General features: G+C 51.1%; 9 protein-coding genes and 1 long non-coding RNA gene across 34 annotated transcripts; 7 read left to right on the top strand and 3 right to left on the bottom strand.

Moving 5' to 3' along the window:
* Positions 1-20,327: 20,327 nt before the first annotated feature.
* On the top strand, positions 20,328-32,378 carry ATXN2L (ataxin 2 like). 12 transcript variants are annotated; one of them, XR_006889354.1, is made up of 23 exons: positions 20,364-20,905; positions 22,425-22,461; positions 22,673-22,729; positions 22,816-22,887; positions 23,279-23,429; positions 23,843-23,967; positions 25,118-25,209; positions 25,655-25,855; positions 26,391-26,566; positions 26,728-26,838; positions 27,380-27,589; positions 27,678-27,749; positions 27,995-28,065; positions 28,232-28,524; positions 28,606-28,675; positions 29,225-29,371; positions 29,497-29,569; positions 29,662-29,849; positions 30,204-30,333; positions 30,423-30,544; positions 30,713-30,925; positions 31,060-31,612; positions 31,878-32,378. XR_006889354.1 is itself a non-coding variant. In XM_046666282.1 (23 exons), exons 1-23 carry the CDS (start codon positions 20,604-20,606, stop codon positions 31,902-31,904), a joined length of 3,207 nt encoding a protein of 1,068 aa, XP_046522238.1. In that variant the 5' UTR covers positions 20,364-20,603; the 3' UTR covers positions 31,905-32,377. The 12 variants fall into 12 exon arrangements, 10 of the variants coding, with proteins under 10 accessions (XP_046522246.1, XP_046522238.1, XP_046522239.1 ...); XR_006889353.1 differs by having other exon boundaries at positions 31,855-32,378; XM_046666282.1 differs by having other exon boundaries at positions 31,060-31,303; positions 31,855-32,377.
* Positions 32,379-34,571: 2,193 nt separating this feature from the next.
* On the bottom strand, positions 34,572-38,297 carry TUFM (Tu translation elongation factor, mitochondrial). The gene is made up of 10 exons (XM_046666291.1): positions 38,015-38,297; positions 37,717-37,911; positions 37,088-37,254; positions 36,732-36,836; positions 36,479-36,643; positions 36,199-36,331; positions 36,010-36,114; positions 35,743-35,894; positions 35,519-35,638; positions 34,572-34,942 (listed from the first exon to the last, which is right to left on the bottom strand). The coding sequence occupies exons 1-10, from the start codon at positions 38,052-38,054 to the stop codon at positions 34,769-34,771; spliced, it is 1,356 nt and encodes a 451-aa protein (XP_046522247.1). The 5' UTR covers positions 38,055-38,297; the 3' UTR covers positions 34,572-34,768.
* Positions 38,298-49,359: 11,062 nt separating this feature from the next.
* Positions 49,360-56,990, top strand: SH2B1 (SH2B adaptor protein 1). 7 transcript variants are annotated; one of them, XM_046668678.1, is made up of 10 exons: positions 49,360-49,492; positions 51,474-52,501; positions 52,771-52,872; positions 53,117-53,208; positions 53,313-53,488; positions 55,156-55,359; positions 55,554-55,765; positions 55,905-56,076; positions 56,545-56,644; positions 56,825-56,990. In XM_046668678.1, the coding sequence occupies exons 2-10, from the start codon at positions 51,563-51,565 to the stop codon at positions 56,841-56,843; spliced, it is 2,016 nt and encodes a 671-aa protein (XP_046524634.1). In that variant the 5' UTR covers positions 49,360-49,492; positions 51,474-51,562; the 3' UTR covers positions 56,844-56,990. The 7 variants fall into 7 exon arrangements, with proteins under 7 accessions (XP_046524634.1, XP_046524633.1, XP_046524636.1 ...); XM_046668677.1 differs by having other exon boundaries at positions 55,905-56,132; positions 56,825-56,965; XM_046668680.1 differs by lacking the exon at positions 55,905-56,076 and having other exon boundaries at positions 56,825-56,965.
* Positions 56,991-57,585: 595 nt separating this feature from the next.
* On the bottom strand, positions 57,586-62,365 carry LOC124243073 (uncharacterized). The gene is made up of 2 exons (XR_006889588.1): positions 62,275-62,365; positions 57,586-57,918 (listed from the first exon to the last, which is right to left on the bottom strand). It is a non-coding gene; the product is annotated as an uncharacterized LOC124243073 (long non-coding RNA).
* Positions 61,622-77,325, top strand: ATP2A1 (ATPase sarcoplasmic/endoplasmic reticulum Ca2+ transporting 1). The gene is made up of 23 exons (XM_046668672.1): positions 61,622-61,930; positions 62,357-62,374; positions 62,779-62,861; positions 64,236-64,340; positions 65,056-65,194; positions 67,158-67,238; positions 68,117-68,202; positions 68,354-68,651; positions 68,842-69,008; positions 70,895-70,983; positions 71,248-71,350; positions 71,594-71,725; positions 72,970-73,092; positions 73,219-73,437; positions 74,108-74,443; positions 74,678-74,898; positions 75,001-75,203; positions 75,393-75,478; positions 75,573-75,706; positions 75,841-75,958; positions 76,173-76,290; positions 76,562-76,606; positions 77,031-77,325. The coding sequence occupies exons 1-22, from the start codon at positions 61,813-61,815 to the stop codon at positions 76,564-76,566; spliced, it is 2,982 nt and encodes a 993-aa protein (XP_046524628.1). The 5' UTR covers positions 61,622-61,812; the 3' UTR covers positions 76,567-76,606; positions 77,031-77,325.
* Positions 77,280-88,630, bottom strand: RABEP2 (rabaptin, RAB GTPase binding effector protein 2). Its single transcript, XM_046668681.1, is given in 14 exon segments — positions 77,280-77,924; positions 78,364-78,480; positions 78,740-78,795; positions 78,882-78,893; positions 79,015-79,192; positions 80,277-80,432; positions 81,454-81,552; positions 81,644-81,739; positions 82,636-82,692; positions 82,694-82,990; positions 83,078-83,188; positions 85,150-85,307; positions 87,266-87,475; positions 87,973-88,630. Coding segments are annotated over 14 exon segments (1,710 nt in total). The 5' UTR covers positions 88,034-88,630; the 3' UTR covers positions 77,280-77,822.
* A 3,902-nt stretch (positions 88,631-92,532) lies between these two features.
* On the top strand, positions 92,533-98,434 carry CD19 (CD19 molecule). Of its 3 annotated transcripts, none has more exons than XM_046665514.1 (15): positions 92,533-92,670; positions 92,913-93,170; positions 93,514-93,717; positions 93,848-94,138; positions 95,194-95,304; positions 95,580-95,628; positions 95,948-96,036; positions 96,450-96,563; positions 96,693-96,797; positions 96,880-96,948; positions 97,056-97,112; positions 97,219-97,275; positions 97,827-97,919; positions 98,021-98,122; positions 98,270-98,434. In XM_046665514.1, exons 1-14 carry the CDS (start codon positions 92,583-92,585, stop codon positions 98,110-98,112), a joined length of 1,677 nt encoding a protein of 558 aa, XP_046521470.1. In that variant the 5' UTR covers positions 92,533-92,582; the 3' UTR covers positions 98,113-98,122; positions 98,270-98,434. The 3 variants fall into 3 exon arrangements, with proteins under 3 accessions (XP_046521470.1, XP_046521469.1, XP_046521468.1); XM_046665513.1 differs by having other exon boundaries at positions 97,053-97,112; positions 98,256-98,434; XM_046665512.1 differs by having other exon boundaries at positions 92,534-92,670; positions 97,053-97,112.
* Positions 98,435-105,181: 6,747 nt separating this feature from the next.
* Positions 105,182-114,596, top strand: NFATC2IP (nuclear factor of activated T cells 2 interacting protein). The gene is made up of 8 exons (XM_046667826.1): positions 105,182-105,600; positions 106,266-106,332; positions 108,349-108,466; positions 109,161-109,241; positions 109,335-109,521; positions 110,825-110,969; positions 111,098-111,207; positions 112,419-114,596. The coding sequence occupies exons 1-8, from the start codon at positions 105,220-105,222 to the stop codon at positions 112,575-112,577; spliced, it is 1,248 nt and encodes a 415-aa protein (XP_046523782.1). The 5' UTR covers positions 105,182-105,219; the 3' UTR covers positions 112,578-114,596.
* Positions 114,597-119,897: 5,301 nt separating this feature from the next.
* SPNS1 (SPNS lysolipid transporter 1, lysophospholipid) lies at positions 119,898-128,189 on the top strand. 4 transcript variants are annotated; one of them, XM_046666733.1, is made up of 13 exons: positions 119,898-120,446; positions 120,686-120,977; positions 121,072-121,137; positions 122,815-122,951; positions 124,092-124,243; positions 124,342-124,408; positions 125,200-125,345; positions 125,653-125,808; positions 126,136-126,325; positions 126,666-126,731; positions 127,003-127,101; positions 127,432-127,603; positions 127,871-128,189. In XM_046666733.1, the coding sequence occupies exons 2-13, from the start codon at positions 120,737-120,739 to the stop codon at positions 127,963-127,965; spliced, it is 1,587 nt and encodes a 528-aa protein (XP_046522689.1). In that variant the 5' UTR covers positions 119,898-120,446; positions 120,686-120,736; the 3' UTR covers positions 127,966-128,189. The 4 variants fall into 4 exon arrangements, with proteins under 4 accessions (XP_046522689.1, XP_046522690.1, XP_046522688.1 ...); XM_046666734.1 differs by having other exon boundaries at positions 120,670-120,977; XM_046666732.1 differs by having other exon boundaries at positions 119,898-120,466.
* Positions 128,190-129,089: 900 nt separating this feature from the next.
* LAT (linker for activation of T cells) lies at positions 129,090-134,117 on the top strand. 3 transcript variants are annotated; one of them, XM_046666736.1, is made up of 12 exons: positions 129,090-129,192; positions 129,390-129,417; positions 129,527-129,561; positions 129,819-129,906; positions 130,038-130,102; positions 130,193-130,222; positions 130,305-130,368; positions 130,441-130,541; positions 132,197-132,259; positions 132,461-132,523; positions 132,615-132,698; positions 132,851-134,117. In XM_046666736.1, the coding sequence occupies exons 1-11, from the start codon at positions 129,090-129,092 to the stop codon at positions 132,689-132,691; spliced, it is 717 nt and encodes a 238-aa protein (XP_046522692.1). In that variant the 3' UTR covers positions 132,692-132,698; positions 132,851-134,117. The 3 variants fall into 3 exon arrangements, 2 of the variants coding, with proteins under 2 accessions (XP_046522692.1, XP_046522693.1); XM_046666737.1 differs by lacking the exon at positions 132,197-132,259; XR_006889382.1 differs by lacking the exon at positions 132,851-134,117 and having other exon boundaries at positions 132,197-132,523.
* Positions 134,118-135,761: the final 1,644 nt, after the last annotated feature.

Raw genomic sequence — 135,761 nt, 5'->3', positions numbered from 1 at the left:
GCCACAACTAGAAGGACCCACAACTAAGACTATACAACTATGTACCCGGGGGGCTTTGGGGAGAAAAAGGAAAAAATAAAATCTTTAAAAAAACCCACAATTCCATTTATAATAACATTGAAAAGAATAAAATACTTAGAAATAAATTTAGCAAGGAGGTGAAAGATTTATATGCTGAAAAGTACAAAATATAGTTGAAAGACATTAATAAGACATAAATAAATGGAAATACATCTTATGTTTATGGATTGGAAGAGATTGCTAAAATGTCAATACTACCAAAGCAAACTACAGATTCAATGCAATCCCTATCAAAATTCCAACAACTTTTAATTTGCATAAATAGAAAACCCATCCTAAAATTAACGTGGAATCTTAAGAGACCCTGAATAGCCAAAACAAACCTGAAAAAGAACAAAGTTAGAAGGCATGCATTCTCTGACTTCAAAACTTACTATAAAGCTACAGTAATCAAAACAGTGTGATACTGGCATGAAGACACATATATAGACCAATGGGATAGAATAGAGAGCACAGAAATAAACCCTTGTGTATATGGTCAAATGATTTTTGGCAAGTGTTCCAAGACCATTCAATGGAGAAAGGGCAATCTTTTCAATAAATGGTGCTGTTGGAAAACTGGATACCCATATGCAAATAATGAAATGGAACCCTTAGCTTACACCATATGCAAAAATTAACTCAAAGTAATTCAAAGACCTAAACATGAGAGCTAAACCTATAAAACTCTTAGAAGAAAACGTAGGGGAAAATATCCATAACACCAAGTTTGGCAATGATTTCTTGGCTGTGACACCAAAAGCACAGAAAACAAAAGAAAAAGTAGATATACTGGACTGCATTAAATTAAAAACCTTGTGCATTAGGGGCCAGTCTGGTGGCATAGCAGTTATATTCGTGTGCTCCCTTTCAGCAGCCTGGGGTTCGCTGGTTCAGATCTGGGGTGCGGACCCACACACCACTTATCAAGCTATCCTGAGGCAGTGCCCCACATAGAAGAACTAGGAGAATGTACAACTAGGATATATAACTATGACTTGGGCTTCGCAGAGAAACAAAAGAGGAAGATTGGCAACAGATGTTAGCTCAGGGCCAATCTTCCTCGCCAAAAGAAGGAGGAGGAGGAGAAAAATAAGTAAGTAAATAAATAAATAAATAAAAATGAAAACCTTGTGCATCAAAGATCACTATCAAGAGAGAAAAATTTGCAAATCATGTATCTGATAAGGGATTAACATCCAGAATATATAGAGAAGTCCTAAAATTCAAAACAAAATTAACAACCTAGTTCAAAAATGGGCAAAAGACTTGAATAGACATTTCCCCAAAGGAGAAGACAAATGGCTGATAAGCACATGAAAAGATGCTCAACATCACTAATCATTAGGGAAATTCAAATCAAAACCACAATTAGATACCACTTCACACCCATCAGGATAGCTATTATTTAAAAACAAAAAATATAAAAGGAGTGTTGGAGAAGATGTAGAAAAATTGGAACACTCGTGCATTGCTAGTGGGAATGTAAAATGGTACAGCCACTGTGGAAAACAGTATGGCATTTACTCAAAAAATAAAACAGAATTACCGTATGATCTAGCAATTTCATTTCTAGGTATATACTCCACGAAATTGAAAGCAAGGTCTCAAAGAGATATTTGTACATGCATATTCAAAGCAGCATTATTCACAATAGGCAAAATGTGGAAAAAACCCATGTATTCATAGATGGATGATTGGATAAACAAAATGTGTTACATACATGCAATGGAATATTAGCCAGATAAAGGAATAAAATTCTGATATATGTTGCAACATGGATGAACCTTGAGGACATTATGCTAAGTGAAATAAGCCAGTCATTAAAAGACAAACGCTGTATGATTCCACTTATATGAGGTACCTAGAGTAGTCAACATCACAGAAACAGAAAATAGGAGGTGGTTGGCAGGGGCTGGAGGGAGGGGAGAATGGAAACTTACTGTCTACTAAGTATACAGAGTTTCAGTTTTACAGGATGAAGAGAATCTGGAGGTGGATGGTGGTAACAGTTGCACAAAAATATGAGTGTATTTAATACCACTGAACTGTACAATTAAAAGTGGTTAAGACGGTTAAAAAAAAGGAGGAGAGAACACTTTCTAACGTATGCCATCAGACAAGTATTACCCTGATGCCAAAACTAGACAAAGATGTCACAAGAAAAGAAAACTACCATTCACTATCCCTGATTGACATAGATGCAAAAATCCTAAAAAAATTAGCAAACAGAATCCAGCAGCACACAAAAAAGATTATATTCCAGTCCAATATGTAAAGAGCTTGGGAGTCATCACTCCCATCCTCACAACAAGAAAAAAAGATGGACAAACTGACAATCAACAACTCTTCTTAGATGCATCAAAGAATGGAGGTCACAGGGTAAACCAACACTCTCAAAATTGGAAAGACAGGCAAATACAGAGAACCACCATTTACCAAGTGCAGAAACACTTGGAACCAGGAACTGGCAGGAAAAATTAAACTGTAATCTGTGAACTGCTAGAAGCTGAGTGTGGATTAATTTGAGAGTTAAAAACTCCTGGAGGCCCAATCTTAGGGGGAGCTCACACACTTTGTGAGTTTTACCTCCAGGAACCCACCAAGTGCTCATGGTGAAGACTGGAGAGAAATTCCCTCGTGCTTCCAGCACAGTCAGGGGGAAAATAACCATTTTTAAATATGCCCAGAGCATTCTGTTCTCTATCTGCCCTCAAGGGAAATGACTTTATCAGAGCCTAACCTACGTGGGGGAAGGGAAATACCCAACTCCAGGCACCTCTAGGCTTCATGTCTCATCTAAGGGTCGGGGGGAGGAAGCTGAGAAGCACTTTTAAAGATCACGGCCCACAAGCACAGACCCACTAAAATACTGAGACCTAATCACAGGATTATAGACTGCATCTCCTCCCCCCATACCTTACCAACACTTCAAAAGGACCCCTGTATAATAACAGAGGATTACATCTGAAAGAACTGCAAGGCTCAGACTATTTAAGAAAGTGTTTCTAGGGAAACCCAAAGATGAGGAGAGACAAGAACAAGAACACTAAAGGAAATTGAAGCCTCAGACACCTACAGCTACAGCAAGCAGTAAACACAGCATAACTCCTAACCAGATGAACATAAAACCTTACGTTAAAGGTCTATTTACTGCAGTTTTATTACACAATGTATCATGTCTGGTTTTCAACATAAGATTACAAGACATGTTAAAAAGCAAGAAAAAACATAGTCTGAAGATACAAAACAAGCAAAGAACTGGGCTCATATATGGCAGATATTTTGGAATTATCAGACCAGGAATTTAAAATAACTGATTAATATGCTAAGGGCTCTAATGGGAAAAGTGGACAACATGCAAGAACAGATGGGTAATGTAAGCACAAAGATTGAAACGCTAAGAAAGAATCTAAAGAAAATACTAGAAACCAAAAATACTTAAAAGAAGAATGCCTTTGATGGCCTCATCAGTAAATTTGATACAATCAAGGAAAGAATCAGTGAGCTTGAAGATATTAGATACTAGAAACTTCCCAAACAAATGTGAACAGAAAAAATAATGGGAAAAAAAAGAGAATAGAATATTCAAGAATTGAGGTACAATCTCAAAAGTTGGAACATACAAATAATGAGAATACCAGAAGGAGAAGAAGGAAAGGAGCAGAAGAAACATTTGATTAATGGCTGAGGATTTTCCAAAATTCATGACAGACACAAACCACAGATCTAGGAAGCTCAGAGAACACAAACTAGGATAAAAACCAAAAATTCTGTACCTAGACATAGCATATTCAAACTGCAGAAAACCAAAGACAAAGACAATCTTGCGAAAAGCCAGAGGAAATAAAACGCCTTACATATAGAGGAACAAAGATAAGAATTATGTCAGACTTTTTTTTCACAAACATGCAAGCAAGAAGAGAGTGGAGTAAAACATTTAAAGCACTGAAAGCGAGGGGAAAAAACCTGCAACTCTGTATAGAGTGAAATGATCCTTCAAAAGTGAAGGAGAAACAAAGATTTTCTCAGGCAAACAAAAACTGAGGCAATTTATAACCAGTAGACAGACCTGCTTGCAAGAAATGTTAAAAGAAATTCTTTTTTTTTTTTTTTGAGGAAGATTAGCCCTGAGCTAACTACTGCCAATCCTCTTCTTTTTGCTGAGGAAGACTGGCCCTGAGCTAACATCCATGCCCATCTTCCTCTACTTTATATGTGGGACGCCTACCACAGCATGGTTTTTGCCAAGTGGTACCATGTCCGCACCCAGAATCTGAACTGGCGAACCCCGGGCTGCCGAGAAGCGGAATGTGTGAACTTAACCACCGCACCACTGGGTCGGCCCCTAAAAGAAGTTCTTTAAAGAAAAGAAAATTATACAGATCAGAAACTCAGATCTACATAAAAAAAGGAAGAGTGTTAGAAAAAGAATAAATGAAGGTAAAATAAAACATTTATATTTCTTATTCTTAATTGTTCTAATAGATAACTTTCTCTTCAAAATAATAATAGCAATAATGTACGTATGATAGCTTATGGAGAAGTGAAACAAATGACAGCAATGTTAGGAGGGATGGAAGAGAGAAATTGGGAATATTTTGTTGTAAGATACCTGCCCTATCCATGAAGCTATATGTTTGAAAATGGACCTAGAATAGTTGTAAATGTATACTGCAAACCCTAGGGAAATCCTAATACCAAAACCAGACAAAGACCATACAAGAAAGGAAAACTACAGACCAATAGCTCCACAAACATAGAGGCAGATATCCTCATGCAAATATTAACAAATCAGATCCATCAACATTTAAAAAGAATTATACATCACAACCAAGTAGGATTTATTCCAAAGACTCAAGCCTGATTCAACATTTGAAAATCAATTAATATAATCCATTGCATCAATAGGATAAAGAAGAAAAACCATATGATCCTAAAAATAGATAAAGAGAAAGAATTTGACAAGATGTAACACCCATTCATGATAAAGAAAAAAGCTGCTCAGTGAATTAGGGATAGAGGGGAACAAAAACCTATAGCTAACACCACACTTAATGGTGAGAAACTAGATGCTTTCCCCTTAAGACTAGGAATAAGGCAAGGATATCCCTTCTCACCACTAGTATTCAACATAATACTGGAAGTCCTAGCTAGTGCAATAAGACAAGAAAAGGAAATAAAAGGTATACAGATTGGGAAGGAAGAAAGATAATGTCTTTGTTGCAGATGACATGATTGTCTATATAGAAAATCCCAAAGAACCAACCAAAAACTCCTGGATAAAATAATGATGTCCACTCTTACCACTTCCACTCAAATTTCTAGCCAGGGCAATTAGGTGAGTTTAAAAAAGATTGGTGTTAGCCCTTCTGTAAATGTTTGGTAGAATTCACCAGTGAAGCCATCTGGTCCAGGGTTTTCTTTGTTGAGGTTTTTGATTACTGGTTCAATCTCCCTATTAGTTATTGCTCTATTCAGATTTTCTATTTCTTCATGATTCAGTTTTGGTAGATTGTGTGTTTCTAGGAGTTTGTCCATTTCATCCAGCTTATCCAACTCATTGGCATACAATTGTTCATAGCATATACTCTTCTCTATGAAGGGTTTGAAATTAGAATACTGAGCTGTTTGTAACTGGTGCTGTTGCTTCCTCCCTCTTTCCTTTCTCACAATTCTATATCTTTTCTATCTCTTATTCTCTACTTTTCATTTTTCAACTTTTCTCACCTTTCACTCATCTTCAACCTGTCTCTTTTTTCTTCCTTCCTCTTCCTCCCCCTGTTACCCCTCCCTCCTTTCCAGGCTCCCACTTACAGATGTACACAGAGCTCCACTCATGGATGCATCGGGGCTCCTCTGTGCTGCTTACATGTCCCTTCAATATAATCAATGTCATTGGTCTGATTTACTCCAGATACACTGTCATGCTCCAGACAGACACATTTTGGCTCAATTTGGAGGAAGAGGAGGAGGAGGAGGAGAAGAAAGAAGAGAATGGTTCTAAGGAGGCCTTCTCTTCAGGTTCTATTCCCAAGGCAATGCTTCCCTATTGATACCCAGAATGCAGTAAAAGAATGCCATGGCCTACAAAATGAGGAGTAGCACACTGAGACCCTCTTCTGGGTCACTGGTGAGAAGGTTTCCCCCTGCCCCCATAATCCCTCTGGTTTCTCTCACCATTTTACTCTGAGCCCTCTTAACTTGAGTCAAAGACTCTATTTCCTCAACCCACCTTGTCCTCAAGATGAAGTATTTCTTGGGCCTGCCACACAGACTTTTAGGTCCTTCTTTCCATTCCCCTCAACTTCCCCATAGCCCCCCCTCTTCCTGAGTTGCCTGCATCTGAGAGAGAAGGTCTCAGACAAATGGATGGAAATGTTTATAATAATACTCCATGTTCCTCCTACCCTTTTCTCATTCCTCTAGCTGCATCCCCCTATCTCCTTGCTCCCCATCTGGATATCTTCAAGGGAGAATACCACTCTTCTCTGCCACTTCAAAGGTTTCTGTGCAGTATGGGGCCTTCAGGCCTGGCGGCCATGGGATGGGAAGAACACCCAGGGGCGATCAATGCTGGATTCCTCAAACAGAACTGGATGGCACCTTTGATCTGGAGCTGCTCTAAGGCCGACCCTACAGTCCTAAGATCAAGGGGCTAACTTTACCTGTCACGTGGTCCACCCAGCCCTGGGGCATCCTCTGCAGCAGATACTGTGGTTGAAGTTCAGAGACAGTGCAAAGCAGTTCACACAGATTGTAGAGGAGGTCAAAGATGATATGGAAAGGTCAGTTAAGAGTGCAGAGAAGGTGCAGCACGTGGAAAGGAGAGACAGGAGATAACCATTGAGAGAAAGTCTGGATGAGACGTTTGCAAGATAGCTCTGTTTTCAATTTCTCATTCTCCACTGGCCTATAAATGTGAGCAGTCAAGATTTTACACCGTAAAAAGTATCCTCTCACCTCTAGCTTCTATCTCCTCTCCTTCCTTTGATTTATCACCAAATTTATGGAGAATAGTCCTCACGTGCTTAGCACTCTTGCTCTCCTCAGCCTTCCACTGCCATCAATTCCAGTCCCTCATGCCTATGGAACTGCTCTCCAAATTGTCACATCAAAATTCAGAGTTGTTAAAACTCCTTCGATTCAACCCACACTTATTGAACACTTACTGTGCACCCGACACTTTACTCAGCAGCGGTTCTCAATTTTTGGGGGTCAAAACATCTTTATACTCCTACACATTATTGAGGACCCCAACAAGCTGTAGGTTATGTGGGTTATAGCTATTGATATTTATCCTACTGGAAATTAAAACCAAGAAATTACTTAAATGTTAATTTATCATTTAAAAATACCAATAACAGACTATGTTAATGTAAATAACATGATTTTATTTTATTTTATTTATTTTTTTAAAGATTGGCACCTGAGCTAACAACTGTTGCCAATCTTTTTTTTCTATCTGCTTTTTTTTTTCTCCCCAAAGCCCCCCCGTACATAGTTGTATATTTTAGTTGTGCGTCCTTCTAGTTGTGGCATGTCAGACGCTGCCTCAGCGTGGCCTGATGAATGGTGCCATGTCCGTGCCCAGGATCCGAACCAGCGATACCCTGGGCCGTCGAAGTGGAGCACGCGAACTTAACCACTTGGCCATGGGCCGGCCCCAATAACAGGATTTTAAATGAAAAAATAGCAACTATATTTTCCAAAACAGAAAAACAAATTTAATGAGAAGAGTAGCTTGTCTTACATTTTTGTAAATCTCTTTAATGTGTGGCCCAATAGGAGAAAGCTGGCTTCTCATGTCTGCTTCTGCATTCAGTGTGACTGACAGGTTATTTTGGTTGAAGTAAACAAAAAAAAAAATCCAGCCTCACACAGATATGTAGTTGGAAAAAGGAAGAGTACCTTCCAAGTAATTACGCATATACTTCTTTGATACTACATCAAAATTTGACAAAGTGTTGCTTTTTAAAGGTCAGTTAAAAAGGTAGAATGTGAAGTCTTACCAATGAATATATCGTACTCTGTTACATTAAAATCCATTGATCTATCTTTACCACCAATCTCATTGGAAAAAAATTCTTTAAGTTTTGGAAGGCTGTCAGGATCTTGGTAATGATACAAGTTTTTGAAAATACTAATTTTCACTTAAAAGGTAGAATTTTATCACCGGCAACAAACATTGTCAGGTTTTTTCCTTGGTGTGACATGCTTACTGAGTTCATTTTTGAAAAAATGTCCGCCAGATACCTAACTGGATAATAATAATAATTTGTTCTTCATTCTTATACGTAAAAACGGTGTTCCATTAAAAAAAGTGACTGGTTCAGCTCACAACTCCATCTCACGAGGGCCTTTCCTTGAGATAAACATTGTAGTTCACTGTGCAGCATAAGTGCTTTATCGCACTTCCCATTTTGACACACAAAATATTAGAAAGATAAGTACTCAAGAGTTGAGGTTTGGGGCCGGCCCCATGGCCAAGTGGTTAAGTTCGCGCGCTCCGCTTTGGCGGCCCAGGGTTTCACCGGTTCGGATCCTGGGCGCAGACGTGGCACCACTCATCAAGCCATGCTGAGGCGGCATCCCACAGGCCACAACTAGAAGGACCCACAGCTAAAAATATACACCACTATGTACCTGGGGGCTTTAGGGAGAAAAAGGAAAAATAAAATCTTAAGGAGAAAAAGAAAAAAAAGGGTTGAGGTTTAATAAAATTGATCATTTTTACCGCTTCAATAAAGACATTTAAAAGTGAAACTGGCTTTTTCTTTTTACTCTAAGTACAGGCTGGTGAAGAGTGCAATGACTATTAGTACAGTGTGCCAGTTACCAATTTATTGCCTCTCAGCTCCAAAGCCATTAACTGCTCTGTTTGCTGCTGGATTTGGAACTGGTGAACATTTCTTCTTTGCCAGTAGAGGGTGTTAGAGGGATGGTGCAGAAAGAAGAGGTTTTCTCTTGCTTCCTGGTTGTTTTCTCTGCTGACTGTGGCAGGCAGCACAGCACCGACCACCCAGAAGCATTCAACTTCCAGTTTGCCAGTCTCAGTCTGTGGTTCCTTGCCTGACAGCCTTAGCACACCAGCACCCCAGTGGAAGGGTGTCCTGCCTGTGGATCCCCGGACACCAGCCTCAGCCTGTTGGCTATGGACCTGCTCTGGCCTGGGGCAACCTAGCAAACTTCTCCACTATCCGTTGATCTATAGATCAGTCCAACGCGATCCCAAACAAAAGCCCAGCAGACTCTTTTGTAGAAATTGACAAGCTATTTCTAAAATGTATGTAGAAATGCAAATCTAGAATAGTCAAAACAACTCCGAAAAAGAAGAACAAAGTAAGGGCTACCACTATGGTAATTTTAAGTACTGTTATAAAGTGCAGTAATTAAAACAGAGTAGTCTTGTCAAGATAGACAAGCGGATGTGAAACAGAATAGAAAGGCCAGAAATAAACCTACACACCTATGGACAACTGACTTCTGACAAAGGCACTAAAGCGATGCAATGGAGAAAGGGTAACCTTTGCAACAAATGGTGCTAGAATAATTAGACATCCATATTCCCCCACCCCTAGAAAAGCCTTTGATCCATACCTCATACTATATTCAAAAAGTAACCCAAAATGGGTCATAGTGGGCTGGCCTGGTGGCAAAGTGGTTAAGTTCACATGCTCCACTTTGGCAGCCTGGGGTTCGTGGGTTTGGATCCCGGGCATGGACCTACACACTGCTTGTCTAAGCTATGCTGTGGCAGCATCTCACATATAAAATGGAGGAAGATTGGCACAGATGTTAGCTCAGCAACAATCTTCCTCAAGCAAAAAGAGGAAGATTGGCAACAGTTGTTAGCTCAGGCTCAATCTTCCTAACAAAAGAAAAAAAAATGGATCATAGAGCTAAAACTATAAAACTTCTGGAAGAAAACACAGGAGAAAATCTTTGTGACTTTACATTAGGCAAAGATCTCTTGGGCTCAACTCCAAAAAGACAATCCAGAAAAGAACAGGTCCATAAATTGGACTTCATCAAAATCAAAAAGGTATGCTCTTCAAAAGGCACTCTTAAGAAAAAGAAAGCATGACCTATTAACTGAGAGAAAATCTTTGCAAAGCATATTTAGAATATTTAGAATGAAGAACTCTCAAAACTCAACAATAAACAGCAAACAACCCAATTAAAATATGGGCAAAAGATTTGAACAGACATGACCAAAGAAGATATACAGATGGAAAATACACACGTGAAAAGATAGTTGAATTGCAAATTAAAACCACAATGGAATACCACTCTCTACCTATCAGAATAACTAAAATTTAAAGATTGACCCTAACGAGTGTTGACAAGAATGTGAAGCAATTGCAACTGTAGGGAGAAACAGTTTGGCAGTTTCTTGAAAAGTTAAACTTACACCAACCATATGATCCAGCTATTCCGATATGAGATATTTATCCAAGAGAAAAGGAAATATATGTCCATACAAAGACTTGTACATGAATGTTCTTAGAAACTTTATTTCCAATAGCCCAAAAAACTGGAAACAACCCAAATGTCCATCAACAAATGAATGGATAAACAAATTGTGATGTCCACATAAAATGCAATACTACTCTACGATAGAAAAGGACGAACTATTAATACTCAACAATGCGGATGAATCTGAAAATAACTGTGCTGAGTGAGAGAAGCCAGACCAAAAAAAGTGCAAAATGCGTGATTCCATTTACATAGAACTCTAGAACATTTATATGTGACTTCTGCCTTGAAAGAAGAATTATAAAACAAATATTGGACTCTAAAAATATATGTACTGAAGTATTTAGGGTGAAGTGTACTGAGTTTATTCAGTTAACTTTAAAATGCATTAAAAAACTACGATTGATTAATATATCAATAGACGGATGGATAGATGGATAACTATGTGATAAGACAAATATAGCAAAATGTTAATGATAGAATTTTATTTATGGGTATTCATATGTTCACTATAAATTTACTTCAACCATTTTGTATTTTGAAATTTTTTACTATAAAATTTTAAGAGAAAATGACTAGGACTAGGGGTTTGAATGGCTTATTTTTGAGATACCCATAGGATCCAAATAGAGGTGTATTGACCTTACCAGATTAAGTACTCATTGTAATATTTCTAACTCAAAGGAAAACAACAGTCAGAAAAAATAGAAAATTTAAAGTAGAATATCTCACCACAGCAGAGTTTCTTCACAAAAACGAAAAATGAGGGAGAGACTGCAATGAAAGTCAGTTTCCAAGTAGCTCATTTGCTAGTCAAGCAAGGAAAGCTATTTACTGATGGTGAGTTCATTAAATCATATTTTATTGCAGTAGCCAAAGAAATGTGTTCAGAGAAAATAAACTTGTTTAAGACTATTAGCCATTAAATGAGAACACTTGCTCAAAATGTTGAGGAATTTGGGAGCAACGTCAATAATAATTAAAAAACAAGGGGAATGATTTGAAGTGGTTTTTCTTGGCTCTTGATGATGTAACAGATGTTACCGATACTGTTCGGTTAGTGTTTTTATTTGAGGAATCAATGATTAGTTGGAAGAGACTCAAGAATTAGCCTCTATGAATACTCTGTGTAGGGTAACTACAGGCAAGAATATTTTTAAAGAAATTGAGAAAACACTAATTCAGTGCAAACTGAAGTGGAACCTGCTAAAATATGTCACAACTGATGTTGGTAAAAATATATGTGGAGCAGAAAAAGCTTTAGTTGGACAAATTTATAAAGTTTGTGAAAATGTAAGATATTTATAGCCTATAATTATTAATTGTATTATTCATCAACAGATACTTTGTGGAAATTATTTGAGTGTATCTATGATACTGAACCAGCACGGTCAATCGTGAAGTTCATTTGCTCTTGTGGACTTAACCATCAAGAATTTTTGTTAGAAATAGAAAGTGAATATCCTGACTTACCCTACTACATAGCAATTTGATGCCTTATCGGTGCTAAAGTTTTATTTTTTAAATTGTTTTTTTTTAACTCGGGGCTTAGATTGAAATTTTTCTGGATAAGAAAAACCACACTCAGCCACTACTATCAAACACTGAATGGCTTTGGTAACTTGCCATCGTTGCAGACTTGACAAAGTTTATTAATGAATTCAACCTAAAATTACAAAGCAAAATAACACTTATAAACATAACTTATGCTGCTGTCAAGTAATTTTGTGCGATTGAGGCAATTCTGCCTGACCTTCAGTTGGAAGTGATCAATCTGCAATGTGGTGTCCCACAACACCGAAAATATTTACTATTTGGCCCTTTAACAGAATGTTTGCCAACTCCTGCTCTAGAAAATGCAACAATCTACTGGTGACAGAAAGCAGATCAATGGTTGCGTGGAGAGGGGGGCTTGGAGTGGGGCAGGTGGTCTAAGGGTCACAGGGAAACATTTGGGGTGATGGATATGTTCACTATTGTGATTGTGGTGAGGGTTTCATGGGTTGTATATACAATTTTGCCCTTTAAGGATGTTCAATTTATTTTATTTTAATTATACCTCAATTAAGTTAGTTTAAAAAATGAATTCTGTGAGTCGATGAATTACAATAACAGTTAAATTCACAGTCTCACAAGTTTCTTATGTGTAATTCTGAGCACTTACTGGGAAAGAATGGGATCCTGAAACTTGGAAAATAGGGATGTCTTATTGAACCATGATGAAACTGAAACTCTCAAATACCCAAGTTTTCTGAGCCTCCCTTGCCAGTAGAAGTATCTTGCCTTCCAGTGTCCAAAGAGACTAATTTTCCTTGCTTGAAAACACTGTGATAACCTACCTGGGACAGATCCCTTGGAAGGGGATGTCCATCCTCCTTAAAACCACCACAACTACTGTTACCATTAGATCCATCACCAGGGTCAAATCTCAGTGAGCTCCAGAGAATTTAGGTGCACACTATAACCCTGGAGGAAATAACTTATACAGCAAAAGAATTGTAAGACTTTGCTAATATATATCAGCAAAAACCTGGAGAATATGTATGGAAGGGGATCCTAAGGGTGTTAGACAAAGTACAGCAAAATATAGCACTAGGTTGAGTCAAATTCATTGATATGGGTGCACTTGCTAGAGAGCCTGGATTTGGTATGTTGGCTCATGCACCTGGAGGTGGCTCTACCACTTTACTTGGGAGGTTGACTGAAACTTGAACTCAGCAGTGGCCTACCTTTAATGAAGCTGAGATGCCAGAACTTCCCTGTCGTGATGTGGAGTAGGGAATCCAAAGGCTGAGGGTGATAGGAACATCAGAGTAGATTTTTCACATGCAATCAACACACTCGTCCCCTAGCTACATTCCACAAGAAGGCCTAGAAGGCACTTCCTTCATTGAGGCACTGAGAAATACATTAGCGAGGAAATCACCTGCACTACTGAAAAGCTGTGTTCTGGCTCTGGGCTTGTTTAAGCCAGGTATTACCAGGGAGGACCTTTAAGATGGGTTCCCTGAATTCAAGGGAAGGGAAGATCTTTCTCCTTGGAATAAGTGGGAAAGTCTCAAGGGAAAAGAGTTTGCTCCAGAGGTTTCAGGAAACTGACTCCCTTTTCTTCCTTCTCCCACGGTCAGGAGACAGCAGCAGCAGCAGGGTTCAAAGTAATGAGGAACCAGAGGAATATCACCCTGGCTATTTTGATGAACATCACTACCCTGGCTGTGCGACTTTCTACATCTAAAGAAGCGTAGAGATATCTAGGGTGGAGAAGGAGCAAGGTGCGTGAGGAGCCCAGAGTGAGAAAAGAAATGAAAGATGGGGGCATGGTGACATGGCCTGTGAAGGGCAGGACAGCTTGAGAAGGGCAGGAACCTTGCTGCCTTCTAGGGCAATGTGGGAATCCTGGGATTTGGGACATGGAGAGGAGGAAATTCGGCAATTGTTTCTTTTGAAGGAGAAACTTCTCTACTCCAGCAGCCTTGTATATTCCCAGTCTCCAAGATCTGAAGAGCAGCAGATGAAGAGAACAGGGAAGAGGTGTCACAGAAAACTGGGTTCCCATCCTTGAGGTGGACTTGGAAGCATAGTCCCTGTTATCACGTGGGCTGGAGCTTCCACGAGTAGGGACACTGGACCCCACTGTTCTCTGGGTTACTGGAAGATGGGGGAGAGATGAAAACAAGGTGTGCAAATGCTGAGATGCAAAGCCCAGGAAGGTGCGAAGGGATTGGGCACCAGATACTAACAGAGAGGAAGGTAAATTTTGAAGAATGAAGAGGTCCCTGGAAGGAACAAGTTTGAATTTGTGGGCAAAAATGAGATTGATCTTTGAGGCTATGTTCAGGAGGATAAAGATAAATGTGGGAGACTAGTCAGGGAAGACATTTATGAGAGCCAGGTCCTAGAAGCATAAAGTGAAGAAATGTTTGATGAATAGATGCCAGAAGAAGGTGAGGAACTTCTGGGAAACCTAAGGAAGTAGAGAAACTCAGTGAATTGAGTGGAAAAGGGTGGGTAGGGCATCCGTTATTGTGTCATCTCCTGCTGCCTCCCTTACTTTCTCCCTGAAGGATACAGTTATGGAGACCTATGCCTGGATGTCCATTGGGAGAGAAATGAGAAAGCCAGAGCCTTCTTTCAGAAAGGAGATGGAAGATATGCTCAGAGGGGCCGGCCTGGTGGTGTACTGGTTAGGTTCACGTGCTCCACTTCAGTAGGCCCCGGTTTGCCCATTTGGATCATGGTGCCAGACATATGGACCGCTTATGAAGCTATGCCATGGTAGGTGTCCCACGTAGAAAGTAGAGGAAGATGGGCACAGATGTTTGCTCAGAGCCAGTCTTCCTCAGCAAAAAGAGGAGCATTGGCAGCAGATGTTAGCTCAGGATTAATCTTCCTCAAAAAAAAAAGAAAGATATGCTCAGGCGCTGGCCCCGTGGCCGAGTGGTTAAGTTCTTGCACTCTGCTGAAGGCGGCCCAGTGCTTCATTGGTTCAAATCCTGGGTGCGGACATGGCACTGCTCATCAAACCACGCTGAGGCAGCGTCCCATGTGCCACAACTAGAAGGACCCACAACGAAGAATATACAACTATGTACCCGGGGGGCTTTGGGGAGAAAAAGGAAAAAAATAAAATCTTAAAAAATAAATAAACTTAAAAAAAAAAAAGATATGCTCAGAAAGGGAGCTCCTTCACTAAACTGATTGCAAAGGCATTGCTAGGGTGTGCCCATCTTCTTCTGATAAAGGCTAAAGCAGCTCTACGTACCATATTTGGATGGCAGAGACGTTTATCAGCAGTAGAAAGGACCATAGCATGGGCTGCATTGGAAAGACCTTGGTTGCAGGGTTACACTCTAATTGGTGAAGAAGAACAGCAGATCTTGGGGTTCATCCAATTCAGCGGCTGCACACTGGTGGCTTGCAGACACGCATTGTTTAGCACACAAAATATTTCCAAGAAAAAGAAAAATTGGGAGATTTCAACTTAAATTTTAAGTCAGTCCAGACTTCTGGCTTCTTTTTTAAGAAACATCAAAATCTCTGGCAACTCTGGGACACATCCCCACCTGGGAGAAGCTGGTTGGAGCTGAGAGGCAGATGTCCCGTTTAGACAAGGCACACGCTGTCCAGTTTGCCTCGGTGCCTGCTTGCTTTGCTCTTTTTTATTACCTGTCTGTCTCATGCATGCATTTGAGTTTAGGACCCCTCCTCTAATCCAGCTTCTCCTTTTATAGATCAAGACTGGGGTCCCAGAGGTAGCGCTAGTAAGAGACAAAGGCAGAGCTAGAGTTCTTGTCTCCTAGGACATACCCTGTGGTCTTTCTGCTACCAGGTGTTGCCTCTTCTTGGGAAATGCTCAGGCCCTTTATGAAGAAAAATTGTCCCTGTAGGATGTGCCAGGGAGGAGTAATTGAATTGGCCTTCATCATAGTGAATGTCTCATCTTGCTGCCCTAGCCACTCTCTCAACGTGTCTTAAGTGAGGAATACGGTCTCATCATTTTGTATGAATGGGGTCCTCATATCATTTAAGCTTCAGACTTGGATGACTTCTCAGAGACACTGGATAAAATGCAGTGAGCCTAGGGGTACTGAGAGCTAAAAGCTGCTCACCTAATTTATCAATGAGTTTGTGGGTGTTCAGTATATATCATTAGGTGGTATATTCTTACTCCTTTCCCTAATTTTAGGGGTGTCTAATATTTTTAACTTATTTATATGTAAATTCCTTATTTTGAAAACAATTTCAAACTTAGAAAAGTTAAAAGGCTACTACAAAGAACTTCAGTATAACATTTACCCAGATTCACCAATTGTTAACATTTTGCTCCATTGGCTTCATTATTTTCTTTCTGTGTTTATATACAGAATATATATACAGGGGCTGGCCCAGTGGCACAGCGGTTAAGTTCGCATGTTCCACTTCTGCAGCCTGGGGTTCATCCGTTCCGATCCTGGGTGCGGACATGTGACACGGCTTGGCAAGCCACGCTGTGCCAGGCATCCCACATATAAAAAAAAGTAGAGGAAGATGGGCACGGATGTTAGCTCAGGGCCAGCCTTCCTCAGCAAAAAGAGAGGAGGATTGGTAGTAGAGGTTAGCTCAGGGCTAATCTTCCTCAAAAAAAAAAAAATAATTAAAAAAAAAGAATATATATATGATTTGAACTATTTAAGAGTATGTTGCACATATCATGTTCCTTTGCCCCATAATATCTCAGTGTATATTTACTAAGAATATACTCTTACATATGTACAGTAGAGATATCACATTCAGGAAATTTATCAAGAATGCATGACTTTATAGTTTATATTCCAAATTCATCAATTTCCCCCATAATGTCTTTTACAGAAGTTTTTCTGGATCTAGCCCAGGATCAAGAATTTCATTTAGTTACTAGTCAGTTTAGCCTCCTTTAATCCAGAACAGTTCCTCAACCTTTGACTTTCATGCCATGGACATTTTTGAAGAATACAGACCAGTTATGTTTCTTCTGTTTATGTGTGTATGCATGAATGTTTATACTATTAGCAGGATGCGAATAGGCTCCATGCATTCTCCTTTTATGCAGACGGTTATATCCTATTACTATCCTTACTTATCTTGATGCTTAAATTGTGCCAGATTTGGCTTCTTCAAGCTGGCTCCTGTGTCTCTTTGATGCCCTTATAATTTCTTTTTAGTACTTTTATTTTCTGGCACAAGAAAATGTTCCAAGCTCATCTGGTACCTTCCTTGCTCCTGCCCAGGCTAGAATCAGCCCTTTCTTCAAGGAACCTGGGGTCCTTTTCATGGAATGATATCTAGAAGGCAAGATCTGGGAATTAAGGATGTGTAAATTTATCTATCTATCTCTCCATATATTTTATACTGATATTTCCCATTCCGATCCAATCTTACGCAGTTTTTGCTCACTTCTCACATTCCACATTTGCTTCTCTCTGCTTCCCCAGTGACAACACTGGCCCCAACAATATCTATATATTTACTCACGTGCTCAATCCTACAATACACCCAAAATCATTTCAGAATTGCCACGCCTTTACCATAATAGCAAACCTGCTAAGAAGAATTCAAGATTTGTTTGCAGTTGTTTTTGCTTTAGATGGAGGGTGCTTGAAAGTTACTTAAATTAGTTTTATTTTCTCCCCTTCAGTAGGTTATCTTTATTCATCTAAAACAGAGTTGGGTTCATTTACGTGTGTATTCAGATTTTAGGAACCCCCATCTCTGTAGATTTAATTTCTTGAATATGTTGACCACTGATATGACTTGCAAAGGTATACCTGAGGAAGTGTCTCCCTGCTCCTGGCAGAGCTCTGTGCCTCCTTCTACAAGACTATCATCCAACAGCCAAGGAAACTTCATTTCCCTACCCCTCATTGGTAACCAATTTTTTTACTTTTTGGTTTATCTTTCTTGTGTTTTTCTTTGCAAAAATTCGCAGACACATTTATTTTATTTTATTTTGCTGAGGAAGATTCGCCCTGAGTTAACATCCACTGCCAATCTTCCTCTTTTTGTGTGTAAGCCGCTGCCACAGCACGGCCACTGACAGAGGAGTGGTGTAGGTCCGCACGTGGGAACTGAACCTGGGCTGTGGAAGTAGAGCATGCCAAAATTAACGACTAGGCTACCAGGGCTGGCCCCTGTGTTTTCTTATTTTTCCTTCTTCCTTGCACAAAAGGTAGCATAGTTTATACTCTTGAACTTTGCTTTCTTCACTTAACACTATATCCTGGAAATCATTCCGTATCAAATCACAGTGACATAATTTCTAAATTGCATATGATGACACAACATTCCAGGGCCAGCCCCCATGGCCTAGTGGTTAAATTTGGCATGCTCCACTTTGGCAGCCCAGGTTTGGTTCCTGGGCATGGACCTACACCACTCGTCTATGGCCATGCTGTGGTGGCAGCTCACATGCAAAAAGAGGAATATTGGTGGTGGATGTTAGCTCAGGGCTAATCTTCCTCAAAAATAAATAAATAAATAAATAAATAAATAAATAGAATGAGACCGTAGGTGAAAAAACAGCACGTGTAAAGGAAGCGTTGAACAAGGGCAAGGGATGTTGTGGAAATAGGAGTTTAACAGGGCTAAAACTCAGAATTTGCGTGTGGGAACAGGATGTGGGGTGGGGGAGATGGAGTGCCCATAATGAGGCTGGAGAGGTGGCATGGCACCTGGTGGTGCAGGTAATGCTAAGCAAAAGCTGGACTATGTTATTTAGGCATCCAGGAGACATGGTGTTTAAAATACCACTTGGATCCTTCACTACACAAGTATCTAACTGACTGTCTGCATTGTGCTAAGTACTGCAGAAGGAGCAGTAAGATCCCAACCCTTAGGGAGCTGACACTAGCAGGAAGACAGAATTAAGGGAGTTCTTAGAATAAAGTGGAGTACTGTGCTGGTTAAGCACGCAGGAAGGAAACCTAACACACTTGAAGCTAGGAATGAGGCAGGGGTGAAGGAATACTTCCAAAAGAGTATGGCAGACTTTTAGCCAGCTGTGTGTGTGTGTTTGGGGGAGAGGGGTAGGGAAGAATTCCAATGCTAATGGCTGGAGTCAAGAGAGATTGAGATATTGAAAGTTTCACTGGAATTAAGACTACAGACCCACCACTGCTCCACTCTATTTTCCAAGTTGCAAAGAGTAATCCTTTAAAAATGCAAATCTGATCTCTTCATTTATCTGTAAAAGGCTCCCCAATGCTTTGAGGATAATGTCCAAGTCTCTTTAAAATCTGTTCCCAGGTTACTCACCTCTCTAGTCTCTTTTTTTTAACCTCCTCTCTCTTTAAATGTATGCTCCAGCCATGCCAAAATTTTCTTAGCTTGTCACATCTTATTCTCCCTGCCTAGAAATACATCAACCCATGCTGGATTAGGTGTCACTCCTATGTGCTCTCATAGTGCCCTGTGCTTCACCTAATCGAATTTTCTGAATCTACCACTAGCTTGAACTCCGTAAGGGCAGGAAGTGGTTTAATTATAGTTGGATCCAAAGCATCTAGCCTAATGTCCTAATGCCCACCTAATTTTGAATGAATGAAGGCTGGCTTTATTGCAGAGTTGGGTGGAGGATTTTGTACTACTAGGAGCTTTGGCCTTCAGTTATTCTGTTACTACAGTTTAAGGGTTCATCCTACGGCACGGAGAAATCATTTAGGTGTAAAACCATTTAACTTTAAAATAATTTAGGATTAGACATAGATTTATCTGAAAAGATCAGCACGCTCAAACTGATTAATCTCCATCAGTCTTTTATTTTATTCAAAGCAGACAACGTCAACAGTAGGGCCACAGGAAACATACCACCAGGTTGGGAGGCGCGAACACTAGTCTAATCCCGGGATTTTTTTGCATTTAGACTCCGCCCACGGGCTCCCAAATGGCGGAAGAAATGCACGATACGGCCGGACATCTCACACTACTGCGGAGGTATCCCGATGCTACGCCGGCGGCGTAGGCGGGGCGACCGGTTCTTCCTTCCTCTCTGCGTCTTCGGCTCCTCCCCTAGCGCTTCACACGCTCATTGTGAGGCGACCGCGGCCGTCAGCCTCTAGAGCTATTTGAGACTTAGGGACCGTAAATTCTCGGCGCGCGTGAACGCCCGCGCTGCTCCTTCCCCACTGCAAAGACTAGGGGCGCGAGATTCACCTTTCTTTTTTTCTCCCCTCCCGCCCGGTGCTAACCGCCCCGGTGCGCGCGGACATCTCCCGCCGCCGCTCCCTCCTCCCCCCCCCCCCTCCTTCGGGGCTCCCCCCCCCGCGTTCCTCCCCCTCCCCTCTCCCCGGCGACGCGCACGCGCGCCAGGCCGGCTCGCGCCCTCTCGCTTTCCTCCGGCCCGCGAGACCCCCTCCCCTTCCGCCTCGCGGCGCTTCTTCACGCCGCGGTCTTCTCTATCCACCCCCGACACCCCGGGGCTCCCCCCGCCCGCCAACGGCGGGTCGCCGGCTTCCCAATCCCCCTCGCTTCCCGCGCTCCCCGGCGGGGGCCTAGCCCCGGCCTCCTCCCTCCCACCCTTCCCCCTAATTCCCCTTCCGGACGCTGCCATCATGTTGAAGCCTCAGCCGCCACAACAGACCTCCCAGCCCCAGCAGCCGCCCCCCACGCAACAGGCCGTGGCCCGCCGCCCTCCCGGAGGCACCAGCCCACCCAACGGCGGCCTCCCAGGGCCCCTGGCCTCCACCTCGGCTCCCCCAGGGCCTCCCGCGGCTGCTTCCCCCTGCCTGGGGCCTGCAGCCGTTGCCGGGAGCGGGCTCCGCCGGGGAGCCGAGAGCATCTTGGCGCCGCCACCACCGCCGCCGCAGCAGCAGCATCAGGAGAGGCCCGGGGCAGCGGCCATCGGCAGCGCCAGGTGAGGAAGGATGGGTTTCCGGGCGCTGGAGCCGAGGCTGCAGGGCGGCGGCGGCGGCTCGGTTCCGGCCCGGCGGCCGGGAGCTTAGTACACTGCGCGAGGCGGGCCCCTAGCCTGGCTCCCTTTGAGGGGCGCCAAGGGGAGTGGGGGAACTTCCCGTGAAGCTGGGGGTGGGCCCCCTCAGGTCCTAACAGGTCGGAGGGAACGGGGCCCGGGGCGGCCACCCGGGCACTTAAGGGCCGTGCTCAGTTCTCAGAGCCTGGTTAGGACTCGGGCCCAGGCCTTAAGGGGAGGCGGGGCGCATCCCGTCAGCGCCCTTGGAGCGAGGAGTTGGGGGGGCAAAGAGGTGATCGGGGTCCTGGCTCCATTACCGCGAAGGGTCTCGCGGTCCCCCGCTTCAGCCAATGGGGAGTCAGCTGCTGGAAGGGGTCTCCGGCCGTAGCCAATGGAGGGGGGCGCGCGGGCCACAGTTTGGCCAATGGGGAGGGAGGGACTTGGGAGCGGGTTGCTACCTCCCCCTTCCCAGTCTGACCAGTAGGAAGGGAGCGGGCTGGGCGGGGGGACGGAAGGAGGGACAACTGGAAGGACTGCGGGTCGGTAACCTCCAGCGCGCGCGCGCTCTTCCCGTACGTGCGCGCGGATGCTCTCTTATGAGCCGGGCTTTCGCGAGCCCCGGGAAAATATAGAAGGGCTGGAAGTGTGCATGGAAGGGTTTGCCTAGTGGTCGCGGAGGCGTGGTGGACACCCAGCTCAGTTTGTTCTGTGTGTGGGTTAATGGAATTGAGAGCGGTGGTATACGCAGGCGCATTGGGTTCTGATCGCGGGAGGGGAGGTTTTCAAGAGGCCCGTGGGCTTTAGTGCGCAGGCGCAGACCGGGCGAGGCCTCCCAGTGGATGGCTTTTGCGGCTGCGCTGTCCCCCAGCCCCGCCAACGGCCCCCTCGTCGCCCTCCTCAACCGCCGGTTACATCAGCCAGCGAGGAGTAGGGTTACCGGGCGATCGATGACCCCTCCCAGAGTGGGTAGCAGACTGAATGAGTAAAGAAGTTGAGAGGGTGGGTTGTAGAGGGAGGGCTCTCCTCCCAGGGTTTGGGGCATAGGGCTACTGAAAATGATTGTCTTTTCTCTGTGAGAGGTTTGTGTGTCTGAGCTAGGTAGTTCCGACTCTGCACTCCCTGAGCTTTTCCACCTTTACATCTGGGCTGATTTATTGGTTACCGAATACTGTAGTATGGGTCTGTTGGAAGCATGTAGCCCTGGTCCCTTGGAGAAAGTGAGAAGATTGTGTTGAATTGGTTCTTAAAGCAATTGACAACCGTTGTTGATTGAGGTCTGTTTTACTCGGATTTGGAGGAAATGTGTTTACTAGCTTTTAATGCCTACACGTTTCTTCCTCTGTAAGGTGAGAGTTTGAAAATCTTGTTGGTTAATTGGTTTTTGGTCTAAACCAGCATCTTTACATGGTATCATATGAAAGGAATTGAACATATTTAAATTACTAGTTTCTTGTTTCTCTTATAGGGGACAAAGCACAGGAAAGGGACCCCCACAGTCACCGGTGAGTGCTTTTTTCCTCTTCTGAGGTACAGAGACCTGAAAGTGTGTATGTGGGAATATAGGACAGAGTAGGTGCAGAAATAGGCACAGGTGCTCAGAAGGGAAGGGGGCCCAGCACATCCAAGGTGGGTGTGAGTGGAGTGTGGGTATCTAGAAGGAGGTGAGATGTTGCCTGACTGTTCCTGTATTTCTCTCTCCTGTGTTACTGACAGGTGTTTGAGGGTGTCTACAACAATTCCAGAATGCTGCATTTCCTTACAGCTGTTGTGGTAAGTGGGTACCTAACCCCTAGGTTGTTTGAGGAATGTAATGCATCAGTTTGCTGAAGACGCTCTGATTTTCCCCACTCTCCCAGGGCTCCACCTGTGATGTAAAGGTGAAGAATGGTGCCACCTATGAAGGTATCTTCAAGACTTTGAGCTCAAAGGTCAGTGTATTCAAGTTAGCTTATTTTGGGAGTTGCATGGAAGGAGGAGGAGGAGAATGAAATAGGCTCATTGAAGATGTGAATTGAGTGGTGTTGGAGAACACTGTGGCTGTTACTCGTTTCTTTAGGCCTGTGCTGGAGTGGTGCTGCAAGCAGTAAAAGACATGAAATTTGAGGGCTGGGTACTTTAAAGTTAGAATGCTTAAATTTAAAAATGTACAATTTTGAACTTGAGACTTTTGCTAAGTCCTGTGACTGATGTTGAGAAGACAGTGTACATGAGAATGTGATGTTGGGAAAAGTTTAGAAAGGGTAAGAGAAAAATAGCCTTTTTTTGCCTCCAAATTTCTTGATACTGACCCTTGGGTGTTGGGAAATGGGACTTTTATAGTTTGAACTAGCAGTAGACGCTGTGCACCGGAAAGCATCTGAGCCAGTAGGTGGCCCTCGTCGGGAAGACATTGTGGACACCATGGTGTTTAAGCCAAGTGATGTCATGCTTGTCCACTTCCGAAATGTTGACTTCAATTATGCTACTAAAGGTACTGTGCCAGGCTGTTATGTCAGACCCACTCTGAGTAGAGGGCAGAGAGCAGTTACATGAGGACTTAAGTTTTGTTTTTTGGTTTTGCCCCTTTACCGTCTTAGTTTTTCCTAAGGAAGTTGGCTGGATTTTTCTTCTTGAGAATATGTCTTGATGTCTGAGATACAGTGGGGTGAATTCCAGCCTATGTTGTGGTTCTTCATATTTTTCTTGATTTGTTTTCAACAACTCCTTGCTCCTTTTGAACTCATAAGATGAAGCTTTTTATGCTGTACTCACCCACGCCACCCCCTCAACCCTGACACACATAAACTTTTCTTTGCTCCTGATCTACGTGTAGGGGGTGAGGGATGTCGGAAATAAGGCTGTGAGATATCACCTGACTTGTTATCTTCAACTCTGCCCCCACAGACAAGTTCACTGATTCAGCCATTGCCATGAACTCGAAGGTGAATGGGGAGCACAAAGAGAAGGTGCTTCAGCGCTGGGAGGGGGGTGACAGCAACAGCGATGACTACGACCTCGAGTCTGACATGGTACAGTCTCCTTCCCTGAGAACCTGAGAGCTGGGCAGCTTTGCTGCCGGAGTGTGGGTTGTTCTCATTCTTAGAACCAAGAGTTCTAAGGGGGCGGTGGTGGGTGAGTGTTGGATCTTGTACTGTTACCTATTGGTGGTAGTCAGATTCCAGATGGAAAGGTACAGAAAATAACAAAACAAAAATATATATTCTCTGCACACCATCTGTGATTGACAACTATTAACATTTGCTTCAAGTTGATTTTTGTTCGTTTGTTTGTTTTTTCAATTTAACAAAATTAGAGACAAGTTTGAGTACCATGTAGGCCCATTTCCTGTCCCCAAAACAGCTACTTTGAATCACTTAAAATTTCTTCATGAGTGAATGCATTATTATTTTGGTATGTTTGATTTGCCTAAGAATTTACTTTTCTGAGTTTTTGTTTGTGAATTTTTGCATTTTCGTACATAGATCTAGTTTTTACTCCTTTTAAGTATTGTGTACTGTTCTATTTATATACATACACGTGTATACACATCAGGTTGTATTTATCCCTTTACTAGTTGGTGTTTTGTTGCTATTGTTTAGCTATTAAAAATAGTGCCTTATTGAATTTTTAGAAAGCATATCCCCATGCACATATGCCAGAATTTCTCTGGGATGCAAATCTGGAAATGAACTTGTTTGGTCTTAAGACTTTGGTTTTAGTAGTTATTGCCAATTTGTGCTGCAGTCAGTAGTATTATTTGATATTCCTACCAGGCATGTTCTATTTTTCCACTCTTGGTTTGGTCAGATTTTTAAGTGTTTCAACTTGATGGAGGAGAATGATAATTGGTCATCGTTTTCCTTGCTGGGTTTTCTTTCTTTCTTTCTTTTTTTTCAAAGATGGGCCCAGAGTTAACATTCGTTGCCAGTCTTTTTTCTTTTTCTCCTCCCCAAAACCTGCCAGTACGTAGTTGTGTGCTCTGGTTGTAAAGATCCTTCTAGTTCTGTTGTGTGGGATGCCAGCTCAGCGTGGCTTGATAAGCAGTGCCATGTCTGTGCCCAGGATCCGAACTGGCGAAACCCTGGGCCACCGAAGCAGAGTGCACAAACTCAACCACTTGGCCATGGGGCCAGCCCCTCCTTGCTGGGTTTTAAAATAGTCTCCCTCTTCTGTTCCTAGTCCAATGGATGGGATCCCAATGAAATGTTCAAGTTCAATGAGGAAAACTATGGTGTAAAGACTACCTATGACAGCAGTCTCTCTTCTTATACGTGAGTGTCTTGGTACTTCTCAGTTGGTACAGTTTGGGGCATGGGGTCACCAAAAGAAGGCAGATGTCTAGGTGGAACATAGCGTTTGTTCATGCTTTTCTGGGGATACAGCTTGCCCTCTCCTTACTCCTGACTGCCTTGTGAACTGTTCTCTCAAAGGTTTTCTCTTAATCTTGATTCCAGGCCATCTCGGGTAGAATTAGCTGCTTTCTTGTCATTCTGTCCATAGTTTTTCTCTAGAACTTAAAACATACTTACATACGTGTCCAAGTGTTCTCATATTCAGAGATGCTTTTCTGCTCTGCCTGGGATTCAGTGGATGCCCATTAAATATATGCTGAGTTGTTGAAGGGGTTAAAAACTCGCATGCCTGCGCTGGTGATAGAACTGATAGAAATATTTTTCCTTTTTCCCCCTTGGACTGGGATGGTGGTGGTTCTCTCAGGGTGCCCTTAGAGAAGGACAACTCAGAAGAGTTTCGTCAGCGGGAGCTACGAGCGGCCCAGTTGGCTCGAGAGATTGAATCGAGCCCTCAGTACCGCCTGCGGATTGCCATGGAGAACGATGATGGGCGCACTGAAGAGGAGAAGCACAGTGCGGTCCAGCGGCAGGGTTCAGGACGAGAGAGCCCCAGCTTGGCATCTAGGTAATTGCTGGGAGCAGCCTCTGTCTGATTGGGGCTCACCCTGTGGGCCTGGAATTCAGCCAAGAGCTTTGTACGCTCTTGTTTAAGCCTCACAGCCATGTAAGATGTAGATTAAAACATACTTAGTCCCAGTTTTTAGGTTTAGAAGATTAAAGGCCAGAGCAGGTAACTAATTTACCTGAGGTAACAAGGGTAAAGCTTAGGGATTTAGAAGAAAAATTTTCAGAGTTTTGATATCTTTATTATTTTTTCCTCTGCATATGCATCCATATATATATATATATATAGCTTATATTTCCCTTTATGAAAATGAAATCAAACTGTACGTGATGATCTGTATCTTGTAAAAGCTGCAACTTGAATTACAATGTGATACGACCCTTCTCAGAGGTCAGGAGTGGTAGAATTGTGAAGCATCAGCTAGGCATGGTGTGTGTGTTGGGACGGGAAGTGGACTTTGGAAGGAAGGGTGTCATCTTGCCAAAATGTGTGGGTTTTGTGGCTTCTTAACCTTATTTGACTCCTCTCCCCCTAGGGAGGGAAAGTATATCCCTCTACCCCAGAGAGTTCGGGAAGGTCCCCGGGGAGGCGTTCGATGCAGTAGTTCCCGGGGCGGCCGACCTGGCCTTAGCTCTTTGCCGCCTCGTGGCCCTCACCATCTTGACAATAGCAGCCCTGGCCCAGGTTCTGAGACACGTGGTATCAATGGAGGTGAGTGAGTTATGAAACAGACTTGAGAGGGTGGGAAAGGGGACGGTAAGGAGAAGAGAAGGATAATTGAAAGGGTTTAGGTGGGTTGGAAGAATTATGCATTGGTGATAATGTAATAGCAGGTACTCTGCCTTTTTTTCTCTATCTTTAAAAAAAAATAGGCCCTTCCCGCATGTCCCCTAAGGCACAGCGGCCTCTGAGAGGTGCCAAGACTCTGTCTTCACCCAGCAGTAGGCCTTCTGCAGAAGCTTCTGTTCCATCTCCTCCTGCAGGTAAAATTTCAGCAGTGTTATATGAAGAAATGGATAGAAATGTGTAGAGGGATGTAAATATGTCAGTTGTTGGAATGCTGCAGTGGGAGAGGGTTTCAAGATATGAAAGATGTTTTGGGGGGTTTGGATTTATGCTTTTGAGGAAAGAATGTTTCATGTTCTTTCATGCAGAAATCCCAACGTCGTAATCCATGGATTGTGTCTGACTGGCAGGTGTCTTTAAATTAATTGCCAACATTTTAAAACAGGAGATAGCCTAGAAAATTACCAGTTTATTTTGAAATACAGAAAGTTCTGCCAACACTGAACATGTCTTGCTGCATAGCTCTAGTTGGCTGGAAGTGAATTGTGACTGCCCCTTTAAGCATTCCAGTCTTTCATGGTGGCCATGAGGCCATTTTACCTGCTTAGGTTACTTGCCTTGCCCTTTTAGGCACTTAGGTTTGTGACTGTGTGTGTAAAGAAGTAGATAAATTTTCTTGGTGTTTCTAGTAAGTTGCGTATGCCCTTTGCTTATTGACCAGCAGTAATCATTGTACAGCTCTCTCTCTTTTTCCAGTGAGCCGAATGTACCCACCACGCTCTCCCAAGTCGGCTGCCCCTGCCCCAATCTCAGCTTCCTGTCCTGAGCCTCCCATTGGCTCAGCAGTAGCAACTTCTTCAGCTTCCATCCCTGTGACATCATCAGTTGATCCTGGAGTAGGCTCAATTTCCCCCGCTTCCCCAAAGATCTCACTGGCCCCCACAGATGGTAAGAGCCAGATGGTTGAGGGCTGTGGACAATGCGAAGTGTAGTTCTGGACAGAGGGACCTGTAGGTGTCTCTCTCTTCTTGTTCAGTAAAAGAACTTCCAACCAAGGAACCTGGGAGAACTCTGGAGTCCCAGGAGCTGTCCCGGATAGCTGGGAAAGGTGAGGATTGTTTTTTCCTGGTGAGGTCTGATGCCTCTTTGATTAGGAGAGCATTTCAGTAGGAAAGTTGTTGAAATGCACAAATAGACAATATGTATCAGCTCTTTGATCCTAATTTTTCTTAGAGGATTCCCAAGAGTTTGTCTTTTTTCCTTGGTTTCTTTGTCCTTTGGGCTACTGGCACTCTGTAGCTACCTTCAAGAAAAGAAATGTGTGTTTTCTTCTTTTTTCACTGTTTCTCATAGTCCCTGGCCTTCAGAGTGAACAGAAACGCTTTCAACTGGAGGAACTGAGAAAGTTTGGGGCCCAGTTTAAGGTGAGAGAAGTGTGGGAACGAGCTAGGATAAAGTGGGATGTTGGGGGCCTTATAGGAGAGGCACAGGACTAGGGGGGATAGAAGAGATAAGAGCAAGCAAGGATGAAAGCAGCAGGGCCCAGGGTCTGGACTGGACAATACCGTGTGTGTGCTTCTCTCTTTCCAGCTTCAGCCTAGTAGCTCCCCTGAGACCAGCCTGGATCCTTTTCCTCCCCGGATCTTAAAGGAGGAGGCCAAAGGGAAGGAGAAGGAGGTTGACGGTCTACTGAATTCAGAGCCCATAGGGTCCCCAGTCTCCAAGACAGAGTCTGCATTGGATAAAGAGGACAAAGCACCCCTGCCGCCAGCAGGAGGCACTGAGGGGGCAGAGCAGCCTCCGCCGCCTTGCCCAAGCCAAACTGGCAGCCCCCCAGTGGGCCTCATCAAGGGAGATGACAAGGATGAGGGCCCTGTTGCTGAGTGAGTGAGGTGGGGAGCTGGGTTCGGTGTCAGGGGAGATAAGGGGCAAGCCATGAAGATTTATTTATTTTTCTCTCTTAGACAAGTCAAGAAGTCAACCTTGAACCCCAATGCCAAGGAGTTCAATCCCACAAAGCCTCTGCTGTCTGTGGTGAGATGGGATGGGAGAATGTGGACTTTGGTTTCCTTGAGGGAGACTTGGGAGCGGGTTAATAGAGCACAGGACGGGGGAGCATCTAACTCTCAGGCAGTGAGAGGAGACACTGTGTAAGTGTGTAGGGATAGCAGCAGCTGGACTGGTTTGGGGAAAAGAGACAAGTCTCAGGCTTGGGTGGCAAGGGATCCTGATGTGTCTGACAAGCAGTTACGAGTTCCTTCCTGGGACTTAGTATTTGGCTCAGAGAGTATGTGAGCGGGGTAGTTATGAGCATAGGTTTCATTTCACTGACTTGGCTTGAACCCCTGTACTTATAAGCTTGGTGATTTTGGATAAGCCATTTAAGCTCTCTGCCTCAGTTTCCTCACCTGTAATTTGAGAATGCCCATCTCAGAGGGTTTAATGTGAGGCTTAACCAAGATAAAGCATAGAATGTTTCATTTCATATGCATTTCATGAATGCTGTTGCTGTTTAGTAGGTGTGGGAGCGGGGATACAAAAATCATAAAATGTTTTATACCTGTCCTCCTTTGTCTCTTACAGAATAAATCCACCAGTACCCCAACTTCTCCAGGGCCCCGGACTCATTCAACTCCCTCCATCCCGGTGCTGACAGCAGGCCAGAGTGGGCTCTACAGCCCCCAGTACATTTCCTACATACCTCCGATCCACATGGGACCAGCTGTTCAGGTAAGAGAGGAGACTGAATGGGCCCAGGGTAAGAGGTTTGGTTGGGCTCGCCAAGGGGCCAAGTCAGGCCTGTTCTAGGCATTTATAAACAGGTCATTCAGCCTCAACCGTGTTCTTGTCCCTAGGCACCTCAGATGTATCCATATCCTGTATCCAACTCAGTGCCTGGACAGCAGGGCAAGTACCGGGGAGCAAAAGGTGAGCAGGGTTGGGAGGCTCAGTCACTAGGGCTGCCCAGCTACTTCTGGCAGATAGAGCTTGAGCTCGGTGCTATTTTTCCCCACCCCCAGGCTCCCTGCCCCCACAGCGCTCGGACCAACACCAGCCAGCTTCAGCCCCTCCGATGATGCAGGCCGCTGCCGCTGCTGGCCCACCTCTGGTGGCTGCCACACCTTACTCTTCCTACATCCCATACAACCCACAGCAGTTCCCAGGCCAGCCCGCCATGATGCAGCCCATGGCCCACTATCCTTCACAGGTGACTGAGGCACAGGAGGGAAGTCGGGGTACTGAGCCCCTGCTAGGGACCCCATCTTTTCCACCTCCTAGACTCGAGCTGGGTGAGAGAGGCAGGCAGTGTCCTGGGCTGGTGTCAGTCCTGGCTCTGCTAGGGCTGTAGCAAGGCACTGAACACCTGAGCCTTAGTGGTTTTTTTTCTCTCTCTGTGAAGTGTAGATTGTTTAAAACAGCATGTACTTGGTAGGATTATTGTGAATGTTAAACAAGGTAAGTATGACAAGGCCAGAGTAGTGCTGTGCAAAGGTTATTGGGCAGCAGGGAATGCCTCTCAAGTCCTCTGCTATGTCAACTGCTCCTCTCCTTGCTCCTCCAGCCGGTGTTTGCCCCCATGCTTCAAGGCAGCCCACGCATGCTGACGTCAGGGAGTCATCCCCAGGCCATTGTGTCGTCCTCCACCCCTCAGTACCCTTCTGCAGAGCAGCCCACTCCCCAAGCCCTTTATGGTGAGTTCTCTTCAGGCCTCCCCTTCAGGCTGTGCTCCTCAGTCCCCTTTGGTGTGCTCAGCGTTGATTCTCCCTCTTTCCTGCTGTAGCCACTGTTCACCAGTCCTATCCACACCATGCCACGCAGCTCCATGCCCACCAGCCGCAGCCGGCCACCACACCTACTGGGAGCCAGCCGCAGTCCCAGCATGCGGCCCCCAGTCCCGTCCAGGTGCCTGCTATGTGGGATCCGAGTGGTTGGGGCAGGAACGGGTTGCTGGAAGAGAGGGATAGAGCTAGGGGTCATTTCCTAGTGGGGAGGATCAGGGGTCAGTCAGCAGGCGGTAGGCCTGGGTACTGGAGAAGTGGGTGGTACTCACCCTTCCCCTCCCCCTAACAGCACCAGGCGGGGCAGGCCCCACACCTGGGCAGTGGACAGCCACAGCAGAATCTGTACCACCCAGGGGCCCTGACAGGCACACCGCCTTCTCTGCCACCGGGGCCTTCTGCCCAGTCCCCTCAGAGCAGCTTCCCCCAACCAGCCGCTGTGTATGCCATCCATCCCCACCAGCAGCTGCCCCACGGCTTCACCAACATGGCCCATGTTACCCAGGTAAGAAGCCAAGGGACCTACTTCCTCTTTCCTGAATTCCTGGTGCCACCCTTACTTAGTGTTCCTGATGTTAGGATACTCAGAGCCCTTGTGAGGCTTCTGTGATGCTCCCAGCTGCTTTCTGTTCTCTGCAGGCCCATGTCCAAACTGGAATCACAGCAGCCCCGCCCCCTCACCCTGGGGCTCCCCACCCGCCCCAGGTGATGCTGCTGCACCCACCCCAGAGCCATGGGGGCCCCCCCCAAGGCGCGGTGCCCCAGAGTGGGGTGCCTGCACTCTCAGCTTCCACACCCTCACCCTACCCCTACATCGGACACCCCCAAGGTGAGCAGCCTGGCCAGGCGCCTGGATTTCCAGGAGGAGCCGATGACAGGATTCGTGAGTTCTCGTTAGCTGGGGGAATTTGGCATGGAAGAGCTGATGGGCTGCAGGTGGGGCAGGATGCACGGGTTCTGGGTGGGGAGTGAGGGGTCTTGGAGGCAGGGCTGTCCCACAGGGCGCCCGCCGACCTGCACCTGTCTGTGAAGTATGTAGGGTGGGCAGAAGCCACAGTCGCCGCCGCCAGGGGCTTGCTCCTGGCTCTGTCCTTTGCTTCCCTCCGTCCTCGCTCAGTTGTGATCCAGCAGCCCCCCTCCCCACTGCCTCCCCAGCTCTCAGTGACCCCGACTGTCTCCTGACTTAGCCGAGGTAAGGTCAGCGCAGCAGACAGGGCCAGGCTGGGGTGTGGGGGGCTGAGCTGGGCACACGAGTAAGGGCTCTGGCTCACTGGGAAACAGCGATTGATCTGTGCTCTGACAGCCCCATGAGACACCTTGAGGAAGCTGCTCCACTCAGACACTCCCCCACACCCCACGCTGGATGGCATTGGAGGAAGGGACAGCTGCTTGGGTTCTAATGCTCCTGCTCTCTTCTCTTTCCCCTCCAACCAGTTCAATCTCATCCCTCCCAGCAGCTCCCCTTCCACCCCCCGGGGAACTGAAGATTGTCCTGGCCGCGACCTGAGACCTCCATGAGTGGAGGGAAGAGTGATCTATGTCTCTTCCCCCAGCAGCTCGGACCAGTCCCAGCCCCCCACCGCCCCTTTTCCCCAGGGGAGCTGGGGAATTCCTGCCAAGCACCTTGAATGGGAGGGGCCTCAAAGTGGGCAGGGCCAGGGTCCAGTGGGGGTGGGGGGATTCCTGCTCTGGCCCTGCCCATCCACACCCTATCTTGCCCTCCCATCCTCACCTATTCCCCACTGGAGACAGAAGATCTTTTATTTTCTATTATTTATAACCTCAGACTTGGGCCCCCTGTTCTTTCTTCCCCATTAACTTGAGTGACCTGCCTGAGAGACAGACAGATGCCCCACAAGGATGGTTGGACAAGGACTTTTACTTTTTATTACATAAAAATATTTAAAAAAAAAAATTAAAAAAATAAAATTTTAAACTAACTTAACCTGCCTGTAATTTCTTCTTTGGAGAATAGAGTAAGATCTTAGCTGGCAGTCTTGTGTGGTTCCCAAGATGGGGCAGGGTGGCAGCACGGTCCACAGGTGCTGCCCTTCTGGCTCTGACTGCTGCACAGGTCACCCAACCTCCCAGGCACTGTTTTCTCACCTCAAAATTGGCCTCATCTTGAGGTGTGATATTAAGTGTTTTTCCCCCCCTGCTTTTTCTCCCCAAATCTCCCCCGTACATAGTTGTATATATATTTTTTCAGTTGTGCCTCCTAGTTGTGGCATGTGGGACGCTGCCTCCGCACGGCTTGATGAGTGGTGCCATGTCCACGTCAAGGATCTGAACCAGTGAAACCCTGGGCCGCCGAAGTGGAGCACGAGAACTTAACCACTGGGCCATGGGGGTGGCCCCTAAGTTTTCATTTCTAATATAAGCGCTTCATGAATGATCTCTACCTCTATACTGAAAATTGCTTTAGTGTTCTTGGCTACTGAAGGTAAAGGCCTGAATGGTGCACAGCTGAAACGTGCTGGGTGAGAGCTATGAAGAGGAAGCTACTAGTGGGAGAAGACGGGAGAGGGCTGGGTTGAGGAGCCAGGTTAAGGGAGCAGGAATTAAACGGGATTATGGACAGGACAAAAGAGCCAAGCATGGGATGCAGAAATAACAGACTTCCGAGGAGGGTTCCCCCCCCACCACCATGGCAGCAGTTTGGAATTCTTATTCTGTGACCTGGCCTTGGTTTCCTTACCTATAAAATGGAGATAATTTCACCCTTACAGGACTGTGAGGATGCGACTGGTGTTCCATGGTAGGCACAGGTTTTTCAGATCAAAGCCACAGAAAATTGGCTGAGACCAGGGCAGGAACCGTGAAGGTTAGATGTTGGGGAAGAATTCCTAGGGTGTGAATCTGAGACCTGGTAATTGGTAGGCCTGGGCTAGGGGAGGAAGGGGAGAAGGTACATAAAGAGGTGAGCAAAGGGATTATCTACAGCAGCTAATTGACAGCTAAAAAGGGGTGAGTTTGGGATTCCAAGTGAAAGAGCTCTCTTGGGGGATGTCAATTGGGGTTGGGGGGCAGTGATGGAAGAGGCAGGTGCAGGGAAACTTTCAACTAGGCTCAGGATGTTTCAAGTGGAAATGGAGAGACAGGTCCTTAATACGGTGAGAGATATAATTGCAGGTGTTACTTCTGATGCTTTCTGGAAGGACTGCAGAAATCTCAAAGTTGGAAGGGAGCTTAGCCTTCATGCAGTCAGGCATCTCCCCGTGAAACCTTTCAGCCTCACCTTGGACACTGGAGGGTAAAACAAATCTGTTGTTGGACGACACTTTTCTGTGAAGTTCTTCCTTACGTCCTTCCCTCGAGCCTACTGTTTGCCTCTGCTCTGCAGTCACAGGTCAGATTCTGAATTTCTCAAAACAGCTCTCAGGTTGGGCTCAAGAGCATCCTGTCTCTGGGCTGCTCGTCAGTGGGTTGTCTGTCCTGAGTATACTCCTCTGTCAGGATCCAAGAGTGAAAGCAGTATCCATTAATCCTTGCCAAACATTACCTTTTTTGTTTGGGGTCAGCATCCTGGCCAGTCATTTCAAGTCTTTAAAAATCTACTCAGCATTTCACTCCCTGCATATTTAAAAGACAGCCCTTTTCTTAATTTTAAATCCCAGTAAATGCTGAAAATGAGACCTTCAGTCTGTAACTTCTCACTCCTGTATTTGGAAGTGGTGATTACCCATTAAGCACACAGATTATCTATTTATTAAGTACTTCTTATGTGCTAGTTCAGAAGAAAGATACAGTCCACATTATCAGCTTAAACAAGGGTACGTAGACATTAACAGCCTAGTAAGAGAGAGGAAATGAGGTGGGTTTGGCATCTGAGCTGAGCCCATGCTGACTCCAAGTGATAACCAAATCCTTTCCCACTAATGCCCAGTAGGATGTCCAGCAATATCCTACTGTAGCATTTTGCTAGGCAATTATACAAAGCTCACTAAACTGGCTTTCTCCTTTGGCTTCTCTGCCTTTCTCAAGTGTCACAGCAGCGCTGACAGCTTTATGAAGACAGGAGCTTTTCCAGCCTATAAGACAGAGATGAACTCTCAGGATATCTCACAAGCTCTTCTGTCCTGGGCTTCAGCTCCACTTTTTATACTCCTCAGTCCTCTCCACCTTACACAAAGGACACCAGACACACCCACTAGTTTACTATTCACAGAACAGTTTATTGACCTACCTCACCTGGCAGGCCATGTGGCCCCTTCTGACCAGGGAAAGTGTCAGTCTAGCTGCACTATGCTGGGTTGCAGCCTGTGCCCTGGGAAGGGGGGGCACCAGAAGGAGAGAACACTGACCAGTGCAGCCCTGAACACAAGAGAGCCTGAGCAGAGGTCCAGACTCAACTCCACTTGATGTTCTTGTCCTCCTCAGTCATGGTTGGCGTGTCAGTGACAAGACCGGTGCCGATGGTCCGGTTGCCATCTCGCAGGGTGAAACGCTGGCCTTTTTCTAAGATCATTGGCTGCCGCAAGATTAAGCTGAGCTTTAGATCCTCCCCAGGCATGGCAAGCTCCTGGAGGGAGCAGAGACAGAGAACACACATGGCCTTCAGGGTGCCTTCACTCCAACAGTTTGCTGACTATCAAGGAGGTTAAAACTTAGGGGAAAATGCAACAGGGCGATTCTTTCTGGGGATAGCCTCATCCCAGCTGTGAGGCAGACGCAAACAGCATATGCAAAGGCGGAAAAGGACCAGTGATCAGTGATAAGGTACATTCTTGAGAAAAAATATTGAGGAAATAGAGAGTTATGCAGGTTTCTTAGTCACAGGACTTCTCTGAGCCCTTGTATATAGTCAAACTGCCAACAGGAACCACCTTCATTTTCTGGGAAATCTTTCTGTGGGTAAATGCTAGTATAGCTAAGTCTTTAACCTGCTTCAGCCCAAGGGATACTGGAGGACTCACCCCCTAAATCCACTGGTCCACACCCTTCCATCACTAGCTTCATCTACATCATTAGCCAGCCTCTCTCCAGCCTGACCAAGGGAAAGCCACCCACACTGTCACATCTGGGGAACCGTAAGTGAGGCAGAGCTAAAATCATAAGTGCCCCTTCTACTCTGTCACCTTTCCTGTACCCACCGTACCTTCCCTGGAGGCAAAATGACACGACAGGCCATGTCCCAAGTCAGGGAGAACATGACGGGCATGAAGTGGGATACAAAGGGCTTGTGACGGCCACCTTCCTCCTTGCTGAGGATGTAAACCTGAAAAAGAGCAATGAGGGTAGAGCTGGGCTTGGCTGGAAGCACTGCCTCTCTGCAGGGGACAGTTTGCCTCAGCCCTGCCCACCATCACCTGGAGCCCTCACCTGTGCCTCCACTTTCTGGTGAGGTTGGATGGTACCTGGCTTGGCCATGACCAGGCCTCGCCTCAAGTCCTCCCGCTTCAAGCCTCGGACCAGGGCCCCAAGGTTGTCACCTGCCTCTGCCCTCTCTAGGCTCTTATGGAACATCTCAATGCCTAGGAGGAAGAGACAAGAGAGGAAGATCTGGGGTAGAAAGAAGACCCAAGGGATCTGCAAGGGGAGAGGTGATCCTGGAGCCAGCCCCTGGGTGCCAAGGCTTCTTTCCTATACCTGTCACCACAGTGCGAATGTTCTTGCTGTGTCCCAGGAACTCACACTCGTCTCCCTTTTTCAAAATGCCACGCTCTAGTGTACCTGTCACCACTGTGCCCCGGCCTGGGAGAAAACAGGACAGGACATCAGGGACCCTGGCTAAGGCTATTGCTAGGGGGAGAGAATGCCAATGAGCACGGTCCTCACCAGGGATAGAGTAAACTGACTCTACAGGCAGCAAGAAAGGCTTCTCCAGGTCCCTGGTAGGCACTGGGATGTAGGTGTCCACAGCGTCCAGCAGCTTCTGCACAGACTTCACGCCTAGCTCAGGGTCACGTTGCTATGGGTGGAGATGACAGGACTCTGAAATTTCCATTCTGCTCCCCTTACTTACCAAGAGCCACTCCCCAGACTCAGAGCTGAGCTCTGGATGCCCATCCAACCCCATCCTCTGCCAGCAGCAGCCCTCGCCTGACCCCATCTTCACCTCGAGGGCACAGAGGGCAGAGCCTACGATGACAGGGGTCTCCTCCCCTTTGTAGCCAAACTCAGTGAGTAGTTCTCGGATCTCCAGCTCAACTAGCTCCACCATCTCAGAGTCCTGGACAGCATCTGCCTTATTCACATACACCACAACGTGTTCTACTCCAATCTACAGATGGGAAAGAGACAGAGATGCTGCCTTGAGCGGCCCAACTCCCCACTCTTCTTCTCCCCATCCCGACCCAGGCTCTGAGTACCTGCTTGGCCAGCAGTAAGTGCTCTCTGGTCTGGGGCATGGGGCCATCATTGGCTGCCACCACCAGGATGCAGCCGTCGAGGGGAGCGGTGCCTGTGATCATATTCTGGTAGAGGGAGCAGAAGAAAAGCCTAGTTCAACAACCACCTCAGCTCCACATCCATCTAGCCAAGCACAACAGTTAGGAACCACTTTTCTCAGCTACCATGTTACCATTCACTATGACCGGCAACGCCCACAAATCCATGAGCCCAAACTCATACATCTTTAATTGATTATCTTAATCTCCTCCCCACAAATCTAACATTTTTCCTGACAGAAGGCAGCTCCTGGCCATGTCCCCAGCAACTCTCTCACCTTAACGTAATCTGCGTGACCCGGACAGTCTGTGTGGGCATAGTGGCGGGCAGCAGTGCTGTACTCCACATGTGCCGCATTGATTGTGATACCACGGGCTCGCTCCTCCGGGGCATTGTCAATCTCCTCATATTTCTTAAACTTGGCTCCACCTCCCTCAGCTAAAACTAACGGAGGGAAGAGAAAACACCTTTCAGCTAAAGTTCCAGAGATAGAGGCAGGGCTCGAGCTACACGCCTGGGCCCTTCTCACCTAAACAAAGGACAATTGGGAGAATAAAGTTCCCTCAACTCCTCCAGCAGAGGTAACTTCGGGTCGGAAAGAAACGTTAAAGGGCCTCAAGGTCAAGCCGTGCGACTTCCCTAGGGTAAAGCCTCTGCACAGTGCACAAGGCACTGGCGAGGGCTAGGAGGAGGCTATTCCGGGTCCCCAATTTATGCATTACAAAGTTCTTCAAGTTTAGTGGAAATCTGTCTCCCGCATCTTCCAACCCACCGCCCGCCCGAGTTCTGGCTCCTGTGGCCACACGAAGCACCTCCAGCAGCCACTCTGCTGGCCCCATCTCCCTGGCTCCAGACCCCGCCAGCAAAGCAGATGCTGCTGGACGCCCCAACCCCAACCCCCCTTACTTTTAGTGATGGCAGCGGTCAGTGTGGTCTTGCCGTGGTCCACATGGCCGATGGTACCCACGTTCACATGGGGCTTGTCGCGCACATAGGTCTTCTTGGCCTCCACGGCCAGGCCGCGACACAAGTGGGACAGTGCTGGGACCTTCAGCGGCCGCAACAGACCCTGCAGTAGCGGGGTTGGGCCGGCGCCGAGACCTGCCGGGGCAGAGGCTTGGAGTCAGGACGCGGGTGCAAGCCCGGCCACTCTCGCAGACCCCCACGTGTCCCCAGGCTGCTATCGCCCTCCTCGCCCCCTCACCGCTGAAGAGAGGCGCGCGCAGCAGGGTGGCGGCCGCCATGGTGGTCGTACTCGCACCCCAAGCAGCCGGGGTTGGCGCGTGCAACAAGGAAAGGGCACTTGAGACCGGAGGCCACTTCCGGCGGAAGTGAGGGCTGGGAGGGAAAGTGTGGGCCCCTCTAGCCACCAGTTTTCATGGTCATCTCCGCCGACTTCCGGGCACAGGACAGAGACGTCATGGAAGGTGCTGGTATCTCGCGGGCGGGGAAGGATGGACAAGCTGTCTATAACGCACTTGGACCTGGCGGGCCGAGGCAGGCGACGCAGTTCTCTCTGGCGGCGCTGGAGGACGACGTGAGGCGTCCCATAATGCACCACGCCCCGAAGGCTCATGGGCGTTGTAGTTCCCAGGGCGGCGGGCTAGGTTTGCACTTAGCGTGGGAGGTAGGTGCGCTTTGCCGAGTCCGGAGGGACGGTACCGGCCTCGGGGAGGCAGAGACGGCGGCCCTGGCTCGGACAGCTCAGGAATGTCCTGGTCCCGAATTCCCTAGAGTCCACCCCACTGCGCAGGTTTGGCGAGAGATCTGGAGGCTTTTGTGCCGCAGCTGGAGGTTGGACCAGGCACTGTGGCCAGGCGGAGGAAGACGATCTTAGGCGCGCTTCGAGGGTGGGGCTCACGTGTGACACATCTCTTACCTGAGTGTTTGTTTTCTTATCTGTAAGATGAAAATAGTATCTACTTCATAGGGAGATCTCGATGCCTGGCTCTGAGAGGAAATAGGCTGGACAGGAGGTAGGAATGGTGTCCTGAGACCCACAGTCCTTGACCCTCAAATACCCGCCCTCTTGGCTCACAGCCTGCGGGGACAGACAAACCTTTGCCATCCACCCCTGTAGCCCCTCAGCAGCTCAGGAAGTAATTCCCTTGATCATCGACCCACCTACCCACCAGATTTACAGATGACACTGAGGGCGAGGGACCAGCCTCGAATGCCTGTAAGGGCAGCCTGAGTTTTTCTTGTGCCTTCTGTGTCCCTAGCACCGAACACAGGGCGGGCCACGCGGTTAGTGCTCTGTAAATATCTAACTGAATGAATGAGTGCAAGCAAAATGAATGACCTTTAACTTTAACATCCATCGTCTCATCTCCCTGGGATGATGGTAGCAGCTGCTTGACTCTGATTAGTGTTTCCGAAACTCATCAGATCCTAATACTCAAATTGGTGTTTGTTTCAAATAGATTTCCTAATTCCTCCCTTGGAGATTATGATTCAGTAGGGTCTGGGCAGAGACAGGAAAACTATATTTATTTATAACACACACACACCTTTTTTAAGCTCAGAGGAGTTTGAGAAATTCAGAACTAGAGCTTTTTATGGATCAGGCATTGCAAATGCTTCATGTTCATTCGCATTCAATGCTCCCAATGTTATCCTGTGTGGTAGAAGCCATTATTTCCCCCATTGTACAGGCGAGAAAAGTGAGCATCAAGGTGATTAAGGAACCCAACACAGCTAAACTCCAAAAAAGTGTGCCCTTAACCACTGCACTGTGCTATAATTTGTCATTTTACTGCTCAGATAAAATGAGGAACTTGCTAAGACTTCTGTCCTCCCGGCCGTCTAGTCCATCACCTCTGCTTAGGAAGGGTTAGTATAGTATAAAAGGAAAGGATTTCCTTTGTCCCTACTCTGTACCTCAGTCACTCCACTCCTGGGAATTTATCCTGAGACACTATTGGCCACTACCAGCATGTGAGATTTTTGGGGGTGGTACTTGAACTAATGCTTTCTGTTTTAGTGGTGCTGGTTTTGTTTTTTTGTGTGTGTGTGAAGAAGATTGGCCCTGAGCTAACATCTCCTATCCATCTTCCTCTTTTTGCTTGAGGAAGATTGTCACTGAGCTAACATGTGTGCCAATCTTCCTCTATTTTATGTGGGATGCTGGCACAGCACGGCTTGAGGAGCGGTGTGTAGATCCACGCCTGGGATCCAAACCGGCAAACTCCAGGCCGCTGAAGCGGAACACACAAACTTAACCACTACGCCACCAGACCAGCCCCAGTGCTGTATTTATTTTAATGTGTATTAGTTTGAAAAAAAAGACTAGCATAGTAAATACTGTGTTTAAAAGTTAATCAGTTTAAAAAAATGGCATTTGGTAGATGATATTATGGGTGGTATGAATATATGGCAAATTTAGAGGACATGAATGAGTGAAATTTGAGAAACACAGTGCTCAGAAAAGAGTCCAAAGGGAGAGAATTTTTTGTAGAGCTGTTGACTTCAGCATCCTCTGTAAAAGTCAGGAGTCTTGATTGACAGGTCACAGAATTTACGTTGGCTGGTCTAAGCAGAAGAGGGATTTGTGTAAGGGTGCTAGGCTGCTTACAGAATTGTGGGGCGGGCTGGAGAAATAGCTCCCAAGCCATAAAACTGATCTGACCTGTTAAGAAAACTGCTGCTACTGCCACTGCCACCAAACACTAAATGCCAGGACTTAGTCTTGTCTGCAGCAAATACTGCTTGTGGCACTGAAGCCACTTTTGCATCAAGGAAATGACCTTCTCTCTCCCCTGGCCCCCAAAGCCAGGCAAATTCAAAGTCTCACATGGATGTGTCTGATTGGAGAAGCCTGGATCATCATATGTCAGTGTCCTTGTATCAGAGAAGGCTGAGAGATGTATTCTAACTGTGATGTTGGGGAGCAGGACTGATGGCAGGAAGTTTGCCCAGATGTCCAGCCATGCCTAAGACCAATATCACAGTGAAAGAGTGGAATGAACACAAGTGTCCAGTATGTGGATATGGTAGCATGAATTTTGGCTTAGCCACTAAATATTAACTGAGTGGGCACAGAGTTGCAGAGACAAGGGGAGCCAACCACCTGTGAAAATGCTTGGGAGCAGTGTTAAATGAAGAAGGAAGGCTGGCTACCATAGAAAAATAGCATGCGTACAAGGTGGGAGTGGGGAGTGGGACAAAGGAAGTCAAAAACCATCATGGCTTTAAGAGGTTGTGAATTTGCTTCAAGAAAGAGAGATTTTTGTCTCTTTCAAACATTTATGTGATTACAGTGAAAGAAAAATTCTCTGTGCAGAATCTTGAAGTCTTAAAAAAGATGCTCTTAAAATCAAACTGCTGGGGCCAGCCCTGTGGCTGAGTGGTTAAGCTCCCGCGCTCCACTTTGGCGGCCCAGGGTTTCACCAGTTCAGATCTTGGGCGCAGACCTAGCACTGCTCATCAGGCCATGCTAAGGTGGCGTCCCAAATAGCAGAACCAGAAGGACCTACAATTAGAATATACAACTGTGTACTCGGGGCTTTGGGGAGCAGAAGAAGAAGAAGAAAAAGAAGAAGATTGGCAACAGATGTTAGCTCAGGTGCCAATCTTAAAAAAAAAAAAAAGCTGTTAAAAATCAAACTGCCTTTTGGGTCACCGGCCCCCCCCCCCCCCCCCCGCCCTCCCAGCAGTCCGTTCATTCTGTTGTGTGACAGACACTTTGAGCTCCTGCTGAACAGCCATTTTTCCATCTTCCTGCAGGCAAGGCCCTGATTTTGTTCAGGGTGGCCCTTTCCCCAGTTCTGGGAATAAGTCCTGACAGGTCTAGTACACTTCTGGTGGTCCTATTCTCCCTGCCAGAGGGCTTGTTTAGGGTTGGGTGTGTGACTCCTTTGGGGCCAATGATTGGCAGCAGATCTGCTTGCGGGTGGGTTGGGGCCTTCCAGGAAAGGGTCTCTCACTCTTAAGGAGACACCGAAGAGATGGACCTCATTCTGACTTTGGATGTTGCTGGGTCTGGATGGGAAGCCTGGAACTACTGTACACACCTTGCTCCCAGTCGATGATGAAGCCGAAATTCAGAAGAGGGCAAAGCAAAGAGGATTTTAGAAGGCTGGACTCCTTGTAGTGTGTGACGACGGGGATCCTTATTGTTTAAGCTGGACTGTGTCAGAGTTGTCTCTTATTTGCAGCCAGATACATCCAAACAGATTCTGTCTTACAGCCCTTGGTACCCTGAGACATATTTCTTGGCTGCACTTGTCTGAGACAGTGACCTGAGTAGGGTCAGGACTGGGCTTCCTTTATCTCTATCCTCTGTGCCTGCCCACAGCAGGCCTCTGTGAATGTTTGCCCTTGAACTATTAATGAGTGTTCCAGACAGAAGGGTGCCACCACTGTGGTGCCACCGACCTAACATATCAAAACAGGACTCTCTGTTTTCTCCCACACTCTCCTTATATGTCTGAATAAGCAGCACCACTTTTCTCCTTTCCCCTCACCCCTACATCTAACCCATTATCCAGTCCTGCTGGTTCTCTCTCCCAAATCTGTCTCAAATGTGACCACTTCTCTCTGTCTTCACTGTCGACACTGTGGTTCCATCTGGGATCATCTCTCATCTGGGTTCCCTCACAAACCTGTCCAGTGAGTCTCCCAGCTTCTGTTCTTATTCTCAATACCTGTCAAATCCATTCTCCACACAGCAGCCAGATCCATCTTTAAAATGTGGATCAGAGGGAGCCAGCCCCATGGCCAAGTGGTTCAAGTTCCACGTGCTCCACTTCAGCGGCCCAGGGTTCACGGGTTCGGATCCCAGGCCTGGACCTACTCCTCTCATCAGCCATGCTGTAGAGGCGTCCCACATACAAAATAGAGAAAGATTGGCACAGATGTTAGCTCAGGGCTAATCTTCCTTACCAAAAAAAAAAAAGTGGATCAGAAATTAATCCTCCCTCAATGACTCCTTGGTATAGTTAGAATGAAATCCAAACTCTTACTTTAAATGGCTGAATTGTATGGCAGGTGAGTTATCTTTAAATAAAGCTGTTATTAAAAAAAATAATCCAGACTCCTTGCTGTGGCCCACAAGGTGCATCACCTGCCCCTGCCCGCCTCTTTGGCCCCATCTAGTATGATGTTCCTCTCACTGCCTCCCAGCCACACTGGCCATCCTGTTCTGCAAACATCCCATGATTGTTTCTACCTCAGGGTCTTTGCAGATGTTCTTCCCTCTCCCTGGAACACTCTTCCCTGTAGCTTTCCCCATGGCTTCCTTCTCACCCAGGTCCTACCTCAAGTGTCAACCTCTTCTATCTAAAGTAGCCCCAGGGCCAGCCTGGTGGCACAGCGGTTAAGTTTGCACGTTCCGCTTCTTGGCGGCCCGGGGATCGCTGGTTCGGATCCCGGGTGCAGACATGGCACCGCTTGGCAAATGCCATGCTGTGGTAGGCGTCCCACATATAAAATAGAGGAAGATGGGCATGGATGTTAGCTCAGGGCCAGTCTTCCTCAGCAAAAAGAGGAGGATTGACAGTAGTTAGCTCAGGGCTAATCTTCCTCAAAAAATAAATAAATAAATAAAAATAAAGTAGCCCCAAGTCACCCTCTTACCAATGGTCCTCTTTGACTTTCTTCATAGCACCTAAGCATCCAAAATTATTTTCTTAGTTTGCTTGCTTGTTGTTGTTGTTGTTTTTTCTGTCTCACCAGTTCATAACAGTAAGAACTTATTTTTTACCCTAAGAACAGTGCCTAACACTTAGGTGAAGAACTATTTGTTGAAGGAATTATGTGTCGAATCATTTCAGCTGAGCATTTGTGTTGGGCTTAAGTTCCTGGTGTTTTCTATGGGAAACAAATTTTATATTCGCATTCATTTTAAAAATAAAGGTCAATCACTGTAACTTTTGGGGCCTGTGCTTTATTATCTATAAAATGGGGATGGAGGGACGAGGTTAAACTTTATGATCTCTTAAGATTTGTGGTAGCTCTAACTTCTAAAAGGAGGGTGGGGTCTGGCGTAATTGAAATGAGTCCTGGGCTGTCTAGCAACTTAGTAGCAAATTGGCAACTAGGACCCAGAGCTTTGTCCTCGGTGCCACTCAACAGACTTATTGGAAGCTCAGGGGCATCCATCGCTCTTTTGTCCACCAAGCAGCCTGGCAATGCCTCCTCAGAAATCTCTCTGGACATTCTCCTTGGTACTAACCCCACTGCACTGCCCTGGCCCGGTGGCGTCAGCCCTCTCCAGGACCCTTGCACTCGTCTCCTCTGCTTCCAGTCCTCCCCCACACTCCCCTCATACGGGCCCTGGATGCCCCTCCAAACACAGAACTCCGATCACACTCATGTCCCTCAGCTGTGACTGGAGACACTCCAATTGGAAACACTTTGTGAATGTCACACAAAGCTACTAAGTAAAAGGTACTTGAGAGGTGGCCTAAGTGGGTTGGCCATGCATGGCTTCCTAGAGGAGGCCATACTTTGAAGCCTGAAACGGAAGGGAGGAAGACCGACAGGAGCGAGGGAAGTGGTGTGTGTAGGCTCAGAGGCAGAGCCTCAGTGAAGCCGGAGGACTTCAGGCTGTCAGAATGTCCTGAGTGAGCAGAGTATGATGTGGAGGGGTAGGAGGTCGCAGCCAAAGTACCAAGGCTGAACTTGATATTGCAGAAAAGAAGACAAAATAGGAGAAATCCCCATCTCTTGAGGTGGAGGAGGGCCAAGATGACCTCCAGAATCCCACAAGCAACCACTTCCCCTCCGGTCAGAGACCCGGGTTTTCCTTTAAGGAGCCACCCTCTGCTGTGCTCAGCCCATGGAGGTTGGTCGGCGCTGGGCCCATTCCAATCTCAGAGGAGGGGTCTGTGATCCGGTGTTTAACAATCAGCATAATCTATCCCTCTTGGTCACAAGTGTTGGTTCAGGGTTAGTATTCTGTTTCAACCCCAGCTGGTGTACTGAAGTTTGGTTCTGACATTAACTACCCAGAATTAACAGACCCCACAAATTATGACCTCACTCCTCCCAAAGCCTTCCCCCACTCCAGATGCCAGCTGCAAATGGGGTCCCCCAGCCATCAGCACTTGTTTTGTCTGGTTTCTTTTGCTGAGGGCGATTCACCCTGAGCTAACATCTGTTGCCAATCTTCCTCTATTTTGTATGTGGGTGGCTGCCACAGCATGGCCACCAATGAGTGGTGTGGGTCCAAACCCAGGCCACCAAAGCAGAGCACACCGAACTTAACCACTAGGCCACGGGGCCAACCCAAACTCTTTTCTTTCTTTCTTTCTTTTTTTTTTTTTTTTGAGGAAAATTAGCCCTGAGCTAACATCTGCCACCAATCCTCCTCTTTTTGCTGAGGAAGACTGGCCCTGAGCTCGTATCTGTGCCCATCTTCCTCTACTATTTATGTGGAATGCCTGCCACAGCATGGCTTGACAAGCAGTGCGTAGGTCCACACCAGGATTCGAACCGGAGAACTCTGGGCCGCCCAAGTGGAACATGTAAACTTAACAGCCACCAGGCTGACACCATCTGCATTTCTGACCAACAGTCCCCCAGCTATCTGCACTTCTGACCCTCCTCAGGTTTGATAATTTGCTAGAACAACTCATGGAATGTAGGAAAGTGCGATACTTATGATTATAGTTTTTTGGGTTTATTATTTTTTTTAAAAGATTGGCCCTGAGCTAACATCAGTTGCCAGTCCTTTTTTCTTCTTCTTCTTCTCCCCAAAACCCCCCAGTACATAGTTGTATATTCTAGTTGTAGGTCCTTCTGGTTGTGCCATGTGGGACACCGCCTCAGCATGGCTCAATGAGCAGTGCCACATCTGTACTCAGGATCTGAACCAGCGAAACCCGGGGCTGCCAAAGCAGAGCACACGAACTTAACCACTCGGCCATGGGGCCGACCCCCTGATTACAGTTTTATAATAGAGGATACAAGTCAGGAACAGCTAAATGAAAAGAGATACAGGGTGAGGTCGGGGAGGGTCCACATGCAGACCGCCCCTGCCCTCTCCCCATGGAGTCAGGGCATGTCACCCTCCTGCCACACCAATGTATTCACCAACCAGGAAGCCCCATTGAGCTTCAGTTTCCAGTGTTTTTACTGGAGTTTCATTACTTAGGCACAATGGTTAAATGATTGCCATGTGACTGAACTCAATCTCTAGGCCTCCTTCCCTGCCTGGACGTTGAGCTCGTTCAAAATACCAACCCTCTAATCACAAGGTTGGTCTTTCTGGTGACCAGCTTCCCACCCTGAAGCCATCTAGGGGCTTGCCATTAGTCACATTATTGACAAAAACTCAGGTGTGATCTAAGAGGCTCATGAATAACAGACACTTCTGTCACTTGGGAAAGTCCAAGTATTTTAAAAGTTCTGTGCCTGGACAGGAACCTGGGACAAAGACCAAATTCTCCATTATACAACAGATAGTAGTTGGGTGTCCCAAGCTGAGCTGAGACTCAACCCTGTTGCATTTGCTGGAGCTATTGGGAAAGCTATGATCTTTTTCCGCTACAATTGTTAAGCTGATAGAATGTACGTTTGGAGCTGCTCATGGCCATCTTGCTACCTATGAGGGGATAACCTGCCTGAGAATGAAGACAGTCCAGAGGAAGGCAGAGCTAAGAGACTGAGATCAAGTTCAAATGGACATTGTGCTTCTGGCTCCAGCCATGCCTGAAACCATTCTACCTCTGATTTTTCAATCCTGTGAACCAATAAACTCCCCTTTTCATGTTTAAACTACCTTAACTTGGGGGTAGGAGTTCTGTTACTTGTAGCTGAAAGAATCCTGAGTATTGCATCCCCCGTTCCTGAGGAAGAAGTGTTTCTCCCTTTCATATTAACATAGTAATACCTCGGATCCCATCTTTCGCACCTTCTCCAAATCTCACTCCTTCAATTACCATCCTTTCCACTGGTTCCCTTCCCCTTAGACTTCCGACATAATCAAGTCTCCCTCAGGATATAAACAAGCAAACCTGTCAACCCTCTCAAACTACAACCCTCCATATCTCTGTCCTTCCCTTTTTGGCCAAACCATGTAGGACAGCTCTCCCCTTTCCTCCTCCCACTTCTTCACCTGCCATTCATTCCTCAGTCCACTACCATTTGGCTTCTGCTTCCACCACTTCCCTAAAGTTACTCCCACCAAAGTCACTAAGCAATCTTAGTCATCAGTGTTTTCTATAGGAGACAATGGCAGTGCCATGGATCCCTTTTTATCATTTTTGTGTGATTTGTTTGCCCAACCCACCCCACACACATACACTCTATACTGCCACACCCCCTGGTCTTTGGTGTGTGGTTTCTCTTCCAACAGTTAGAACTTCTGGGTTTTTTTGGTATGTGGGGGGAATGCCCTCAGGCTAGTGGATGCTTTGCCTCCATGAAGTGCCTGGGAATTGACCTCTCCCAGGGGTAGCCCTTAGTCCACAGCTGAGGGATGTTGGTACGTGAATGCCCAGCTCCCTTGTTTCCAGACAAATCTGAAGCATAACTGACATCCAGAGCTCCCCTGCAGGATCAAGCTAAACTACTCTCTGCCTGAGATCACATTTGCTTGGTTTCCTCTCCTTCCCTTTCCCGCTTCTCCTACTCCCTTACTGGTTCCTCCTGGTAGCACTTTTTAAATAAATCACTTGCACACAAATCCTCATCACAGCGTCTGCTTCTAGGAAACCTAAGACATCATCTCAGCAGTTTCTGCTCCTCTCTCTGCCTACTTGTTAAAAGAGGTTTGTTCTCCAGAATTAGGTCCTGAGGCCTCTTCTCTCTACATCTATTACCTGGACAATCTCATTCATATCCATGGCTTCAACCACTACTCATGTCTGATCACCACTAAACTACTTTGTGCAGCTCAGACTGTAGCTCCATCTCTGCTGGACAGCTCCACATATTTGTCCATGGCCACCTCCTGCATTAATACCATGGTCATTAGCCATGTGTGGCTACAGTATTTTAATTTTAATTCATTAAAATTAAAACCAGTTCTTAGTCACACTTGCCACATCTCAAATGCTCAATGGCCACACGTGGCTAGTGGCTACCACATTGGACAGTGCCAATATAGAACATTTCAGTCATTGCAGAAAGTCTTACTGGACAGCTCAGACACAACCTTTCTAAACCTAACTCATCATCACCAGGGCCTTGCCTTTCTGTATGCCTCAACTGTGTCTCTCTCAACAATGGGCCAACTACAGAGAAAGGGTGTTGTAAGGGTATAGGGGGGAGGGAGGTGACCACAGAACTAGAGTCCTTTCCATTGCCATCTTCCTCTGAACTGGGAAGATTAATGGACAAAGATGGTGATGAAGACCTTAACAAAGGCCATCTGTGAGCCGATGTTAGTTTGGTTAGAGCCGGGGTAGAGCTGGGGGACTAAAGCTGGCTAGGCCAGAACTTGCCCTTCCCCAGTGACTTTTTCCAACTCCATTGCCTCAGCCTTGAACAAACATTCTTGTGTGAGTCAGGGCATTTATCCATCTCCAATCTCTTCAGTCACTTGCCTTTGTGTTCCAGGATGAGCACTTGATCCAAGCTAATTAGCTGAAGTCAGTTCTGGAAATTTTATTGCAAATCTCAGAAAAGAGGCATGCTCCTTCTTATTAGAGTTGCTAAGCCATTAGGACTTCAGTTTGGAGCTACGGAGAGCCATTTTGCCGCTAAAAGAGGAGAGCCCGCCCTAGAGTGAAACCAAATGCATGGGGAAGGCAGAGCTAGAGAAGGTGAACCACAGGTTCCTGCTATCTTTTGGCCCTTTTATTCATCTGTTCCTGAAAGAGCTTGATCCACTCTGGGCTTTTCAATTGCTCGAGCCAACAGATTCGCTTATTGCTTGGGGCAGTTGGAGCTGGGTCAGTGAGAGACCCGATTGATAGAGGATCTCATCGTGCTCACGATTTCAACTGCCCTCTATACCTTAATGATTCTCAATTTCTGTATCTGCCCTTGATGTCTCTCCTGATCTCCCGACTGTATGTCCACGTGCCTCCTAACGTCTCACAAGCACGTCCAAAACTGACCTTATTATTTCTGTCCCCATCTTTATTTCCCGTCTCTAAGATGGGCCCTGGTAGAACCTCCAGTCCTTTTCCTCAGAGAAGCCAAGGTCTAAGTTCAGGCCCCGCCTCCTCGCGGGGCCTCACCAAGGTCACCCGCGTCTTCCCTCGCCCAGCTCCTTGGGGGCGGTGTCCGCCCAGCAGCCGGGCCAGGCGCTCTAGGCTGCAGCGGGTCCTTCAAAGAACCTTCCCATCTCGCTGGTTCCCAGCACCCGGTGGCTACTCTAGCCTTCAATAGGGCCTCAGGACTCTATCCCCTAAGGTGGTTTCTCTATGGTTGACTTCTCTCCTTTGTCCGGAATTTCCTCCGGTTGGACACTCTGGTGGGATCCAGCCCCTCCTTACGGCTGCTTCTGTGGTTCCTTTTAGGTGCAACTGGGGCAGTCACTGAGCCCTCCGAGACTCACACCCTCTTAGCTCTTGAAGGGTTGCCCGGAGTGGGAGGATGGCGGAAGTGAGTGTGAAGGTGTCCTTCCCTGTCGCCGCTCTTCTCTATGGTTTCTTCCTTCGGTGACGGGAAAAGGGGTCCCGGCGCCTGCGCAGAACTAAGCTGGGAGCTAGTCGCGGAGGTGGGGGTGGGGGGCAGGGAGCGGGAGCTGCCGCCGCCGCCGAAGCTAACCGCGGGGACCGAGATGCAGGTGGGACCGGAACCGGAACCCCCCTCTTCAAGTCCCTCTTCCCTCTCCGCGCCCCGGCCCCGGCGCCTGAGAGGAGCCCCGGGTGGGGACGGGGTTTGGCGGGGTGGGGGGGTGGGGTGCGGAGCGCCATAGGCAGGAGGGACGCCGGGCCCGGGGAGTGCAGCAGACAGGGCTGGCCCCGGGGAATGGGCTGGTAGAGCGTGTCCAGAGAGGAGAGTAGGGTCGGAGTGAATTGACCACCGGGCCCAGAGGGTCCGAGCCGAGAGCGGAGCCTGCACCCTCCACCACCCGCCCTTCGGGAAATAGCAGAACTGAGCCAAGAGGCAGGTGCATCGGGAAAATGTGTCTGAGTCCTGCTTGGCAGAAGAGAAACTGAGTCACCAGCTCGGGAGCCGCAGGGTCAGCAGGCCTGAAAGGGGCTGGGTCTGCCTGTGGTGCAGAGAGTTGGGTGGGCCTGTGTGAGCTGAGGTGGCCTCTGCCTGGAGATTGGTCTCTGCTGTGTCTGCACCTCTTGGCTCGGTTTCCCTGTGCTCCATGACTCTTGCGTCTCCTGGCTTCTTCTCGTTGGTTTGGAATTGTCCTTATGGTTGGAGCTATCTAAGTGTGTAGGGCCTAGGCCAAGGAGGAAGGGGTGGGGTCGCTGACTGTGGGTAGGAGTCTGAGATTTGGGGAGACTTTCCTGAGCTGCCCTTGCCCCAGTCCTGGTGCCAATCATCTTCCATATAATATGGGAGAGGAGCGTTAACAAAAGAGCCATGGATTGTAAATCCCAGCTCTGCCAGTTGCTAGTTGTAAGACCTTGGGAAGGCTCTTCGCTTCTCTAATTTTTCTTTTAGAAATTGGAACCCGTAAAGATGGTCATAATGGCAGTCATTTATTGTGTGCTTACTTTGTGTCAAGCACTGACATGTTCCATTTAATGTTCCCAACAATTCTAGAGGATAGGGATCATTAGCTCTGTTTTATAGATACAAAAACTGAAGCTCAGAGAGGACATATAATTTGTTCAAGATCACACAGCTAATAGGTGGCAGAGCAGGGATTTCATCCCAAGTCTGATTCCAGAACCCATCACCTTAAGCACCAGGCTAACAAGCCTTTAGGGCGCACTCCCCAGTGAGAGAAGAGGAAGGTGGAAAATCTTAGGGTCCCAGCTCCCTGTTATGTTTTATTTACTTTGTGGCTAGCGAAGACTTGCCCTGACCCAACCTACGGTCATTCCTCGCCTGGTGCTGTTGTCTCTGGGCTCCAGATTGAAGGGGCACCAAAGAAGTGGGCTGGGGCCTTTCCAAGCTTCCTTCACACGGTGCTTGGGTGCTGGGCCCTGGGGTCAGCTTTCAAGACAATTGCTGTTTCAATCTGTGATCCATCCATCCTCCGTATGAACAACCTCCCTCAGAGCTGGACCTCAGGATGCACAAGGCAGGGTCTCTAAGCTCTGCAGGCCTAGCTCTTCTGAGAGCTAGGGCAGTGAAGGGCTGTGACAGGCTGGCCCGGCCAGTTACTGGGGACAAGGACTATGCAGTGGGAAAAACAGTAGACTTGGAGTTCTGAAACTTTTCTGAGCTTCAGTTTCCCCATCTATTACAGAGGTTATTAAAATCTCTCACAGGGAAAGGTAAGAACAGAACGTGGGAAGCATGTAATGTTGAAGGATCTGCTTTAGAGAAGGGAGGTGATGTGAGAAAGATTCGTTTTTAGAGGAAGGTGCTCCACAGCCGGCTGTCGCTTCTGGAACCAAAGCCAGGGAAAGCGGCTTGGGAAGGCAGCAGGATAGGTGCAGGCTAGACTTTGGAGAGCTGGTCGTCTGGGGCTCGTGGGGTGCAAGGATCTGGGAAGGGGAAGGGAGGCAGTTTGATGTGCTTCCCCATTGCGTTCTGAGGAGTCTAGACCAGAACAGGGAGTCTGGCTCGGGGTGGGGCTCTGCCCCCAGTCCCACCTCAGCAGTGACTCGGTGTATGTGCCTCTCTTCCTTCTGCAGCTGCTGCCGCTCACCCCGTGTCTTCTGGCTGCTTCCCTCTTTGCTGCCCCTCCCCACAGGCTCCCCCTCTCCACCTCTTGGGGACCATCATGAATGGTGCCCCTCCTCCAGAGGATGGGGCCTCCCCCTCTCCTCCTCCCTTGCCACCACCCCCTCCCCCAAGTTGGCGGGAGTTCTGCGAGTCCCATGCCCGGGCTGCTGCCCTGGATTTTGCCCGCCGTTTTCGCCTCTACCTGGCCTCCCACCCCCAATATGCAGGGCCCGGGGCTGAGGCTGCCTTCTCCCGCCGTTTTGCTGAGCTCTTCCTGCAGCACTTTGAAGCTGAGGTGGCCCGGGCCTCCGGCTCCCTCTCGCCACCCGTCCTGGCTCCTCTGAGTCCTAGTGTGGAGATCCCGCCACATGACCTGTCCCTTGAGAGCTGCAGGGTGGGCGGGCCCCTGTCTGTGCTGGGCCCTTTTCGATCATCTGAGGACCTGGCCGGCCCCCTCCCTTCCTCAGTCTCTTCCTCTTCTACGACCTCCTCGAAGCCGAAGCTAAAGAAACGCTTCTCCCTCCGCTCAGTGGGTCGCTCCGTCCGTGGTTCAGTCCGTGGGATCCTGCAGTGGCGGGGGACTGTTGACCCTCCCTCCCCAGCTGGGCCCCTAGAGACCTCATCAGGCCCCCCAGTCCTAGGTGGAAACAGCAACTCCAACTCCTCTGGTGGGGCTGGGACCATTGGCAGGGGACTGGTTAGTGATGCAACATCCCCTGGGGACAGATGGACTCACCGTTTTGAGAGGCTAAGACTCAGTCGGGGAGGGGGAGCCTTGAAGGATGGAGCAGGGATGGTACAGAGGGAAGAGCTGCTGAGTTTCATGGGGGCTGAAGAGGCAGCCCCTGACCCAGCTGGAGTGGGCCGGGGAGGAGGGGCAGCTGGGCCTACGTCAGGGGGAGGAGGGCAACCTCAGTGGCAGAAGTGTCGCTTACTGCTTCGAAGTGAAGGAGAAGGAGGAGGAGGAAGTCGTCTGGAGTTCTTTGTACCACCCAAGGTGAGGCCCAGAAGAGGGTGGGTGACTGGGAGCAAGTGATTGAGCAGCCAGAGTGGTAACTCCGCCCACATACATAGCTTTGCTTACTTTGGTTTTTAAAGCCAGCTCCTGACTCTGGGTCAGGAGCTGTGGTCAGGACTGAAAAAGTAGTGTTGGTACCTTTTGTCCAACTCCCTTAGGATGTAGAAGGAAAGATGAATCTCTGGAGGGAAGGGAAAGATGGTCTCTGCACACCCAAAATCTGGATCTTGTTGTCTCTCCTGACCTAGGCGTCTCGGCCTCGACTCAGCATTCCCTGCTCTACTATCACAGATGTGCGGACTACCACAGCCCTGGAGATGCCTGACCGGGAGAACACATTTGTGGTTAAGGTAGGAGCCCTGAGCTCCCCTTCCCCCTTGGAGCGCTTGTGTTGAGGAGAAAGCTCCTTGCACATTTAAGCAAGGGACGCTGGTGGAAGGAGGTGTGTGTGTGTCAGGTGCTTTGTGAGCATGTCCCTGGGGCTGCGGCTTTTCTGGGAGGAGGGGACAGAGGGAGGCTGTTTTTCTTCTCCTTAGGGGTGGATTAAGGCCTCAGGACCTGGAAGTGGCCTGTGGGCCTCCTCTTGTCCCCTAGGTGGAAGGCCCCTCGGAGTATATCCTGGAGACAGCTGATGCTCTACACGTGAAGGCTTGGGTGTCTGACATCCAAGAATGTCTGAGCCCGGGGTGAGGAGCCTGACTTCTGTCACTGAGGGGACCCAGGCGTGGGGATGGGGAGCAGCCTTGTGCCTCTCACTTTCCTCCCAGCACCATTTTCCCTGTGTCTGCAGACCCTGCCCTGCTACCAGTCCCCACCCCATGACCCTCCCTCTGGCCCCTGGGACCTCATTCCTTACAAGGGAGAACATAGACAGCTTGGAGCTGCCCTGCCTGAATCACTCAGAGAGTCTGCCCAGCCAGGATCTGCTGCTGGGACCCAGTGAGAGCAACGACCGCCTGTCGCAGGGTAAGGGTGGAGCCTTAGAGAGCTATGAACCTCAGAACCTGCCACGCAAGACCCCCTGCTGTCAGGCCCAGGCCTTCTCTGCAGACTCTACTGTGCTCCCCATTCCTGCTCCTCAGCTGCCCACCCCCGCCCACTGAATGTTTATCTTTTGTCCCTGAACATGCCAGGCCACAGTTTGCCATTTAGAACCATCACCATCACCATCCCACACAAGCCCCAGGAAAACTCCTGTCCAACCTTCTGTGCCGAGCCTTGTCACCTTTTACAGAAGCTGAGTGCCAGCCAGCACTCTGGCTGGAGATAATGGTTCTCTTCTCCAAGCATCCAGAACACTTTGTACACATCTTTGGGTTGTTCTTACCCTGCATCTCTGTGCATATGTCAATGGTACCAAATTTTCCTTTGACTCTCTACTTCTTAGCCTGACTGAACACACACACACACATACCCTTCCCCCGACATAAACACACCAAGACATGTCTACCTGGCCCCAGCTCACCTTTCTAGACTCCACTACACCCTTTCCTCCTCACCTTCCATTCTGAGTTTCAGTTTCACAGTACCTAGCACAAAGGCTATATTCAGAGAGTAAACAAGTGAATTATAGAATCTTAGAGCTAGAGTGGACTTTACAAGTCATCAGTTCCAATCCCCTCGTTTCTCAGGCAACTAAGACAAGGGAGGGGAAGTGGCTTTTCTGAAGTCACCTGAGAGTCATGGACAAAGATAGGGGCTATGCCAGTCTGATACCTGAGCCACTGCTCTCTGCACTATATACCTATATGCCCATGTACAACATTCCTATAGGCTCCGGCCTGCCACTCAGCAGACATTCAGGAATGCCCTGGTACATAGCAGACCCTGTGCTAGCCTCTGGAGCAGGATGGGGGCACCCAGAGATGCCTGAGATGAGCTCCTTGCCCTCCATGGACTCACAGTCAGCTGAGTTGACAAGATGGCACTCCATCTAAAAAGCAGGACCAAAATGGAGAGCCTGTGCTCAGTGTCCTCTGAGCGGCACAAGCCAGTAGCACCTTGGGAGCTCAGAGGAGGAAGAGAATCGGAGAAGGTGGAATAGACAGGGAATACTACACAGAGAAAGTGAGAGAAAAGCACACGGCTTGGAGGAAGCAAATGGCGAGAGCAGAGACCACACATGGAGAGAGCCCAGGAGATTTGGGAAAATTGGGTGGGATAATTGAGCTAAAGTGGAGGATGCATGAATACAGGTGAACTTGAAGATCAAGCTGGTTAGGTTGGAGGGATTAGTAGAAAGAGGATCTGATGCCTCTGAGAGTTGGGGGCTTTGTCCTATAGGCCAAAAAAGAACCCCTTTTTAATGTAAAAATATTGAGTGCTTATCCCCCACCTCCGCACCAATGGCTGTAATTTCAGCACTTGATTCAGAAAAGATATAGGCACGTGTGGATTGTAGGATCTCCTTGCAGTAACTCTGCAGTGCCTCAGCAGTGCATGAAGCATAAGTTAGGAGCCATTGGTAAAAACCATCAGGGGTCACTGACTAAAGAAGGATCCAGCATTTCAGGCAGCTGACTCTGCCAGTGCACACAGGGTAGAATGGCTGGTGGGGAAGTGAACCCATGCAGACCAATCCTGCCAGAGAGTAGCTTCTCAAATTCTCAACTTTGCCCTCCGTTTTTTTCCAGGGGCATATGGGGGCCTCTCAGACCGCCCCTCGGCATCTATCTCCCCCAGTTCTGCCTCCATTAACGCCTCCCATTTTGACTCAATGGAACTGCTTCCCCCAGAGTTGCCCCCCCGCATCCCTATTGAAGAGGGACCCCCAGCAGGGACAGTTCATCCCCTCTCGGCCCCCTACCCGCCCCTGGACACTCCGGAAACAGCCACAGGTACCAGGGGTGTGAGTGTATGTCTGCCTCCAGGCCCACTTCCCCACCTTCTTGAAGCTCTTGTCTTGGGATCCTGAGGGATCTGACCCAGCGGGAGGGAAGTGACACATGAGGGGAAAGCAAGTCTTTTCTTCTCCCAGGATGGGGGAGGCTTCCCTGACACCCCGGTTTCCCTCCCTCTCTCCTTCCTGAAGGGTCATTCCTGTTCCAGGGGGAGTCAGAGGGACGTGAGGGGGACCAGCCCCTCTCAGGGTATCCTTGGTTCCACGGGATGCTCTCTCGACTCAAGGCCGCCCAGCTAGTGCTGGCCGGAGGCCCCGGCTCCCATGGTGTTTTCCTGGTACGTCAGAGTGAGACAAGGCGGGGCGAGTATGTCCTCACTTTCAACTTCCAGGGCAAGGCCAAGGTGAGTGACTGAGTAAAAGGCTGTATCTTACGCAGCGAGCTTGCGGGTGGAGTCGGGGAACATTGCCGTTCAAGGGAGACGGCTTCTGTAATCGGCAGGGGCGTGGCCTCCCACTTCACCCTGCTCCTCCTGCCCTCAGCACCTGCGTTTGTCGCTGAATGAGGAGGGTCAGTGCCGGGTCCAGCACCTGTGGTTCCAGTCCATTTTTGATATGCTCGAGCATTTCCGGGTGCACCCCATCCCTCTGGAGTCTGGAGGCTCCAGTGACGTTGTCCTTGTCAGCTATGTCGTGTCCTCCCAGCAACAGCAGGGTGAGCAGAGCAGGTCTGCAGGGGAGGAGGTGCCCGTGCACCCAAGAAGTGAGGAGGTGTGTGTGCCAGAAAGACGGGGCGGGGGGCTATGAGGAGGAGAGGCTTGGTTAGGGAGAGCGGAGTAGAGAAGGTTCCTGTGTGTTGGGGTTTCGAAGGGAAGGAAGTACACTGAGAAGCTGTAGGAAGGCAGAGGGCTCCTTGCTGGAGTCGGGGAGGAAGTTGAGAGTTGGGTTGGTGCATTCCCATTCCATCAGACTCCTCTGTTCCATCATTTGTCTGTCTCCTAGATCCATCTTCCCCGGCCTTGTCTTTGCCCTTCGTCACAACCTTGCCTTGTGCCTGCCCTTCTTGGGGATGCTCAATCTGATCCCCTTCCCCCCTCCCTTGATGTCTGATTCCCCTGTCTGATCTCTCCCTTTTCCCCACCCCAACGTCCCATCTGTCCCCACGTTGCCCCTCCCCCCCCAGGCCGGGAGCAGGCCGGGAGCCATGCAGGGGTGTGCGAGGGAGATCGATGCTACCCCGATGCCTCCTCCACCCTCATGCCCTTCGGAGCGAGTGACTGTGTGTAAGTGTGGTCCTCCTCTCACCACCGCCCATGATCCATCTTCCATGGATGGGGGGTTGCTCAGGAGATGGGATGTGGGGGAGATAGCACACGGCTCCTTGGGGGATGAGTGAAGGGGAGGCCGCTGCAAGAGCTTGCCTCTCTCCACAATCAGTCTGTCTTCTTACCGTTCCTATCCAGAACCGAACACCTCCCATGACCCACCCCAGCCCCCTGAACCCCCTTCATGGACAGATCCCACACATCCTGGGGCAGAAGAGGCGCCGGGGGCGCCAGAAGTGGCGGCAGCAACAGCCACAGCAGCCAAAGAGAGGCAAGAGAAAGAGAAAGCGGGCACTGGAGGGGTCCAGGAAGAGCTGGTCCCCGTGGTTGAGCTGGTCCCCGTGGTTGAATTGGAAGAGGCCATAGCACCAGGAAACGAGGCCCAGGGAGGCGCTGGATCTGGTGGGGACCCTGGGGCAACCCCGATGGTGCAGCTCCAGCATTTACCACTAGGGGGCGATGGAGAAGAAGGGGGCCATCCCAGAGCCATTAATAACCAGTACTCCTTCGTGTGAGACACCCACCCTGCTTTTTCTCCACTCTTCTGGCTCCCTAGCCCTCAGTTCCTGAGACTGGGGCTGGGCTGGGACATAGAGGAGCGGTAGGAATCCCCTCCCCACATGCTTCCTGACCCTTGACGGCCAAGGGCATGTATGTTGGTACAAGAAGAGGTTCAAGAGCCCTATTAACTCCCCAGTTGATACACTACAGGTGCCCCATCCCCTGGGCAGGGGATTCGGGCTCCATTACCTCCCCAAGGGGCTCTTATGGTCAGCCCCACCCCTGGGGGCCATTTCCCCCATTAACCACCCCCTAACCCAAGAAAGGGTGAGGGGGAAGGGCTGTCAGTTATATTAAGGTGGTTGTTGTTGTTGTTTTAAACAAAATGGAGAAGCATAAATAAATAAAAGGGTTTATCTCAGTTCCATCATGATGGCTGTGGCCAGTGTTTGCAGTGGGGGCTGGGAGGTGGGGGTCAGGAAGGCAGCCCACTCAGCGTTGTGAACTCCAGACCGGAGGGGCCGGAGGGCTGGGTCAGATTGAGTCCCTGTGCAGTCGGCCCGTCGTTCCGCTGTGGGTTGTCCTGTTGGTCGAGCGGTAAGTGCAGAGCCAAACAGTGCTTCTTGGGGTTTCCAGCGAAGTTCTCTTAATGGGACAGGATTATTAACAGCAGGATTGATGTTCTCCAAGGGCCTTTCCTGCTTTGAATTCTTCAGTTAAGCCTTCCTATCCTGGGGGAAAGCAGGCAGAGAAAGATCATGGGAGTGGGCCGGGGGCATGGTGGCTGTGTTAGGAGAGATTTAATGTGGCAGCCACAGAGTGGCTGCAGAGGGGCCCAAGGGCAGGCTGACTGCCCTCCTTCCCAGAGCCAAGCTGGGAAGCTGGAGCATGGATGACCAAAAGCACTGTCTTCCAGTCGTGGCTTTGCCTCTCACTTGCTGTGAGGGCCGGTCAAGGTGTAGCCCCTCCAGGCCTCAGTATCCTCATCTGTAAAATGGGAAGTTTCATCTAGGTTGGAGCTGCTGACATGATTTGCTTGACCTGGATAATGTTCCCATTGGAGTTCACGTAAAAGTTCAGATTATTGGCTTCTCATGAAAATCAGAAGACAGCCTCACAGAGTCCACCTTCTACATCTGCTCCATTCCCACCAGCCCCCTTCACTCACATGGTGTGCCTGGCTCTATGGGCATCTGAGTGCAGCATCTTCCCTTCCTCCCACACTCCCCTCCTTAGACCCAGGCTCTGCTCTCTGAACTGAACTGCGGCTCTGCCCTGCTCCAATGGAGGGCACCCCTGGGCTTCCTTTCTGGGGGTGGTGGGTGCCAACAAGGAGGAGCCAGGTTCTGAAGACTCTCACGTATTTTCCTTGGCCCTCTCCCCTCCCTACCTCCATCCAGCTCTGCCTCTTACCATTCTGCCTCTCACTTTCCCTCCCAGGCAGCATGGAGCCTACATGCCCCTCAGCCTCTCCCCCCACCTCCAGGAGGCCCTACCCATGCTTATGACCTTGCTATTCTGGGCCTTGTGTCCTGTTGGGAGATGGACAGGAGACAGCTGGGCTCATAGGCCACCCACGCTGGGGGCTAGCTGGGGGAAGCCTTCTGGCTCTCCTGGTTTTGTCTAATCCCTGGGGCTCCCCCAAACCTTGGCTTCAGGAGACTGGGAATAGAATCGGCTTTGCAAAAATGGGATGGTTTGGGGATCTGGGTGCTGTGTTCTCAAAGTGAGATGGTGAGTGAAGGCTGTGGTGCTCTGGGGTAAGCAGGACCTGATCCTCTCCTAATCTAGCAGCAACTGTTGCTGTGAGGCTCCCCCCGCCCCCAAACCCTGCCAGCCTTCAGGGACTTGCCTTCAGAAGATGAGTGGGGGAGGGGTAGGAGGATTCCCTCAGCCCCCAAGATTTGTGTCTCTTGGCTTAAGGAGCCTAAGAGACTACTCCCCTCTAAGCCTTTCCTTATGAATTGTTAAACTGAAGTTTGGAGCTGGTCAGAGATTGGCCAGGCTCTATCTCTATGTCCTTCAGAGCTAGGCCTCTACTGTTCTCAGCATCAGCCATCAGGCAGAAGAGGAAGAATGTCTTCCAGCTCTGGGCTTGGAGACCCCCAGTGGGGGAGTCCAGGAGAGCGCCTTATGTGCAGCCTTCCTCCATCCCAGTTCACACCCCCAGCCTCCCTGATGCTGATCCTTTTGCAGTTCTTGGCTGGTGGCTTTCCCTCTCTGGCTTCCGTTTCCCCCTCTCAGAAGTTGAGGGAGGTAGAAATGAATAACCTTAAAGGGCCCCGTTGGCAGTGACATCCTGTAAATCCTGCCTCCTTTCCTGGCTTCTTGCTCTCAACTCTCTTGAAGTTGCGATCTCTCCAGTCTTCTCCCCGTTCTCCATGTTTGGGCATTCCTGCTCCTTTAAGACAGTGCCCCTGTCACTCCTCCAGGTGGTGGTAGGGAGAAGCCAGCCAGCGCCAAAAAGCTTGGCAGATGCTAAGCCTGACTCTGGCCTAAGAAGGTGGGTGCTGGGCCAGGTGGAGGTGCCTGTCAGTGTGACCCCCGACACTCATACCCCATTGTCTAAGCCCCCCCAATCCCAGGTCACAGCAGGATTTTGCTTCAGGGGAGGGGTTTGTTAGAACCATGAAAAGGGGAAGGGAAGGAGCGCGGTGTCCTCAACTCACCCTGGCAGCTGCCCCTCCCCCCAAGTCCAGGCATAGGAAGGGATGAGTATGGGGGGATAAATCCTTAAGTTCCATCTACCCCTGCTGTCCTACTCCCCAAAAGTAGGGCTTCCTTTCCTTTGCCCCGCTGTCTCCTATGCCATTGTCTGCTTAGGAACTTGAGCGCCGGAGAGGAAAACAGCCTTGAGAACCCTTTTAGTGGTCCATGTTTCTCATTGTTCATCTCAGGAAACTGAGGCCTGGAGGGAGGAAGGACTTGAGACCAGGGTCATGACGCTCCTTCTTCCCCTCGCTGACCTTTCACCATTATGCTTACTGAACCTCTCTCTTCTCTCTGCCCTCCTTTCCTCTGGCCTCACCCCACGCTACCCTCCGTCTGCTCCTCCAGCAGCTGCCCTGGTAGTAATCAAGAGACGCCCCCGTCCTGGAGTAGGGGTGGGGGTGGGGGGCTCAGACAGCTGCTTCTCTGAGGAAGCTGACACCAAGGCCAGCCGCTCAGCTTTTGCACCCAGCCCTGGGCCCCTGCTGCCCTGGCTGCTGCATGCCTGCTCTCTGCTGTCCCCTTTTCCCACTGCTCAGACTTCCCTCTGACCCTGGCACCCCCGTCTCTGCTCTCCCAGCTCTCTTCTGTCCTCATTTCCCCTAGACCTGACCCATGCATCTGCCTGCTCCCCATTCCTCTGGTCTGGAGCCTCGGTCATACCCAGCTCACCCAGGCCTCTTTCCTGGATGCCCCCTCCCTCATGCCTCTTCTGGTGGGATGCGCCCAGCACCTGAGCACATGGCTCTGATCCTCTCTCCCCTTGAGGACAGATTCTTCACAGCCAGGGTGGAGTGCGGACCATACACTGGGGTCTGCCTTGAGTTAAAGAGAGCACAATGTGGGATGAGGTGACCCTCATTTCATGTCTTGGGGTGACCTCTGCCCCGATCCTGAAACATTTATCCCTCCCCCTCTGCCATCAGCACATTCTGTAGCTTCTTGGGTTACCCTGCTGCTGGGGTATCCCATTTTCTTGGTGGGGGGGATTCTTTGTCAGGGATGGGGGGCCCTGAAGGCTATGTTCCCAGAGGCCGAGTTAGAGCGATGGGGAGGGGGGAAGTTTAGGGGAGAGACAGACAGTCCTGGCTTTGCTCACCAGGGCCTGGACACTAAATCCCTTGTTGTTGGCTTTAGCAACCCCTCCCTAGGGTAGGGTTACCATCTTCTGCCCTATCCCTTTGACCCTCTCCCCTCTTGACTTCCCCTTGTCCCTCTAGAGGCACTTCCTCTGGTCCCCAAAGGATGTTCTCCTCTCTTCAATCCCCTGAAGTTTGGAGGATCTCTGCTGCCCTTTCAACAAAATAGGCGAGGAAGAAGAAGACTGTGACAGTAGAAACAGGTTCAGGGTGGATGAGACGGGAAGAGAGGTGCGAGGAAAGCAAAAGGCGAAGGCCTGAGAGGTGGAGCGGGCTTATGGGAAGAACTAGGGCGTGAGTTTGGGATAGGAAATCCAGTGCAACTGAGGAAGTCAAAGCAATTGGGGTCAGTAGCAGAAGACAGAGAATGAAGTCTCTCCCTGCCCCCCCTGCCCCGGGGCTGGGGCCACCTTAGCTTCCCTCATGAGTGACATCTCAGGCTGCAGCCCCACTGTTCCCCCTCTGTCAGCAGAAATATCTCTCTTCTGATCCCTCCTGCTGAAGTCTCAGCCAGCCAATCCCTGATCTGGAGGAGGGGGGAGCCTGCCCCCCCACTCTCTCATAAGGACCAGCTGGGGGTTGGGGGGGTGGCCGGCTGCTGCAAGTGGGACTGGGTTAGAGCTTTGTGGAGGGAAGAAGAACCTGGGGGGGGGGGCAGGAGAGAAAAAAGAAGAAACCCAGACAAACAGGCAGGTGGACTCACTGAGGAAGGCTCCCCACGCGTGAGAACCCTCCAGAAGGAACACACCGCCCCCTGGCCCCCAGGAAGGGAGCATAATGGAGGCTGCACACTCCAAGACCACAGAAGAATGTTTGGCCTATTTTGGGGTGAGCGAGACTGCTGGCCTCACCCCGGAACAAGTTAAGCGGCATCTGGAGAAATACGGCCCCAATGGTAAGTGTCCCTTGGAGAAGAGACTGCTAACAACTTCTTGTGCCCCCTACAATACACACACACACACACACACACACACACACACACACACAAATACGGCCTTAATGATAAGTGTCCCTTGGAGAAGAGACTGGTAACAACTTCTTGTGCCCCCTGCAACACAAACACACACACTGGAGCCTCACCCTTAAGGGTATCTTAGGGAGGAGCTGGGCCATGGTCCAATGACTGCAGGGGGGAAGAGGATCCTGAGAAAACGGTCCCTGAGCCCCAGAGTTTTAGGAGGTTTTATGGGATGACCTTGGTGAACCTCAGATGGCCTTTTGGTGGCCTGATTCTCTTACCTTAGCCACAAAGTCCTTGATGCGGGGGGCATTAGACTGAACCTCAAATGAATATGTCCTTTTCTTCTTTTTCCCTGGGTAGAGCTCCCTGCTGAGGAAGGTAAGTTGTTGGAATCCCTGAGCTCTGGTAAATGACCCTCCCTCTGCTCTGGGCCCCACTCCTTTCTCTCTGCCTTCATCCTACCCACTCCTGGGCAGATATCCCTCCCCAAAGGTTAGAGTCTGGCTGGAGGCAGAAGTTTCCAGGCACATTCTCCTTGAAGCATCCAGCCCTTGAACCACTGCCCACCACATTGAGGAGCCTGGTGGCTCCCTCAGTCCTTCTCTCAGTACCAAGTGGCCTTGCCCATCACCCCAGAACCTTCCTGCTCCAGGCTGTAATTCAGGGCACTCTCAGTCCCTGGACCCCAGCCTGCACCTGGAGTCCCAGCGCTTCATCCATCCATCCATCCACCAGACCTTAACCCTGGGAGTGGGGCTGCCTCCTCTTGCCTCTTTCCCCAGGGAAGTCCCTGTGGGAGTTGGTGGTAGAGCAGTTTGAAGACCTCCTGGTGCGGATCCTTCTCCTGGCTGCCTGCATTTCCTTTGTGAGTGTGGTAGGACATCTGGGGGCTGGCTGGGTGTGTGGGTTGCAGGAGATCTGGACGGCCTGTTGGCAGAATGCTCCGAATTAACCTGTTGCCCTCAGCATCCTATTCTAACAGACCAGAACTGAGGGAGGTGGGAAGGCGCTGATTTGCATCTTCCTGTGTCCTCCCCCACACCCTGCAGGCAGGTTTTATTTTAAGCTTTAAGGGTGTTCTCAGCCAAAACACTGAAGCTAAGCCACCCCTGCAGCTTCAAGAGCTTCGAGGGCTCAGGTTACCCCCAGAGCCGGCTCCCCAGCCCAGAGACTCCCTGGCCACCACTACTCCCAGCATGCCCCGGGGCACACCACGCCCTGCTCCACCAATCCCTGAGCATCCTGACGCCCATGCCCCGCCCTCCTGACACTGATTGGTTGAGGCAAATACTCCCTCCTAGAGGCGGGAAAGAGCTCCTGGTGCGAGGATGGCTCCAAATGCCCCCGAAAGCCCAAACCCCTCATCTGTCTCCCAGCTTCACCACCCTCCCTCCAATCAGGACTGGAACTCCTGGGTCCCCATCCTCACGCTCCTGGCCTGACCTTCGCCTTCCCCCGCCCATCACAGCCTCAGCCCTGCCTGCCCACTCTCCAGGCCCTGCCGTCTCTCGGCCCTAGAGCTTCCCTCAGCACCCACCATCCCAGCAGTCCATCCTTAGGGAGTTTCTTCCTTAACATCTTAGTCCTGCCGGAAGACGAGACTCTAGAGGCAAAAGAAGTCTCCTCATCTCCTGGTCTCCTTAATGGAGGCCTTGTAGGCCCCTGAGTCCTAGCTGGCAGGGCCTCCCTCCTCCCTTCTCAGATTTGCTCCTTGACATTTGCCTGTGGCTGTTGCCTGGCAGTGGCAACAGCTGGGGTGGGGTGTGTACAGGAGGCCCCGTAACACTATCCCCACCTCCTGCTCCCTCATGAAATCAGAGCTTCCCTGCCTTGGGCTATGGGGGAGGGCTGTGGGTGGGCCAGTCGCCTGCAAGGACCACAGGGTTTTTCCTATGGAGTTTTGGCTCCCATGGGATGGATGTAGCTTTGGGGGTAGTTGGCTCGAGTGTCCCCTGAGGTTTGTTTACAAGCCAGCAACTCAGTCAGGGGAACCTAAAAGCATTCCCAGTTAATCCCTGAGGTGTGCATGTCTGTGCCCGCCTGTGCCCGCTGAATAAGAGCAGCGGCAGTGCCTATGTGAGTATGCGCCTTGGAGCATGGAGAACCTCACACCCACATGGGGCTGCAGCACTCGCATGGTGCCCTGCCCTGTTTGTCCACACATTCTCACCTCCATCTCCTCTCTTTACCCATTTGAGGGGCTTTCTTACCTGTTATTCTCCCTTCCCCTGCTCTCCAGGTGCTGGCCTGGTTCGAGGAAGGTGAAGAGACCGTCACTGCCTTTGTTGAACCCTTTGTCATCCTCTTGATCCTCATTGCCAACGCCATTGTGGGGGTTTGGCAGGTTAGCTTTGACCCCGCCTCCCTCCTTCATGTCCTGACACTGACCGTGAAGCCGGCCTCCCTCCCTGTCTTCTCCTCCTCCATGACTTGCCCTGGGCTAGGCTTGTTCTCTGGTCCTATTGCCCAGTTGGGAAATGGGACAGAGTGTTAGAAAGAGGTGGGAGACTGGTGTTCCCACTGTCACTTGCTGACCATATAACCCTGGGCAATTTCCTTCATTTCTCTGAGCCTCAGTTTCCTTATCTGTAAAATGGGGCTAATCATCCTATCCCTCAGAGATGTGGGGAAATTTAACAAGATGGTGAGTATGGAAGCGCCCAGCCTTGGCCTGCCATACGGTAGAATTTCAATAAATGCTAGTTTGATTTCCTTCTTTCTCTTCCCTTCCCACCCTCTATTTTTCCTGTCCCCTGCTTTCTGATTTCCTTTGATTCTTCTTTCCTCTCTTCCCCAAACCCTTTACCCACTTTCAGCCATAGGGGACAGTTTCCTCAACACAAACACACCTACCCTTGTGTGGGGTTTGTCTGCTTCCCTATGTCAGGAGCCTGGGCTGTATAACATGCCTCCTCCCCTGTGATGCCTGGAAGGTTTCCCCCGAGACTCTTGCCGCTGCTCCTCCATCTCCACACCCCCTAATCCTCCCCCACCAGTCCCCTCCCATTCCACAACTTCCTTCCTTTGATGACCCTCCTCTCATCCACCCTGTCCCCCAGGAGCGTAATGCAGAGAACGCCATTGAGGCTCTGAAGGAATATGAACCCGAAATGGGAAAGGTCTACCGGGCTGACCGCAAGTCAGTGCAAAGGATCAAGGCTCGGGACATTGTCCCTGGGGACATTGTGGAAGTGGCTGGTGAGTGATGGAAATGAGTGGTCCAGGATGGAAGGCCTTGGGTTCGAGGCCAAGGAGATGTGTATATTGGGAGTCGGGGCTGGCCAGCCCCTGGTCCTGGTGTCCAAGATGTAGCCAGGACGGCAGAGTCTTTGCCTCTTCTTCCCAGACTCCTCAGGAGGTCACCCCAGGGCATTGTGGCCACAGCACCCCCTCCCTGCCAGAGTCTCAGCAGGAACAGCCAGTCCTGTCCCTGAAGCTGCAGGCAGACCCCCTGCTCCCCTCCTCTCGCCCAGCACTTGCAAGCAACAGGTGGAACCCAGTCTCTGCCAATGGCTCTGTCTCCACCCCCCTCCTGAGCCTGGCTTCCCTCTCCTTCCACCCACCCCCAAGCTTGGTCAGCTTTAAATCTTGACCTCTCAGTGTCCTTGAGGCCTCTCAAAGGGGAAGGAGCGAGGGTAGAAGGGAAAAGGGGGGCCGAAGGCTCAAGCCCCCGCCCATGTAAGGGAAACTCAGGCGCCAGCAGAGAGCACGGGACCTGGGAGCAGAAGAGCTCAAGGAGCGCCCCGCCTCTGGGCTGAGGGACACTTAATGCCTGACGGCAGGGTGGGGGCCGGGGGCTAAGATTACTGGGATTCTGCCCCCTTCAGCGGTTTTTATATTTGCCCTGTGCAGGCCTTCCCCCGTCTCCAGGCCCCTGGCATCGGGGAATATATCTTTCTAGGCCTGCTTGCCTCCACCAGACACTCAAGTCACCATCATGGGAAGCTTGGGGAGAGGGAGGGAAGGCAGGCAGAAGACCCTGGTGGGCCATCACAGGGCCATCTTGCCACAGTGAGGGTTTGGAATCAGCGCCATGAATCTCTATAAATATCCCTTCAGCTTGGGTGACAAGGGTGTCCCGCCCAACTCTGTCGCCAACCTGCTCCCTCTGTCAGCTTCCTCTGGCACAGGAGGAGGGACCTTAGAAACAGAGGAAGGAAAGTGATCAAACCCTGTCCCCGGTACTATCCATGGGAGCAGGCGGGATTAAGCAGAGGCCCTGGGAGGTGATTAACCTCCTCAAAGGTTTCTGAGTCTGGTGGGGCATCTGCCTCGTCAGCCTCCCCCCAGCATGGTCTCTGTTCTGACCCACTCTTTCTGTGCTTCTCCCTTGGCCTCCCCCCTCTTTCTCAGCTCTCTGGGCTGTGTCGCTGCCCTTGCCCCCCCACTCCTTGTTTCTTGCAGCCCTCCCCTTCTCTCCTGCACAACTCCCCAGCTCACTCACCAGGGCTCCTGGCCTTCCTTCAAATGCTCAGACAGGGCCTGGCAGGTTTCTGATGTGCAGACCTGCGCCCTTTGCCTGAGCCGCTCCTCCCTCTCCAGCGTCCTCACCCTTGTATCTCCCTCTCCATCACTCTCTCCTGCTTCGCGCTCCACCTTTTGTCTTGGGTGACAATGACTTTTTCACTTCCCCTAGTTTCTCCTGTGTCTTCCTGCCTCCCCAGCTGTTCACCTTCATTCTCTTCCCCCGACACACTTCTCTCCGACTCACCCTGTTTTCCTTAGTTCTGTTCTTGCCTTGCCCTCCTCACCTTTCTCCCTCTTATTTCCCTCTCTGTTTTGCTGTCATCCATTCTCAGTTGTATTTTCTCCTTATACAACTAGATTGTTCCTGATTTCCCCGTCAGTCACTCAGTACACGTTTACTGAGCATATGTTATGTCCAGGCGGGATGCCAGACCCTCCCTCACAGGGCTTCCAGCCCAGAGGGAGAAAAGCATGCAACCAGGGGGACAACTGGAAGGAGTGTTAAGAAGGAGATGCTTGTTGGGGCTGCAGGGCAACATGCCGGGACCCAACTCAAGCCCAGGGGGGCACCCAGCCTAGGTGACCCCTCCAAGACCTGAAGGATAAGGGGAAGTAGTCAAAGACTGGGGGTTTTCTTAGGAAGGAAGGAAGCCCCCTTCTCAGCTGACTTCACTCTTCTCTACTCTCTCCACAGTGGGAGACAAAGTCCCTGCAGATATCCGCATCCTCTCCATCAAATCTACCACCCTGCGGGTTGACCAGTCCATCCTGACAGGTCTGGTGGCCTGGGTGGGAAGACGCACCAAGGGGGTGTGGGATGAGGATTTGGTGAGGGAGGGGCTGGGTGCACAGGGATGAAATTCCAGGTGGATAAAAGAGAACACTCAGCAATAGGGCCCCCTCCTGGTTCCATAGCGGCGGCCGTGTCAGCGCTGCTCAGCTTTGTTCATTCTGTTGCAAGCCTGGCACAGGGGTCATGGGAGAGGGCAAGACATTTGAACCCATTCTCCAGATGGTTCTTGACCCATCCCTTCCACACAGACATATGAACATACTCACCCAGAGAACTATGCTGTCTCCTGAAAAGTCCCCAAGTGAGGAACCATAGATCCTAGGACAAGATGGAAGGTTCGCATGTACTTGAAACCATGGCTGCTTCTGTTTCTCCTCTGGGAGAGAGAGGGTGAAGAGCCAGTGAGCATTCCCCATGGTCCAAGGAAGCAAGGCTAGGCTGGCCCAGGATGATTGCCTGAGCCCCCGCCATGTGGGTGAGGGAGGTAAGGTCCCAAGGGTGTGGGCCTCTCCCTCCCAGGAATGTGCTCCACAGTTGACAGTGCATTTTCACATACATCAACTTATCTGACTTTCACCAAGACCCTGTTCTGAAGAGTACGTATTATTGTTCCCATTTTATAGAGGAGCAAACAGAGGTTAAGTGACCCAGAGTCATGCAGCTTTTAAGTAGTCAAGCAAAGTCTTTTTACTTTAAATGAATGGATTTCCCATTTGCCTCCAGTGGCTTCTTCCAGAGTCCGGGATTGTTGCTTGGTCCTTACCTGGCCCTGTCCTGCCAAGCAGGGAGGGAGTTAGGGATGGGAAGTGTGGGAGAAGGACATGATGTCATCTGAAAACCCCTTGGCCCCTTCTCCACAGGCGAGTCTGTATCCGTCATCAAGCACACAGAACCTGTTCCTGACCCCCGAGCTGTCAACCAGGACAAGAAGAACATGCTTTTCTCGGTGAGCCATCCAGGGCCAGCTGTCATGTGCTCAAGCCAGAGGCCCTTTTCTGGGAGAGGCATGGCGATTGAGAAGAGATGAGGCCCACAGTAGGGAAATGCAGCATGATGGTTACCTCTTGCCTGATTACTTGACTTCTTCACCTTCCCAGGGCACCAACATTGCAGCCGGCAAGGCCTTAGGCATTGTGGCCACCACTGGGGTGAACACTGAGATTGGGAAGATCCGCGACCAGATGGCCGCCACAGAACAAGACAAAACCCCGCTGCAGCAGAAGCTGGATGAGTTCGGGGAGCAGCTCTCCAAGGTCATCTCCCTCATCTGTGTGGCTGTCTGGCTCATCAACATTGGCCACTTCAATGACCCAGTCCACGGGGGCTCCTGGTTGCGTGGCGCCATCTACTACTTCAAGATTGCTGTGGCCCTGGCTGTGGCTGCAATCCCAGAAGGTATTGTAGCCTCTCTTTCTCCTCCTACTTGCCAATCTCAACTGCAAAGACCCTTTTTCCAAATAAGGTAACATTTACAGATTCCGGGCATTCAGACTGCTTGTCTTTGGGGTTATTATTCAGCCTGTCGCACTAGCTTTCCCTCCCCCCTCCATTATTCTTCCTTCGTTCTCTCTCCTGCCTCCCACAGGCCTTCCTGCAGTCATCACCACCTGCCTGGCCTTGGGTACCCGCCGGATGGCAAAGAAAAATGCGATCGTGAGGAGCTTGCCCTCTGTAGAGACGCTGGGCTGCACCTCTGTCATCTGTTCCGACAAGACAGGCACCCTCACCACCAACCAGATGTCTGTCTGCAAGGTCAGGGAGTGTGGGGAACATCCCACTCAGAAGACTGCCTCTGGCGTGAAACGAGCCTCCAAAGACGGGGCTACCTATTCCTCACTGGCAGCTTCTCATTTTGGCCTAGGAAATGCTCAGAGGGCAGATCGACTGCCATCCTGTCAGCCATGAAGGGATCAGAGAGGCCCCTCCACCCTGGCCAGATAGCTCCCTCTAGCCACTGTCCGTGTGCCAGATGCTGACTGCCATGTGTTACCTCTAATCCTTCACAACAGCCCCGTCACGGGAAGGTCTCGTTAACCCCATTTTTCAGAAGAAGAAACTGAGGCTCTGGGAGATTCAGTGCGCAGTTAGCAGGTAGCAGAGTTGAGTTTCAAACCCACGTCTTTCTGGCCCCAGAGCTCCTGCCTGCGCACCAGACCACGCTCCAGTGTGGTCATCCATGACAGGCTTGGGCACCCAGCCACACTAATCTTGAACAGCATTTCCTAATCCGGGGCTCTTCATCTTTTCTGTGCCTCAGACTCTTTGGCAGTCTGGGCCTATTCTCAGTATAGTATTTTCTTTTTTCAGTATAGTATTTTAAACATATAAGATTAAATACATAGAATTCTGTTTTAAAAATATATCAGATTACAGAGGAAACCAATGATTAAAATACAGTTATCAAATATTTTAAAAACAAATTTGTGATTTGGTAGCACATATGCTTCTTTACTAATGTATTAAATAGCAAATTCTAGTGGTCAGTCTGAGAACCACTGCAATGTTGAATCAGTGATGAGGGCAGATGCTATTTTGAGGGCTCTGTGACAATGTGATGTGATAGGAAAGTATCTGTGGTTATATTGGTGGCAGAGTCACAGGTTTTGCAAATACTTGTGTGGTCCATTCATAATTGGAAGGAAATACTAAATGTCAGTTAGAGAGAAAATAAAAGATGTGATTTTTTTTTTTTTTTTTTTTTTTTGCCATCAAGTTCACAGACCCCTTGGGAGGGCAGTTGTCCATGGACCCCAGGCAAAGAACCCCTGCCCTAAACAGAGTTCTGTGGAATAGCATGTCCACGAAATGTAAATTGCTGTTATGAGAAGCAAGGGCTGTGCGGTCAGATGAGGGTGAGAAAGGCTATACCCTTAGCCCCTTGGGTAGACCCACGTGTCTGTTGGCATTTGAAAGGCTCGAAGAAGCCTGATCGAAAAGAGGTTGGATTCTGCTTTGTTTAACCCAGAGTTTCCCAAACGTACTTGACCACAGAATCATTTTGTCTTGGAACACGTCTTAAGGCCAGTCCTGTCCGCACTTGCTCTGCTTCAGGGTGGGCTGCCCTCCTCTGGGCACTGCCTTCTCTACATCCCTCCAAAGCACAAGCTTCAAGGCCAGGCTGCAGGCTTGTGCAACTGGCTCCTGTCGTGTTTCACGAAAATGAATTAATTGCCCACATTTGAAAGTCAAGAGATTTCATAGGAAAATAACCTGACTTTCTAGCTCTTCCTGGAAAACTGGCAAAACTGGAAGATCTGGCCACGAGCAGCTGGAGCTGTAGATGGGCCATGTGCTAACAGGTGGACTGGTAGCTGCGTCCCCAGCACACCTTGTTGTGCACGTCTTATTTTATTAACTGATCTAAAGGAGCCTTGAGTGTGACCTGCAGTCACTTTTGTCTTAAGGCCACTAACACAGAACTTGGAGAATGATTGCAAGGGAGTAGGGGAGAGGGGAAGATGCAGGGAGGACAAAGGAAAGGCTTGGTGGGGGTTGGGGGGGCGGTGGTAGGAAGTTCGGTTAGTCAGTGCACATGGCTGGGCAGAGGGAGCTTAGGAGCACGGGCCTCCCCTCGGTGCAGATTGCCTTCAGGGATGGGGAGAGTTAGACCTCTGTGTGCACGCCCTTTTCCCCTGCAGATGTTTATCGTCGACAAGGTGGATGGGGACCTCTGCATTCTGAACGAGTTTTCTATCACTGGCTCCACTTATGCTCCAGAAGGGGAGATGTAAGTCTCCTTCGAGTCTTCTCCCCAGCTCCTCCTGCACCCCCCTCACCCTACATTTTCCCTAGCACCCTCCTCCCTAGTTTTGTCTTCCTTTCTCTCTCCTCTTCCTTCCCTGACCTTGTTCTCTCTCCCACTTGATCTCCAAGTTGATTGCCGTCTCCCTGGCCTGTCCCTCACTGTTTTCCCCACGCTCTCTCTGCATCTCACTCCCTGTTCTTCTCTACCTGTCTGTTTCCCTTCCTTCCTCCTCTACCCCACTGCCAGCTTGAAGAATGATAAGCCAGTCCGGGCAGGGCAGTATGATGGGCTAGTGGAGGTGGCCACCATTTGTGCCCTCTGCAATGACTCCTCCTTGGACTTCAATGAGGTAACCTCTTCACTCCTGAGGCAGCCCCTCCTTCCCCTTCCCACTGGCTCAGAGTCTAAGCCTCCTCAGCAGGCCATAAGGAAGGGGTCATGGGAAGAAAGTCCCTTGTCCCAAGTCCTTTCCTGGGTGTACGGGGAAGAGAGTGGCTCGCTCCCTTCCCATTCTAGGTGGAAGGTGGGTCTGATAGGGCAACAAGGGGCCAGGAGCCCAGGGCACCTACTTCTTCCTCCTCTGCCCTCTCAGGCCAAAGGTGTCTATGAGAAGGTAGGTGAGGCCACTGAGACGGCACTCACCACCCTGGTGGAGAAGATGAATGTATTCAACACTGATGTGAGAAACCTCTCGAAGGTGGAGAGAGCCAATGCCTGCAACTCGGTGAGTCTGGGTGCCCCCTCCCCAGGATCACACAGACCAGGACCCAAGGAACCTCAGGAGGCAGAGGCCCCCAAGTTGGGCTGGGCAGGGCCTCCCGCCCCATGCTGGGACCCCAACCAGCACAAGCAGACGGCCTCTCCAGAGCTTTGTTGGCCGGGTTGACTTTGGCTGGGACCTACTGTCCCTGGATTTATACCAAAGCTTATACTAGGCTCTTTCTATTGCCTAGCTGCAACATCCCTAATGAATTTAAGATCACTTCTTCCTGTTGTGTCGCTAGGTGAAAGGGACAGAGCTGGACAGAGAAACCACAAGTGACCTATCCCGAGGCAGCCCCGATTTCGACTATTATCCCTTTGTCTCTAGAAGCATACTTGTTTTTATCAGATCTGAAGACCTGATTTAGGATTTGGGAAATATAACTAATGTGTATTCCTCTGCTTCCCCTTGTCCAGATGAACAAGCCCAGTCTGTTACTCTCTCTCTAAGCTCTGGTCTCTGTTGAATTCCTCTGGGGTGTTATGTTCCCCACATTCTTTTTTTTGTATAGCCAAGATGCTCATTGCTGCTTTATTTAATATAACAAAAATAAGGAAAACAATCTAAATATGTATCAATAGAGGATTCATTTAAAAAACTTACAAATGATAAGCATCAACTTATTTTTCATTTGTTGTTATTTCTGTTTAGTTTTATTTTATTTTGTGGAGAAATATCCATAATGCATTTGGTGAAAAAAGGCTCTCATTCATTTTTATGGCATATTACTGCATGCCAGGCACTGGGTCTGCACTGTCCAACAAACACGTATCTCTAGAAGCACATATGGTATTTAAATTTAAATTAATTAAAATTAAATAAGAGTGAAAACTCAGTCCTTCAGTGGCACTGGCCACATTTCCCCTGCTCAGCAGCCGTTGCTCAATTGTGCCATATTGGACAGTTCAGATTACGGAACATTCCCATCAGCACTGGAAGGTCTGGATGGTGCTGTACTATGCGGTCCTGTTTCTGCTGTGCTTAAACTGGACACTGTAAGACAGTGGCAGCACTAGCCTTGGAATTCTCTCCGTTTGTGCTGTAGGTTCCAGACTTACCTTTCATCTTAGGGTCTGCTCTGACCTCTAGATCCTTTTTAACTATGTTTTAAGGGCTCTGGGACTCTTCACTTCTAGCACAGTACTGTCGCTCTTTTCCCACCAATCTCACGTCTGGCCTCTCCCTCCCTGTCTCCTCTCTCCCAGGTCATCCGCCAGCTAATGAAGAAGGAATTCACCCTGGAGTTCTCCCGAGACAGAAAGTCCATGTCTGTCTATTGCTCCCCCGCCAAATCCCGGGCTGCTGTGGGCAACAAGATGTTTGTCAAGGTCAGAAATCGGAATGTGCCTCAGTCCACCTCTTCTTCCAAATGCTGAAGCCCTCTCCTATCCCTGCCCCCTCACTGTGCCCTGGAAGGAAGATGGTAGTCTCTGAATGCTATTCTGCTCTCCTAGGGTGCCCCTGAGGGGGTCCTCGACCGTTGTAACTATGTGCGAGTTGGCACCACCCGGGTGCCCATGGCAGGGCCCGTGAAGGAAAGGATCTTGTCGGTGATCAAGGAGTGGGGCACTGGCCGGGACACCCTGCGCTGCTTGGCCCTGGCCACCCGGGACACCCCCCCAAAGCGAGAGGATATGATTCTGGATGACTCTGCCAGGTTCATGGAGTACGAGGTGAGCAGATGGAGCCTTGAATTGTCCCAGAGTCTTTCGCCTCACCCCTCTCCCACCCTTGTCATTGCCTACTTCGTCACGGGTCCTAGCAGCACAGGACGTTAGAGTTTGAGAGAACCTTAGGAATCCTCTAGTTCGATTCGGGGACCTGTCTGCGACAGGGTGAGGTGCTTGCACCAGAACAGATGTCAACCAGGTCACTAAGCATACTCAGCTGACATACTTCCATAGTGACATCTTCTTGATGCAAGAAGCAGGGCATGACCTTCACGTGGATGTCAGCTCCTATTCTTGTAGAGGTCTGACTCTGTCCGCTCCCTTCATTTGACAGAGGGGACACTGTGGCCCAGCAGGTAACATGAATTTGCCCAAAGTTGTAGACCAAGTGAATGACCCTGCTTAAAGCAGAAACCAGTGCTCTAACTTCCAGCTCGCGTTCTTTCTATGAAAGGCCGATGGGCCTTGCACTGCCAAGCCTGCAGTATACGTGTGAACAAGGGATATGTCCTCCCCCTGAGCTGACAAGGCCCCACTGAGGTCTGAACACCAGGCCCAGGGTCAGCTCTCCCTCCGGCCCGCTGACCCTTCTCCCCATCTCCCCTAGAGCTTCCTCCCTGGCTTATTTTCCAAGTCCCTCCTTGACCCTGTCATCTCTGCTCTGTCTCCCCAGACGGACCTGACCTTCATTGGCGTGGTGGGCATGTTGGACCCGCCCCGCAAGGAAGTCACAGGCTCTATCCAGCTGTGCCGCGATGCGGGAATCCGAGTGATCATGATCACTGGGGACAACAAGGGCACAGCCATTGCCATCTGCCGACGAATCGGCATCTTTGGGGAGAATGAGGAGGTGGCTGACAGGGCCTACACGGGCCGGGAGTTCGACGACCTGCCCCTGGCCGAGCAGCGGGAGGCCTGCCGCCGTGCTTGCTGCTTTGCCCGTGTGGAGCCTTCCCATAAGTCCAAGATCGTGGAGTATCTGCAGTCCTTTGACGAGATCACGGCTATGGTGAGGAGACCAAGGGGGCTGCCCAGGCTGGGGTCCGTGTGGAGTCTGGCATGGGGTGGTCTGCTTAAAGTCCACTGAGATGATCATCCTGGGGAGCTGGGTGCCCAGGGAGGGGGGGAGCTGAGTGGGGGCCCTGGGGAGATGCACAGAAGGGAGGGATTCAGGCCTCATGGAAGAGTCTGAAGGAGGGGTGTGTGGAAGGGGCCAGGTTCCACCTTGTCTTTCTTCTCTCAGACCGGTGATGGCGTCAACGATGCCCCTGCCCTGAAGAAGGCAGAAATCGGCATTGCCATGGGATCTGGCACTGCTGTGGCCAAGACTGCCTCCGAGATGGTGCTGGCCGACGACAACTTCTCCACCATCGTGGCTGCCGTGGAGGAAGGCCGAGCCATCTACAACAACATGAAGCAGTTCATCCGCTACCTCATTTCCTCCAATGTGGGTGAGGTGGTCTGGTAAGCAGCCAGGGTGGGCATTCAGGAGGAACTCAGGGCTGGGTGGGGGATGACCACAGATCTGGGAGGCAGGACAGACATGTGACCACCTCCTTCTGGCAGCATCTTCCTGACAGCAGCCTTGGGGCTGCCTGAGGCCCTGATCCCCGTGCAGCTGCTGTGGGTGAACTTGGTAACTGATGGGCTCCCGGCCACAGCCCTGGGCTTCAACCCACCGGACCTGGACATCATGGACCGGCCCCCCCGGAGCCCCAAGGAGCCCCTCATCAGTGGCTGGCTCTTCTTCCGCTACATGGCAATTGGGGGTGAGCAGGATGGGACCCATGATCTTTCCCAACCCTTGGGATTGACCTTCTCTCTGGGACAGCGGCTCCCCCAGTGCAGCCACGCTGCTGGGCCCTCTTCCTCACCCAGCTCTTCATGGCCACGAGGCCCTCTTAACACTTCCCATCTCCCCAGCCCTGACCCCGACTCCCATCTTCTCTCTACCACAGGCTACGTGGGTGCAGCCACTGTGGGAGCAGCTGCCTGGTGGTTCTTATTTGCTGAAGATGGGCCTCATGTCACCTATAGCCAGCTGGTAGGGGAGGATGGAGGAGGGAAGAGAAGTGGGAAGCAGGAGGGTGGCATGGGGGCTTCTGTGGCATCTCAGTTCCCTTCCCCGCCTCCTGCAGACTCACTTCATGAAGTGCAATGAACACAACGCCGACTTTGAGGGTGTGGATTGTGAGGTCTTTGAGGCCCCGGAGCCAATGACCATGGCCTTGTCTGTGCTGGTTACCATCGAGATGTGCAATGCTCTCAACAGGTGGGGCCTGCCTACCCTCCCCCTGCTGCCTTCTGGAGGCTGCTGCCTTTGTTCTCTGCCCCTGCTCTCTCTCCTCACCACTTCTTTCTTCTTGTGTCTCCTACCCTGGGCTCCACCTGGCGTCCCCCTTGCAGCCTGTCTGAGAACCAGTCCCTCGTGCGGATGCCACCCTGGGTGAACATCTGGCTGGTGGGCTCCATCTGCCTCTCCATGTCCCTCCATTTCCTCATCCTCTACGTCGACCCTCTGCCGGTGAGCCTTCTTCCAGGCAGGGGCCGCCTGTTCCCCATTCCACAGGAGCCTATGTAGGGGTCTGTGACCACTACAACTACAACTACAACTAGAGGCACTGACAAAGGGAGGGAGGTGGGGTCAGGTTAGGGCAGTGCCGGGTCTTCTGGCTCCTGCCCACCCGTCCTGAGAGGGGCACATGTGCTTCTCACTGCCTCTGCCCGCCTCCTCCCAGATGATCTTCAAGCTCCAGGCCCTGGACCTCACCCATTGGCTCATGGTCCTCAAGATCTCATTTCCAGTCATTTTGCTCGATGAAGTCCTCAAGTTCGTTGCTCGGAACTATCTGGAGGGTAAGATGCTCCCTGCCTCTGAGCCCCGTCAGCCCTTGAGCCGAGCCGTGAGCACGGCCCTCCCTCTGCGCTGCGAAGGCGCCTGCCCCCCTCCTTTTCAGGTGGGTGTCCTTCCTGCCCACAGGCCCTTCCTCCTTGCCCCAGGCCTCCATGCCCAATGCAGATACATTGTCCTCGGTGCCCCTACCACCTCCTCAGCCCTCTTGGCCCTCTACGCCCACCTCTCTCCCTCCTTCGATAACGGCTGTCTTTCTGTCCTCTCTGGCCATAGGATAACCTGTTCCCCCTCCTCCATCTCTTTGAAACCGTGTCACAGGTATCGCCCCCTCTTCTTGCCCTTGTCCCAGCTGCTGTGCCCCCTGCCCGCCCTCTTTTCCCCCTTGGGTGGAACCCAAGGTCACTTGCGCTCGCAGCTCCACCCGGAGCCACTGCTGCCGCCGCCACTGCCACGCTTCTAAGTTGGGGTGGGCTGCCGCCCTTACTCCGGGGGTCAGCACTGCCCCTGCCCCTGGGCACCACTGTGTCTGCTGGGCTGCGCTGCGTTGCGCTGGCTGGGCGCTGAGCTGTCTGACGCTGGGGCTGCAGTGGTTGGGGAGTGGGGTCTAGGGACACAGGTAAGTATGGGGGGGCGGCCTCCAGGTGAATGTGCCAGGGGATGGAGGACAGGGAGCCTGGGAGGGACTTTTCCTCTCCCCTCCTGCCCCCGCCACCTGCTTCATCCCTCCCCTCTCTCCTTGCAGATCCAGAAGATGAAAGAAGGAAGTAACCAGTCCTTCTGCCCCTTCTTCCCCACCCTCATAGCGACGCATCTTCAGCCAGAGCTGTGGCACAGACCCCCACGTACCCTGACTCCTCCCGACATTTTCTGTTTATAAACACAGTGTCCCCTTCACTTCTCCTCCCCCCTCAGCAACCCACCTCCTCCCTTCAAACCTTGTAAAACCTCCCCTTCCCCAACCCCGTGGGGCTTGCAGGGACAAGGCGACCGATGAGCTGAGCTGCTTATTTATTGAAAATAAATGACAGAAAAGTCTGGCCTTGCCTCCGTGCACATCTTGGGGACAAGCATCTTAGTGTCATGCGGTTCAGAAAGCAGCTGCCTGTCCCAAGGTGTGCGTGTGGAGGCACCCACTGACAGACACAGACAGAGGCTCCCAGCCACCACTCACAGCTCGGCTGTGCCTCGTGGAAGCGAATGGGCTTCTCCTGACAGGCATGGCTGTTAGTCCGGAGGGGACGGGGTCAGGAGCGTTGGGACTCAGGAGGCAGCATGGCAGCCAGAAAGCCGCAGAGCTGAGCCTGCACCTTTGGTTCCAAAAGGGGTTTGGGACCCTCACCCAGGTGTCATCCTTGGAAGCAGAAGGCCCAGCCACCCCTGGGAGGAGGCGCTGGAGGGATAGGGCAGAGGTGGCCCTGTCACCTCCACCCCAGGCTTAGAGAGGGTGAAGACTCCATTCTGAGACCCCCCAAGCTCAAGCCTCACAGTTCGGGAGTGGAGAAAGGCAGTCTCCCCAGGGCAGGTGGTTCTGCCCTCAGGTGTCCTGGATGTCCCTGACGTCCCTGAGAGGTGCCTCATCCATGATGCTACGCACTTGCTCCAGACTCTCTGCCTGGCGGATCTGTTCCAGGCGCACCTGTGGGGTCCAGCGAGGGGAGCAGAGGGCCCTCAGTGGGGAAATGCAGCCCCTGCCCCATGTCCAAGTCCCCAAAGGGCAAGGGCCCAGGACCAGTGTACCCAGGGGCCCCACCTCCCCCAATGCACAGTGAAACTGGGTTCATGGAAAGAAATGCATCCTGAGAGCAGCCTGAGGAAGTGTGGGCAGGGGCAGGGGGGGCTGATGTAACGAGCATGCTGCACGTTTGTGGGCCAGGCCCTGTGCCAGGGTTTTCTTGTGGCCCGCAGAGATGGACACACAAGATCTTCAACTTTTGCTGAGCAATAGCTCAGAGGAAAGGATCATGCCAGCCCCAGAAAGAGGAAGAGGACTCCCGTAGTTGGAGGACCGTCCTTACAAGAGCTAGGACAAGTCACCTGGAGTCATGCCAGCCTGGTGGGGAGGGGACATGCAGTACCTGCAGGGCCTGGGACAGTCGTACAAAATCCCTCTGCACCTGTTCGCTGGTCTCCAGCTCAGCCTGCAGCCGTAGCACCTTTGCCCTCTGTTCTGAGAGGAGGTCTGTGAGCTGGGCCTGTGGGACAGGATATAGAGCTGAGGCCTTGGGCCAGATGGGAGGGTATGCGGCCAGAGAAACGGGATGTCTGGACAGGGTAGCCCCTTCCACATCATCCCTGACTCTGACCTCTTCTGTGCGGCCTGAGCCTGGTGGCTGCCTCAGAGCTTCCTGCCACCTGGCCTGAGGGAGACAAAGGCCAGCAGGGGCCAGATTGGGTCTTCTCCACACTGCCGCCCCTTCCCTTCATCCCAGCCTGGCCCGAGTTCTGCCTCACCTTGCTCTTTTCCTGCTGGATCCGCTCCACCTCCGTCCTCAGGCTGCACAGGGAGGCTGGGAAGTCAGGTAGGGGCAAGCCATCAGGCCCACACCCTCTCTCCTTCCCCACCTGCCCTGGCCAGGCTCCAGCCCATACTCACCCTCTAAGACCTCTGTGTGGAAAGCAAAGAAAGAGAGGTCAAGGCTCGTTCGCGCACTGGTGCCCAGGTGGTGCCCTGTGGGGAGGTCAGCCTCCCTGGGAGGGGTGGGGTGGCTTGTCTCCTCTTCGCTCACCTGTCTCCTCCCGCTGCACCCTCAGCTGCCCCTCCAGGCTGGCCCTTGCCGCCGTCTCCTCCTCCAGTGCCTCCCGCAACGTCACGATTTCAATCCGTAGGCGCTCGGCCTCGTGTTCCTGGGCTTGCTGGTGGGCCCGTGCCTCCTGCCGCGTGCGGCACACCAGCTGCTGCAGCTCCTGGAACGGATGCAAATCACCTGCTGGGTGTGGGGCAAGAGGAGTAGAGGCCACAGGGGCCACCTGCTGGATGGAGATTGTGGGGAGGGGAAAGGAAGGGAGGAAGAAGGAAACTTTAAAAGGAAACAGGGGCCGGCCCAGTGGCACAGTGGTTAAGTGCACACACTCCGCTTTGGCGGCCTGAGGGTCGCCGGTTCAAATCCCGGGTGCAGACATGGCACCGCTTGTCAAGCCATGCTGTGGCAGGCGTCCCACATACAAAGTAGAGAAAGATAGAGCTGTTAGCTCAGGGCCAGTCCTCCTCAGCACAAAGAGGAGGATTGGCAGCAGATGTTAGCTCAGGGCTAATCTTCCTCAAAAGAAAAAAAAAAACAATCATGGGGAGAGTGGACAAAGACACTGGGACAGCAGTGAACGCTCGGTAGGAGCCACACCCCTAGGGTGGAGGGCCCTCAGGAACAGTGGAGAGTGAAGGTGCCAGGAGATACCTAAAGCAAGATACCCTTTTGTAAAGCTCAAAAACACCCAAGGTTAGCACTCCCTTGTCTAGAAAGATATGTATATGTAATAAAAACGATCCCCCAAAAGAACAAGGGAATGATAAACTTCAGGACAGCAGAAACAGAGCCAAGGAATACAGGGGGTGCACATAAGGAGAAATTAGCTGTAGTTCTCATGGTGGGCAATGGTTCCGGGTGATCTTCCTATTTTTAATAAATTCAATCAACCAAGGCCACGCACAGATCAACGATGACAGCTTGTTATGAATCAAAGATTATGATGAATTCAGTTTTGTGGCTCTCCTGTCACTTATGAATAACAAATAAAATCAATGCTTCCTTTCACGTCAAGCATTCTGTCAACTCATTTTCATGCCAATGTTGAGAAGGCAGTATGCTCCCATTTTCAGATGAGGAAACTGAGCCTTAGAGAAGTCAAGTTGAGTTGGCTGAGGTGACACAGCTAATACACAGCAGCCTGGGTCTGCCCCTGAGTCCAGTGGTCCCAGGTCAATGCTTTGCTGCGTGCAGAAAGGAAGGACCGACAGGGTGGTGCCCAGGCTCAGTGCCCACACTCCCCTTACCGGCACGGAGCTAGGCAGCGATGCCTCCTGGCCCTCATCCTGCTCCAGGCCCCGGCGGGCTGAAGACGGCAGCTGCTCAGCCCGGAGCCCTTGGTTTTCCTCAGTCAGCCGCTTCACCTCGTGGCTCAGGCACTTGTGGGAGGCAGCCAGCTCTGCCTGGGGACGGACAATTAGTACAAGGCAATAAGGGGGACAGAGTTTCTCCAGTCCCCTGTGAGGCCAAACCCTGAACCCTCCTCCGGACACCGCTGACGGCCAGAAAGCCCGTGCCCTCCTTCTCTACTGAGAAAGGAAGAAACACCCTTTGTGAAGCGTCTTTGGCTCCCAAGCACACCCTCCTTGATGACTTGGGGGTCACACAGTGGCAGCCACAGGCCATGTCAAACGTTTCGTTAAACCTCAAATTAGGGGCCGGCCCAGTGGCCAAGTGGTTAAGTTCGCGCGCTCCGCTGCAGGCAGCCCAGTGTTTCATTGGTTCGAATCCTGGGTGCGGACATGGCACTGCTCATCGAGCCACGCTGAGGCGGTGTCCCACATGCCACAACTAGAGGGACCCACAACGAAGAATATACAACTATGTACTGGGGGGCTTTGGGGAGAAAAAGGAAAAAAAAAAAAACCTTAAATTTGCTGCTAACTTTAAAAATTGGGAGACTACTGTACACACAAACACGCAGATTTCTGGTTTCTCTTGACAAGTCAGAAACCCTGGCAGCACCAAGCCCACATTCCCACGAGGCTGTAGTTCGGGGAGCTGAGGAGCAGCTCAGCTCCTTTGCACACACTCTTGCTTTGCCACACTGCTCCTTCCAGGCTCACACCTGGCTCAGTTCAATCATTTACATCTTCCATCTGGCCTTGGGAAGTATCTGATTTTGCAATCCCTGCTTTTAATCCTCATGACTCTGCAAGCTAGGTCTCATTATCTCACTTTTAAGGTGGGAAGGCTGAGGCTCGGAGCTGTGGGATCAGCTCAAGTTCACAGAGTGAGTACATGGTGGGCTCTGTCTGAATGCAGAGCCTCTGCTCTGGCCACAGTGCCAGGTGCCCTGGAAACCCTTTTATCCACCTGGCACCAACTCCAGGGTGAAGCCTGAGCGACTTGGGGGCAGGACAGGTGCCTCAGCCCTCCATATGCCCCCCTCAACCAATTCCTGTCACACTCCTGGTTCCTCACCATCTGCAGCTGAACCCGTTCCTGGGCCTGGCTCATGGTCCCCTGCAGGGTCCGCAGCAGCTGCTCTGAGTTCTGGACCTGGGCCAGGAGCACTTGCATCTGTGTGTGGAAGGGCAAGGGTGAAATTGGGGTCCAGGAGGAGACAGGGGGCCAGAGGCCCTGCTGGGGCTGGAGCAGAGGCTGGACCCACCTGTTTGGCGCAGTCCTCGTTGCTCCGTCTCAGACCCTCTTGCAGCTCGTCCCTCTCACGGCTGATAGTCTCCAGGTCCTTCTGCAGCTGCCGCCCCTGCCACAGACCCTGGCCTCAGGCTCAACCTCCAAGGGAGGCCTTCCCTCCTCACCATGCCCCTCATGCCTTGCCTTTTGCATCTCAGTGGGTGGCACCATCATCCAGGCAGTTGCTCAAGCCAAAAGCCCAGGAACTGAGGCTGACTCTTCTCTTTCCTCCACTCCCCACAACCAATCCATCGGCAGGCCCTGCCCGTTCTGCCTCCAAAGTGGATTCCAGATCCATCTTTGCTGCCGTCTCCCAGGCCCAGTCACTACCTTCTGCTAAACTGTCCAGCACCTCCCAACTAGCTGCCCCGCTTCTCCTGTTGTCCCCTCCCCCCATTACAGTCCTTTCCTACAGAGACCCAAGTGATCTTTTAAAAGCCTAAAGCAGAGCAGGCCTCTCCTTGGCTTCAACCCTGCAGAGGCTTCCCACTGCTCCTTGTCTAAAATGCAAATGCCACAGCAGCCCGAGGGCTGACCTCCTATGGACTCTGCCTTCTTTTCTGATCTCATCTCTGTCCTCCTCCTCTGTGGTCTTCCTGTTTCTCAGATACTATAGTCTGTCCATCCTCAGGGCCTTTGAACTTGCAGTTGCTCTGGCCCTGATCTTCGAAGAGCACCGCTTTGTCACTATCCGGGTCTCGGTCTCCTGTACTCCCAGTCTCTACCCTCTGACCCTACTCAGTCTTCTCTGGGCGCCCCACCCAGGGACACTGTCTTCCTCACGTGCCCATGTGCATGGCTGGGTCTGGCTCCCTCACTCGGAGGAAGCTCCCAGAGGGTGGGAGTTCTGTCTTCCGCGTGGCACCCCCAGCCCTAGCTCAGAGCCTGGACACAGCAGTGCTCAGTGAGTATCTGGTGCAGGGAGAGACGGCTGCGTGCAGGCAGGCCACTTACCCACACACTCACCTCCATTTGCAGCTGCTCCCACTGGTTGTCTGGGACAAGCTGGTAACCAGGGGGGGGGCAAGTAGATGCCTTCGGGTACTAGGGTGCCCGTGGACACCAGGGAGGCTGTCTCTTCCTGCTCGGGGCTCAGGCCCTGGCGGCTACGGGGCAGGGAGGTGCTGCTGCTGCTGGCCCCGCCGCCAAGGGAGAAGGAGGAGATGGAGGCGCTGTCATCACAGTTGTGGGCGAAGGCCTCAGCCGCTGCACCCCCATCTCCACTCAGCTCCTCGAGAGGCTCCAGTGGGGGAGATGGGTCCCGGGACAGGGGCAGCAACTCCGCGGAGCCGTGCAGGGAAGGGGGATGCCGGGGCCGTCTCTAGGGAAAGGGGGCAGGGAAGAGGCTGGGGGGTCAGGGTCCTGTGGCACCCTGTCTTCCCTCAGTGGCCCCTGGCCGGCCCCTCACCTGGATCTCTTGAATCAGCTCCTCTGCCCTCAGCAGTTTCGCCTTCAGCTCCTCGATCTCCTGCTCCATGGGCAGCACAATCTCCCGCAGCTTCTCCGAGTCCTCATGGGCCTGGAGGAAGGGGGGTTGGGCAGTGACAGTCCCCCACCCTGATTGCAGGACCCCTCATGTCTGTTCAGAGCTCTCTCTCCAAGCACATCAACTCTCTAATCCTCCCAAGAAGGCACTGTCCACCCCCATTTTAGAGATAAGAACACAGAGGCTCAGAGAGCTTGCAGGACTTGCCCCAGGACACATGGTAGGTAAAGGGGCCAAGGTCACAACTATCTTCCTGTTGCCCACTTGCTCACGATACTTCTTCCCCAGCATCCATTTCTTCTTTTATCATAGAACCTCATGTTTTTAGTTGGACACATGACCTAAATTCTAGACTACTATCTCTTTCTTGGCTTTCCTGTAACTAAGCATGGTCACATGACTAAGTTCCAGCTAATGAGATGTAAGCAGATGTGCCACGTCCAACTTCCAAGATAGCTCCTTAAAGGGAGAGGGTGTGCTTTTCTTTACTGTTCCTCCTTCACCTGCTGGCTGGAATGTGGACATGATGGCTGGCACTCAAGCAGTCATTTTGGACCATGAGACAGTAAGCTACGTATGGCAAAACAGCAACACATGAGGAGCCTGGGTTCCTAATGACTATTGAGCTACCACATCAGTCCTGGAAATGTCTACCTCTGGAATTTTAGAAAAATAAACTTCTGTCTTACCTAAGCCACTGATGACTTGGGTTTTCAAACCTCATCCTAACTGATATGACCTCCCACACTCCCATCACCATATTGCTGGCCATTTCCTTTTGGTCTCTTCAGGTTTGGGAATTTGCTGAACTTGCGTAGCCAACAGCCTATGGACATCTCTACCATACAGCCAAATCTGAACCAGTTCATGACACCATTTCTCTCACAAACACTAGGTCAGGGAGAACGGCCCTGCTATCCACCCAGCTGTCCAGGGCAGAAATCTGCCAGTCACCCATCCTCTTCCAATTCAGGCCATTTCTACCTCTTGAATCACTCAAAAACTTGTCTCAAACAAGTTCCATTTAACTCTCCAATTGTCCTATGTGAACAGTTACAACAGGCAGGGTAAGGCGGCCCAAACAGAACACCTTTGAAGCCTGCAGATGCTGGGCCAGGACTGGCACTGCCCGCCGCCAGGCCTGCTGCCCCTTCTGCCATACCAGGTGCCTCTAATTTAGCTGAGCCCCCTCCTTCACCACCCTGTGTAGGTGTTCCCTAAGGAACACTCTGAACGCAAGCAGCAGCCTCTGCTGGGAAGCCGTGGGTCAGCAGCTTTCCTTTCTCGGGCTTCCGTTTTGATCTTTGTCTTTCCAACCAGGCGATCTCCTCCATCTCTCTGAACCTCAGTTTCCTCACGCATAAAATGAGGTAAGTATCTACCTCACCGGGCTGCTGTGAGGATCAAACGAGGGAACGATGTGAACTCACTTTGAAAGATGAACTTTGGGAATATGTCCTTTCCACTATCATTAATAACAACAATAAGAAAGGTGATATACTATAGAGATTAAGAACAAGAATTTTAGAACCAGACTGCCTAGATTTTTAAATCCCATATCTGCTCCTTTTTATGTGCATAACCCGGGAAGGACGGAACTTCTCTGAGCCTCACCTTACTCATCTGTTAAGTGGATATAATGGACTTCCCTATCAGGAGAAAGACTGGGGAGACTAGGTCTGTCAGGCGGTCAGCACAGCGCCTAGTGCATGAGAGGTATCCTTAAGTGTTAGCTCCCCTCCCCCTACATGACTTTCCCCAATTTTGGAGGTAAACAAACCTGGCCCCCTGACTAGTAAGTGGCAAGCCAGGACCCTGCTGAGTATGGAGCTGGTATGTGCTATACTATATTTATTACTGGGTACCCTGCTCCCAGTGATCTGGGAAGGGACACCAACAATCCCTCTGCCCCCCCAGTCACCTTTGGCTGCCTCAACATCTTTCCAAATCCCGGAGGGGTGGGGGTGGGGCAGGTAGGCCATCCCAACCCCAACCTTTTCCATCTGCTTCTCTAAGGAGTCCAGGGGGTGAGCCCGGGACAGCAGCTGCTTGAGGCGGCCCAGCTCCCGCTCCTTCTCCTCGCAATCCTGCTGCTGCTGCTGCTGCTCCTGCTTCAGAGAAGCGATCTGCGCTTCATAGCTGCTGATGGAGTCTGGTGGGGCAGGAAGGGCAGAGAAGAGTCAGTGCCCCGGCCCTACGTGTGGGCAAGTAGAGGGCTCTCCATCACGGACGCTCTCTACAAGGCAATTTACCATAGCAGTTAAGACAGGGGGCTTTGTGGAGAGACGGCCCTGGGCAACCAGTTAGCCTCTCTGCATCAGTGTCTTCAGCCACAAAATGGGGACATTTATGATTACCCCAGTGGGCGGTTACAGGATCAAATGAGATGACACCTGGAAGGTTTTCAGCCCTCTTCCTGGTACATAATAAATGTAGAAAATATGGTATCTATTCCTATTAATATGTACCAATAACAATCAATATCTAATAATAGTGATAAATATTTACTCTCGACCACACTCTGAGCTGGGCTCTGGAAATAGAGAAATTAATCAAACACAAACCCTGACACCAGGAGCCCACAGTCCAGTGGGGAAGGCTGCTGTGGAAATAGTTACGAGGCAGTGCGAAAAGAGCTGTGAGAGGACCATTCCTGGGCTTGCAGATCCCAGAGGAAGGAGCCCCTCGCTGCCTGCCTGGCCAGGAGAGGACAGCAGCAGGTGGTGAAGGAGGGAACAGACACATGAGGCCACAGGACCAGTGTGAGCCGAGGCTCAGGGGTGGGAAAGTGGATGGTATGTCTGAGGCACGGTGGGCATGTTGAAAGAGCTGGAGTGAAGGTGCATGAGGAGAGATGCTGGAAAGGGTGGAGAGGGTGGCAGGAGATGGCTCCTAAGGCCTTGAATGTCACACCAAGGAGTTTGGAATTTATCCTACAGGTCAGTGGGAGGTGGAGATGATGTTGGGTGGAATGCAGTCATTTTTTATTTGCTTAATTATTTATTTTAATGTGTACTAACACTAGAAGTAAAGGTTCTGCTGCCAGACTTCCTGGGTTCAAATCTTCTGCTGCTTTCTTGCTGTATGAGCTCAGCAAATCATCTAACCTCTTTGGGCCTTAGAGCTGCCTCTGTAAAATGGAGATGGACCATAGTTCCTCCTTCACAGAGATTGTTATGAAGACTAAATACTCATAAAGCATTTAGCTCAGTGCCTGGCATATAGTAAGTGCTCAATAAATGTTAATTATTATTAATATTTAGGACACAGTTTCTCTTACAGGGACAGGAATTTCCTTTAAGTAAATGTATACAAGTTTTTAAAAAGTGGGTCTACTTAAAGAACAAATATTAAGTAGATAATAGGGTAAGTCGTCCGAGGAGACAACCGCACTGCACAGGTTGTACGCAGATGTCTGAAATGTGAGAAATCCAGAGCCAAACGCAGCGGTTAGAAAGGGAAATGACATGGTGAAATGGGGTTTTAGGAAGTTTACTCTGGAAGCCAATGTCAAGACCAGACTGTAGAAAGAGACCTGTGAGAAGGCTGGCGCAACCATCCAGGGGAGTGGCAGCAGAGGAGTGGAATGGGACTGGAAGCTCTTTTGGAGACTATGGCCTGACTAGAGGAGAAGGGAAAGGAAAATTCCAGAAAGGAGCTGGAGGATCTCGGGCAAACGGAGCTGGTGCATAGACCAAGAGAGGATATGAGGGAGGGAGGGAAGTCGGTGCATGTGGGGGCGGGGTGCCCATTAAGGGGTGCCTGGGGAAGGAAGGAAACCAGAGGATTAGACCGGTTCAGGGAACTGAGAAGTTGCTCATCTTCAGGGTTGATCAGTCATCAGTGAGGGACAAGAAAAGAAACGGGGCAAAAGAACAGGGAGAAGCTCCGAGCTAAACTTAGCTAGAACTGACAGAGCTGTTGCTAGCACAGGCAGCGCCTCTATGCAAATTAGAAAAGGGCGCCCCTTCCTCTGGGCCCACAGGCCGGCCCGGTGCTAGGCAGCCCTGCTAACCTACTCCATAGCTTATCTGTGCTCCCGACCCCTTTCTCGTCATGCACTCCTCCTTATGGGGCTGCTGGGGGATCTGGGAGCAGTCCCCACCTCACCTTTCAGGATGGCCTGCAGCGAGGCCACCTCTTCTTGGCAGTGCCGCTGCACTGCAGCCACAGCCTCGGCCTTCGTGCTCTCGCTCACCTCCGCCACAGCCTTCATGGTCTCCATTTCTGCCAGGGCGCCTGCCAGTTCAGCCCGAAGCCGGCCGAGCTCCCCGGACTCAGCCTCAACCTTTGCCCCATCCTGGGGCTGGGGACCCAGAGCTGCGGAGGACAGGGATCAGCCTCTCTTCCCATCACTCCCGGATCCCCAAAACCTCAGGCCACCAAATCCGCAGGTCCTACAATCTAGTACGGCAGCCACGGTCCCCACCATCCATCCCAACCTGCACCTAGCCCCGCCCCGCTCACCTGGCCCCACCCCTTCCCGCCTGTCACTTAGCTCTGAGGAGTGTCGCCTATACCCCGCCTCTTTCCGGCCCCCCTTCCTTCCAATGGCCCCGCCCCTTACCCCCCGGTCCCGCTGCTTCCCGCGCTGGGTCCCGCCTCTCACCTGCCACTGGCCCAACCCCTTGAATCTCCCGACCACGCCCCCTCCGCCAGTACCCCCCCGGCCCCGCCCCCTCTTTCCCGGAGGCGTGGCCCCGCCCCTCTCTCCAGCCTCCCCTTCCCCTCCCCCCTCCCCGCATCCGCCGGCTGCAGAGCTCGGCCCCGCCTCCGGCTTCACCGCCCCTAGCGTGCATGGACGCACCCTCACGTACCGGCCCCCGGCCGCCATCCCTGGCCGTCCTCGCCCGCGGCCGTGGGCGCAGCTGCCGCCATCGCCTCTGCGCAAACGGCGGGTTCCCGCAGTCCTTGGTGACGGCCCTCACCGCTTCCGGGGCCTCTCGGCTGTTTCCGGATCCGCTCGGCTGTTTCCGGATCAGCCCCGGGCTCCAGGCCGAAGCCAGAGTTGAGGAGGATTGCCGAGCCTCAGCCGAAGATTTCCGAGTGCACTCCGGGCCGCAGCTCCAGGCCCCGCCCCCTCTGCCTTCTTTCCTGGGCAGCGCTTTGTGAAGAAATTCTTTCATCAAAGGCCTTCTGGTGTCTCCGTGTGACCTCAGAAGCTCTACTCAAATTACACCTCCTCCGGGACGCCCGCCGGCCTCAGCCTAAGGAGGGCGAAGCTCTCGCGTTCTCTCCCGAGCCCCGGAGCCGGTCCCTTGATCGGTGCCTGGCCGCCCTTCCGCCGGAGCCTGGTTCACATTACAGCGAACTGTGGCCTCCGCCCTCCTGAAGCGTCCCCCCGCCGCAGGGCTGGGTTGGCTGCACTTGTCTGGGCGCCTGAGTCTCCGCGTAGTTAATTGTAGAAATCGGAAACTTCCACGTCCCCACTGCCACTTTGACGTTCCACCAGTCACTGCTCCCTGCTCGTCCCTCCCCCACTCCCAGCGCCTCCCAAATCCCTCTTACCTCGGCCACTGCCCTAGGTCAAACTCTCATTAGCTGTGGCCTCTCCCTCCAAGAGCCGACCTGACATCCCCCCGTGGCCGGCGACAGGCCGCTCAAACTTAAGCCCAGAGCCTTGACTCCTCTTCTCCCAAACCCGTCTCTCCCTCTCTGAAGTCCACTCCAGGAGCCTGGAGGTCCTTGACTCTTCGTGTCCTCCTGCAAGTCCTGTAAGCTCTGCCTCCAGAGGACTGCATATTCCAGAACGTGTCCGTTTTGGTTCATCTCCAGCGCTAACACCCAGCCCCGGTCTCCATCTTCTCTCCTGAACTTCCACAGTGCTTCCTCACTGTTGCCCCTGTGTCGCCTTTTGGCCCCTTCAGTTAATTCTCAAAGCAACTAGAGTGATCTTCGTAAAACACAGATCGTGTCTCATAGCTGCTTAGAATCTTCTGGTTCAATCCAATTTGAAAATGGGCGAAGGACACGAACGGGCATTTCACTGATGTCACAGATGGCAAATATGTGCACGAAAAGATGTTCAACATCATTAGCCATTAGGGAAATGCAAATTCAAACCATCAGGAGGTAGCACTACACATCTACCAGGATGGTCAAAATGAAAAAAGAGTGATAATACCAATTGCTGGTGAGAATATGGAGAAATTGGGTTTCTCACACATTCCAGATGGGAATGTAAGATAGTCTAGCCACTCTGGAAAAGAGTATGACAGTCTCTAACAAAACTAAACATGATCTTACTTGAACCGACCAAGCTTTTCCCCACCTCAGGTCTCGGCTCAGAAGTCACCTCCTCAGCACGGCCTTCCTTGACTGCCGTGTCTAAATTAGCCACCTCTGTCACCTGTCTGCCATTAAGCATATCAGAGACTTCTTACCATCTGAAGCTGTTCATTGGCTAACTCGCTTAGTACTTGTCCCCCTTAACCCTTCTGTGGCCCCAAAACTTGAATCAAAGCTCTCTAAGATTAGGAACCTTGTCTTGCTTGTCTCTTGCTGTTCGCCCAGCTCCTAGCCCAGTGCCTGATAAATAAACATAGTAGTAAATAAACATCTGGTGAATGAATGAACAAACACTTTCCTTACTTATCTCTCTGGCCTCCCTCCAATTGCCTGTCCACACTGTAGCCAGGGGGAGTTTTAGAAAATGCAAATCAGGCCAGGTCAACTCCTGGCTTAGGGATCCCCAGTAGCTTACTGCCCTCAGTAGCTAGTTTCCTGTCCTCACACTCTCTGTGTATGTGGCAGGGTCTTGGGAAGGGATGACTGTAAATAAGGCTCCAGTCAACTATCAGGCTTAGATTTTATCCTGAGGCCCTGGGAGATGCTGAAGGCTGTTGAGCACATGACTAATACTGAGGAAGCTCTCTCTGTGTAGCGCGCAGGTGGGAAGCAAAAGAGAGAGAAGACAGTCCACAAAAGAAACTGCTGAGATGGTTCTTTTTTTTTTTTTGAGGAAGATTAGTCCTGAGCTAACTACTGCCAATCCTCCTTGTTTTGCTGAGGAAGACTGGCCCTGAGCCAACATCCATGCCCATCTTCCTCTACTTTAAACGTGGGACGCCTGCCACAGCATGGCTTTTGCCAAACGGTGCTATGTCTGCACCTGGGATCCAAACCGGTGAACCCCGGGCCGCCGAGAAGCAGAATGTGCGAACTTAACCACTGCGCCACCGGGCCAGCCCCTGAGATGGTTCTGGTTGGGAAGGGAAGAGACCAAAAAGAGGAGAAAGTTGATTCTGGAAATATTTAGGGTAGAAAATGGGCTAGCCTTGGTGACTGAGGGCACAGGGGGAAGAGAAAAGAAAGTTTTCTTTCATTCTTCCTAACTTCCTTCTTTTATACAACAAATAGTTATTAAGCACCTGCTAGATGCCATTGAACAAGACAGTAAAGATCCCTGCTGTCGCAGAGGGAACATTCTGGGGCAGGAGGCAGATGAGAAGACTAACAAATAAAGGAGCATGCTTTTGGATTGGGCAAATGCTGAGAAGGAAATAAAACAGGGGTGTGAGATCAAAAGTACCCCGGGGGGGGAGGTAAGAGGGGGGGGGCCAGGGAAGGCCACTCTGAGAAAGTAACACTTGAACTGAGACCTGAGTAAAGAAAAGGAGCCAGTGGAGCGAAGAGCTGGGAAACGTAGATAGGGGTGGCCTCACTCAGGCCTTTGGAGGCCATGTTTTAGCGTGTTTATTTTAAGTAGATGAAAAGCCACTGAAATGTTCTAAGCAGGGGACTGACACGCTCTAAGCAAGAGGAGTCTGCGCGTGAGGCAGCTGGGAAGCCAATGACCGGGTTAGAGAGATTTCATGGAATGAAAGGCAAATGGGGTCTTGCCATCTCACCCTCTCCAATCCCCGATGCCCCACTCATCCCCCCTCCCAGCCAACCCAACCCAACCAAAGGGAAGTGGGGGCCCTGCCAGCTGGAGGGTCCCCTGGGGTTTGCCTGAGGCAAACAGGAAGCCACAGCCCACTGAGCCGGGCCTGGGAACCAGCAACTAAGAAAGCGGGTCTTCTGGGTCCCTGGACCCTTTTCCTGAGTGACTGCAGCAGTGAAAGACGTAGAGCTACACATACAGAGAGACAGGAAGGGAGAGAGATGGGGAGGAGAAGAACAGATTTAAGAATCTGGACTCCTGGGGTCTAGTGCTCAATGTACCACCAGCTTACCGTGTGATCTCAGGCACCACCCTGCCCTTTGGAGGCCTCAATTTCCCCATCTCCAAATGAGTACCTTCCATAACTGAAGCAGGACTTCCTGGGGAAGAACTGGGAGAAAAACAGGCATTATCATCAGTTGTTTCTCAGGGCCGCTGCAAAGGAGCTGCAGTGGCAGTCTGGCTTGAGCTCTTAGCCATTAATTGATGCTGTCTCTCATTAACAGAGGCCTACTGTGTGCTAGTGGCTGGGCTAAAAATGCCATATGTATATTGTCCTGTTTTTGTTTTTTTTTTTGGGGGGGGGGGAAGATTAGCCCTGAGCTAACTGCTGCCAATCCTCCTCTTTTTGCTGAGGAAGACTGGCCCTGAGCTAACATCCGTGCCCATCTTCCTCTACTTTGTATGTGGGATGCCTACCACAGCATGGCATGCCAAGTGGTGGCATGTCCGCACCCGGGATCCAAACCGGTGAACTCCGGGCCGCCAAAGTGGAACATGCAGACTTACCCACTGTGCCACCGGGCTGGCCCCTTGTCCTGTTGGATCCTTGCAAACAATATTCTGATAGTACTATTATTATCCCCAGTTTACAGAGAGAAAAACTAAGGCTTAGAGAGATGAAGAAATTTAGTCAAGAGGCAGAGGTTGAGGATTGAACGTCAGGTCTGCTAGGTCCCAAAGTATGTGTGAGGGGCTGGTTGTATGGAGGTGGGAGGAGCCCGAGAAATGTTGGTTGAATGAATGAATGGTGTGTGGGGGTGTGTGTGTGTGTGTGTGTGTGTGTGTGAGTGAAGGGAAGTGGATTTAGAGCCTGGGGTTGAAGAAGAGAGGAGGAGGAGAAGGCGGAGCCCCTAAGACTGGATCCACTCATTCAGCAAATATTATTTATTGAGGGCCTGACGTGCCAAGCGCCTTTCCAGGGCACTGTGCATACAGTGGTGAACAGGACAAAGTCTCTGTGGCAAGGGGCTCAAGTTCTAGTTGGGGGAACAGAAAGTGACCCAACAGACGCACAAATAAGATCACTTCACATGGTGGCAAGTGCTGGGATGAAAATAAACCAGTGTAGCAGGGAAGAGATGAGTTTTGCAGGTCTGGAGGGGTGCACGGCGAAGGGAGCCTGAGATGTGACCACCCCTTCCTCCCCCAGGGGACTGCCTGCCCGCCCCCGCAGACACCCATGGTTCAGTGCCCACCAGGCCCCCACCTGCCCCAGCATCCCCCGCGGCGAAGCTGGGTGCCGCGGGGAGTCTGGCCACCATGCCACCTCCTCTCCTCCTCTTCTTCCTCCTCTTCCTTACCCCCACGGGAGGCAGATCCCAGGAAGCACTGCTGGTGGAGACTAAAGGTATGTCCAAAGGGCATGGATGGAAGGAGTCGGGGCCAGAAACCTGGGTCCTGCCTGGGTGCCCTTGGCCAAGTAACTTACCCTCGCGGAGCCTCCATTTTCTTATTTGTAAAATTCAGGGAGGGGTTGGAAGGACTCTGAGGGCTCATCCACTCCCGGCTGGTGGGGTCGTCGGGTTTGTAACCCAGTGTGAGGAGGGAAGCGGGCTCGGGACTCCTCCTGCTCTCCTTCTCTCTCCACAGAGGGAGACAATGCTGTGCTGCCGTGCTTCAGTCCCTCAGATGGTCCCCCTCAGAAGCTGGCCCGGTATAAGGAGGCAGAAGCTTTCTTACAGCTGAGCCGAAAGTTACGAGACCTGAGCATTCAGAAACGGCCCTTGGGCATCATGCTGCTCGTCTTCAACGTCTCTAACCAGATGGGGGGCTTCTACCTGTGCCAGCCGGGGCCCCCTTCTGAGCAGGGCTGGCAGCCTGGCTGGACAGTCAGCGTGGAAGGCAGTGGTGAGGTCCAGGCTGGGGTAGGGAGGGCTGGATGAGAAGAGGGAGGCCTCCCATGGATGGAGGAGTTCCAGCAGCTAAAATGGATCTGGAGGGAGGGGCTAGAGGGCCTGAGGGACAAGCAGAGAGCCAGTTTTAGGTGGCTCCTAAAAACTCCTGTGGCTTTGTGACTTCAACACTGAGATGCTCTGTCTCTCTCCGTCTTTCACTCTCTGGTCTCTGTCTGAGTTACTGTTTCTTTGTCTCTCTCTGGGTCTTTTTCTTCGCTTGTCTCTGCCTTTCTGGGTCTCTGTATCTCTCTGCCTCTCCTGGATGTTGCCGTATTTGGTTCTGGGTCTTTTCCCAGGGAAGCTGTTCCGGTGGAATGCTTCAGACCTAGATAACCCAGGCTGTGGCCTGGGCAAAAGTTCCTCAGAAGGCCCCAAGACCTCTTCTGGTCACCCTGCAAGCTCCCAGCTGTATGAGTGGGCCAAAGACCAGCCTCGTATCCGGGAGACAGCCCTTGAATGTGCCCCAAATAGGAGCAGTCTGAACCAGAACCACAGCCAAGGTAAGGTGCTGGGGACATGCCAGGAAGTAGGGGATCCAGGGATGGGGGATAGTGATTAGGAACTGGAGAGTTTGTGGAGGAGGACACTCCAAGGACTATGCTTTCTTAGCTTTGGCTCTCCCTGCCCTAGACCTCACTGTGGCCCCCGGCTCCACACTCTGGCTGCCCTGCGGGGTGCTCCCTGATTCCATGGTCACAGGCCCCGTCTCCTGGATCCACATGCATCCCGAGAAGACTGACTCAGTGCTGCACCTAAACATGACGAAGGATACCCAAGTCAGAGAGATGTGGGTATCGGGCACCCTCAGGGGAGGGGCTGTTCTGTTGCTGCCCCAGGCCACGGCTCAAGATGCTGGCACCTATCATTGTTACCATGGCAACACGACCAGGGAGGTGCACCTGAAGGTCACTGCTCGGTCAGGTAGAGTCTCTCCGAGTTGTGGGGCATCTGTGTGGGGCTACTGGGAAGAACTAGAAGCCAGTCAACCTTGGCCCCCCAACCTGAGGGCTAGTACCAGCCCCATCCTGAACCCTAACCTCTGAAGACCAACTTCACCTCCTTCCTCCCTCGCTTCCAAGACAAGGTCTTGGTCTTCCCCTACCACTGGTTGCTCCTTCCCGTCAGCTTTGGAAGAGTCTTCCTTCCTCCCTGACTGCTCACTGTTGGAGCCCTGAGCCCTCTTCTTCTCCCTGTCTACGCTCTTTCATCCTTGTCTACACACTTTTCTTGTTTGACTTCCTTAACTCTCATAAAGTGGCTCCTTAGGCCACTATGCTTTGGTGACTCGATTCTAGGCTCCATAACCCCCACTCTCAGCCATCTCCTGGAATTGCCATTTGATGTCCCACGGACACAACAGGCTCAACATATACAAAATCAAACTCAACATCTTCCCCATGCATAGTCTTCTGGGTGGCCCTGTGTCAGCGAAGGACATTATCACCTGCCCAAGTGCCCAAGCCAAGAACCTGGGTATCCTTCCTTTTTCTCTCACTCATCCATCAAATTGGTCAAAATGTTCTGCCCATTCTGTCTCCCTTAACACAATTCTACCGTGCTACCCTAACCGCAATTCTCAAACTCAGCATCAACTTTCACTCCAAACTTGACCTCAGCGCATTGCTGTATCCCACTTCTAACCTTGTGAACTCGATTCTGCCCTTCACTTTGGCCATGGCTGTCCTTAAACTGCAGCAGGAGACTGATCATCACGCTTCCCTTAATCCTAACATTGCCTCTGACTATAGTCATGGTTTGTTTGTGGTTTGCTCAACAGATACTGCCCCAGGCTCCATGTCAGGCTCTGTGACACAATCCCTGACCTCGGAGGGAGGGAGAAGAGCCCTCCTTGTAGCTTGGGACTTTGAAGATCTGTGTGTTGCCCCTGTCCCCCAGACTTAGGGCCCTTTGAGGTCTTGATGCTGGGAAGCAAGATGCCAGCCTGAGGTCCTCGTCTCATAGCTCCTTCCCCCTAGCTGTGTGGCATTGGCTGATGGAGACTGGTGGCTGGAAAGTCCCTGCTGCAACTTTAGTTTATCTGATCTTCTGCCTGAGTTCCCTCGTGGGCTTCCTTCATCTTCGAAGAGGTCAGTCATGTCTCCCAGCTGGTCTGTCCAATCTTCCTCAGGAAAGCCTGCACTGGCCAGTGTGACAACCATCTTTCTCTCCTCTCATATCTCCCCCACAGACCTCAGAATCCTGCTCCTCCCACTCCTCCTCAAAGCCCCCTCCAAACTTCCTGGGCCCCTTAGAATTTGAACTCCTATCTCGTCCATTGACCCAAATGACCTCCTCAGCACCCCCTAAATCTTCACCCTGCCAAGCAGGCTCTCCTCTGATTACTCCTCTTAACTCCTACCAGCCCTGATCCTGAGGAGGAAAAGAAAGCGAATGACTGATCCCACTAAAAGGTAATGATGCCGAGTGCTACCTCCCGCCCCTCAGTCTCCCACTCCTGCACTTTCACGTTCTGCTTCACTGTTCCTCGCCCAGGGTCTTTCATCCATCGCTACGGTTATTGCCCAACCTTCAAAGCCCAGCTCCAAAGCTACCCACTCTGTAAAGACCTCCTTGGCGTGATCCCAGACCCCTCTGTAGGCTGCCCCAGCACAGAGGAGCTAATTACAAGTGACTCTATTTTAACCTCTGAGGGCCTGGCCTGAATCTTTAGTGTGTCTCCCAGTCCCCTCCAGGCCTGGCCTCACAGGGCAACTCCCCTTCCTCCGCCAGGTTCTTTAAAGTGACGCCTCCCCCGGGAACCGGCGCCCAGAACCAGTATGGGAATGTGCTCTCCCTTTCCACGTCCTCCTCTGGCACGGGTAGGAGGCACCACCAGGTCTCTAACTCAGAGCTAGAGCCTCACCCATTTTCCCCATCCCTCCAATCCCCTGAGCCCCAAGCCTTCCCGACCTCGGAGCTCCGCCCTCAGAAAAAAGAGCCCGCCCCCGGGTGTAGCGTCCCGCCCTGGTTTGAGCCCCGCCCCCAGAGCCAAGTCCCACCCCCAGGGCTCGGGACTTAAAGTCCAGTTCCGAGAGCAGAACCATCCTCGAGACTTGAGGCCACGCCCCCTAGATTTAGATCCCGCTCCCGGGGCTTAAATGCCGGACGTCGAGACCCAGAGTTCTTCCGCAGATCCTGAAGCATCTTCTCCCCTTGCCGCGCCTCGCAGACCCTTAGCCCTAGCCGCCCCCATCTCTACTCACCTGCCTCCCTACAACGCTCCTCTCGCCAGGACGCGCCCTGCGATGGGCTTCAGGCCTGGGGGCCACCGTCCCGCCCTACGGAAGCCCGCGCAGCCACGTCCAGGAGGCCAGAGCCGCCGGGTCCCGGAGCCCGCCTGGAGCGGGTGATTAGCGGCGGCGGGGGCGGGGAGCGTATCGTTGCTCACATCGGGGTTTTGGAGCCGTCTGTAGTGAACTGGGGCTTGGAAGAGGGGGCCGTGACTCGATTTCCCACCCCCATCCCCAAACCCCAGGCCCAGAAGAAGAGGAAGGGGAGGCCTACGAGGAGCCAGACAGTGAGGAGGACTCCGAGTTCTATGAGAACGACTCCAACCTTGGGCAGGACCAACTCTCGCAGGGTAAGACTGCCCTTCCCCAGGGCTCCCCCAGCTTCTCAGCGGTAGGCTGTGGGCCCTCACTGGACCCTGCCTCCTCCACCAGATGGCAGCGGCTATGAGAACCCTGAGGAGGGGGCCTTGGGTGCTGAGGATGAAGACTCCTTCTCCAACGGTAATTTGGGATCCTTGTGGGGCCTCAGAGACTAGGGAGGATCCCCAGGTCTGTGGAGCCCCTACAGGGCAGAAGTGGTCCCTGGAGTTCTCTTTTTTCTGCAGCAGCTGAGTCTTATGAGAATGAGGATGAAGAGGTGGCCCAGCCAGTCACCAGGACAACAGGTGTGTGAGAAGAGGGTCACATTCCTCCTGGGGTGGAGGGGGCCGGGTGGTGGTGGGTGTGACCCGGAGGCCAGGAGGAATAGTGACTTCCCTCTTCCTTTTCCAGACTTCCTGAGTCCCCATGGGTCAGCCTGGGACCCCAGCAGGGAGGCAACCTCCCTTGGTGAGAAATGCTTGGGACCTGCCTGCCTTGCCCAGATTGGGTTGACCTGGCCTCAGCTCTGACCAGGCCCCCCCTTGACCTTGACTCTGACCCCAAATCCAAACCCAATCCTGACCTTAGATTTGACTCCTAACTCTAACCTCAACACCAGCCCCAACCGCAGTCCTGGCTCCCGTATTTACCCCGTCCCTAACGGTGAGCGTCAACCCGGTTCCAGCCTGGGCTTGGATCTCCATCTCACTCCAGCCCCAGTACAGACCTCAGCTCTCTCTGCAGCATCCTCATGATCCTGCCTTTGACTCCTTCCAATTCTGTTCTTGACCCTTTCTCTGAACATGACCGTAATCTAACCCACACCTGATCGAATCCTACAACTACAAGGGCCCTGAACCTGATGGCGACCCTAATCACTCCTTCCTAGTACAACGTGGGTCAAGCCTTCCACCTTCTTCTGCCCCTCAGACTTCCTCTATATCTTAGGCAGCACTTCCCTTCCTCAAGTCCCCAGCATAGCTCCCAGGCCTCCAACTCTCCATCCCCTGTCCAAGCAGGGTCCCAGTCGTATGAGGATATGAGAGGGATCCTGTATGCAGCCCCCCAGCTCCGCTCCTTTCGGGCCCAGCCTGGTCCCAATCATGAGGAAGGTGGGTGCTACTACGGCTGTCCCATGTTGTCCTCTGAGGCTCACCCCCTTCCAGCCTCTTCCAGCTCTGTCTGTATCTTACTCCTTCCTGGTCCTAACCAGATGCAGACTCTTATGAGAACATGGATAATCCCGATGGGCCAGAACCAGCATGGGATGGAGGGGGCCACGTGGGGACCTGGAGCACCAGGTGATTCCCTTCAGGTGAGCTGAGAACTTCCCTCTAAGAAAGGGGGAGGAGGGAGATGAGCAGGGGTGGAAGTCCGGTGCTGGATCTCAGGGCAGCTGAAGGGAAAGGGTTCCCACAGCCTAGCTCCTGTATCCCTCCCCATCACAGTTTTTTCTACCTAGCCTGGGCCTCTTCAGGCCCCTGAGATCTACACCTGACTCTGAAATCTGGGATCCCAAACGGATGGTGTCAACGTCTGGAACGATGTGTGTACCTCTGTGTGCGTGTACATGAGCAAAACTTCAGCCCCATCTATGGTCCCAAATAAACTCAATGAGCTCTTCCAATTCCGTGATATAGTGCCCTTGTGTGGGAGGGGAAGGGAAGGTGAGGATGGGTGTACTCCCATCCCCTCTTGAATCCAGCAGAGGCTTAGGGAGAGCTACATTTCCAGGTAAAACAGGGCCTTTTCCCTCCTGTGGGTTGGCCTGCCATTCCCACCTTCCACTTATTCAGTCATTGTCCATTCAGCAGTTGTGTGCTGGGTGCCCAGTGAAGAGGAAGCAATCCAAGAATCACCACTGACATTTATTGAGCTCCTACTGTGTTCTAACGTCAATTAACCCTTAATCCTTACGCTAACCTCACAAGGTTATTGAGCACTGATGTGCCAGGATTGTATCAAAGTATTTTGTATATATGTATGTTTATGTGTATTAGCTTATTGAATCTTCACAGACAACCCTATTTCACAGATGAGGACTAAGGCAGAGAAGCTAAATAACTTGCTCAGGCTTGCCTACTTAATAAGTGCTGGGTCAGGACGTAAACTCTGGCAGTCGAATTCCAGAGCCTATACTCAATCTTGGCTCTCCCCTCCTGCGTGCAGTTTTGTAGGTGGGAAACTAGTGTCAGAGAGGCCAAGTAACATGTCTGACATCACACAGCCAGCACTTCACAGAGCTGGATGTGAGTCCAGAAATCTGGCTGCAGTTCTACTCCTGTGCCTACTGCCTGATAGACTGCCTGCTTCTGATACAAACCATCAACACAACGACTTTCAGAGCTCAAAGTCAGCATGCCCTGCGGCCATTCTGTAGCAGGCTCCACCACACCCAAATTCTCGTCTCAGGCAAAGGTGGAATAGTCACTCACTGATGTCCCCAGTGTCTTCTCCCTGGTCGCCCTGCCACCATTCCCCCCAGCCCCAGTGGTCTTCTGAAACCCAGAGAAGTTTCAGTGCTCTTTGTAAGACTGACTTCTTTATCACCGAACCTTCAAAACTTGCTTTATGTGTATTAACATTATTAAGATGAACAAACAAACTAAACTAAAAAGGAAAAGAAAAAGAAAACCTTCTTATGTCCCTGGCATTGTTCTGAGTGCTTTACAGGCATAATCTTGTTTGATCTTTACAACAATCCTATGAGGAAGATACGCTAAAATCACCACCTTACAACTGAGAAGACTGAGGCACAGAGACATTAAATACTTCAATTGCTAACTGACCTTAGGCAACTTACGTAAGCTCGGCGACCCTCAGTTTCCCCAGTTATAGCATTAGGGAGGAGGCATGGTGTGGTTACGAACGTCTGTACACTGGGGTGAATTCTCCCATGGTGGTGTCACCATGGAAGGTTTCTTTGTGTTTCTAGGAGTCCCATGAGTTCACAGGGCCCCAGTGACACCCTCTGGGGCCAGAATGCTTTGGCTTCTGCCACAGTCTTACAGGCTCCACAGGCTTTTGACCATTTTGTTCATGAGTTCCTCAGAGCAGGTTTTTGCACCAGAGTTTTGGTCTGAATCCAAGCCCATACTTTGGTGACCTTTCTGATCTGATTTCCTGTGATTACTTTTTCTACCTACTGCCTATTGGGTGACTTGCTTCCATGCTGCATCCCAGGGTCTGGGGATGGATTTTTTTTCTCCATCTTCTGTGCCCAGAAGAGACAGCCCTTTGTCAGCTCCCAACTTTGTGCAGAGCACTGTTTCAACTCTGCTGTTCCTGAGGCCTCAGCCTTGACCTCTGTCCTCATGTCGGTGTTACAACTCCAATCCTAGAGATCCCAGCATCACCATGGACTGCCTGACTTCAGCCCCCTCTCACCGTTGTGGCTTTGATTTCCTTCTTTATTTCCAGCACCAGGAAGATTCCGTCTTGCTTTTGAGCTCAGGTATCTATTTGAAAAAAAAAAAAAAGAGGGGCTGACCCAGTGGCGTAGTGGTTTAGTTTGCACGCTCTGCTTCGGTGGTCGAGGGTTCGTGGGTTCTGGTCCTGGGTGCAGACATGTACACCGCTCATCAAGCCCTGCTGTGATGGCCTGCCGTAAACAAGATGGAAGAGGACTGACAGATGTTAGCTCAAGGTCACTCTTCCTCACACACACGCACACACAAGCAATGCTTCCTGTTATATTTTGTGTAGTGTATGTTTGGAGTGTGGGAGGTAGGATATGAACCTCCAGCATTTCCAGGCTTCCGTCTTGGATTCAGTCCCTGTGGCAAAAAAGAAAAGAAAGTGAAAATAAAATAAAAATAAAAATCCCAGATCTAGCTCAGCATTTACAGCCCCACTTTACCCTTCAGCTAAAATAAGCTCTCCATATTACCATAATCCAGCCATTCTCTATTATCTTTCACCCAGCCTGTTTCATTCATTTAGGTTTCCTGCCTGTGCCTGAAGCATTTGAGCATGTGACTCCTGGTGAAAGCATCCTGTCTTCTTGAGGGTGAATCCATGTCTGGATCTTCTCTGTGCTCCTGGTACCCAGCCAGGGAATGGCAAAGATCAGGAAGTGAGTGGGGAAGGAGTGAGTGATTGAAGGACTGGAGAAAGTCCTGAGATTCGGGGTGCAGAGGATGGAGCCACTCCTGCCACCCAGGGAAGTCTCCAGGGAAGTTGGGGAACAGAGATATGCTAACTCCGGCCCAGTGCTCTGGAATCAGACTATCTGAGTTTGAATCCCAGCTCCACCCCTTTCTAGCTGTGTAACTCAAGCTATCTGTCCTGTAGTTTGCTGGTCTGTAAAATAGGGATAATAACTATAGCTATCTTAATGAGTTTTAAATGACATGTAAAGCACATGACAGTGGCCTAGTAAGCACTCAAATATTAGCCATTATTATTATTTGTCATTTATTAAGGGCCTACTGTGTACCAGGAGCCAGAGGGCACCAAGACCATTTGGATTGGGGCTTCCTCATGGGCAGAGAGACCTACCCAGGAGGAAGCCGCACTCCAAAGCTTCTCTACTTCCTCCCCCATGACTCGGTTTTTTGGCAGGGGCTGGACTTAATAGCTCTTGAGCAAAGTTTAGGAAGGAGGAGGCTTAAGGGACGTTTCAGGCCCCAGGCCCACCCTCTGCTTCTCTAGTTAGCAGCGGACTCCCAGGTGGGGCCCAAGGCTGGCAGAAGGGCTTTTGGTGCAATCTCTATGCTTCCACCCTGACTACAAAGAGTGGCTGAAGGTTTCCTGGGGCTGGAAGGTCCTTGGAGTCTCCTCTGTCAGAGCCTAGAAGCCTTTGTTTCCTGGGAAACAGCCTTATCTGCTGGGGTTGTGCGCCTTCAGTCTTGGCCTGGGCTGAGTCTGTGTGGAGGATTTGAGGTGTGGGCTGACTGATATGGTGTGTATGTGTTACCAAACCAGGTTCATTTTTCCCACCGCACAATTCTACCAGTCACCGAGATGATGAGTTTGCAAAGAGAAAGGATTTAATCACAAGGCAGTCAAGTGAGGAGGCGGGAGAATCAATCTCGGATCCACCCTTCCAAAAATGGGGACTCAGGGATATTTATGGGGTAGGGAACAAGGTGGTCTGAAGTGTGGGAATAGATGATTGGAGGTGGGGAGAAGTGAGGTAATTGACGATTTGCACAAGCATAGTCAAGCTTCATGCCTCTTCACAGGATGCACGTTCACAAAATGGCAGCATTACCATGATCTGAGGGTGGAGTTTTTAGCTCCTTGACGTCAAAAAGGTCACTTGTTGAGCATTTGTGCAGGCCTAGTTGATGGGTTGATGGTCTCTACTGGCCTGAACTGGACAAGGGGTCTCAGTCCCTGAAAAACCACCCTTAATTAGTCTGTTGATAAGATGGGATCAGTTGAACCAGTCCTGGAGGGCCCGTGGTTATATTTGTAGTGGGATGTGGGTGATGGTCATGATGCTGTACTGGATGAATGTCTGAAGTCCGAGTTATGTGAACATTATGTGAGTGAGAGGCAGGTGTATGTATGTATTGGGTGTATGCTGTGTGGGTATCATGTGTGAAGTGTGGTCTGGGCTGTATGGTGTGAGGTGTCAGGGGTCATACAGTTGGAAGTGATATTGGAGGTGTGAAGTGTTGAAGAAGTGTATCTGCTGTTGGGGTGCATTTCATGCAGGAATTGTGGGTAGGCTAGATGTGTGGAGGATATGTAGCCTCTGAGGTGTGTGATGTTGTTGGTGGGTGTTTCGGGGAAATATAGCGAGCAAACAAAATCTCCCCACTCAGAAAACCTCCCCTCAGAGGTAGAAGAGACAGAAAACAGTTTTATTATTATTTTTCTTTTTTTTTTAAAGATTGGCACCTGAGCTAACAACTGTTGCCAATCTTCCTTTTTTTTTTCCTTTTTCTCCCCAAAGCCCCCAAGTACATAGTTGTATATTTTAGTTGAGGGTCCTTCTAGTTGTGACATGTGGGATGCCACCTCAGCATGGCCTGATGAGTGGTGCCGTGTCCGTGCTGGGATCCGAACTGGTGAAACCCTGGGCTGCCAAAGTGGAGCACGCGAACTTAACCATTCGGCCACATGGCCAGCCCCACAGTTTTATTATTATTACTATTATTATTTTTTTTTTGGAGGAAGATTAGCCCTGAGCTAACATCTACTGCCAATCGTCCTCTTTTTGCTGAGGAAGACTGGCCCTGAGCTAACATCCGTGCCCATCTTCCTCTACTGTATATGTGGGATGCCTGCCATAGCATGGCGTGCCAAGCGGTGCCATGTCCGCACCTGGGATCCCAGCCGGCGAACCCCGGGCTGCTGAAGTAGAAGGTGCGCACTTAACTGCTGCACCACCGGGCCAGGCCCCTACAGTTTTATTATTGGATAAGCACTAAACTAGAATGTGATGTACATCACAGGCAGTCTGCCAAGAGATTGCAAAGGCAGAAGGAAATCTCAGCTTTTCATACAGCCAAGCAAGTACGACCACTTATCCTGTTTTCAAGATAAATTTTCAAAACCCGTGTCTTGTTTTCAAGAAAAACAATAACTAGGCCTCAAGTAAGAGGACTTGACAACACCTTTGGTCACGCATAGTTCATCCCAGCTTTGTCATATCATGGTAACTGACTTTTATCTGGGGAGAAACAAACTTCTCACTTTCTTTATGACAGGAGGTAGTTTTGTATTTTGCATTGTTGACGCAGATAAGCTATAACCAACCTACAAATCAGAATTGGGGTGAGTTTATTATGAGCCAGAGTGAGGATTATAACCCAGGCAGGCCGTCGAAGGCTTTCCGGAGAAGTGTGGGTTTCAGTACAGTCTTATATCTTTTTAGAACAAAGAACATACATTAAACACACCCAGCATACATTTTCATAAAAATTTCGAAGAGGTGTCCAGTTGCAAATTAGCAGGTCAACATGACGGACATGTCAGGAAGGGACTAATCCTGGCATTACCAACAGCCGTAGGAGGGGAAGTATGCATTCTTATCTTAAGAGAGTGCATCCTTTACTTTAATGGTTAAGCAGATGTACAATGTATGTTTGATAGGCCATAAGTCAGGGTTTTTAGTTCAAGCCAAATAAGTTTTTTTTTTTTTTTAAAGATTGGCACCTGAGCTAACAACTGTTGCCAATCTTCTTTTTTTTTCCTTTCTGCTTTTTCTCCCCAAATCCCCCCGGTGCATAGTTGTGTATTCTAGTTGTGGGTCCTTCTAGTTGTGGCGTATGGGATGCTGCCTCAACATGGCCTGATGAGCGGTGCCATTCCTGCGCCCGGGATCCAAACCAGCGAAACCCTGGGCCACCGAAGCGGAGCGCGCAAACTTAACCACTTGGGCACAGGGCTGGCCCCTCAAGCCAAATAAGTTTTGAACCCGAATAGTTACCCCATATACTTCAGTATGTGAGAATCTCTTGTCAGCAGCAAGACCCCCACCAAAGTTAGGCTGTTGTTCTCCCCCAGGAACTGGGAAATTGGCAGCTATCTCCCTTGATGTTTGCATTTCAAAAAGATGGCTACAAGGTCCCAGAGTTCCTGGGTTATGAGACTGGCAAGAGGCAGATTTAGCCATTATAAAGCTTTACACACATTTGAAAAGGACCGCGAAAGACAGTCTGAAAGAAAGGAGAGCAGGGAGAAGTCACGTCCCTTATTTTCAGCAGGGAGAATTAAGCCTCTTGTTTTTCATTTGTATTTGCCCTTCCAGGTGTTGTTTGTGAGGTGTTGTAGTGCTTAGGTGTATGTTGTGTTGACATTGTGGTGAAGTGTGTCTGTCGGGACGTCTGCTGTGAGGGGGGTATGTATGCTGTTGGAGGTAATTCGGAGAGTTGGGTAGTGTTGAAGTGTTGGTCTGGGGTGTGTACTGTGAGGATTTTGCACGTGAGGAGGGGCGTGTGTGAGGGGGGGTGGCGTTCAGTGGAAATACTCAGCTCACAACATGATTGGAGGAAACAATAAGGGGGATACCCAGGAGGTCTGAGGCCTAATTCCCTGGTTTCTAAAAAGCAATCCCCAATCCTCCTGCCTCCTCCTCTATAGCCGACCGCTTGAGGACTACAATTCCCAGGATCCCCCGCTCCTCCACCAACCAGGCAAACGGCTCTCTTTAGTGGGCGGGCCTGGAAGAAGGCTGATCAGGAAGAGAAGCAGCTTGGCCAATGGGGGAGCCGGGCCGAATCGAAACCTACGCTCATTGCGCCGAGGCTGATTGGAATCTTTGGCGCCTTGGTTTCAGTGGTAGATGCGTGATTGGCAGATGCCGCGACCAGTGAAAAGGCAGGAGGCGGATCCAGAGAGTGTGGGCGGGGACACGTGCTGACTAACGGGCGGTTTGCCCAATGAAGAGCGGAAGTCGCTGGAGGGGGCCGGGCGAATTGTCTGGGGGCGGGCCACTGTGGTGGCCGTTGGTGTGCCATGGCGGAGCCGGTGAGGAAACGGGGCCGGGGGTCCCGGGGCGGCAGTCGAAGGGCTCGGGGATCCTGCGGCGGCCGGGGCCGGCGTCCTCGCGCCCCGCGGTCTCCAGCCCGGCGCACCCTGGACTCGGTGCTTGTGGACTTGGTCAGCGACAGCGATGAGGATGTTCTGGAGGTCGCAACGGCGTCCAGCGCTGCGGACCCGGTGGAGTCCCCGCTCTCGGAGCCCCCCGTGCCGGCCGCGCCCCGGGACGACAGCGACAGTGACAGCGAAGGGGCTGGCGCACAGCCGGCTGGAGCCCCGCGGGCCCCGGTCAGGCGGCGGCGGCGGCTACTGCTGGATCCTGGGGAGGCACCGGTAGTTCCAGTGTACTCCGGAAAGGTGCAGCCGCGTTCCCGGGAGGGCGAGCGCGGAAGGGCTGGGTTTAGGGAGTGCTGAGGGTAGAGTTCGGAGGGTGGTCTTGCGGGACTAAACGGAAGCAGGGGCTAGGGCCTTGGAGGGAGAGAGATGCAGGGTTCCTGGAGTTTCTGCAGACTGGGGAGATGAAGAGGTTTGAAGTTTGGGATTCCCAGGAGCTGGAGTGTCGGAGGCATAGAGGGGCTAAGGGGCTGGGAGGACCTAGCATTGGGGTTTGGGGCATGTTGGGTTTTGATGTTGTGGCCCATTGCTAAGAATCCAGCAAGCTAAGGTATTGGGGCCTGGAGTCTATGGAAGTTCAGAGAGGACTGGGGTCCCCAGGTGGTAGAGTGAGCTGGGGGACTGGGATTTCCTAGGATTCTAAGATAGTGAGATGGCTAGCAACCTAGTGAAAAGAACTAAACTAGCATCCTCAGAGTGCCTTAGGGAAAGGCGATGTAGGAGTAAGGATAGTCCGATTTTGGATCCTGGGGAAGCTGGACTCCTGAGTCCCTAGGAGAGGTCTGTGGTGTCTGTATCCTTAGGCAGGACTTGGGAGCTGGAGGAGGCCTGGGTGTGAGGGAAGAATCATCCCATTTTCCCTTTCAGTGGAGGGAGGATTTAGGACTGATCCACTTTTGTCATTACAGGTGAAGAGCAGCCTCCACCTCATTCCAGATCACCTCCTAAAACTCTGTCCCCCAGGGGCTGAGGAAGGTAAGGGAGGGCTTCCAGGAAGAGGTGCCCATCCCAGCGCTGGCCTATCCGAGGAGACTTCCTGGCGTTGACATCTCTGCAGTTAGTTTGTTTCCTGAGGCTCAGGGGAAGGGTATGGGAGAGGTGACTCCGGCTTCCTAGTCAGAAAAAAGCTCCAGGCCTGAAAGGAGCTGGATTTTTAACCAGAAGGCACAGGAAGTGCTGTTGAACCACACATCTCCCAAATTATAAGCATAAGAGTGTGCTGATGTACAGATTTCCAGGCACCATCCCCAGAGATTCTGCTTCTGTAATCCTGGGGGTAGGGGAGGGGGAGGTGTCGAGAATCTGTAACATCTTGTTACATCTGCAGCAAGTTCCTTGGGAACACTCTGGAGTCAGCAGGACATTCTTTGCATCTTAGCAGGGCTGCCTAGCTTTTATCCTCCCCTAGTGATGTGCTTTTTGCAAACCGCTCAAGGACAGTGAATGAAAATCAAGTCTAATAAGGAAGTAATCCAGTAGGCAAATGCAGACCTTGGAGCAAGACTTCTGTACCATGAGAGAGTATGGTAGGGTGATTAAGAGCTGATTTAGGAACCAGCTGGCCTGGGTTTGAATCCCAGCTCTACCCCTTAGTCGCTTCGCTATGTGACCTTGGGCAAGTTAATCTCATAACGCTTCAAATTCCTCATCAGGAACTTGAGGATAATAGTGGACTTATGTCAAAGGATTTTGGTGAGAATTAATTAAAGAGAATATATAGAGAGCCCTCTCATGGGCTTTGTATGTGGTTTAGGACAGTACGTGGTACGGACAAATGGTATATAAAAGGTACCTCTGTCCTTGCTTCTCAAAATGTGCGCTCAGTAGTGTTGGGTACCCTCTGGGAACGTGTCAGAAATGCAGAATCTCAGGCCTCTGGCAGCTGCCATATTTAAGTAGGACAAGATTTCTCACCTTCAGCACCATTGACTTTTGGACTGGACACTTCTTAGTTGTGTGGGGCTGTCTTGTGCATTGTGGGATGTTCAGCAGCATCCTGACTGCTACCTGCTAGAAGCCAGTATCATGGCCCAATCCCCTCCCCGCCTCATTGTGACAGCCAAAATAGTCTCCAGACATTGCCACATGTCCCCTGGGAGGCAGAATTACCTCTGGTTGAGACCCGCTGATCTAGGATTAATTGCCATTGTTTTGTTCTCACGGTATTTATTTTTATGGTTCATGACAATCTTTTATTGGTGGCAAGCAAATGGGAAAGAGCTTCTGTGTTCTAGAATAATACTTCTTTTCCTTTTATAAGAAATTTAAGTTTAAATGAATGATTTAAAGAAAGATGTTAAACAAATAACACAGATATGGAAAAATGTGATAATGACACTCACATGGATGAAATTTGAGAAACATGGGCTTAGAGGACTGTATTTCTCTGTTTACCTCGTTACCTCCCTATACCCCTTTCCTGCTAGACTCACATAGTCTGTCTGTGCCCACCTAATTGAGTATAGAAAGAAAATAGAAACATTTAAAAAAAATTAAAAAAAAATCATCCTTTGACAACATCTGTTTTAATGTATGTTTCATAACATACATAATTGTATGTCCATGTATAGTAAGTAGTACGTGTGTTTTATTTACTCTATAGTAGTATGTATGTAAATACATGTTTCCCAGGTTGTGTGCTCAGTATTTTTTATTTATGGGGTGCATGTAATCAGAAAAGTGAAATGAGCCCTGCAGGCCACTTTCCAGTTGTCCACCCTCACTGCACTGTCTCATGCCTTAGCTCGAGGCTCAGACACTCTCTGGTTCTGTCCGATTCCAGCTCGTCCTTTCTCTGAGTTAGGCATTTCTCTTTTGACTCATGCCTGTTGAGCACTTCCCCAGTGTTATTGTGTGGTCCTGTGTGTGTCTGGGGGCCCTGCAGTCTCCTCCTTTCTCAGGACCTTCTGAAGCCCGTGACTTATGTCTTCTCGGCCTCCTGCTCCCCTCTCTTGGCCCCCCTCTTTCCACTTTCTCTTCCTCTGTCCCCAGAGGCGGATATGGCAGATTCTAGCAGTTCGCATGCTGAAGATCCCCCATTTCCAGATTCTCCTTGGAAGAAGAAGCTGAGGAATAAGAATGAAGAAGAAAAGAAAAAGAAGGAGTTGCTGTGAGTGAGGCGGAGGCACTGGGGCCCTGGGAGCAGAAGGGGACTTGGAGTGTTAGGCTGAGGCAGGCAGGACCCTTGGATGGGTCTTGAAAGGGTAAGGAGAAGGGACGGAAGGAGTCTTGAGGCCAAGGTGAAGAATGCAGCTCTGGGGAGAGGAGGTGGCCTACATCAGAGGATGACAGCAGACCCTTCAGGACCACCCCTTGGAGTGGAGTGTTTCGTCCCTGCGTCTGAGACGGTAATAATGCAGGGGTGAAGGGTGCAGCCCTGGAGATAGCCCTTGTGGCTCAGAGCCGGCCACCTGCCTCTTACCTATCCTCTCTGTGCTTCATTTTCCTGTTCTGAAGATGGGGGCTGTGTCCGAGAGTTTTTGAGTCAATTAAGAGTTAACCCTGGGCAGGTGGTGAGTGCTCAGTGTCTGCTGGATGTTATCAGACATTCACCTGGAAAGTGACTGACTTACCTTAAAAGTTAGGCATTTCCCTCCCTGATATTTGGGTCACATAAATATAAAAATGATGACTCAGGTTTTCCCTGTCCTTACCTCCCCCTGTCTTCCAGTAAGGTAGATGTCACTAGAACATGCTCCCTCTTGATTCTCCATTTTGGTTCCCAGGGGTCCAGAGCCCATGAGGAAAGGTGGGGCCTGGAGTTTCTTCTCTTCCTCCATCCCACCAGTCTCTTCTCTCTGCAGGGCTCAGGATACCTCTCCTTTGCCCCCACCTCTGCCAAGGACCAAAAGCAGAAAGCACACTCAGGCACTCCAGAAGTTAAGGTGCCAAGGGCAGGGGGGCTCTGATTGGGTGGAGTGGGGCACTTGGGTGGAGTGGCCAACCCTGGCTGACCCAAAGTCCTTTCTGCACTGAAGGGAGGTGAACAAGCGCCTCCAAGATCTCCGCTCCTGCCTGAGTCCCAAGCAGTGCCAGGGCCAGGACCACCTGAGCCAAGAGGACGAGGTGGTCCTAGTGGAGGGGCCCATTCTCCCAGAGAGCCCCCGACTCCTCCCGCTCAAAATCCGGTGCCGGGCTGACCTGGTCAGATTGCCCGTCAGGATGGTGAGTGCCTGAAGGGCCTGTGGGAGAAGGGCCCCAGGAGCTGCCTGAGTGAGACAGTGGTGTGCCGGCAGAGGGGACTGTGCCTTCCTTTGCCCATTCTGCTCTCTGGAGCTGCCAGGCTTTACAGGCCTCTGTGCCTTTGCTCTGACTGTCCCCCTTGTCTGAATTGTCTTTTCTTCACTCTCCCCTCTCTTTCTGGCAATCTTCCCGCCTATTCTTCAAGCCTCCGTGGAAGCATCCTAAGAAGCTTCGCTTGGCAGCCCCTCTCCAGGGCACGTCCCTCCCTCCTTCCTTCCCTTGGACTGTGCACTGCCCTCTTGCGCTTGCCCTTACTGGATTAGACACACACATGTCCCTCAGTCATTCTGAGCTCCCCCACCTTCCTGGTACAGACTACCATTTTTGGAGGGATGACCCCGATTCCAGAACAAGAATGATAACAGAAATGACCATTTATTGAGTGGTAACCATACACTGGGCAAGCAACTAAGCCAGAGGTTGCAAACTGGCAGCTCATGGTCTTATCAACAGTGCATCTTCTTTTTTTTTTTCCTTCTTCTTCTTCTCCCCAAGGCCCCCAGTACATAGTTGCATGTGCCTCTGGTTGTGTGCATCTTCTTTTTTTTAGTTCATCTTCTTCTCTTGCCCCATACAGTGCTTTTAAAATGTATGAGTTCATTGCCAAGCTTTGCAATGGGTAATTTCATACAAAGGTCCTGATGTCTGGCCTCTCTTAAATACGAAGGTGTAGTCACACTGGCCCGGATTCCCACGTGGTGCCAATCCACTGGAGCTGCAGAACAGCTGGCCTGTTTAGATGGGGCATATGAGCTCCAGTTTGCCGCAGTCCCCACCACTCCCTTTTTTTCTTCTGTCCCGTGGCTGCTTCATGTCTTTTTTTTTTTTTGCTTTTTCTCCCCAAATCCTCCCCCCAGTACATAGTTGTATATTTTACTTGTGGGTCTTTCTAGTTGTGGCATGTGGGATTCTGCTTCAACATGGCCTGACAAGTGGTGCCATGTCTGCGCCCAGGATCCGAACTGGCAAAACCCTGGGCTGCTGAAGCAGAGAGCGCAAACTTAACCACTCGGCCATGGGGCCGGCCCCTGTTTCATTTTTTTGTGTTACTTTCCTGAACCTTGTATTGACATGATTTTATTCTGTACTTTGCCAGGTAAATAGGATGACACTCACAGCTGAGAAGCTCAGCGAGTAGCAAAGGCCAGAAACTTGGGTTGGGGGTGGAGTGGGGTGGGCACAGCAAGGCAGGAAGGCCTCCTTTGCTTCTTGTCCCCCTCCCCAGTCGGAGCCCCTACAGAGTGTGGTGGACCACATGGCTGCCCATCTCGGGGTGTCCCCAAGCAGGATCCTCTTGCTCTTCGGAGAGACAGAGCTGTCCCCTACTGCTACCCCCAGGACCCTAAAGCTTGGAGTGGCTGACATCATTGGTGAGAGGAAGGCAGGGAGGCGGAGCCTCGAGGAGGCTTTGCCCCAGGGAGGGCTAAGGGGAAAGGCCTGGAGGGGCCCTGCTTCCAACTGCCACTCAGGCCTGGCTTCCTGATTCTGCCTCCCATAGACTGTGTGGTGCTAGCAAGTTCTCCAGAGGCTGCAGAGACGTCCCAGATGCTCCAGCTGCGGGTGCAGGGGAAGGAGAAACATCAGATGCTGGAAGTCTCGCTGTCTCGAGTGAGTGGGAGGGATGGCTCTCCAGGCCCCTCAGCCTGTTCTCCGCCATCTCTCTTGTCAGTTAATGGAGGATGGACTCCTCCTAATCCTGACTCGGTGGGGACAGTCCCCTCCGTGGTCTTGGGTTCCTGCCCATCCTGATAGTGGGAAGCCCATGATTCTTCCCTCCCCTTCTGCTGGGAACCTCTGCTCTAGTCTCCTAACTCCTCCTTCCAGTTAAAGTGCAAAGGACCCTTGGGCAGTAACCAATAAAACCCATCAAAATAACAGTTAAAGCCACCCTTCTAAGTGACAGTCCCTGTGCTAAGGATGATTACTTCACATGCAAGGTATTCTTGAATTTCACAATAACCTTACATGGGAACGCTCTGTCGTTACCCTCATTTAACAAACAAGGAAGCCGAGGTCTAGGGAGGTGGAGTCACTTGCTGAATTAGTTTCCTTGGGCTACTGGAACAGCATGCCACACACTGGGTGACTCAGATCAATTTCTCTCACAGTTCAGGAGGTTAGAAGTCTGAAATCAGGGTCATGCTCCTTCTGAGACTCTGGGTAAAATCCTTCCTTGCTTCTTCCAAGCTTATGGTGGTGGCTGGGAATCCTTGGCATTCCTTGGCTTGCAGCTGCTGTCACTCCAGTCTGCCTCTTTTGTCACACGACCTTCTCCCTGTGTGTCTCTGTTTTCTCTTACAAGGACACCAGTCAAATTGCATTAGCACCCACCCTAATCAGGTATCACCTCATCTTAACCTGATTGCATCTCCAAAGGCCCGACTTCCAGATAAGGTCACATTCACATTTACTAGGAATTAGGACCACAGGTATCTTTTTGGGGGACATAATCAACCCATGACACTTGCCTAAGGTCACATCCAGTACAGTGGGAGATCTGGCCCCCAGCTGGGAGCATTCTCACTCTGGAGTCTGGGCTGTCTTTATCGTGCTACACGCCTCCATTGGTAGGTGACAAGACCAGGTTTCGGAGAACCTGCCTAACCCAGAGCCCACGCTCCTAAGCCTTGGGCTCCAGAGCCCCGTTCCGTAGAGAGGAACCCAGCTGTGCTGGTTTCTTCATCTGCTTGCCTTCCCTCCTGGGCTCTGACTTGACTTGTCCTCTTGTCCTCCTTGTCCCAAGTCCTCTATCCATCCCTACAAGTTCTCCCCAGCCCCTCTTTTCAAATTCTTACATCCATTTTGTCCTCTCCATCCAGGATTCTCCTCTTAGGACCCTCATGTCCCGCTACGAGGAGGCCATGGGACTCTCCGGCCACAAGCTCTCCTTCTTCTTTGATGGGACAAAGCTTTCAGGCAAGGAGCTTCCGGCTGATCTGGGCATGGAATCCGGGGACCTCATTGAGGTCTGGGGCTGAAACCCCACTCCCTGTTTGGAGGCCCAGCCTGCACTTGGGGAGAACAGCTGCCCCTTTTTGGCTCTATAAGGCCTAGCTGAAGCTGAGGTAGAACTTCTCTTTAAGCTGAAGCAAAATCAAGGAATGCTCTTTGACCCCCTTCCCATTGACCGTGGTTTGAAGCCGTTAGTTAGCTGGTTGGTTGTGTGGTCGTTGTTGCTGCCCTGGGTGCACTGTGGCTCATCCACGTGTGCTGAGCTCTGCAGCCGCCTGGGACGTGGAGAATGTACCCCTCACCCCCGTCCTTTCACCTCCACCATCACCCTTTCCTTCGTGAAGATGTCTATTTTATGAAACTGCTCATATTTAAAGAGTGAGTTAAAATAAGTAAGTGTTGAGTATGGGATTCCAGGCCTGCGATTATACCATGTTTCGGAGCAGCAGTGGCCTTAATGTCATTTGGGGGTTGGGAGTGAAGTTTGCTTGAAGCACATACACAGGTGTGGTTCCTTGGCTTGCAGAAAAATAAAGGATCAAACTCACACACACGTTAGCTTCCGCAGAGGCTGACAGTTGGTTACTCTTTTGAAGGTTGTAGTGGATTCTCAGGCTTGGCTGTCTTCCTCCTCCCAGGACCCTTTATAACCACCTACTGATGCACACATGTTATTAAAGGCATAATTGAGCACACTGAGCCTTTTGGTTTTGGATCTCAGGATTATAGTCCACTCAAGGCTTCTCTGGTTTTATGACTTTTTCTGCTTTCTTCATGCCATCCTCTCCCATAAGCACCCATTCTAATGTGGTGATTACATGTCTTTGAATATGAATGTATCCTTGTAAAACCCGGTGTTGTATGTGTGAATATACTTTTTATATCTGCGGCCTTGTGCTAGAGATCTTGCGTTGTATCCTTTTTCACTCAACATGTGTTGCTCATTCTCCACCTGCTTCATTGCTTTGAGCTGCTCTCTGGTATTCCACAGTGGGTGTCAACTGCATTTTACTCATGTTTGCTACGTGCTGGACACCTGGGTGCCTCTAGCTCCTCAGCACGTAGACAAGGCCACAACGAACATCCTTTCATGTGTCCCCTTCCGTGCTTGTGTGGAAAGTTCTCCAGCAGAGGTACCTAAGATGGGTTTGATTACGGGTCAGACAGGTTAATTTCTCTCTGGTTCTACCAAAGTTTTGTTTAGCTTGGTCACTGACCTTCCCACTTGAGGCTTCCCATTTCTCCTTATCCTCACCAGCACCCGTCATTGCCCAACTTCCTAATTTTTGGCAGTCTGATGAGTGTAAAATGGCACTGTGTTTTCATGTACATTCATTCATCCGATTTGGGGAATTTTTCATATACCTGTAGCCTTTCTGGTTTCCCTTGCTGTGCACTGCTCATTTCTCTTTGCTTATTTTCTCATGGGAGCCTTCTGTCTTTTTCTGTTTATTTTCAAGAGTCACTTGTGTATCTCTGGGTGGTTGCAAATAAAGAATAGCACTTGTATTTGTATATCTAGGGGTGTCCTTCACTGAACAGAAGTTCTTAATTTTAATGTAAATGAATTAACTATTTTGTCATATCATCTGTTATGTTTTGATTTCTTATTTAAAAGTAGTTAAGATGTTTTACAGTTTCTTCTGTTAGCTTACTAGTTTTCCCTTTCACATATAGATCACTAAATAGGGCTGAAGTCCAGCCGGTACAAGCTGGTATGTGCACTGGCTGGCATCTCTTCTGCATGGTCAAACATTTGTTCTCATCGGTGGATGCCAGGCTGTACTGGCTGCTAAATATTAAATATTTTAAACTATTGGAAATTCACCTTTGTATATGAGATCCAAGTTTTATTTTCACCCTATAATGAGCCAGTTTTCTCAGTGCTGTCTACTAATAAAACCATTTCCCACTGATACGTGGTATAATTTTGGCAAAAGTTTATCACCTTCCTAAAAATTTTTTTGTTGAAATATGGCATTCCTTTGAACTTGTAATGTGGGAAAAATACACATAATAAACCTTTATAACATTTAAATAATCCATGTTATGGTATAGCTCTCATTTTTTTCAGATCTTTTATGTCCATTAATAAGTTTGAACACATTAGGGGGCTGGCCTGGTGGTGCAGCGGTTAAGTGCTCACGTTCCGCTTCAGCAGCCCGGGATTCGCCAGTTTGGATCCTGGGTGCGGACATGACACTGCTTGGCATGCCATGCTGTGGTAGGCATCCCACATATAAAGTAGAGGAAGATGGGCATGGATGTTAGCTCAAGGCCAGCCTTCCTCAGCAAAAAGAGGATTGGCAGCAGTTAGCTCAGGGCTAATCTTCCTCAAAAAAAAAAAAAAGTTTGAACATATTAAAATTATGTATTCAGTCACAACAGAATAAAAGATAATACATTCAGTTTGTGTATACTTGAGGATTTCCATCTTTGCGGCCCTTGTGGGACCCCCACTATGGCCCCTGTGACTGAGACCAGTAGTTGTCCCCTTGCATCCATTCTTCTTCCTTCCAGGGTAATAGAAGCCCTGGTTTTCAGCCAAGCACAGAGACTTGAGAAGGAAGACAGTACCTCCCAGCCTTCCTTGTCACCAGGTGTAGCCAAGTGCCAATTTAGGCTCATGGGGTGCAGGGGGAAGAGGGATGTGGCCTCCAGGATGTGTCCATAAGGGGGCGGTGTGTGTCCCTCGCCTTTGCTTTCTTCTGCTGCTGACTGGAAATGGAGCAACCTTACTGACAAGAGGTGACCCTGGGGAAGGAGGCCACGCAGGGCAGGACACGGAGAGAAGGAGCCTGCGTGTCAGCCTCCCTGCAGCATCTTACCAGCCCCACTGACCTTTGGGCTTTCACGGGAAAGAGGAACTTCTGTCTTGTTGAAATCACTGCTATTAGAGGATTTCTGTCCCTGGTCACCAAACCCAGCTCTAGCCGCAGGATGTTGCTATTGCCTACAACTGCAGCAACCCTCTTGGATCCTGTTGGGCGCTGGGTGAGACGTCCTTCGGTTTATGTCCAGGAGTGGAATCACGAGCTGTTGAAATATGCAGCTACCCAGTTTCTCTTGAGTACTGAAGGACTGCTGATCCAAGTGGCTGGCCCTCTTTATAAGTACATTAGCAAGTGCTAGAAGGTTCCAGTTTCCTCTTATCTTCCCCAGCACTTAATCTGGGAAGGATATGAAAAAGACTACTCATTGTAAAAGAATTTGCACTTCTTCTATGATGAGAGAGATTGTTCATTCTCTTGATCAGAGATTGATCACTTGTCAGTGATCTTTCTAAAACTCTCCTGATTAGAAAACTTTAAAACTTTAATGAGCCCTTACTCAGTGCCACATACCAAGCTTGGCAATTTTCGTAATCTCATTTGTCCTCAGAGCAATCCTATGAGATTGGTGGTGGTGGTATTCCCATTATACAGAAGACAAGCAGAATCTTAGAAAGATTAATTAACTTGCCCCAGACTGTCACACAGCCACCAAATGCACAGCCAGGTGTAAAACCAGGTGGGCCTGACATCTGACTTCGAATTCTTAAGGAGACCAGTGCTCACACTTTCATGTGCACAAGAGTCAGCTGTGGAGCTGGGGGAAAGGCAGATGCGGATTCAGCCTCTCAGGGGTGGGGCCTGAGTCACTGCCATTCTAACAAGCTCGCTAGTTTTGCGACACTGCTGACCACACTTCTAGTGGCAAGACACTGTGACTTTTTCCCGTAGCCTCACTTTTAAAGCCTCCCATCTCCCCACCCCAGCCATTCCCTCCAACTTAGGGGTCCATTCCCCCCATAAAGCCCCCATAGGATTGGCCATGTCCTCTTGTGTATCCCACCTCAGCCTGGAACAGGGGTCCAGCTCAGTACACCCTTAGACCCATTGGTCTATGTCTTGGTCTTCTCAAAGATCCCTAGCTTGGTGTCTGACACATCATAGTTACCTAGCAAATGTTTGTTGAATGAATAAATAAGTTTCTTGTCTCAAAGAATCCATCTCATTGCATGTGCCAGAAACCTAAAGTTTCACTCTTGACACCAGTTTGTCCCCATTTGCACTCCATCACCAGCCAACTTAACTGCCCCAAGCGGTTCTCAAAGCTGTAGACTTCTCTCACTCCATCCCATCCTGGTGCGAGCCATCACTGCCTCAAGCCTAGTCTAGTGCCATAGCCACCTACCAGGTTGCTCTGCTGCTCCTCTGGCCCCCTCCAATCTGTCTACACTGCAGCCAGAGTGATCTCAAACGCAAATCTGATTCTAATATGAAGGAGATCCTTAACATGGCCTAGGCCCTGCCCAGCCTGGCCTCTGCCTGCTCCCCAGCAGGCCTCCTTCTCTCAGTGCTCTGCACACTGCCCTTGTTTCAGATCCTTGTGTTCATTATGCTTCATTCTGTGGCAGGGCCTTTGCACATGCTTTCCACATGCTTTCTTTCTTTCCTCCTGGGCATAGTCAGTGATTACCCCTCCCCACATCTGAACTCAAGGGCCACTTCCTCAGAGAAGCTCTCAACCTCCCTGACCAGGTCAAATGCCCCTGTTATCAGGTCCTTCTAACACTCATATGCTGGACTTTTTTTGTGGCACTTGTCATAGGTAAACTTTTTTTTCAAGAAATTCCACATGTATTTATATTTCATGAATCACAATTTCCAAAGCAAATAGAGCAAAAGTTGGGGTCCAGTTTAAACCAATTATCTGTACATATTTATTTATCTGACCTTAAAGGAATTTTAATTGAGAGATCCATCAAATTAAAAAGCACCTGTACTCAGAGGGGAGCCAAATATTTTTTCCCATTTGGCAAAACTAATTAGCATTGAAATATTTACCTTTATAACTACAAAATTTTATTTTCATTAATGTCCAGTGATATTGTGTTTGGACTACAGGGTTTTTTAAAAAAAAAAAATTTATTGTTGTTTAATTTACATGGCTAAACATGCACCCATTTTAAGTACCCAGCTCAATGAGGTTTAGAAGACGTACAGTTGTGCAAATGTATGCACTCCTCCTCCCCCTGACCCCAGGCAACCACTCATTTGCTGTCACTTTAGTTTTGCCTTTTCTGAATTTTCACATAAATGGAATAATACAGTGTGCAGGCTTTTGTGTCTAGCTTCTTTAACTTAGAACAATGTTTTTTGAGATTTATCCATGTTGTGTGTATCACTGAGTAGTATTCCATTGTACATACAACTCACCTGTTGACGGACATGTGGGTTTTTTTCATTTTTTGCCTATTATGAATAATGTTTCTATGAACATTTACATACAGGTGGGGTTTTTTTGTTTTTTTGAGATTAGCCCTGAGCTAACATCTGCCGCCAATCCTCCTCTTTTTGCTGAGGGAGACTGGCCCTGAGCTAACATCCATGCCCATCTTCCTCCACTTTATATGTGGGACGCCTACCACAGCATGGTGTGCCAAGTGGTACCATGTCCGCACCCGGGATCCGAACCGACAAACCCCGGGCTGCCGAAGCGGAACGAGTGCACGTAACCACTGTACCACGGGGCTGGCCCCTACATACAGGTTTTTGTTTGGAGGTGTTTTCATTTTTCGTTGATAGATACCTAGGAGTGGAGTTGCTGGGCTATATGGGAAGTATATGTTTAATTTTTAAATAAACTGCCAAACTATTTTCCCAAGTAGCTGCACTATTTACATTCCCACAAGCATGGCATGAAGGTTCTAGTTGCTCCATATCGTTTCCAGTACTTGGTATTATCATGGCTTTTTTTTTTTTTTTTTTAGCTACTCTAGTAGTATCTTATTGTGGTTTTAATTTCTATTTTCCATAAAGACCAATGGTGTCATATACTTGTTGACCATTCATATATCTTCTTTTGTGAAATGTCTGTTTAAATCTTTTGCCCATGTAAAAAACTGTTTTTGTCTTTTTGAGTTTTTCTTTTGACTTGGACAAATTTTTTTCCAGTTTGATTCACAAATAATCGACATACATCTCTGCGTAAGTTTAAGGCATACAGCGTGATGGTTTGATTTACATATATTCTGAAACAATTACCACAATAGGTTCAGCTAACATCCATCTTCTCTTATAGATACAAAAGAAAGAATAAAGGAAAAAAATGTCCTTGTGATGGGCACTCTTAGGATTTACTTTCCACAACTCTCCTATATACCGCACAGCAGCGTTCCCTGCAGTCATCAGGTTGTACGTTACATCCCTAGTACTTATTTATCGTATAACTGGAAGTTTGTACCTTCTGACCGCCTTCCTCCGATTCCCCCTCCTCCTGCCTCTGCCTCTGGTAACCACAAGTCTGACTTTTTTTCCTATGAGTTTGTTTTTTAGATTCCACTGTTTATTGCATTTTAAGAGTTCTTTATACATCTGGATATAAGTCCTTTGTCAGATACATGCTTTGCACATATTTTCTTCCCATCTGTGGCTTGCCTTTTCATTTCACAGGTGCAGTTTATGTATGTATGGATATGTCTCCTCCAGATAAGCTCCATAAGTGCAGGGACGAAATCTGTTTTTGCCTGACACCTGGTGCAATGCCAGGCACATAGTAGATGCTCAATATATACATATATATATATACTTTTTTTTTTTGAGGAAGATTAGCCCTGAGCTAACATCTGCTGCCAATCCTCCTCTTTTTTGCTGAGGAAGACTGGCCCTGAGCTAACATCCATGCCCATCTTCCTCTACTTTATATGTGGGACGCCTGCCACAGCATGGTTCAACAAGCAGTGCGTAGGTCTGCAGCCGGGAGCTGAACTTGCGAACCCCCTGCTGCTGAAACGGATGTGCGAACTTAACCACCGTGCCACTGGGCTGGCCCCTGATTTTTTTTTCAGGAAATTCAGTGACTACAATCTGAAGTTTGTCTCCATCTCTTTCCCTAAAACCCTTGGGGAGACCAGACTTAAGGTTGAGAAACATGAAGTATCTCCTGGGGCAACGCTAAGAGGGGTATTCATGACTCAAAATAGTTTCTGATAAGGTGTCTTGGGGACCCCATGCTCTCCCCATGAAACTCAAGAATTTCAGTAGAGGGGCCTAGAGGTCCGGTTGGAAGAGGGGTCTTTAAGCTGCATTTGCGTAGGACTAGACTAATTTTACTTAGTGTGTGCGTGTGTTAGCTGCAGCTTGGAGACTCGGGCAGGCAGTGAAGAACGACCCCAGCTGTCCTTCCGAGCCCGGGCTCCGTGGTCTTTCTCTGCCTCCAGCCGTGCAGCGAGGAGTCTCCCTAGGCCTCGAGCCCCTGCCTGCCCCAAATGAGACCACCAGAGGGCGCACGGGCCTCGGCCCCGGTGGAGGTGAGGAAACCTGCTCCGGATGGGCGGGTGGCGTCGGGGGACGCTTCCTTCACCGTCCACGGGGAAAGCCCAGGGCTTTACAGGGAATCCGAGCCACAGGGACCCGGCGGTGCGAGAGGCGGGGCTGGGGGCCGCTGCTCGACATCCATTCACTCAACACTCACTGGGCATGTACGGAGCCCAAACCAGGCACCGAGGAAGAGAGAATCATCACCGATAGCGAGAGCCGTTCGCTGGCATTTCCGGAGACATTTACCATTTCCAGAACTTTTCAAGAATCCTTTACCTCGTCTGACCTCGCTTGGTCAGAAGTCTGCCAAGTGGGGGTTGCAGATGAGGAAGCCGAGGATCAGTGGGCGGAACGACCTCACCACGCAGCGGGGCAGCCTCTAGGCTGGCGGGCTCGGCGGGACGCCGGGCCTGGGACCGCTCCCGGTTACCGTGGCGACCAGCGAGCCCGCGGCGGCTTCCGTAGTCGGCGGCGGTCACGGTCGCGGGCGCGCACCGGGGCGGTCTGCACCGCGCTCCGGCGTCACATGACCGGCTCTAGGGCAAGATGGCGGCGGCCGCGATGCAGTGCCGGGGCTGAGTGACAGCGAGTGTAGGGGGCTTCTACCCGGGGTGAGGGATGGCTTCCACCTGGGCGGGGGTGGGGGGGACGCCCTCCTCGGCCCGCTCCCGTCCCCTCCGCGCGCTGTGTCTGCCGGGACGGGGAGGAATGACCGGGCCCGGCTTCCATCCTAGCCGTGCTCTGTGCTTCGGGGCAGCTCCTGTCGGTCTCTGGGCGCACCTCGTCTGGGTTCCCCCCATCCTCCTTTCTGCAGTCTCCTCCCCTCGCAGGTGGAATCGTCGGTGGGACCGGAGCGCGGGTGGGCGCGGCCCCCCAGGACCATGTCCGGGTCCGACACCGCGCCCTTCCTCAGCCAGGCGGATGACACGGACGACGGGCTGGTTCCCGGCACCCCTGGGTTACCGGGGGCCCCGGGGAACCCGAAGTCCGAGGATCCCGAGGTCCCGGACCGGGAGGGGCTGCAGCGCATCACGGGCTTGTCTTCGGGCCGCTCGGCTCTCATAGTGGCCGTGCTGTGCTACATCAACCTCCTCAATTACATGGACCGCTTCACCGTGGCTGGTACCGACTTCTGGGAGGAGGTTAGACGAGGGGAGGGAGCGGGGTCCTGAAGGTGAGGCTACCTGGCGGAGCCCATCCTGAGTCTGTTTCCCAGGCGTCCTTCCAGACATCGAGCAGTTCTTCAACATTGGAGACAGTAGCTCGGGCCTCATCCAGACCGGTGAGTGCAGACTCTGCCTGGGCACACAGCGGCTCTTCTGCCTTTTCTACCCTAGTTGGGGCCCCATGCTGGCTGCCTGGGGCCTCTTAGTGGAGGTACAGTGGCCAGAGCTAGGGGAGGAGATGGCTCTGGGGCTGTTCTGTTTAGGTGGGACACCACATTTAAAGAGGAGTTAGTTTCGAGTAATAGTTAAAACAGACCTGGGTTGCAATCTCAGCTTTCCACTTACAGTGTGATGGTAGGCAAGACCCTCAGCCTCTATAAGCCTCAGTTTCCTTGTGGGTGAGATGGAACTGGTAATAACCCTGATGACCTCATGGGGCTGATGTGAGGATTAAATGCGATAATGCCTGTGAAGTTCACAGTGCAGTGTTGGGGACATGGTAGGCACCCCATAAATGATGGCGAGAGAGGGCGTCTGGAATTGGGAGAGATGAGCTTTACTTGTTCAGGACTTTGGGATTTGTGGGAGAAGCAAAGCCAGGACCAAATCCTCTTTTCCTTCCTCCCTTCTTCCCTCATTTCTTGAATGTTTCTGAGCACCTGCACTGTGCCAGGCCCCAGAGGAGGTGGCGATAACGTCTACAGAACTTGCCCAAGACCTTTTATGCCCATTGTCTTCTAATCCTTCCATCAGTCAAGAAATAGGTGTTATTATTCTTATTTTATAGAGGAAGCAGATAATATCATCTACATTTTTATAAGGAAACTGAGGCTTGGAGATGAGTTAAGACTTGCCCAGCGTCACACAACAAGTTAGAATCAGAACAGGAATTTGAAACCAGATCTTGCAGTATTCTTTACTCCACTCCAGGCCAATAAGGAGCTGGACGTATTTAAGGCAAAGTTTTTGGAGAAATGAGAATGAGATCATAAGTCAAGGTCTGCAAAGCTCTAAAGAGTTACTTAGAGAAGAAGCGAGTTTTTCTCAACAGCCTTACTCATTTTTTCATTCCACACGTGTTTATTGAGCACCTGTTTTGTGCTAGGCCATGTGTTAGTGATGGAAACGCAGTCATGGCCAATACAGGCAAGGTCCTTGTCTTCATGAAGTCAACATTCTGTGCATGAGGGGAACAGTTCATAAAAACCTAAACTAATGATGAGATGATTTTCTATAAGAATAAGTGGTTATGTAAAAGAAAAGAGTAAAAAAAAAGAAAAGAGAGGGACTGGATGTGTGGTGGTTGGGAAGGTGTCTGAGCTGGAACCTCAAGGAGCTAAGCTCTGTGAAGTTCAGGGTAGAGGATAGAATGTTCCAGATGGAGAGGACAGCAGCTGTAAAAACCCTAAGATGGTATTGAGGTTGGCACTTGGGCCGTTGGGGTACGGAGAAGGGAAAGTGGTTGAACAGGAGGTTGGAGAGGTAGGGAGGGACTAGATGACCGAACTCCCTGGTGTGGAGTTTGGATTTTGTTCTCGGCTCGATAGGAGAAAGTGACAAGTCAGCTGGGCCATCCATTCTACAGTGGAAGGTCTGAACAACATGGAAGATGGGGCTGGGAGCTCTGGCGGTTTCAGGGTTGGGATATGCGGCGGGTATGAGCTCTTGGTGAGGAGAAGGCTGGGGATCGTTCTTCTGTGGTTATTGCTGCCCCCGCTCTCCCTCCCTACGCTGGAGTGGGGGTTGGAGGGTAGGTGTGCTGGGCTGGGCCGTGACTCTCTGCTTCCCCCCAGTGTTCATCTCCAGTTACATGGTGTTGGCGCCTGTGTTTGGCTACCTGGGTGACAGGTACAATCGGAAGTACCTCATGTGCGGGGGCATTGCCTTCTGGTCCCTGGTGACACTGGGGTCGTCCTTCATCCCCAGAGAGGTAGGCCCCGTGCTGGTTCCTTCTTCCTGTCCCTCCTCCCTCCCCCGTCAATCTTTGCTGCTGCTCCTGGGAATCCTTTCAGACTGGGCCTGGGGAACTTCTTCAGTTGCCTTGGTCTATGCCATCTTATACCTGCTGCTTGCCTGAGTTAATCCGCCCACCCCGTCCTCTCCCCTTTTCTTCCAGAACCTTCTTCTGTCCATCATCCCCTCTCTCCCTGACCATTGACTCTTTCCACTCTACACCTAAACACTCACATTTCTCTACCATGGAGAAGACATTACCTGGATTGCCCTCCTTCCCTCCCCTCCTTCCTAGTCAGACTTCCCGAAAGGCCCCCTTAACCTAGCTCCGGTCTGGGTGAGGGCACCCAGAGAGAGGCTCTCACTCTGCCTGCACTTCCTCTTCTCCTGCTCCCACCTTGAGCGCTGCTGGCTGACCTGCCGCCACCACTCCATTGCCAAAGTCAACAATGACCTCTTGGTTGCTAAGTGTAGCTCCTACTTTGTAGTCCTGCTCGCGCTATATCTCCTGGGAGGCTCTGGCTCTATTGACCCACTTCTTTCTTCCGGAAACCCTCTTCTAACATCTGTGATGCCACTCTTCTGGTTTTCCTCCTGCCTCCGGGTTGTTGCTTCTTTGCTCCTTTGAAATCTCCTTTGTCTGTTCTCACTCTCTGCCCCAGGACTCTGTCCTCAGCCCATTCCCAGGTACTGCGTACTCTCTGTGGGTGATGGTACCCTGTTTTAGCTTCAAGTGTCTGTTAGACAAATAACCCCCCTACCTAAGATCATCATGCCCCCTTGGGGTATCTTGGGTGGGGTGGGCAAGATAGAAGTTAAGATTTATTTTTGTTCCTACTGGGTACTTTTTCTTGTCCCATCCTCACAATAGTTATGTGAACAAGTTGTTATTATCCACCTTTTGCAGATGAGGAAACTGAGGCTCAGAGAGGTTAAGTTGCTTTCCCAAAGTCACAGCTAGTAAGTAGTGGAGCCAGGATTCAAGCTCAGGTCTGTCTGATTCTAAAACCCAGTTCTCTCCCGCCGTCCCTGCTGCCTCTCCAGAGCCGGCTGGTGAGGTAGGCTGGGAGGCTGGCTGCAGGGTGGGGTGCCACCTCCCCCATGTCTCCTTCCTCAGCGATTCTGGCTGCTTCTCCTGACCCGGGGCCTAGTGGGGGTCGGGGAGGCCAGTTACTCCACCATCGCACCCACTCTCATCGCTGACCTCTTCGTGGCGGACCAGCGGAGTCGGATGCTCAGCGTCTTCTACTTCGCCATCCCAGTGGGCAGGTGAGTGGACCTGGGGCCTGGTAGGGAGGCAGAAGGGCCTGGCGTGGGGGACACGGCTGACCAGCTGTCTCCTCTCCTCTCCCACCCCCTTCCCCCAGTGGGCTGGGTTATATTGCAGGTTCCAAAGTGAAGGATGTGGCTGGTGACTGGCACTGGGCTCTGAGGGTGAGTCCAGTCACGGCCTGTGGAGGGTCAGCAGCATTATCACTGATGCCCCTCTCCTACCTTCAGACATTCCCCTTTTGAGGCAGCACTCACTCTTTCAAGCCTTCAGGAAGCCTGGATGCCTTCACCATGAAGCCATGTCAAATGCAACCAAGCCACAACTCTTGGTTGCAGGTGACAGAAGCCCATTGTAAAACTGTAAGCCCCAAAATGGGACTGTCTTGGCTCTCATAATGGAAAGTCCCAGGATGGGCTTCAGGTAAAGCTGGATCCAGGACTCCCACACTTCACAGGATCATCCTTTTCTCAGCTCTACTCTCTTCTGTGTTAACTTCATTCTCAAGCAAAGGAAAGCTCCACGTGTTTATCTTCCCATTTAGAAACACTGGCACCCTGAATACTTGGGCAATAGTCTGGATGGCGTCTGATTAAATGAACATGGGTCACATGCCTGCCACTGAATCAATCATGGAGGCTGGGAGGTTAACACTACTGTTCTTGGCCAAGCCCTGCCCTGTTTGCGCTAGGTGGATTGAAAAAAGGGGGAGTGGTTTCCCCAAAGAAGATTAGAGTACTGTTAGCAAAGAGGGAGCAGCTAGGCTTGCAGACATGGGCCCCTAGTGGCATTTGCCTCTCTCCCCAGTCGCAGGTTCAGCTTCCTTGAGCAGACACTTACCCAGGTGTTTGAGGTCTTGGGGCCTGAGTTGCCTTACCACCCCCTCACTTTCTCCCAGCCCCAGGGTTGAGTGTGTCCCTGCCTGTGCGTGTCCTGAAGCCCACTCTTCCCCTAGGTGACACCAGGTCTAGGAGTGGTGGCTGTTCTGCTGCTGTTCCTGGTAGTACGGGAGCCGCCAAGAGGGGCTGTGGAGCGCCACTTGGACTCACCACCCTTAAACCCCACCTCGTGGTGGGCGGATCTGAGGGCTCTGGCAAGAAAGTGAGTTTAGTTCCATCCTGGCCCAACATCTGGGGCCCCCAGGGGAAGCCTGACATCTAGTTTGAGATTTACATGGGTGTGGTCTTCATTTACTTTTTTGTCAGCTGGCCCTACCCCTCAGCCCGGAATTCAGTCACCACTGCCTCCTTGTGGCAGCAGCTTGAATTACAGGCCCAGATCCTGGGAGCCAGGACAGCCTCCACAGCCAGGGCCCTGACCCTATTAAAATAAGCCAGGAAGGGTGAACAGAGATCTCCTACCCTGACACCTCAGTGGAGTCTGACTCCTCCCTCCCACCTGTGTGCAGCCCTAGTTTCATCCTGTCTTCCCTGGGCTTCACTGCTGTGGCCTTTGTCACGGGCTCCCTGGCTCTCTGGGCTCCTGCGTTCTTGCTGCGTTCCCGTGTGGTCTTGGGGGAGACCCCACCCTGCCTTCCTGGAGACTCCTGCTCTTCCTCTGACAGGTACCCAGATTGAGGTTGGGCTGGGTGGCCTGCAGGTGGCAGGGGATGGAGTGGAGAGAGTCTGCAGCTCAGGCTCAGGCGGGGAGAGTTTGAACCCCAGCTCCAGAAGCTGCTTCCTCTCCCCGAGTCTCCGTTTCCTGGTCTGGGAAGCAGGTGATAGGGTGATGCCTTCATCTGGGAGCTCTGTGAACCATGGGGTCTGTGCCTAGATGGACCTGGGTTGTGAGGGGGGCTGGGATGCACCAGCTTCCTCTCCAGGCTGTGGGGGTGAGGCTAGGGGGCTTTGCAGGCAGAGGGTCCAACCCCCATCCACACCCCTCCCCCCAGCCTCATCTTCGGGCTCGTCACCTGCCTGACTGGGGTCCTGGGTGTGGGCCTGGGTGTGGAGGTCAGCCGCCGCCTCCGCCGCTCCAACCCCCGGGCTGACCCACTCGTCTGTGCTGCTGGCCTCCTGGGCTCCGCACCCTTCCTCTTCCTCTCTCTTGCCTGTGCCCGTGGTAGCATCGTGGCCACCTATGTGAGTAGCCAGCAGGTATCAAGGGGGGTGTCGTGGATCCAAGATGGAGGAACAGGGCACTGGGGCAGGACTGGGGTCAACCAGCATAGTGGTTCAGAGCTGACTCTGGAGCAGGAATGCCTGGTTTTGCATCTCAGCTCTGGCCCTTCCTAGCTGTGTGCATTGGGCAAGTCACTTAACCTCTCTGTGCTCGGTTTCATCATCTGTAAAATGGGAATAATAGTAGTATCTGTCTCATAGAGGTGTTGTGAGGATTAAATGAGTTAACAGATGAGCCTGGTACATGGTAAACCGTCCATGTGTTTGGTCTTCTTGTGATGAAGACTCCCCCATCCCCCAGATTTTCATCTTTGTTGGAGAGACACTGCTGTCCATGAACTGGGCCATTGTGGCTGACATTCTGCTGGTGAGTAGCTGGGCCACTCCAGGGTTAGCCCAGAGGCTGATGAGAACAGGGAGTGGGGGCAGGAGGTCTCACTTCCCTTGAATTGTGGCCTTTATTTCATTTTCAAAACCAGCCCCGGACTGACTTCAGAGTCCAGCCCCCGATGGGCTTGTAGTCTTGGCCTGCCCTGCACCCCAGTCACACGTCTGAGCTGGGGTTCACCTCTGACCTCAGCCCAGGCTGAGCCTTCGCCCTGTCCTCAGCCTCTGCCTCCTGCCCCTCCTCCCCCCAGTACGTGGTGATCCCCACACGACGTTCTACCGCCGAGGCCTTCCAGATTGTGCTGTCCCACCTGCTGGGTGATGCTGGGAGCCCCTACCTCATTGGCCTGGTGAGTACTGCCCCTTGGCTTGGCCTGGGGTGGGGATCAGGGGACCCTGTGTTCCCAGCACCAGCTGGTAGCCACCGGCCTGAGCTTGGGCCACGTTGGAAGACCCCAGTTAGGCGTCTGCGCCCTCTGTGCCAGTCCCCCTTCACCTTGGATCCTTAACTGGACAGGAAGGATTTTGTCTTGGCAGAGTCCCACAGTGAGGCCACGGAGCTCACCTGGCAGTCCAGCCCTCCTGCCCTTCCTGGCTCCAGTCTGTGTTCTTCTGGAGTTCGGGGACTCTCCCCACGCCGCTGACTCTGTCTCCTGGCTTTCCTCTCCTGTCTCTGGCAGATCTCCGACCGCCTCCGCCGGCGCTGGCCACCCTCCTTCTTGTCCGAGTTCCGGGCCCTGCAGTTCTCGCTCATGCTGTGCGCCTTCGTCGGGGCGCTGGGTGGTGCAGCCTTCCTGGGCACTGCCATCTTCATTGAGGGTGACCGTCAGCGAGCCCACTTGCATGTGCAGGGTCAGTTGGGCCTTCCCTCTGTCTATCCACAGCTCCTTGCCCTGCTTGTCCATCCATCTGTCTGTCCAGTCCTGTGTGTGTGTCATCCCTCAGTCCATAGCCCTCCCCTCATCCAGCTTCACGTCTGCCTGTCCAACAAGCTGACGCCCGTGTGTCCACAGCCCTGGTGGCTCTGCTGCCTTGTCCAGTGCCCACTGCCTCTCGGTCTCCTCCCTGGCTTTGAGTCTATCTGTGCATCCAGCCCTGGCTCTGACCCCTTCCTGGCAGGTCTGCTACGTGAGGCAGGGCCCGCAGATGACCGTATCGTGGTGCCCCAGCGAGGCCGCTCCACCCGGGTCCCTGTGTCCAGTGTGCTCATCTGAGGGGCTGTCACTCACCCACCTGCACACCTACCCCATGAGGTGCCAGGCCCAAACCCTCAGCCTGGCCCAGCTTCTGGGAGGAGCCTTGGGCCGTGTTCCAGCTCCCACACACTACACGGGTAGCCAAGTGAGGGGTGGTGGGGGTCTGGGAGGGTGGTCCCCCTCCACTGGAGCAGCCCCAGGGGTTCGGTGCTATTTGTAACTAAATAAAATTTGTAGCCAGACCCCAAGTGCCTGTTGAGTCTCTCTGGGTGCTAGTGACTTCTGACGTCTGGCCTGCAGGGGATGCCCATCTCTGGCCCCAGGGTCCAAGGGCTCCCGGGGGCTGTTGGGTCACTCCTGTGGGGCCTTGGGCAAATCCTGGCCCTTCGGGGCTGCGTGAATGAGAGGGTGGAGTGAGCTGGCTTGGTGTGACCATGAGTCATGCTCACGTTTCCCCCAGAGCCTGCCCGTCTTGGCAGGTCGGCCAAAGGAGGGGTGGGGGTGGCCAGTGCTCTGTGCCTCTCTGGATTCCCAGTGGCAGAGCCTCCCTCCCTGCTGCCTCCTTGGGCCGTGGCTGTGGAGGCTCCGGCTGCTGGCCTGCCAGTCTCCCCTCCTCCTGCTGGTATGAGTTGCCACTTGTCCTGGAGGCCAGTAGACCCTTCTTGAGGGCCTGGGGGCGGCTCCTTGGGCCTCTTCCTCCCCCTCCCCACTGGCTAGGTGGGGGTGGGAAGGGGGCGGGTGAAGCCGGCTGAGGAGCCGGATGATTTCCTGCCCTCACCCGGCGCTCACCACAGCTTCCTGCTGCAGGCGGGTGCGGAGGAGAGCCGGGTGTCGAACAGAGGGGCAGGTAGGGCTGGGGTGCAGGGTCCACGCAGGGTGGCTGGTGCCCCAGACTCCAGCCCAGGCCTTGGCTTGACTGCCCTGGGATCAAGGGTCTTCCAGAGCCAGTCCTGACCCCCAGTCAGCCTAGCAAGGGGGGGCGATCCAGGGCCCCCAAGCAGGGCACAGCTGCCCCCTACCCAGCTCCAGCCTGGTACCTGCTGGGCCCTGCACCCTGCCGGCCCACTCCTCGCCCTGCACCAGTTCTGCCCCTGAGGGGCCTGTGGCGAGCAGCCAGGCCTGGTCCAAGCTCTCTCCTGCAGATGGAGGCGGCCATCCTGATCCCCTCCGTGCTGGGCCCCCTGCTGCTGCCTCTCTTGGCCGTGTTGCTGATGGCACTGTGTGTGCGCTGCCGAGAGCTGCCAGGTGAGTGGGAGCTTGTGGGGTGACCCAATGTTTGGACACACTGACAGGGGTCCTCACCCCGCCCCCCCAACCCCTTACTCCGTCTTTAACCTTCCCTAATTCTGTCCTGCGCACGGAGACGCTGAGAGCACCCGACGCCATCACCCTCAACCCTCTTCATTCCCTTTTCCTGCCTCACCAGCCCTCTCTTCCCCCAGGCTCATATGACAGTGCTGCCACTGATAGGTGAGTCGCCCCATTGACCCTGCGTCTCTCTCAATACCCGTGTGGGGCTGGGCTGGGAGGCTGGCTGGGCCTCTCCTGGCCGTTTCTCCAGCTGTGTCTCTCCTGCTAGCTTGACCCCAAGCAGCATCGTGATCAAACGGCCTCGTGAGTACACGGAGGGTCCCTCCCTTGAGGGTAGGAGAGAGGGTCCCCTGGAGTGTGAGAGAGCATGTGCCTTTGTTCAGATTCCCCCTGTGGTGTCCACATGGCCTTGACCTGAGCTGGGGATGGGGAGGGAGATGGGTGCCCTTAGGCCTGTCCAGGGCATGGGGGTTTCAGGGGTTAGCCTGCCCCTGAGGCCTCAACGAAGGTAGGGGCATGATGTCTGGAGTCATTCCTTCAACTTGGTCCTGTGTCCTCAGCAACACTCGTCCCATGGCCACCAGCCACTTCCTACCCGCCTGTTACCTCATTTCCACCCCTGAGCCAGCCAGACCTGCTCCCCATCCCGTAAGTAGCCCCTTCTTCTCCAGATTCCCCGCTTTACTCCTCACCTCCTTGGATTGGGGCCTCTTTCCCTCTTATAACCCCTGTTGTCCCAGAGCCCCACCCCAGCATGACCTCTAACCTTTGACTTCCAGGAGATCCCCGCAGCCCCCCGGGGGCTCCCACCACATGCCATCTTCCCGGCAAGGCTCGGATGGTGGTAAGCATGGAGCGGGGCCTGGGGGCTGGGGCTGCGCAGAGGCTAGGCCCTGCCTGAGCTGACACAGTCTCCCTCACTCTCTCTTTGCAGCCAACAGTGTGGCGAGCTATGAGAATGAGGGTGCGTCTGGGCCGGGTGCCCTCGCTTGGGGGAGGCCGAGGCCTGCTCTGGGCTTTGCTGACCCCTGTGTCGTTACCCCCAGAGCCGGTCTGTGAGGACGCGGAGGACGACGAGGATGAGGAGGACTATCACAACGAGGGCTACTTGTGAGTGGCCAGGCGGGAGGAGGGGGCTAAGGCCGGGGGTCCTCGCTCACCTTCCCCTTGACCTCCCCACAGGGTTGTGCTTCCTGACCCTGCCCCAACCACCACCGCCAGCACCATCGTCCCACCAGCTCCCGTGTCCAACAAGCCCGGCCTCCGGGACAGCGCCTTCTCCAGTGAGTCGGCCGTTTCTGGCCACTCTCCAGCGCCTCCGCGCCGCAGCCCCTCCGCTCCTCTCTCTCCTGTTATTTCTTTGCTGCTCGCTACCCCTCCGTGTTCTCTCTTCTCTCTAGAACTCTTGTCCTTCAGATAGTGGACTTCCTGCTCCAATCTTCTCATTTTCTTACTTTTTCTCTTCTCTTTCCTATCTTTTTGTCTTTTCCTTTTATTGTCGGTGAGATTTCCTTGACTTTCTTCTTCTTTTGACTCCATTCTTTTACTTTCTCTCTCAAAAAAGAAAAGCTCTTTCTTGATCTCTGACTATTCCTTTTTTATAGCCTCCTGTTCATGGAGCTAGTATCCTCTGGTACATCTCTAAGGGTATTGATTATGCGTTGTCTTTTTTGGGTTGTTTTGGGAGTTTTCCTCTGCCTCCTGCATTGCTTCCGTTTCCTTTGAGCTGCTTTTCCCCCTTTGCTTTGGTCGCCTCCTGCCTGTGAGCAGGCTTCCTCAATGTCTGCTGATCATCAGGGCTCTCTTACTCTCCTCTCCCTCTATCCTCGCTCTGGGCCATGCCTTCTACACCCTGGCTTCATTTGCCGTCCATATTCCCAACTTGCCGCCTCTCTCCTGGGCTCCAGATCATTTGTCCAAGTGCTTCTTTTCGTTCGTTCGTTCCTTCACTCACTCATTCATTTGTCATATTCACTGGGGCCTCTGATACAACAGCTAATGGGCTGGAGTCATGATAAAAGAGCTAGGGTTTGTTGAGGGCCTGCTCCATGCCTTGCTAAGAGTTTTCCATGTACTAACTTATTAAATGTCACAATGCCCAGGTGCTGTTGAGCCTGTCCCTTCCCTTCCTGTGCCTCAGTTGTCCCATCTGTATGATGGCAGCGCATACTGTATGACAGGCCCTGTTTTAGTATTCACTGCTTTAATCCTCAAAACAGCCCTTGGAGGGGGGGACTGTTACTCGCCCTATTTTACAGTTAAGAAAACAGACCTTGAGAGTTAGGTAGCTTGTCTGAGGTTACACAGTTAGTGCTGGCGCTGGATTTGAACCTGGATAGTCTGGCTCCAGAGCCTGCCTCGTGCATGGCCTCGTGGAGAAACAAGTCAGCACGTAAACGAGCACGATACTGTCGAAGACAATAGGTGTTCTGAAGGGAGTAAGACAGGAGTGGGGGGCAGGGCTGGCCTGGCTCGGGAAGAGGGGCCAGCTGAGCTGGCGGCACCTCTGACCCAGCCCACCCTGAGTGTCATCTACCCCTCCACATGTGCCACCAGCCCCGCCACTCCGAGCTGCTCCCCGTCCCTGCTCCCTAACTGCGGGGCAGGCTGGGGTCTGTCTTCTGGTCTCCTCTTTCCCACAATTCCATTCCTTCCAATCAGTTCTAGTCAAGTTGCCCTACTTGTCTCCAGTACATGGCCTTTGCCCTCGTCCAGCTGCTGGCATCGCTGGTCTGGAGCCCCGTCCCTGCATCCCTTGGGGGCCGACTCTGGTGATGGGCTCTAGGTGTCCGTGTGTGGGAGTCTTAGGCTGGTTATGTTGAAAGTCTTTGGTGTCCACAGTTGGGAGCCTCTGGGTGTCTGCCCTCAGGGGCCCTGGGAATTCATGCTTGAGGGCTCTGGGTAACGGTGCTGGGGGTCTCCGATGGTTTTCCTGTAGTGGAGTCGGGTGAAGATTATGTGAACGTTCCTGAGAGTGAGGAGAGTGCAGATGCGTCTCTGGGTGAGTGGCTGGTGTCCCCCTGGTGCCCTCTGAGGGTCCACCTTCTCTCCCTCACCCTCACTCCCCACCCCCACTCTCAGTGTGTCTGGGCCCCACCCCTGGGGGTGCCCACAACCTCTTCTACAGCTCCCTCGCCCTCTGCCTGGGTGTTGTCCTGCTCCTTTCAGTGTGGCCGTCTCTCCTTCTGACCTGTCCCCACAGATGGGAGCCGGGAGTATGTGAACGTGTCCCAGGAGCTGCAGCCCACGGCGAGGACTGAGCCTGGTGTGTGCTGGGGGAGGTGGGGGCAGAGGCTGGGGGAGCTGCCTGGGGGAGATGGTTTATAAGCTGAGACCAACTTCCCCTGCTCTCACAGCCACCCGGAAAGCCCAGCGCGTGGAGGATGAGGAAGAGGGAGCTCCAGATTATGAGAATCTGCAGGAGCTTAACTGAGGGCCTGGTGAGAGTCCTGCCCAGCCCAGCCCTGCCCTGGGCCTGTGGGCTCCCACCCTCCTCCCCCAGCCTTGCCCACTACCTCAGCCCTGTCCTCTTTGACTCTGGGGACCCTTACCCCATAACCCCTCCCTCTCTCCCTGCCCTCTTGTGTTTCAGTGTGAGGTGTGCCTGTCCTGGAACCAGCCTTGCCTGGGAGAGCTGAGCTGGGCAGCTGGCAGTGGCTCTGAGGGGCCCCACTTGGCACCCTGTCCTGCCTCCAGCCTGATAACAGCCTGAGAATTTCCCCCCTAACTTATTGTCACTTTGGGGTCCAGTCTGTTTGCCCCCAACACTCTGCACCTTCTGACGCAGCCTGAGAATGAACTCCCCTGGGCCCAGCCCTACTCGGTCATAGAATAAAGGCTGGTATGGTCTGTAGTGCTTCTGGCTTCAGGGAGGCCCAGTGGGTTGGAGTCGGGCTGAGGGCGGGCTGTGCCTGAGGGTCGCGTGTGAGTGTCTGTGTGTGTGTGTGTGTGTGTGTGTGTGTCGGTGGGTCTCCGTCTTCCACAGATACATGTGCTCCCGCCAGTCCTGACAAGGTACTCCGTGAGTGACTGTGTGAACGATGGCGGGGACACATCACCTTCTGAACGAGACGAGTCCGACCCAGGCCGGCACTTCTGCGTCTCAGATGCATCTCCCCGTGAGACAGCCCACAGAGATGGCAGACAATGGCTGTGCCGAAGAGAGCGGGGCGTCGGGTAGCACTGGGCGCCCAGTGAAAGTCTAGAGCAAGACTGCTCCCCGCTGGCCCCCAGCTTCTCCATCTTTAAAACAAGGGGGTGGACTTGACCTCAGAGGGCTTTCTTAATTCTTACCTTTTATGGTTCTCAATAAAACAGAACTTAGAAATTGTCTAAGCAACTCAAAAAGTCAGTGTGCAGGGCAGCACGGTTCAGACTTTGATGTGTGGCTGACTCAGCTGAGGTCCTGCTCAAACGTGGCTTCTGATTCAGTAGGTCTGGAGTGTGGCCTCAGAGTCTGCGTTTCTAAGGAGCTCCCAGGTGCTTCTGCTACTGCTGTGCGGAGAAGCACACTTGGAGTAGCAGCTTCTGGTGGATACTCTGGTCACTGATCGGCCCCGGTGTGGACATGTGGCCTAACCTGGGTCAGTGAGGACCAGCCCTGCGACTTAGGCAGGAAGTGGTGAAAGGAGAAGCTCTTTCTGTTCATGCAGTTGTTACGCTGGAATAATGTAGTCCCAGTGCCGCCACTTGGAGAGCCTGCCTGAGGATGAAGCCAGCGTGGAGGAGAGAACGGCCCATAGACGGACCAGGCCTGTCTCCTGGGGATGTCACAACTCCCGGATCCAGTCACACCTTAACCAGGACACCCCTTCAGACTTCCCAGTTACACCGGCCAATAAATTACCAGTTTTCTTCAACCTGCTTGACCTGGGGTTTCTGTCACATACAGCCAAAGTAGTCTTGAGTGATACACAAAGTTGTTGGCATCCTCTGTGGGCTCCAGAGGTGATAGCACCAGCTTCTCTAGGGAGTGCCTGCTGCACGTCCGTGCTTGTGTCATTGAGTCTCCGTCATTCCCCTGTTGTGGTTGCTGTGGGCATCCCTATTTCACAGGTGATGAAACAGGCTCAGAGAGGAGCAGTGATTTGCCCAAAGGCACACAGCCAAAGTGGCAAATCTGGGATTAGCTCTGTCACCTCCAGGGTCACCGCCGCCAGTCTCTTACTCCGGGTGTTGTGCACAGCACTGGCTGCCCCAAACCGGGGAGCTCGTAAGACGCCCAGTTGGAGAAGTGGGGGAGGCAGGTCTGGGGAGGAGATCGGACAAGCTGGGCATCGACAGGTGGAGTTGAGTCATATTATTTGGAGGAAATAGAAAGAGGCAGAGGCACCTTTGTGTCTCTGAGGGACAGAGAACAGTTTACCAAAAAGGCACGTTGGTATAACCACCTTGGAGAACAATCTGGCAACATCAGTAAAGCTGAAGATGGCGTCCCTTTACCTAGCAAGTTCCCGGATGTAAACCCTGACAACTAGCACACAGGCTAAGGGAGTGGGCGCAAGAGGCTCAGGCCAGCGTCGCAATGGCTGGAAACAACAGCCAGTCCGCATCGGGAGAAGGGGCAGGGAGCTGCCGTCTAGCCGGCCCAGATGCTCACCAGCAGGGAAAAACGCGTGAAGGGCATCAACACCTATCAGCACGGATAAATATCACCAACAGCTTGTGGAGTGAGAGAAAGAAAAGTTGTTTTATTTACATAAATTGCAAAACATGAAAAAACTGTAGCTATTGTTCAGGAATATGTATATATGTAAGGGTATCAAGGTGTAGGCAAAGGAATGAGGAGTGCTGGATTCAGGAGAGTGGTGAGTGGGGGCGGGGGGGAGGACTAATTGGGAGGAGTTCAGGAAGACCTCAGGGATACGGGTAGTGTCTTGTTAAGCAGGGTACACAAGTAGTAGATGTGTAGTTCTTTTAAGCTTTTGCATATGTGAATGGTTTCGTAAGAAGAAGAGACCAAGGCCCAAGGAGGGAATGGATGGGGGCAGGAGGGTGGGGCGGCTTTAGGAGACAGTAAACAGGAGGCTGAGAGTTGCTGGTCTGTCCGTGCCAAGCAAGGGAGTTGCACATGCTGCTGCAGGCCTTAGGAGCAGCACATGCAAAGGCTGTGAGGTGGGAATAGTGAGGAGGCTGTTGGAATAATCCACATGAGCCATGGTGGTGGACTGGCCGAAGACGGGGCACGGACAATGGAAAGAGGTGGCAGAATGAGCAGATGTTTGGGAGGCAGAAGCAAGGGACAGGGCGATAGGTTGGCTGTGGACTGTGAGACATGGGGAAGTCCAAGGTGTCTCTGGTCCTTGCCTTGGTGGATAGTGGGGTCGGGGTGGGGGCATTCCCTGAGGCACTAAGCACTTTCCCATTTGTGTTTCTCGGACCAGGCAAGAGGATGTGGCTTTACTTCCACCGATCGATGAGCCAGGCAGGACAGACAGAGCAGAATCAATGTGACGAAGTCCACAGGGCTGGGTCTGGAGTTTCTTAGCGCACTGGGGTGGTCA

This window comes from Equus quagga, chromosome 7 (genome assembly GCF_021613505.1).
Source record: "Equus quagga isolate Etosha38 chromosome 7, UCLA_HA_Equagga_1.0, whole genome shotgun sequence".
Taxonomy (NCBI): domain Eukaryota; kingdom Metazoa; phylum Chordata; class Mammalia; order Perissodactyla; family Equidae; genus Equus; species Equus quagga.
This window is presented reverse-complemented; position numbering and strand designations above follow the sequence as displayed.

Coding starts and splice junctions, on each gene's coding strand:
- ATXN2L (XM_046666290.1), top strand. CDS start 20,604: ATGTTGAAGCCTCAGCCGCCACAACAGACCTCCCAGCCCCAGCAGCCG. Junction 22,888..23,278: donor TCAAGACTTTGAGCTCAAAG/GTCAGTGTATTC, acceptor GGACTTTTATAG/TTTGAACTAGCAGTAGACGC. Junction 23,430..23,842: donor CTTCAATTATGCTACTAAAG/GTACTGTGCCAG, acceptor CTGCCCCCACAG/ACAAGTTCACTGATTCAGCC.
- TUFM (XM_046666291.1), bottom strand. CDS start 38,054: ATGGCGGCCGCCACCCTGCTGCGCGCGCCTCTCTTCAGCG. Junction 36,115..36,198: donor GTCAGTTTACTCTATCCCTG/GTGAGGACCGTG, acceptor GTTTTCTCCCAG/GCCGGGGCACAGTGGTGACA. Junction 35,639..35,742: donor ACCAGAAAGTGGAGGCACAG/GTGAGGGCTCCA, acceptor GCTCTTTTTCAG/GTTTACATCCTCAGCAAGGA.
- SH2B1 (XM_046668674.1), top strand. CDS start 51,563: ATGAATGGTGCCCCTCCTCCAGAGGATGGGGCCTCCCCCTCTCCTCCT. Junction 53,209..53,312: donor CAAGAATGTCTGAGCCCGGG/GTGAGGAGCCTG, acceptor CTGTGTCTGCAG/ACCCTGCCCTGCTACCAGTC. Junction 56,133..56,363: donor TGCACCCAAGAAGTGAGGAG/GTGTGTGTGCCA, acceptor TCTGTCTCCTAG/ATCCATCTTCCCCGGCCTTG.
- ATP2A1 (XM_046668672.1), top strand. CDS start 61,813: ATGGAGGCTGCACACTCCAAGACCACAGAAGAATGTTTGGCCTATTTT. Junction 74,444..74,677: donor TTGACGAGATCACGGCTATG/GTGAGGAGACCA, acceptor TTCTTCTCTCAG/ACCGGTGATGGCGTCAACGA. Junction 75,959..76,172: donor TCTACGTCGACCCTCTGCCG/GTGAGCCTTCTT, acceptor GCCTCCTCCCAG/ATGATCTTCAAGCTCCAGGC.
- CD19 (XM_046665513.1), top strand. CDS start 92,583: ATGCCACCTCCTCTCCTCCTCTTCTTCCTCCTCTTCCTTACCCCCACG. Junction 95,629..95,947: donor ATGACTGATCCCACTAAAAG/GTAATGATGCCG, acceptor TTCCTCCGCCAG/GTTCTTTAAAGTGACGCCTC. Junction 96,798..96,879: donor GCAGGACCAACTCTCGCAGG/GTAAGACTGCCC, acceptor CTCCTCCACCAG/ATGGCAGCGGCTATGAGAAC.
- NFATC2IP (XM_046667826.1), top strand. CDS start 105,220: ATGGCGGAGCCGGTGAGGAAACGGGGCCGGGGGTCCCGGGGCGGCAGT. Junction 109,522..110,824: donor TCAGATTGCCCGTCAGGATG/GTGAGTGCCTGA, acceptor CCCCCTCCCCAG/TCGGAGCCCCTACAGAGTGT. Junction 111,208..112,418: donor TGGAAGTCTCGCTGTCTCGA/GTGAGTGGGAGG, acceptor CTCTCCATCCAG/GATTCTCCTCTTAGGACCCT.
- SPNS1 (XM_046666733.1), top strand. CDS start 120,737: ATGTCCGGGTCCGACACCGCGCCCTTCCTCAGCCAGGCGGATGACACG. Junction 126,732..127,002: donor TTGTGGCTGACATTCTGCTG/GTGAGTAGCTGG, acceptor TCCTCCCCCCAG/TACGTGGTGATCCCCACACG. Junction 127,102..127,431: donor GCCCCTACCTCATTGGCCTG/GTGAGTACTGCC, acceptor TGTCTCTGGCAG/ATCTCCGACCGCCTCCGCCG.
- LAT (XM_046666736.1), top strand. CDS start 129,090: ATGGAGGCGGCCATCCTGATCCCCTCCGTGCTGGGCCCCCTGCTGCTG. Junction 129,193..129,389: donor GCGCTGCCGAGAGCTGCCAG/GTGAGTGGGAGC, acceptor CTCTTCCCCCAG/GCTCATATGACAGTGCTGCC. Junction 130,223..130,304: donor GGCGAGCTATGAGAATGAGG/GTGCGTCTGGGC, acceptor CGTTACCCCCAG/AGCCGGTCTGTGAGGACGCG.